Genomic DNA, 144,179 nt, shown 5'->3' on the forward strand with positions numbered 1-144,179 from the left:
GAGAAGAGCTGCAGTACAAACCCCTGAGAAGGGCTCTGGAGAGGGCTCATAGCAGCTGCCTGAGGATGCCCCCACACAAGCGGCGTTACAACAAACAAATGATGGACGGAATGCTGACAATGCAGACATTCTCCCCCAGTCAAGAGATCTGGGTTAAATCCATTGTTCTTTTGCCCACTACACCACCCCAGTTTAGACATGGCCATATGCAAATCAGTCTTGACCCTGTGCCTCATGGGAACAGTCCAGCCCGAACTGCCAAGCCATGTCTTCCCTGCACCGGAATCAAGCATCCTAGGACCGGTTTCTGGCTATCAGCCGTCATCAGCCAGGATAGTTTGACTCCAGTGGCGTAGTGAGCACGGGTCCCACGTCTGGGAATACCCATCCCACTTAGGGCGAAAAGCGTTACAACAAACAAATGATGGACGGAATGCTGACAATGCAGACATTCTTCCCCAGTCAAGAGATCTGGGTTAAATCCATTGTTCTTTTGCCCACTACACCACCCCAGTTTAGACATGGCCATATGCAAATCAGTCTTGACCCTGTGCCTCATGGGAACAGTCCAGCCCGAACTGCCAAGCCATGTCTTCCCTGGACCGGAATCAAGCATCCTAGGACCGGTTTCTGGCTATCAGCCGTCATCAGCCAGGATAGCTTGACTCCAGTGGCGTAGTGAGCACGGGTCCCACGTCTGGGAATACCCATCCCACTTAGGGCGAAAAGCGTTACAACAAACAAAAGCCCGAAACCGGTCCTAGGATGCTTGTTTCCAGTCCAGGGAGGACCTGGCTTGGCAGTTCGGGCTGGACTGTTCCCATGGGGCACAGAGTCAAGACTGATTTGCATATGGCTGGGTTCAAACTGGAATGGCATGGTGAGCAAAAAAACGATGGATTTAGGCCCAGATCTCTGTACTGGGGTGAATGTATGACATTGTTCTGCATTTTGTCCATCAATTGTTGTTTTTGCATTTGTCACCCCGAGTGGGAAGGGTATGCTCAGACGTGAGTCCCGTGCTCGCCATGCCACTGGAATCAAGCTATCCTGGCTGATGAGGGCTGAAAGCCCGAAACCGGTCCTAGGATGCTTGTTTCCAGTCCAGGGAGGACCTGGCTTGGCAGTTCGGGCTGGACTGTTCCCATGGGGCACAGGGTCAAGACTGATTTGCATATGGCTGGGTTCAAACTGGAATGGCATGGTGAGCAAAAAAACGATGGATTTAGGCCCAGATCTCTGTACTGGGGTGAATGTATGACATTGTTCTGCATTCTGTCCATCAATTGTTGTTTTTGCATTTGTCACCCCGAGTGGGAAGGGTATGCTCAGACGTGAGTCCCGTGCTCTCCATGCCACTGGAATCAAGCTATCCTGGCTGATGAGGGCTGAAAGCCCGAAACCGGTCCTAGGATGCTTGTTTCCAGTCCAGGGAGGACCTGGCTTGGCAGTTCGGGCTGGACTGTTCCCATGGGGCACAGGGTCAAGACTGATTTGCATATGGCTGGGTTCAAACTGGAATGGCATGGTGAGCAAAAAATCGATGGATTTAGGCCCAGATCTCTGTACTGGGGTGAATGTATGACATTGTTCTGCATTCTGTCCATCAATTGTTGTTTTTGCATTTGTCACCCCGAGTGGGAAGGGTATGCTCAGACGTGAGTCCCATGCTCTCCATGCCACTGGAATCAAGCTATCCTGGCTGATGAGGGCTGAAAGCCCGAAACCGGTCCTAGGATGCTTGTTTCCAGTCCAGGGAGGACCTGGCTTGGCAGTTCGGGCTGGACTGTTCCCATGGGGCACAGGGTCAAGACTGATTTGCATATGGCTGGGTTCAAACTGGAATGGCATGGTGAGCAAAAAAACGATGGATTTAGGCCCAGATCTCTGTACTGGGGTGAATGTATGACATTGTTCTGCATTCTGTCCATCAATTGTTGTTTTTGCATTTGTCACCCCGAGTGGGAAGGGTATGCTCAGACGTGAGTCCCGTGCTCTCCATGCCACTGGAATCAAGCTATCCTGGCTGATGAGGGCTGAAAGCCCGAAACCGGTCCTAGGATGCTTGTTTCCAGTCCAGGGAGGACCTGGCTTGGCAGTTCGGGCTGGACTGTTCCCATGGGGCACAGGGTCAAGACTGATTTGCATATGGCTGGGTTCAAACTGGAATGGCATGGTGAGCAAAAAAACGATGGATTTAGGCCCAGATCTCTGTACTGGGGTGAATGTATGACATTGTTCTGCATTCTGTCCATCAATTGTTGTTTTTGCATTTGTCACCCCGAGTGGGAAGGGTATGCTCAGACGTTGCTCTCCATGCCACTGGAATCAAGCTATCCTGGCTGATGAGGGCTGAAAGCCCGAAACCGGTCCTAGGATGCTTGTTTCCAGTCCAGGGAGGACCTGGCTTGGCAGTTCGGGCTGGACTGTTCCCATGGGGCACAGGGTCAAGACTGATTTGCATATGGCTGGGTCCACACTGGAATGGCATAGTGAGCAAATAAACGATGGATTTAGGCCCAGATCTCTGTACTGGGGTGAATGTATGACATTGTTCTGCATTCAGTCCATCAATTGTTGTTTTTGCCCACACAAGCTGCAGCAAGGGGCTCACCACAGGGCTCTGAGCTGGCCTCAGAGAAGGGTTCGAGAAGAGGCCTCAGAGAAGAGCTGCAGTACAAACCCCCGAGAAGGGCTCTGGAGAGGGCTCATGGCAGCTGCCTGAGGATGCCCCAACACAAGCTGAAGAGAGGGGCTCACCACAGGGCTCTGAACTGGCCTCGGAGAAGGGTTCGAGAACAGGCCTGAGAAGAGCTCCAGTATAAACCCCCGAGAAGGGCTCTGGAGAGGGCTCATGGCAGCTGCCTGAGGATGCCCCAACACAAGCTGAAGAGAGGGGCTCACCACAGAGCTCTGAGCTGGCCTTGGAGAAGGGTTCGGGAACAGGCCTCAGAGAAGAGCTGCAGCACAAACCCCCGAGAAGGGCTCTGGAGAGGGCTCATGGCAGCTGCCTGAGGATGCTCCCACACAAGCTGAAGAGAGGGGCTCACCACAGGGCTCTGAGCTGGCCTCGGAGAAGGGTTCGAGAACAGGCCTGAGAAGGGCTCCAGTACAAACCCCCGAGAAGGGCTTTGGAGAGGGCTCTTGGCAGCTGCCTGAGGATGCCCCCACACAAGCTGAAGAGAGGGGCTCACCACAGAGCTCTGAGCTGGCCTTGGAGAAGGGTTCGAGAACAGGCCTGAAGGAAGAGCTCCAGTACAAACCCCCGAGAAGGGCTCTGGAGAGGGCTCATGGCAGCTGCCTGAGGATGCCCCCACACAAGCTGAGAGGGGCTCACCACAGGGCTCTGAGCTGGCCTCAGAGAAGGGATCGAGAACAGGCCTGAAGGAAGAGCTCCAGTACAAACCCCCGAGAAGGGCTCTGGAGAGGGCTCATGGCAGCTGCCTGAGGATGCCCCCACACAAACTGAAGAGAGGGGCTCACCACAGGGCTCTGAACTGGCCTCGGAGAAGGGTTCGAGAACAGGCCTGAGAAGAGCTCCAGTATAAACCCCCGAGAAGGGCTCTGGAGAGGGCTCATGGCAGCTGCCTGAGGATGCCCCCACACAAGCTGAAGAGAGGGGCTCACCACGGGGCTCTGAGCTGGCCTTGGAGAAGGTCTCAAGGAAGAGCTCACTCGAAGAAGGGCTGCACAAGAGGTCTCTGAGGAGGGGTCGCCTCCTAGCAGAGCTAGGAGTGGGGCTTTAGAACAGCCTCCAAGAGAAGGAGTCTGCACAAAATTCAAGCAGGAGCTCAGAACGGGATTCAAAACCGGCTGAGGACAAGTCTTGGAGCAGGCAGTGTAGGAAGCTTCACGGAAGGTCCTAGAAAGGGCTCAGTGTTGACCTCAGATGATGACTCAGACCAGCATTCACAGAGGGGGGTCAGAGAGATGGCCTCAGGAATGACCTAAGAGAAGACACAACAGACCAGTTCAGAGAGAAACCTTGGACCAGGCCCCTGCCTTGTGTGGAAAGCTCTGTGCGAGGCCCTCAGAAGAGTCATTATTGAGGGGCTGAGACAGAGGCTGAAGGGGTCACACCTTAGCTTTACAGGAGCCATATACCCACTCAGGGTCCCTTCCTCCTGCACTGCAGGAGCCCACCCCTCTACTCCAGGATTATACATAGTCTCCGACAACAAGAGACTCTTTCCTCTCTGTCCCATAACTCTCTTCTGGCCTACTACTCTCTCCTCCATCACTCTCTCCTCCAGATCTCTGTAATCTCTCTGTAATCCCAGGTCTCCAATGCCAACTGAGAGCTCTTCACCTCCACTCAAGGACTCTCCGCCACCTGGGCACTCTCCCACGTGTCAACCATACATATATATATTGTAAATATATTTATCTCTAACCACTAGTATATGTAGTTGACCTTTGTACGTATTACCATTCCTATGTGATTTTAGAGTTTATCTGTTTGTATCTCTTCCTTGAGTGACTTTATAACTTGTACATTTGCTATATTTCCCTCCTTTCGCTCCACTTGTACATTTGCAAATTTTTTTCCTGTTTATATCTCTTATGTAACTCATGTAATCCAAAATCCTTATGTAACGCAGCTGGTTCTTTTGTAAAGTGCTTTGACACCTTCGGGTAATGTTTGCGCTCGATAAAATCGCGTTAAATAAAATAAATAAATAAAATAAACCAGGTTCTCTCAAGCACTACCAGGGAATCGCTACCAAACAACGCACCCCATAGTTCTCTCCTTCAAAAAGAGCCGTACTTTCGACGCAAGTGTGACGTAGCACCCTCGTCGTCACTGCCCGCATTACTTCAGCTCCAGCACCTCATTTTTCCAGCCCCGTTCGTTCTCGCAGCCTCACTTGCAGGACCTCTACGAGTGCCCGTGTACGCTTCTGTCCTTCGCTAAATCCAGTGGCATTCAATGGGCTGCAGTATACATGGCGCTCTGCTTCCCTCTAGTGGCCGTAATCAGTAAAAACTGTCTTAGAGAAGACATACTCTAGGTGTACCCATTCACTTTACAAATAACTATCGTGTATTTATAGTAAACACATTACTTCATATTCATACAGTTCCATTCCTGGTTCCAACAACTTTCAAATGCAGTCAGACATACAGTTTAAACTCCTCAATATGTCCATTGCTTTATCAACGGAGACAATTTTATATTCAGCATATGATTCTTTTCTGAGGTTGAGCGCATCCGGACATGTTGCAAACATGTACACAGAAATGGGTTCGAGGACAGGGACTTCATACAAGAGTCTGGAGCCATTCAAGAAGATGTTCAGTTTCACAGATGCACCATCTCGCTATCAACCAGACATTCCAGTCACTACAAAGGGCCAACTACTTTCATTTTGCGGGGGCCATTGGCGCAGCACGTTTCATTTCGCTCATCTGTCACTGACAGCTTCATTTACCTTTGAACTATCACATTTTCTGCACGTTGAAATTACAGTGGCGGCTGGTGCAGTTTGGGAACTGTATGGCTGGGGTTGGACTTGGGGTGGGAGGCACAGCATTATTTGGAAAGCCAGTCGGAATTTCCTGTGCAGTTGTTTTTTTTTTTATTGGATAAAATGATGCATTTCCAGCACAATTTTTTAAAATAAGAATAAAAAGCAACATACGATAGTGCCCCCAAATAGAGTTACCATAGTCCAGGCGTGATACCGTAGGCACCTAGACAACGGATCTCTACCAGTTAGTCGGAAACACACATAGAATTTATGAAGACGTTGAACATAAAAGAAGCAACTAGATGCCTCTCTTTGGATTTTGAAAGAGAAAGAGAGGGCAGTGTAAGCCGTGCAAAACACACTGGCCTGATGTAGTGACTGTTCACCTTTTCCTTTATTCCAACTGTTGTCCTGGAATTAAATGCTATTGTTCCAGTCTGAACACGCTTCTCAGTTCACGTGAAATGGATGGATACGTGTGTTTACAGGGCAGTGTGTAAAATTCAGAGCCCCTCCTGCTGCTGCTGCTGTGGATTCAAGGAAGGCTTGAGATGCCCAACAGGGGTTTGGACAACTTCCTCTTCCTATACACGATCCCCAGAAGTCTGACAGCCCTTAGTAAGCTGAGCGAGAAACGCCTTTGTATTGCCTACATGCACCGGCAGGCTACCTAGAGGGATTTGTGCCTTAATACCATCTAGTTGGAATACACGCAGAGATTACTTGTTGGTCATGGAGCCAGGCGTCAGTTACTGATTGTGAGATCCTGTTCCTATCGAGCTGGTGCTGGGAGCTGTGATGTGAGGCTGATCAGGGCAGGCCCGAGGCGAACTGATCAGAGCCGGACTGGGAACTGAAACCAGCCCTGCTAAACTGCTCGGACGGTGCGGCCGAGCTGTTTGCTAGGGCCTGTTTTGGCCAATTTTGTTAAAGGGGGCCGATATTGCCGGCCCCCGGTAACAAAAACAGACCCCAGACAGGGCTCGAGTCGGGGTACCACGCGGGTGGACGGCGTCCCCCCACTTATTTTACCGGGTTTTTACCGGGTGGACGCCGTCCCCCCTGCCCAAAAGATGGAGCCGGTACCCGAGTCGGTAACAGGTCGCCGCCCGGTCATGAAAGTTACTACTGCATCTCTAGCGCCTCTGCTAACCCTCTGGAAAAAACAACATGACAATATGTATTTTGTCTGACAATTTCAAACTTTCTAATATTAAGCCGCCAAACGTTTTAACTTTTCTCCTGCTGAATACAACGACATTTGTTTTGTCAGAAATATATTCATGTTCCAGTGTTCAGCACTAGCACCCGTGTGGCTTTGCAAGCCCACCTGCGCCTGATTAACAAAGACCACACTGGCTGTGGGAACTGAGTGACCCCTTTAAGGGTCCCCAGAGGGACAGATACATGCACCCCTGCGAAGGCCTGCGGCTAAGGGCAGCTCTGTTTAGGTGCATCTGTTTTATATCATTCCTTTGGTCTGATAAACCATGTGTAATATTCAAATCAATTTCAATAAACTAGGATTGATGCTTGTGGCATCCAGTGTTGAGTGACAGCATCGTTACCAGGCTGGGACACTTCTCAGGGACGTTTGTGGCAGGACGCTGCTCCTTCTGGGTGAGCGAGGCAACCGGAACCAGTGGGTAGAATGCGGAACTGGAAGCAATGGGCACGGACAGGAAGCAATGGGCAGGAAATGGGGTACCTGTCTTCCTCTGTCGCATGAGCAAATGCCAGTTTTGGTGAGAAGTACATGTAAATGGAACTAGACAGCGTTTTAAGTGGGATGACAAAACTGGGGTTGTCTCAAAGGGGCGTGGCCAGTGTAATTAAGGGTGTGGCTTAAAAACACGTAAGCTAAAAACCTCTGCTTGGCATAGTGTGCATCGCGACTTGTATTTTGCTGTTTCTGTCATTGCATCCATGATACAACAAGTAACATCATACCTACAACAAGTCAGGACTATTGGCTTTGTCAATGGTTGTTAGTTGCATACGATAAATAGACAGTAACTATGGCTTGTATATAATATTGAAAAAGCTTCCACTTAAAGCCCTGGTGACACCACGACGATGTTGCTTCTCCTGAGTTTCAAAAAGAGAAGGTAAATCCAGAGAGAAAATGACTCTCTTTAAAGGATTTTCCTTCCCCTACACGCTCCCCTGGCATGAGGTCACGCCGTAACTTCTCCACTAGTGAGAAGTGAGCAGTGTGAGCACGTGCACATCGATGTGCCTGCATTCACTGCAGTCCGCCTGTGCCACGGCACAAAACAGAGCCCGATAGAGACCCGCTTCGAGGCCCCCTTTAAACAAGCATTAGCATAGCCAAAAGGTCTGGCCTTTGAGACCTTATAAGTGTCTAGTTATCCAGCACAATATTCTTGGTGCAACAACATCAAGTGTTGCATGGCTAAACACTTATAAGGTCCCAAAGGCGAGACCTATTGGCTATGCCAATGCTTGTTGTTAGTTGCGGGGAGATTATGTGATTTGCCTAGATTCACAGGTTGTTGAGCCAACGCCGAGACTTGAACCTGCTACTGGCATATCTAACATAAAGCTACAAACAACATAACTTCCACTGTAGCAAAGCTCCAGGTGTATAACACTATATAACAGCAAGTGTCACATATAAATGTGACAGTACTCAAATCAAAATCGTCTTATCTTCGTGCAAGGGACAATGTGGTCTACCCCGAATCCGAATCAAAGGGGCCCTCCGGTGAAAGATGGGTAGAAATGGGAGTTTCTTCCCAAATCGGGATTCCAAGGTTTTCTACTGACACATTTCACCACGTAAATCGTAATTGAATATGTCAGCAGAAAACAGCGCGAAATGTGGGGGGGAAACCACCGAAATCAGTGCAGAAACGTGGAACTGAATAGTGTGTTAATGTTTCATACAAAGAATGCCACCTTGCTCCAGTGTCATTATCTTCTGGTGCAGAATTGCCGTAACTGAAGTCCACGAGAATCCAAACGAGTGCCTTAGGTGTGTGGCGATCTCACACTGACAGCTACGGATTTACTCCAGGTTTCTGCTGCAGAGTAGTATGCATATAGCTGGCCACGCTCCATAAATGAAGCTATGGCCTTCCACTGAATACCGTACCCAAGCAAAGAGCTGTGCCATGGTACCCCCGCAAGACACCCAAAACTAAACAGTCCTTTGAAGAGCATTTCCATCATGAATATTTACACCTTGTTGCCAGGGCAGCTTTAGCAGATCAGGTCTGTTTAGTTTCATGCAAACTTTTGGTGAAGCAGCTCACAAACTCGAATTCAAGCTTGCTAGTAAAATAGGAGAGGACAAAATCAGGGGCAACTCTAAGCAGAACACAGAGCAATTTAGCAAAAAATGTCAAAATAGCACCAAGTATAAACTTCCCTGTTAAGAGGCTTTCAGTGGGTGTGCTATGAAAGAGAGTCATAAGCTACCCAGCTGCAGACATGCTACGTCAGAGCAGACGGACGAGCTAGAGTTCTTGTGGTCTTTTACAGTGTCTTCTAGAGCCCTAATGTTGTGACAGTTCACGCAGGAATGTCATTTCAAGAAGCTCTGTTTCTAAACCACTTTCAAATGCGAGAACCTCCAAAATTCAGAAAAAAACAATTAAATAAATAGGTGGGAACCAGTAACTTCATAAAATCTAGGAGGGGGTAGTGCAAGCAGAGGAGCCTGATCACAGCATTAAAAAAAACACAGATGGCAGCTGTGCACGTGCACGCGCTCGTGAACGCAAGCTGGAGGCCAGCAAAAGCCTCTGGTGGCACTTTTAAAAGCCACTTACTAAATGTCTCGAAGAGACGGCGCATGCGCGGTCTCAGACGAGACCTAAAAACTGCCGCTGCTCAGCACCAGTGAGCCCCTGCCCACTTAAAGCCCAAGAAGTAGATATAAGAAAATACATTTTACATTGAATGAAGACTAGGGCCTTATTTAGTGCTATGTGGTAACAGCACACCCATGAACAATTGACAGGTCTCCGGTTCCCCCGACTCATGTAGAGGTGCAGAGACTCCTGTCTTTCTCTTGGCGGAGCCTCGGCTAGCTCTGCTGTTGAAAACGCCCGATGAGAGGCATCAGAGCCCCAACTGCTTAGGGAGTTTGATCTGATGTCATTTCTGCCCGGCGTTTTCATGCATAGGTCTGCCATTGGGCACTCAAAAAACACACAGCTTGAAGGGACTTCTAGCTATTTTACAGGAATAAACCACGCTTTGATGTATTGTTTTTGTAAAAAACATGACGACCAGTCGTGGCATGCAGGCTGGATGGCTGGCAAGGTGAAGTTTTTGCTGAACCACGTTTGGCAACAATGTTCTCCTGCACAGGTGCAGAAGCCTAAATATGGTGCACTGGTGGGGGGGGGGGGGGGCGGCGCCTCCACTGGTCCAGAGGTCTGGCCATCGCCTCTCAGACTCTCATCCTCGTACCTGATATCGCAAGGTGGAGACCCAACCATACCCAGAAGAGTCTGCCTCGCAGAGAGAATGCTGCCTGCTGATGACCACAAACCCCAAACACCCCAGAAGTCCCTAGGACAACAAAGATGTGGCACCCTTTACTATGCATGAATTTCCAGGTCAGATATTAAATGCCAAGTACTAGTGGAAACTTTTAAAACGGGGCCTAAAACCATTACCCCCCCCCCCCCCATTTTATTTCTCCAGAGTTTTATATAGGGCGTACTTGACCCGAAGGTATCAGGTATCAGAGCGCTTTACATGAGCACCAGTTGCGTTACAGATGGACACATTCAATTTAGGCAGGGGGAGATTAGCTGATTTGCCCAGAATCACAGGATGTTGAGTGTTGTTGCCGAGACTCGAACCCGATTACCCAGATTTGAGGTCAACCGCACTAGCCGTTAGGCCACACACTCTCCCCCATACATTATGTACTCTATGGGAATGAGGTCACATTGCAGCCACCATTTTTCAAGGGCTTGCACTGTTCTCGTAAAGACTCTGCCCCCTACCCCCACCAGAGATATCAGCTCATAGGACGCTGGGCTCTTGTGACCCCCTAGTTTACCACTGGACCTTGTGTTGAGTCTCTTCCAGAAGTACTTATAACATGAAGGAGTGCATCAAAGAGAAGGTCTGACATGAGGCAGACCCATGAAACCTGCCGCCGTAGACACAATGAGTGTCCTTCACAGCACACCTTCCCTCTCTGGGCTCCGGTCCAGCGCTCCGCTTCCACTGGACTCTCCGGAGCACGCCTGGCCTCATCAGACGGCTGCTGGAATATGCGGGCTGTCACAAGTATGCTAGCGGACTGCAAACAATAAACAATCACAGTTTTTAAACAGGTAACTTAATAAGCAAAATACCATAACAAGGAAAGGAATGTGAAATAGTGATCAAAGGTTATAGAAAAAATATGCTGTAATTATAGTCCCTCCACATCCTGCATCCTTGCACCGCCCTCCACGGCTCTCTTGGATCTGGCCTACGGACTGCCGTCCCTCGATGCCACTGCCGCATTGCTCCTTTCCTACACGAGTGAGATAGGACATCGTCCTTCATCGTGCCCAGCAGTTCATGGAACCCTAATACCCAGATTCCTTCCTTGCTGCTGCCTTTGCTGCCTGAACGGTGCGGATCGCCGCATCCTTACTCGCCTCCTGATCTCCCCTTGCCTTGCGAGCAACCAGATTACTCCGTCTTCTCGTGAGTCGGACTGGGCTCATCTCCTTACTCCCCTGGTCCCTGCGCCAATTGAGTGGCTGCTTCCTACCGCCCCTTACCGTGCGCATACCGAGTGGCTGGTTCCTACCGCCCCTGACTGTGGATAGCACACCGGCATCCCCGGACCACTGCCGCTACCCTTATTCTCCGGCTACCGCGCTACTTCCCAGGCACCCTTACTATTGCTTTGTCCTGATGAGATCCCGCTATTTGTATAGGGATCGAAACGTCGTCGACCGTCGTCTCTAAACTCATTTTCTTACTATATATTTGTTTTTTGAGTATGAGATGTTGATCTGACTTTTACATATTCCCACCCTTTACTTAAAGTCACCTTTTAGTCACATGCCTGGGTTACGGAAATCGGCTGATTTCCTTTTAACCTCCGCACGGCTAGTTCACTTATTGTTGTGTTTATCATGCTTTGTGAAATTTCATCCTTGAACATTATTCTTCATAAAATTGCATTAATTGCTCCCTTGTATTCCGGTTTCTCATTTTAGAAATTGTGACAACTTGTTTTTCACCCTCCTTGCATGGGACCCTTGTTCCTTTATAAATACGTAATTTTAGAAAAGACAAAATCAAACAGGAAGGTGTTGAATTCGGTTCACAAAATTAGCCACAATACGGTTGTGGTGCATTCGTTTTTGGCAATGCAAGAAAGCAGTGTCCCTCAGGAAACCTGTTTTTGGAGAAAAATTATTTTAGAAAAGTGTTTTTTTAAATGTATTTATTTTATTTGAAAAGATTTATAGAGCGCTGTCTAGACCCAGAGATATCAGAGAGCTTTACATGAGGACGAGCATTGTTTCAGAGCATAGTTACCAATTACATAGTTACAAGTTACACAGTTTCAGAGCATATTTACAAGTCGCTGGAGCCCAGTTACATGCGTAATAACATATATGTAAGGGAAAAAGTAGGCAAGGGGAGAGATTCAGGGGAGAGAGGATTGGAGCAGGGGAGGTAGACAAAGAATGAAAGAGGGAAAGAGGTGGGGAAGGGTGAAGGAAACACAACCAGAGATGAGGAAAAACAGTGACCTTCTGGTGTGCTGTGATCCCAGTGGAAATGGTGTCATTCCCCCCTCCCCCCGCTGTGTGTGGCTCCCTTGACGCTGTGGACTCTCTCAGGGGGTCTCTGAGTCACCAGGGTATAAATGCTGGATCCCTCCCCAACAAGGGGAGAGGGAGTGCTTTGGTAATGGGCACACACCATGGTGGTAACTTTAGGGATAATGGTGTATTGCGTGGTAAAACAGTTTTAGAATCCGCCCATGGCGCATAGTCAGAGGTTAATCAGAAGATTCCATCCTCGTGGGGGAAGGTTATTTGATAGTGTGCTCTAAGTTCATTCCGCCTCCAACACCAGATCGCAAAGAGGACTTTGTGTTCAGGTTGAAACACAAGGGTGGTGGCCATCTTGAGGACAGGCGGGAAGTTCAAAGACAAATCTGAACAGAGGAATAACAATAAATTGCGGATTGCTCCGCTGAAGGACGAGCCTCAACTTAACTTAAAGTGTGACATTGTAAAAGTAATTCTGGTTCAGGTGAAGTTCTTGTTAACAATTATCTCATAAAATAGTGTCCAACTCCTCAGAGCTAGTTGCTCAGAAACCAGTGCATGCATGGAGTATTTGCATAGCACAAACCTATCCAAACGTTGCAGAGATATACAGTGTCAAAGACAAAGATAAGATCCACACGTGTTTCGGAGCAGAAGTGGGCAGTTCCCGCGTCATGTTGTAGCGTTCTTCACAGCAATGCTTCTTCAACCCTTTGCTACCTCAGAGTAGGATCGGTGCACTCTTGATGGACTCTGTGATGTTTCAGATCTTGGCTGCAGAGTTGGAGAAGGCCTGTTGCTTTGTTTGTTTTTAATTGTACACTTTGCCTCTAGTCTTGGCTGTATATGGTGAGGCTGTCAGGGAGTACTGGTCGCTATTGCTTTGCATATGATACAGCTGGTTTGAAGATGGTTTGAGCGGAGAAAAGGGGTGGTGGAGTTCCATATTTCTTGGGGCCCTGGGTGAGACATGATGCGCATGTAAGATGCCCTTAAGGGGCCCATTATGGGGTATAGGAAGCCATGTAGAAGCGTGTTTCCACCACCCAGATGCAAAAGTACAAGGGCTTGACCAGCAGCTCTGAAGTTTCTTTATGGGAATAATGATTTTACGTTTATCAGTAAAGAGAGATGATGCCAGGCACTATCTCCTTTCTCGGCAATGTGTTCCTTGAGTTTGCGGATGATGTCCAGGGAAAATCCAATTCATTTGGCACTGGGTGAAAAGTTGGTTGTGTGTGGTTGTGTGCGTGAGGTGCGTGGGGGAGTGAGGTGGATGCTGGAGGGTGTATGTGAAATAGCAGGTGGTGCAGGAGAACGAGCCTTCAGTGTTGGGAGGTGAGGCACAGCAGCAGCACTGGGAGAAACAACGGGGTTTAAAGTGCAGGGGCTCACAGTGAAGTAACAACAGGGATTCAGGTGGATGGGAGAAGGACCAGGGGTCCTGGGGCTGGTTGCAGGAGGGGCACAGTTGGCCTGCCTTTGACACACCAGTGGCATGTCCACTGTACAGCAAGTGATGTCACTTGCTGTGCGGATCAATGGTGGGAAATCCAGTGATGTCACTTCCAGTGCTGACGGATGGTGGGAAGAGTGGGAAAAAATGTGAAGCACACACCCATCAGTCTGCTGGTTCTCTCTCGGATGGACATGGCATCAAGGGCTGAATGTGAACATGAGGTGGGGCCCAACCGGCATACATTTTTGGGGATTGGAACTTATTTTCCCCATCAGACATTTATTCACTACAAAATATTGAAAGGCGGAAAGGAGGAGGAAAGGAAAGATGGATAAAGAGCAATAAATGGAGAAATCAGGAATGGAAAAGAACCTGTAAAGATGAGAAAAAGGGACAGGGAGCGTCCAGTGGTGGATGAAAGAGACATGAGGGGACTCAAGAATGGATGCCTTGGTATTCATACCCTCAAACTTCAGCAGCCCTTGTGGTGGCTCTGAAGAAAACTTTGTGCATCAGCACTTATTATTTTACAAATTAAGCACTGATGGTCTCCGTCTATAGGACCATCTGCCCGGCCCATCTCCAGGAAAGAAGTTTCCCAGGGCAAACAAGGTTTCCAAGACACAACCCGGTTCCCTAAATCCTTGCGGGTCAGTAAGACACTATGGGTTCATTTACAATGAGGCTGCACCACCAGAGCGTCACTTTTTGTGATGCTCCGGTGGCGTAGGGGCCTGCTCCATATGTACCACGCAGCACTAAGACACATTACACGGCTTAATGTGGCCTTGTAAACACTGTTCCCTTTAACGCAGTTTTCTGTGTTAAAGGGGCGTGCAATGGGTGTTGCTGTGGGCGTTCTCAGCAACACCCATGTCTTTTTGACACTGTCCCAAATTTACAAGGAATCGTAACTCTGAGGTAGGGCCAAAAACGTACGCCTCCCCAGGGGAGGCATAAGGGAAGCGCAGCGAGGAGAAATACCTTTTTCCTCCTCGTTTTTCCTTTTCCTATGTGTACGGCATTCTGCAGCACACATAGAAAGAGGAAAACGCCTCTTGTGAGAGTTTTTCTGCAGGAAGGATGACCTTCCTGCACAAAATAATCACCCCTGCAACGCAGGCACCCTTGCACCATGGCGCAAAGCTGCCTGTGTTGAGGCATGGCAGCCCATTGTGCGCCGGCAAAGGGGAAAAGGACAGGAATGCGCCATATATGAACGATACGGTGCCTCCTGCCCTTTTCTTTTGCCATAAGCCAGTGCTGCAGGAAGGCCTGTGGCGCTGCCCTAGGTCAAAATCTTAGAATATCTTTTTTAGTCCTTCTTAGCTGAGGCCCAGAAATTCTACATAGAACTGTGGACACAATTCTCTGCAAAATCCTGTATCAAAAAGAAGGGAGAGGGTTGTTGCTCGAGTAACAGCTAACAAAAGAGATGTATCAGAAATGAGTAATTCATGGGTTTTTAAAAGAGAACACCAGTCTGTGCCTGGGATCATCCCCGATCAAATCACACTGAGGTTTCACTCCCTTATGTATTTCAACAGTGTGACTCAGTTCCTGCTTTGGAAAGATGCTTTACTGCAACACCTATCCCAGGGTCCTTTGCGCTTCAGCAGTAACCTCTGCCTGCCCATCACTCCTCCCAAGGCTGGCCTAGTCCTGACAATTCAAGCAAATACCCACCCCTGGAGGCCCCTCCCAGTCCCATCCTAGGTGGTGGTGTTTCCAGTTGAGTGAAGATGGGCCATCCACACAAAAAGGGCAAAGACACAGTTTACAAAAAAGTGTAAAAGCAAGTGAAGATGTTTAAATCTCTTCTTGAACATATTATTACAGTACAAACCTTTTCAGGAGTATGACTGGAAAAGGGCGCCAAGCACATGTCCTCACGTGTACTCCACGTGATTCTTTCAGGGTCAAGCATTTCACAGTGTGGGATGGTGCATGAAGTACAACTCTGCCTTGAGGAACGCAAATGCTGATGTACAATTGCAAATGTCTTTTTTGTTGTGCATGGAGAATCGCTCCCCTGCACATAACCCCAGTTTGGAGGAGTTCCACTCCACTCCCACCCTCAGAAGGGATTCTGCTGCCCTCACCCCCACCCCCCACTTCCAGCCTGATCTCAGTGATGGCTTGTAGAGTTGTGGAATTCAAGATAGCTTCTCATTGAGAATGGAAAGGAACTTAGCTATTGCCCGAGCAGGCATCGACTCTGAAGGCATTCCAGCAGGGGAGGTCTCCATCCGCATCCCACCTCTGGCGTTGTCTCCAGTTTCTGTCTTTAATTCCGATTGTGATGTGTTCTTGATTGTAAAGAAAAAGCTTGGTGTGGTCAGTGACGTACATACCAACACCGGTTTCCCAATGTGACCGCCATGGATGGCACATGAATCGTGCCATTTTACATTTTGACTGTCGATAGCGACTGTCAATATTTTACTTTTAGGGTGTCTTGCAATCGAAGCCCCTCCACATGCCTGGGGTCCTCATCTTCTGCTAGGATCTGGCCAGGAGCTTTGGAAGGGACACTTGATTTTTTTAGCACATTTCCACTCCAAGTTGCCTGGAATGGCTGCACGCCTCAATTTATACCGCAGGACATGACCCCTCAATGACCGCGCAATCTCTATGGATTGCGTACCCCCAAATCCCTAACCGCTGTACATTACTTTAGCGGTTGCCGGACAGTATACACCTGCACATACGCCCTTGCCGTGCAAAGAAAATATAGCAAATGAAGGAATTTGGGACGACCTTTGCCAAAATGGAGGATCAGGGACATCCTTTGTGTGGGGATGTGGGCTTAACCCCACCTAATACTTTCAGAGTTTTTAATATTAGACCGTCTGATATTTTGGGTCTCTGTCGTCAGACAGCAGAAGGGAGCCTCTCCCACTGTGAGCTGCTGCTCAGATGGTTATGGATGGGAACCATGATTGGCCGCCTTTGAACATAGCGCCAAATTATTTGCTGCTAGTATTAGAGGCTCTGCGCTGTTTACAAGTGAATCCATGTGCACAAGTGTGCAGGCGAATCCATGTGCACATACAGTTGCACACGTGTGCAGGCGAATCCATGAGCACATACATTTGTACAAGTGTGCAGGTGAATCCATGTGCACATACAGTTGCACAAATGTGCAGGCGAATCCATGTGCACATTCATTTGCACAAGTGTGCAGGCGAATCCATGTGCACATACAGTTGCACAAGTGTGCAGGCGAATCCATGTGCACATTCATTTGCACAAGTGTGCAGGCAAATCCATGTGCACATACAGTTGCACATGTGTGCAGGCGAATCCATGCGAACATACAGTTGCACAAGTGTGCAGGCGAATCCATGTGCACATTCATTTGCACAAGTATGCAGGCAAATCCATGTGCACATACAGTTGCACAAGTGTGCCGGCTGAATGAGGGTGGCTACTGGGCCACTCAGCCTGGTTTCTGTGCACAGGTAGGCCGTCAAATATAGGACCCTGAATAAATTAGCCGCGGCCAGTGCAGGCCGTAGAATTTAACTGGGCATCCAAAAAAGTTTGCGCCTGTAGTGTTTCAGTTTATTTACACTTTGGGTGAAAACTACACAAACTATAATTTTAAATTGGCTCGACATAGAAAAATGATTCACAATATTTTTTATATGTGTGAAAGAGCCCTGAGCGCGCACACAATGTGAATTTTGCCATTTGTGGACTCCTTTATGCTTTTCGAGTTCAGCATTGCAATATTTCCCAGAGGCAGCCCTAATGAGATTGAGGTTTTGAAATATCCTCCAGGCCAGATTAATTACTCTTCGGTTGCGGGCAAGCTGCGAGCTCAGAAGCCTCCCTGGAGGACCGGCCATATGTGTGGGATTAGACCTTTCCTGGAAGAGGAAGGGAGTGGAGGAGAAATCCGCATAGATGATTAGATGACACTCCCCGACAATCCTGCGAATGACTTCTCACAGAGACAAAGGGGTAAGAGGCAGATTTCTGCCACCAGTCACACCAGAGGTTCCCTCCGAAGTCTAGGCGGGAAGGAACCAGGTTTTTTGGGCTCAGTTAGGGGCAGAGCTAAGCCACAGGGAGAGGTGTTGCAGCCCAGAACTTGAGTTTACCATCTTGGAAAGTCCCAGGATGTTGCTTGGGGGGGTGGTCCTGTTTATGGGCTGCGCCACAGTGCTTAATTTGAGCCGGGGCTTTCCGGTGCTAAGCACTGGCACTTACTTGGTTTCCGGTGCTCGGCACCCGCACCTAATTGGCATCAACATACATAGAACAGTCTACCACATGGTGGCGCTGCTCATCTAATTTGGAGCTGAGCAGAACAACGGTTGTTTAGGGATACAATATACATTAACATTGATAATACCCGCCTCCCCAGCCCTTCCTTTAGCTTTGGGGACCTGAAATAATCTGAACTGTCGCATTCACATGCGAGAGAGATGGTTAGTAGTTGTTTTGGCAGCGATGACAAGGGCGATGGGTGGTGCAAGCTGCAGTGACCTCCCGGTCAGAGCCTTGACACTTAATATTTAACAAATTAAGCACTGCCAATATTTGGCAGGATAGAGCAGTATTTCAATTTTGAATCTGAATTTGAGTTTTATTGTACAGGTAATTAAAACCTTTACAATCATGCATTTCATTTTTGACATTTTGTAACAGAATAAAGTAGGTCGCCATTAAAACACGATAAAATTTGAATAATATATGACCCAAGGATTGGTCTAAACAGCAGGAAACAAAGTGCAATGCCGTGCCGACAAAAGTGCAATGTGCCACCATTTGACCCGTGCGGGGATTGTGATATGTTTCATGCGTGTTCCAGGGCATTTGTTGTAGGCAAGCAATCAATTCCCTGGAGATATAATCTAAAGAGTGGCCAACTTCGTATATCATGTTCTGAACAGCAGGTTAGGGGAAGTAACAGAAAGCAAGAATGGCCGAGTATGGGGAAAGAGTGCAGAGTGGAAGGCAGTGACTGTTACTTCTACAGGATTCTAATAAAAATCATAAGTGTCCTGTTTATCTTACAGCAGAGAGGGGTACTAAAAGCAGAACCTCTGCGGGGATTCTACTATAGGGTAAAACAATACGTTCATTAAAAGTCAGTCGGATACTAGGGAGAGCTCGGTGCTAAACAACTATTTACAGGAATCTTACTGTAGAGTAAAACAGCGCATACATTAAAGCACACCGTAAGACGCCTAGGCCGCATTGATCTAGTGCTTAGCAGCAGATTTAAGTGGAGAAGCAGAAGGCTAAAAAGACATGCTTCATGTGGAAAAAGTGCAAAAGTGCTACAGTCGCAGGTAATACATCTGCAAGATTCTGATGAAAAGCGCGGGTGTCCAGCTTACCTCGCCGCAGAGTGGAGCACGAAGTGCAAAAGTGCTACAGTCGCAGGTAATACATCTGCAAGATTCTGATGAAAAGCGCGGGTGTCCAGCTTACCTCGCCGCAGAGTAGAGCACGAAGTGCAAATAATGAAAAGCGCGGGTGTACAGCTTACCTCGCCGCAGAGTAGAGCACGAAGTGCAAAAGTGCTTCAGTCGCAGGTAATACATCTGCAAGATTCTACTGAAAAGCGCGGGTGTCCAGCTTACCTCGCCGCAGAGTAGAGCACGAAGTGCAAAAGTGCTACAGTGGCAGGTAATACATCTGCAAGATTCTAATGAAAAGCGCGGGTGTCCAGATTACCTCGCCGCAGAGTGGAGCACGAAGTGCAAAAGTGCTACAGTCGCAGGTAATACATCTGCAAGATTCTAATGAAAAGCGCGGGTGTCCAGCTTACCTCGCCGCAGAGTGGAGCACGAAGTGCAAAAGTGCTACAGTCGCAGGTAATACATCTGCAAGATTCTGATGAAAAGCGCGGGTATCCAGCTTACGTCGCCGCAGAGTGGAGCACGAAGTGCAAAAGTGCTACAGTCGCAGGTAATACATCTGCAAGATTCTGATGAAAAGCGTGGGTGTCCAGCTTACCTCGCCGCAGAGTGGAGCACGAAGTGCAAAAGTGCTACAGTCGCAGGTAATACATCTGCAAGATTCTGATGAAAAGCGCGGGTATCCAGCTTACCTCGCCGCAGAGTGGAGCACGAAGTGCAAAAGTGCTACAGTCACAGGTAATACATCTGCAAGATTCTGATGAAAAGCGCGGGTATCCAGCTTACCTCGCCGCAGAGTGGAGCACGAAGTGCAAAAGTGCTACAGTCGCAGGTAATACATCTGCAAGATTCTGATGAAAAGCGCGGGTGTCCAGCTTACCTCGCCGCAGAGTGGAGCACGAAGTGCAAAAGTGCTATAGTCGCAGGTAATACATCTGCAAGATTCTGATGAAAAGCGCGGGTGTCCAGCTTACCTCGCCGCAGAGTAGAGCACGAAGTGCAAAAGTGCTACAGTCGCAGGTAATACATCTGCAAGATTCTAATGAAAAGCGCGGGTATCCAGCTTACCTCGCCGCAGAGTGGAGCAGGAAGTGCAAAAGTGCTACAGTCGCAGGTAATACATCTGCAAGATTCTGATGAAAAGCGCGGGTGTCCAGCTTACCTCGCCGCAGAGTAGAGCACGAAGTGCAAAAGTGCTACAGTCGCAGGTAATACATCTGTAAGATTCTAATGAAAAGCGCGGGTATCCAGCTTACCTCGCCGCAGAGTGGAGCACGAAGTGCAAAATGGCTGCTTGCAGAGCTCGTGCTATGAAATAAAGTATTGCATTCACTAGAGATCATTAGATACCGGGTGCAGAGCAGCTATGTGCAGAATCTTGCCGTGGAGTAAAACAATGCATACCTTATAGAACACTGAGTGTTTGGAAAAGAGAGGTTAGTCTACATAAAAGATATTTATATGGAACAGTCTGCCTGGAGCGAGTCCTTTTGAAGTGCATGGTATACCAGTCTTTGACATTGCTGAAGTTCCCATTGAAGCAGCAGCGCAGACAGCGTCTTGTAAGGATTGGATCAAAGTACCATGGTCTGTTCGGCTGTAGTACAGTCTGCAAACTGGCTGGCCTGTCTTTTTATGCTCACTTCAGCGGCGGATAGGTATTTTACCAGTCGGCAGCTTAGTTGGACATCCTCGCCGGAAGAGCATGCTAACACTGCTTGTCTGCAAGTACGTCTGTGTTTCTTGTTAAAGAGTGGTCTTAGCAAGATCCGTTGTTCCCGTATTAAAGTCTTGCATATAGTTAGCAGGTGCACTATGTCCTCCTCTCCCTCCCCTCAAAGTCGTCAGATTGCTGGCATCAGGGGGCGTGGCCAAGGCAGAATGTGATATGCAGATGGTAGTATGCCTAGCCGGAGTGTCAGGAACTTCTCTGTTATTGTTCTGGAGAAGCGGGTATGAAGCTATACTTGAGGTGACACCTTGCTGTAAGACTGCAAGGTGAGCCAGCCATGAGCGCGCTCTGTCAGGGCAGCTTTATCGTATACGAGTGATTCTTTTTGAACTGTATTGTTTACTATTTTTTTGAAGCTGGATAGAGCAGTAGCATCCCTGAATTGGGCAGAGGTGGCCATCTTCTAGAACCCTTCACCTTTATTTTTAAATCCTTGCACAAGGAAGAAACCACTGAAGAGGAAAGGTGATGGACTCACTGTGTGGAGACACCCCTGTCAAGAGTGGAGAGACACTCGAGACTTGTATCCTTGGATTCCAAACAGCATTGTATCCAGGGCCTGCGGCATTGCCCTTCCCCGCTCAAGAATGAAGCAAGCAGGCCAGATCAAAGACAACAGCCTGGTGGCAGTGGAGTGCCCCAGAAAGCCACGCGGGCCCGAATATGTATCAAGTGGCATCCCAGGGGCACCACCATGGTGTAGGGTTGGCAGCACAAGGCTGGTAAAAGAAGACTGGGCTCCACAGGAGCTCCTCTTTGACCTTTGCCTGGTCACCCCAAGCGCTCTGGGTGAAAGCATCTATGACCCTGGGAGAGATTTGTGACCATTGCGAGCACTCCTGGGGCAGGGCCTTTGTCAAGTAACTCTGGTGTGTGCATGAATCTTTGTTGTTAGGGCCTCTGAAGTTGCCAGGCAAACTGTGCTCATAGTAGAAGGAAGACTCAGCCATCAAATATATTCCCTGTTTTAATGAATTATTGCTTCAGTATCTGAAAACCAATGTCAATGCATATGTTGGTCAGCTTAGATTTCTAATAACATCTGAACTGTTGTATGTCGAACTATCTCATGGACATGGAAAGCTTGTGTTCTTATGTTGATTCGTGTGCGGAGACCCTGACAAAGCCAGTAGGGCTGACATTTAATGAATACACTCCTCACACGTTGAGCTAGGAACACAGAGGCTAATATGTTTCAAGGAGTTAGGGCTTTCTGGTGCACAGAGCTTTAGTGGTGTCTCCAACACAAGAGGTCCAGGGTACATTTAGGGGTTTACTCGACCCATGTGACATTTCTTTTTATATTTTCCACGTTGGTTGCAAGGCTTTTCGAGTGTGTTCCAGGCATTCCCATGTGCCAGGCCGTATCTATTAGTTAAATGATGCATAGTATTTAGTTTTATGTGCAATAGACTATTTTTCGTTTTTTAAAAGAAAATGCACCGAGTGAACAGCAGTGTAAGTGTTCCTTCTTGCATTTCTAAGTTTGCTGTCTGTAGCTTGGACTGCTCTGCCTCGGTGCCCAGAAATCAGCTGCTAACAAGCATTGGTAAATGCATTAGGTTTCGCCTATGTGAATATTAATAAGCTGTTTTTCGATGTAAATTGAAGCTAGCTGAGTAGCTGTACAATATGTTACAGAAAGTCTGTTAACGCGTTATGACTTGTTTACGCTCAAAGGGCACTATATTGTGCTGTTACTAGTGGTATAGTGTAGGTAAGTAATAGTAAAAGTTTGAAAACGGACATGTTTTCATTAGTAATGCAAAATACTGAGTTTGCCGGACCTGGCGATGGAAGGGTGGTGAGTCTTCAGCGAGTTCTCCACACAGATCCCTGCGGCTGAACCGGTGGGGCCTCAGGCGGTACTTGAATGCAAGTGACCGTCTGGCCGAGAGATTACAGGGGCCGATTCAGTGGAAAGGGACCGCAGGTAGATCAAAGTCCCTGAACTTGGACGGAATGATGGGGGAGGAGGGGGGGCGACATGGGGCGAAATGTGGTGGAGAACTTTATTGTTAAGTCATATGTTTATTTCAATCCACAAGGGGTTGTTTCAGACATGCTATATTGGAGCAGGTTTGTCTATAAAAGGTGACACACTCATCCATTTCATGGGAATGAATATGAAACATCTCTGTATTTTTGTAAAACTTTTTAATGACTTTGAAGTACAGGGGCTGATGTTGATATAGAAGCACTGTAGTTACAGGACAGAACTTTGATTTCATTATATTGCGAGTCAAGGGCAAAAAAACAATAGACTCTAGGGGGCGCTATTTATTGTTTACTGTGAATGAAAGATGCTACAACGAATGTTTACTCTTTTAAATGTATTTGCCAAGATGTACGTATTATAGAGAATCTTTATGTGCTGCCAAACGGGGCCAAGCATGTACGAATCCAACCGTTTACAAGAATTACTACACTCGGTGCAGCACCGTATTCACAGCACAGTTTAGACATTTCTTCCCCATACACGACACGTGGAGACCACAGCCATGCAAACGTCACAGCAGCAGAATTCATGAAGTGTGCACTTGTTTCAGGCGCCAATGTAAACCGATTAAAATGTGAATGTAGAGAGGTAATAATACTGGGAAATACTATTGGGGAGACTTTGGAACTGGAGAAAAGATTCGATCCCGGGGTCTGATCAACATCCTGTGATCCTGGCCTAATCATGTAATCTCCCCGTGCCTTTAAAAACAAGTTAAAATGAGTCAGACCCCGCCCTTACGGAATAAGAATAGTTCCAGAGATAAAAGCAGAAGACTGAGTAATTGGGCCGCAGGGTACTGATAACAGAATCACACCCTCAAAAATAGCTACAGCCAATAGAAACGAAGAACTGCCCACTGTCACAATGATAGAACCAAGAGCCTGCTATAAACAGATGGTCAGACTAAGGGAGCGGAGAAGCCAGCTGACTGAGGGAGTGGAGAAGCCAGCAGACTAAGGGAGCGGAGAAGCCAGCAGACTAAGGGAGCGGAGAAGCCAGCAGACTAAGGGAGCGGAGAAGCCAGCAGACTAAGGGAGTGGAGAAGCCAGCAGACTAAGGGAGCGGAGAGGCCATCAGACTAAGGGAGTGGAGAAGCCAGCAGACTAAGGGAGTGGAGAAGCCAGCAGACTAAGGGAGTGGAGAAGCCAACAGACTAAGGGAGTGGAGAAGCCAGCAGACTAAGGGAGTGGAGAAGCCAGCAGACTAAGAGAGTGGAGAAGCCAGCAGACTAAGGGAGTGGAGAGGCCATCAGACTAAGGGACTGGAGAAGCCAGCAGACTAAGGGACTGGAGAAGCCAGCAGACTAAGGGAGTGGAGAAGCCAGCAGACTAAGGGAGTGGAGAAGCCAGCAGACTAAGGGACTGGAGAAGCCAGCAGACTAAGCGAGTGGAGAAGCCAGCAGACTAAGGGACTGGAGAGGCCATCAGACTAAGGGAGTGGAGAAGCCAGCAGACTAAGGGACTGGAGAAGCCAGCAGACTAAGCGAGTGGAGAAGCCAGCAGACTAAGGGAGTGGAGAAGCCAGCAGACTAAGGGAGCGGAGAAGCCAGCAGACTAAGGGAGTGGAGAAGCCAGCAGACTAAGAGAGTGGAGAAGCCCAGCAGACTAAGAGAGTGGAGAAGCCAGCAGACTAAGGGAGTGGAGAGGCCATCAGACTAAGGGACTGGAGAAGCCAGCAGACTAAGGGACTGGAGAAGCCAGCAGACTAAGGGAGTGGAGAAGCCAGCAGACTAAGGGAGTGGAGAAGCCAGCAGACTAAGGGAGTGGAGAAGCCAGCAGACTAAGGGACTGGAGAAGCCAGCAGACTAAGCGAGTGGAGAAGCCAGCAGACTAAGGGAGTGGAGAGGCCATCAGACTAAGGGAGTGGAGAAGCCAGCAGACTAAGGGACTGGAGAAGCCAGCAGACTAAGCGAGTGGAGAAGCCAGCAGACTAAGGGAGTGGAGAAGCCAGCAGACTAAGAGAGTGGAGAAGCCAGCTGACTAAAGGAGTGGAGAAGCCAACAGACTAAGAGAGTGGAGAAGCCAGCAGACTGAGGGAGTGGAGAAGCCAGCAGACTAAGAGAGTGGAGAAGCCAGCAGACTAAGGGAGTGGAGAGGCCATCAGACTAAGGGAGTGGAGAAGCCAGCAGACTAAGGGACTGGAGAAGCCAGCAGACTAAGCGAGTTGAGAAGCCAGCAGACTAAGGGAGTGGAGAAGCCAGCAGACTAAGAGAGTGGAGAAGCCAGCTGACTAAAGGAGTGGAGAAGCCAACAGACTAAGAGAGTGGAGAAGCCAGCAGACTGAGGGAGTGGAGAAGCCAGCAGACTAAGAGAGTGGAGAAGCCAGCAGACTAAGGGAGTGGAGAAGCCAGCAGACTAAGGGAGTGGAGAAGCCAGCAGACTAAGAGAGTGGAGAAGCCAGCAGACTAAGAGAGTGGAGAAGCCAGCAGACTAAGAGAGTGGAGAAGCCAGCAGACTGAGGGAGTGGAGAAGCCAGCAGACGGAGGGAGTGGAGAAACCAGCAGACTAAGAGAGTGGAGAAGCCAGCAGACTAAGGGAGTGGAGAAGCCAGCAGACTGAGGGAGTGGAGAAGCCAGCAGACTAAGGGAGTGGAGAAGCCAGCAGACTAAGGGAGTGGAGAAGTCAGCAGACTAGTGGAGTGGAGAAGCCAGCAGACTAGGGGAGTGGAGAAGCAAGCTGACTGAGGGAGTGGAGAAGCCAGCAGACTGAGGGAGTGGAGAAGCCAGCAGACTGAGGGAGTGGAGAAGCCAGCAGACTGAGGGAGTGGAGAAGTCAGCAGACTAGGGGAGTGGAGAAGCCAGCAGACTAAGGGAGTGGAGAAGCCAGCAGACTGAGGGAGTGGAGAAGCCAGCAGACTAAGGGAGTGGAGAAGCCAGCAGACTAAGGGAGTGGAGAAGCCAGCGGACTAAGGGAGTGGAGAAGTCAGCAGACTAGGGTAGTGGAGAAGCCAGCAGACTAAGGGAGTGGAGAAGCCAGCAGACTGAGGGAGTGGAGAAGCCAGCAGACTGAGGGAGTGGAGAAGCCAGCAGACTGAGGGAGTGGAGAAGCCTGCAGACTAAGGGAGCGGAGAAGCCAGCAGACTCAGGGAGCGGAGAAGCCAGCAGAGTCAGGGAGCGGAGAAGCAAGCTGACTAAGGGAGCGGAGAAGCCAGCAGACTAAGGGAGCGGAGAAGCCAGCAGACTAAGGGAGCGGAGAAGCCAGCAGACTAGGGGAGTGGAGAAACCAGCAGACTAGGGGTGGAGAAGCCAGCAGACTAGGGATGGAGAAGCCAGCTGCTCTGCAGCATCCAGACATAGTGCCCGGAAGCGAAGGTGCAGAAGACCTCTCTCCTGAGAGCGTTCTTTCATGTGCTGGGCATGGATAGAGGTGGGCAACACATCAAGACATGTTTTTTCCCAGCTTCTTTGTGCAGGCATCAGATAACGGAAAATCACCAACAACCACCACTTCATTATGTCTCCCCACATGGGCTCCAGAGTTAGTGCACGCAAAACATAGCCCTGGGGTGGAAGTAAGAGGAGCGACAGGAAGAGCGATGAGTCAGTGCGCAGTAACCCTCAGGCAGGCATGTAAATACTGAAACAGTGTACAGGAGCTCTCAGGCGTCACACAAGAACCCTCAGATTATGCACAGAAAAACTCAGTGCACATGATAACTAATTGCACAGGGATCCCAGACTGTGCATGTGAACACAAACTGTGCACAGGTTTCCTCAACCAGTTAACAGGAAACCTCAATGCACAGGAACCCTCAGACCATCATGTATATATACACCCAGTGCACATGAACATCCAAACAATGCGTTGGGAGCCCTGAGGCTGTGCATGGAGACACCTAGTGCACAGGAACCTTCTGTGTCAAGGGAATAGGCATACAGTACACAGCAAGACCCAGACCATACACAGGAATCCTCAGACACTGCTTGTGAACCAAACAGTGCACAGAAATCCTCAGACAGTGCATAGTACAACTCACCCAGTGCGCATGAATACTAAGTGCACAGGATAATTCATTACACAAGAAACCCTAAGCAGCCATGGACTACTCAGTTAGTGCCAAGAAACACTCAGAGAGTACATGAAAACTCAGTGGACAGGAACCCTCAAACAATCACAGGAAGATTTAGCGGGTGCACAGGGGCACTCTGGCAGTGCACGGAAATACTGAGTAAGTGCACGGGAAAAATCAGACAGGTCAAAGAAGCACTTACTCAGTGAACAAAAACATTCAGCGTCCGGAACCCTCAGGCAGGCAGAAGAACACTGCTATAGTGAGGGAAAATCAGGGCACAGGAACTCTCAGTGCACAGGCACCCCAGGGCACGGGAACTCTCAGTGCACAGGCACCCCAGACTGTAAACTGAAAACTTCAGAGCAGAGGCACACCTAGACAGTCATGGCAATACTCGTTAGAGAACAGGAACACTGAGACATTGCATGGAAACAGTGAACGGGTGCATTGGAACACATGAACCCTCAGGCAGTGCTCAGAAGCACTCAAAAAGTGCACAGAAACACTTACTGCATACAAACCCTTAGAACCTCAGACAGTGCACAAGATCACTTGAGCTATCACATCAATACTCTGGCAGTGCACAGAAACTCAGAGTGCACAGGAACCCGCAAACAGTCACGGGAACCTTTACCCTGTGCACGGCTGTACTTGGTGTACAGGAGAAGTGGCAGAGTGCACAGGAAGACTCCAACAGTACACAGTAATTCTTTGACGGTGCACAGGAACCCTAAGAGAGTGCACATAATGATTGATTGCACAGAAGCTATCAGTCAGTTCACATAAATTCTCCATGCACAGGAAAGCTCAAGGTACTGGAACCCTGAGACAGCTGTGTGAACACTCGGTGAATGCACAATAAAACACAGCGTCTCTGCAAGAAAACTCCGTGCACATAAACCATCAGCCTGTGCACAGGAACACTTCGTGCACAGAAACCCTCAAACAGTCACAGACCGCTTAGCCATTGTACAGGAACACTCGAGCAGGGAACACTGAGCAAGTGCATTGGAACAATCAGACAGCACAAAGGAACACCCAGCATGTGCACGTGAACCTCAGACAGTCATGGGAGAGCGAGAGTACACAGGAACCTCCAGACAGTGCTTGGAAACCCTCCCAGAGAGGAGGGGTCTCTCAGACAGTGTACAGCAAACTTCAGTGCTCCCTGTCCAATGCCGGTGCATTACAGCTGGAGAGCATGGCTTCTGTGCACCTGAACCCTCAGAGAGTCATAGGAGCGCTGTAATATTCAGAGAGTACACAGGAACCTCCAGACAGTGCTTGGAAACCCTCCCAGAGAGGAGGGGTCTCTCAGACAGTGTACAGCAAACTTCAGTGCTCCCTGTCCAATGCCGGTGCATTACAGCTGGAGAGCATGGCTTCTGTGCACATGAACCCTCAGAGAGTCATAGGAGCGCTGTAATATTCAGGGAGTACACAGGAACCTCCAGACAGTGCTTGGAAACCCTCCCAGAGAGGAGGGGTCTCTCAGACAGTGTACAGCAAACTTCAGTGCTCCCTGTCCAATGCCGGTGCATTACAGCTGGAGAGCATGGCTTCTGTGCACCTGAACCATCAGAGAGTCATAGGAGCGCTGTAATATTCAGAGAGTACACAGGAACCTCCAGGCAGTGCTTGGAAACCCTCCCAGAGAGGAGGGGTCTCTCAGACACTATACAGGAAGCTTTAGTGCTCCCTGTCCCATGCTGGTGCATTACAGCTGGAGAGCATGGCTTCTGTGCACATGAACCCTCAGAGAGTCATAGGAGCGCTGTAATATTCAGGGAGTACACAGGAACCTCCAGGCAGTGCTTGGAAACCCTCCCAGAGAGGAGGGGCCTCTCAGACAGTGTACAGGAAGCTTTAGTGCTCCCTGTCCCTTGCCGGTGCATTACAGCTGGAGAGCATGGCTTCTGTGCACATGAACTCTCAGAGAGTCATAGGAGCGCTGTAATATTCAGAGAGTACAAAGGAACCTCCAGGCAGTGCTTGGAAACCCTCCCAGAGAGGAGAGGTCTCCCAGACAGTGTACAGGAAGCTTTAGTGTTGCCTGTCCCATGCCGTAAATTACAGCTGGAGAGCATGGCTTCTGTGCACATGCACCCTCAGAGAGTCATATGAGCGCTGTAATATTCAGAGAGTACACAGGAACCTCCAGGCAGTGCTTGGAAACCCTCCCAGTGAGGAGGGGACTCTCAGACAGTGTACAGGAAGCTTTAGTGTTGCCTGTCCCATGCCGGTGCATTACAACTGGAGAGCATGGCTTCTGTGCACATGAACCCTCAGAGAGTCATCGGAGCGCTGTAATATTCAGAGAGTACACAGGAACCTCCAGGCAGTGCTTGGAAACCCTCCCAGAGAGGAGGGGCCTCTCAGACAGTGTACAGGAAGCTTTAGTGCTCCCTGTCCCATGCCGGTGCATTACAGCTGGAGAGCTTGGCTCCTGTGCACATGAACCCTCAGAGAGTCATAGGAGCACTGTAATATTCAGAGAGTACACAGGAACCTCCAGCCAGTGCTTGGAAACCCTCCCAGAGAGGAGGGGTCCCTCAGACAGTGTGCAACTAAAAGCATAGAGGTCTCAATTTGGGCAGCTCCGGTGGGAGTGAGTGTTGGCACCTTGGGAGAGGCTCAGTATGTGTAGTATAGTAGACGGCGTGCAGGTGGCATGCTCGTTCAGAAAATACAAAACAAGCACAATGTCCTTAAGATAAAGACCAAAACACTCATGCATTGCCAAAAACGTCCAAAATAAGTTCCGACCCACACAACAACCATAACGGACTACAAAACAATGCATTGAAAAATTATTTAACAGACAATGCCATGATCCGGACATTGGTTATAATTAAGGCTCCCTGTTTTCCATTTTTACTGATTTTTACAGATAAATACAGACTGAAAACATTTATTTTCTTGTCTGCATTTATTTTTAAATGTGGATAAAAACGGAAATTGGGTTGCTTTTTGCGTATTTCTAAATACTGTCTGCCATGACTGCCAGGCCTATGGCTGTGTGACTTGATAGGTAAGGGGGCTAAAAAGTAAATGATTTTTAGTAAAGAGGCTGTAACAGAAGTAGATATGCACAAGGTTGATCCTGAAATTTTCATATTTCCTTTTAAGTGCATTGATTTATCTTTTGCAGGTGTTTACAGCATTGAAACATGGTAGGCGTTCAAGTATGAGTGCAAATTTACCAGTTAAATAAATGTAGATACATACTAATTTCAGTTACATTTTTCCACAGAATCCTTAATAAATATGGATAAATACAGATAAAATTAGCAAAAAAAAATATGGATAAATACAGACGGAAATGCCCAAAAAATAAATACCATAAAACCGGGAGCCCTAGTTATAATTAGACCTCCCAGTTTTATGGTATTATTTTTTTTTTACATTTCTGTTTGTATTTAACCATATTTATTTTTTGCCCATTTTATGTTTACATATCCATATTTATTTTGTGTTTTGTGTATAAATAAAGTTGCAAAACCGAACATTTTCATATTATTTTAACTGAGTGACACTTACTCATACTTTGATGCCTGTAGTGATGTTGCTATTTAAGCTACCAAATATTACGTAACAATACAACCACTAAATATTAGCATTATACCACAAATGTATGTTGACATATCCCATTATTTAAAGAAATGTCATGCTTTTTTATTTTATTTCCCATGCTGTCCATCAGTCCAGCTGCTGGGCTACAATTCATGAAAGACAGCACAGAGAGTCAAGTAAAAGGAAGACAATTTTCTGTATTAATCCACTTCTAAAATTAAATGCAGGGAGAAACACATTGTTTTCTATCTGTATTTATCTGTAAAAATCAGTAAAAACGGAAAACAGGGAGCCTCAGTTGTAATAAATGTGCGCTTCCGGTTATTTCTAAGCATGAGAATAAATATGCAAGGAATGCACTGTGGTAGCTTCTAACCTTGAGAGAAACCAACAAAGCAATGCCGTTGCTTTATATTCATCATGTGACTTGACCAGCACGATCCGCTCAAATCCGAACACTACAGACTGAAGTAAGAGCTGATTAAGGAGAGAAATTTGTGCATAGAGAAGTCAACAGGATAGGTCTGTCAGAGTGCAAATATCACATGGTGTGGAAAGGGTTTGGTAATAGGGGAAGCAATTAGCAAATCAATTAAGAAGAGAAGTCCCGAAACCACAGCGAATGAACACAGTACTTGGACCTCGGGAAACTGATAAGAGAAACACAAGAGAGGAACAACAAATGCTTCAGCTAATAGAAAAGTAAGTGGAAAGCACAGGAACCAATGAAAAGCAAGGGGGCGGGATGTAAGCTCCTTTTAAAATTTATATTGAATACAATAGATTTCACAAGCTTTTACAGGCAAAACCTAAAAAGGGGTACTTCCTTTCCATTTCTGGGGTCAACAACACAGGGGCACAGGACATGAGAGGTGAAAGAACCCATTTAGATTTGGGAACTAGTACATTTGGACTGCCTTGGGACCCCTGAACCAGATTTCTCACATTTTTCAGAAATGGAGGAGTTTGGGACAGCACTACAAAATCTGACCACAATTGAAGTTAGCGTGAATCAGAAAATAATGATGACATTGGTCTCCAAACACTTTCCAAACATGCCAGCAAATTCTATCTGGCAACGTCAATGACTTCTTTAAAATAGATCATATACAACTGCAAATTCAGAGCTACTCCAAATGTAAAATATTTATTGATTTATACAGTAAATACCAACTATATAAAAATTAGTCCTTATAAGGGGACTACCTTACATCACTGAGGTGCAGTATTAAAAATGTTCCTGTCCTCATAATGGGCACAATGGTGTCAAACATGTGCTTCAAGTCCTTCCATGCATTTTACTGCAGTGCACGCTTTTTTCACAATCAAATCAGTATTATTCTCGCAGAGGCTGTCATCTTTCACATGTTATCCAGTGATTATGGTATATTTTTACTGCTGGATGTTGTCACAGAAAAGCAAACAAAATGTGTCTGTAATTTGTAACTGTTATTAAAACACAAAGTGTAGACAAATGCCAGTAGAGGATTATTGTGTCTCAAAAACAGAAAAATACCACCACTTCAAATTACCAAGTTCATGTGGCACTGCGGCCAGGGCGACTGACTCCGGAATCTGGGGATCACGGTTCGATCCCCGGCGCCGGTGGCAGATTAGCCCAGTACCATGTGACTCTGGGCAATAGCTTGTTTAATCTTCCCGATGGCCCCCAGCGCATAGAGACCCTCACGGGTGATTGTTCGCGCTTTACAAATGTGGATTATTTTATCAATATCAACTACTTTCTATATATTCATCCGTGAACACATTTTATGGTGAATCCATAGACTCCAGCTACCATCGATGTATGCCAGTTTGCCTTTTGTTAGAGAGTAACTGTATATGTGCTGTGTAAGTAAGTGTATGCGGGGGTGTAGCTACCATTGGTGCAGCCGGTGCAATGTGCCGTGGTCCAGAGGTGGGGGGAGACCCAGTCTGCCCTGGAGAAGCTGATGCTATTTCAGAGGCTGCCTGTTCTGATTTGCTATGTTTACCTGTCAGTTGGAGGGGTGCAGAGGGAGTAGGGGATAAGGGAACAATAAAGAAGAGAGAAGAAATTAATGAAAGAACTGAGGGTGAAAGAACGGGGAGGAGGTCAGGAAAAAGTGACAGAATGCTAGAAGGAAATTAGGTTGAATGTGAAAGAAAAAGGAGAGAAGGATGAGCAAAGTAGGCAAGGGAAAAGGCAGCGAAAGGAAATGGAAATAAGGAAACACGTGAGGAAGCAAATGAGGATGAGTGAGAAAAGAGGGGAAAGAGAGAGAAAGAGGAACGAGATAGAGAGGAGAGCATTTAAAGAATAAAGAAGAGGAGAGCAGGGCGAGGAAGGAAAGACGAGAGATGAGTAGAATGATAAACTTGGTGACCCATCAATTAGATTAGTGTTGCAGATGCAGTGACACCAAGGCCCAGGGGGTGATGGGTGAGCTGCAGCTTATTTATAGCAGTATTTTAGTAGCGCCTAAGGAGGACCTAATTTAATTGCTTGCACATTGGCTCATGACCACAGGCTACACCATTCAGTGCATGTCCATGTCTGCAAATGTACATGTATGTTGGTTGCTTAGTACGGATGAGTGTCTGTGATTATATATTTCTCTGTGTGTGTGTGAAAGTAAATTAATTCAGGTCTGAGTATGCATGGGGGCCTGTAAGTGTGTTTGGCTGTCTAAAGTATCCATGCCTGATTTTGCACTTTGTCAGTGGTTCCCCATGTACGTCAAGGAAGGATTTATTGAACACAGACATTCTAGTAGTTTTTCACTACTGGAAGGCCCATCTCTCCTGTTATATAACATTGGGTTATCTTATTACATTTATTAAGTGCTAACGTTTGATTGGGAGCAGGTACAAATGTCATGTTACACTCAAATTAAATGTACTTTAACACCTTCTTTAATGTTAAAGTCATATTTTAAGTCGCAATTCTGAAAATGTCACTTTTAAGAAGTTGTCGTTTTCTTGGTTTAACTATTTGGTGCCTGCTGCCACATTCCTGGATCACATGACCCTGCCTTTAGGCTTTGTGTATTCCTACCAGACAGTGAAGCAATAGGGTATAAGTGTGGGCAGGATGGGCCATCCTGACTGGAGGGGTGAGGGCTGGGCTGTTTCCTGCCCACATGCACTTCAATAGGGGCTGCCTCCAGCACACACAAAGAAACCTAACACCAGTCTTTTGTCACCCTAGACGTCTTGGAGCATTGACAGAAGGAAGAAACTGTCCAAAACCAGATGTAGGGGTAGCCTAGAAGTTTCCCCCACATCAAAGCTGGCACCAGGTATAACTGTTGGACCCTCAGGACACTATCATAGTACATTCCTGGAACTGTGGAAGACTCCAGAAGGACTACCATGCTCCCCAGAGGGCTGCCCTGCTGCTAGAGGATTGCTGCCTAGACCCCCAGAGGACTGACCTTTTGGTACCACAGGACTGCCCTGCTGCTAGAGGCCTGACAGGACCCCCAGAAGACAGACTGCACTGATGCTTGAGGCCTGTCTTGCTGAAGGAGAACTGGATCATCTCCATGATTGCGGGAAGACCTGAATTACTCCAAGGGTCAGTGGGCTGACCCCCTGTTCTGAGCTACGGAGTCACAACAAGCTCCAGAGGCCTACCTGCAACTTTCCAGCTGCCCTACTGCAACTGGATCTGCCTGAGCACTGCTGGCCTCTAGTAGAGGGACTCCCTGATCTCCAAGAGGTACGCCCCATGTCCTGGACCCTTGGATGGCATCAGAATTCAATCCTCTGGAAGAAAAGGTGAAACCCTGAAGTTCTGGGCTCGTTGCCATGTAAACAGGCCCGTTCATACCGCGACTCTGCCGCCCGCAACAACTGCCAATGCAAAGTTCTGGCAAGCCCGATTATTCGTGCTACAGCGATCGCCAGCGATGAGCACCAACTTGACATCTGCACTTCACACTAAAGCAAAGGCTGACCGTGGTGACTGCCAACACAAAGCACCAGCAGCCCTTTTCCTAGACTCTGATGGGTTTGGGGTTTCTTATGTGCTGTGTTTTCACTTTATTACTGTTTGTGTGCTGCAGAAAAATACTTTACGCCGCGCCTCTAAGTTAAGCCTGAATGATTTCGTGTCAAGCTACCCGAGGGCTCAGCACAGGTTAATTCAGTTACTTTTGTGGTACATCCTGACAAAGATTGTGGCTGTTTCTTGAGCAGGATTTCACCCCCCTCAACCAAGAACCACATTTCCTACAATATGTATATATTCACTGAAAAAAACAAAGCTTAAAGAGGTATTATGGTTAGGTGAAAATGTCAATAAAACATAACGTTTTAAAGTAACAAACCACTGCAATGTACCAGTTACAGTTATCACAAGTAAAAATAACTCGTGCCCTAAAGTAACTATAATTGGTGCTCCCACCATGAACAGTGTTCTTATCAATGTTGCAATTTCAGATGTCATTAGAGATGTTATCAAAAACATGTCATGAGTGATGTAATGCATTAGGGCATAAGCAGTGCATTGCGAGGGCACGAGATATAGTTACTTTGTCAGTTTTAATTGACATTTTCACCTACAAATAACGTCCCTTTAACCTTCGATTTTCAGTAAATTTCTTAGGGTTTTCTTAATGTAAAGTAAGATATGGTTACGATTCCTAACTATACCGTCACTTTAGCCTTTGTTTTTTTCAGTATATCTCCATGATTTGTTAACCTAAAGTAAGATATCTATTGCTGTGCACAGTGTGTGGTTGTGGCCAGGCCCTGCTCCCTGCCCCTACTAATGCCGAAGCTGTGAGCGTCATGAGCGCAGGGCCTGGCCAGTGGCCAGGGTGCTCACCCCCGTCATGCATGGCCTTTGGCAGTGAGCAGTGTGGGGATGGCCCTGCACCCAGGCCCAGCAGCCAACACTGCTGTGGTCCCCCAAACCCCTACGGGCACCCAAACCACTCCCTATGTTTATTTTTCTTCTAAAACCATAGATGCATGGCTCCACCGCCATTCTCCGGGGCACTGGCGTAACGAAAATTGAGGGGGCCTCCCTGCAAGGAACGTGAAGGGGCCCCCTCCGAGCTCAATTAAGAGCTCTCCGGCAAGAGTGCTGTGTTGAGGGGGCCCCCTGGAGCTTGGGGCCCCCCACACCGCGGGGGCCTGTGTTACGCCCCTGCTCCAGGGGGCCACGCTGGGTACTGCATCCATGGAATCGCAGTAAAACAAATAGTACATTTACTTTGACCCCCCTCCCACAAAGCACAGGGTACCCCTCCCCTGCTTCCTTATATTTAACTAATTAAATTTTCTAGGAATTGTTTACAATGCATTGTTGATCTTATAGATCCACCTCGACTAATCACTGCCAACCTACCACAATGTGGAAGTATTCGCATTGCTATATATACATACATTTTAAACCTTAATTTCTCAAAAACACAGGAACAGGTTTACACCAAACCACAAAAAGCACACTTTCTGACAAAATGTAGTGTAATTCCATTCAGCTGTTTTGGCTGTAACTGGGTCTAATTTTCCTATTGAAAATTACCGGGAAAATATGTATTTTGGGACCTCAATTTTCTTAATTGACGGCTCACTTTGAAACTTTCTAGGAAGAAGTGGAGGTGGATGAGACTTTAGTTTTTGGAAAGTTTCATGATGATTCGTCAAATGGCTCGAACGTTATTAGTAAACCAAAAAATCAGTCACTTATAGAAACATGATCCTAACTCTAATTTCTCAGAGAGGAACACAAGTTTATTGCTTTCTATTTGTTTATATTTGAGACACAAAGAACAAAAGAAAAAAGTATACACTTTTTTATTGTTTCATTTTCCTTATTCTCTCCTTTTACTGTTCTATGTGCCTATGTATTCTAATTTTTTTACCCTCATCCTTATCCCACCATTTAGCTTAATGTCTGTGCCTGTGCCAAATCGTCTCTTTTTGTCTTTCTTCAACCTTTTTTTTCTTCTTGGTCCTCCTTATTCTCTCTTGAAGGGTTCAGGGATTTCAGGATTCTGTGAAGAAAGATCATTTGCTTAGTGTCTGATCTGTCGAATGGTTCCATTCTCAGTATCTGTTTCCCACAAAGTTGACACCGACATGAAGTTCTTAAGGCAATTTCCTCAACCACATAGCAGATTTCACCCCAACCAACATTTCCCAGAGGATCACTTACAAATTACTTTAAGAACAGCCACGAATGTCCTTCTTCTCATCGTGCTCCATCTGAAATCCCATTTCTTGATTCATGCGTCTACTAGGAATCAGTGATCCTCTTGTCCTCCTCAAACTCCTGATCTTCTGTACAACCGAGCAACAATCACCACATGATTGGCACAACCAATACCAATACCTACTTCAACCTCTTTGAAATAAAAATCTTCCACCAACTTGATTCAATAAGCTAACCTTTTTCAAAAACTTTTCTTCACTTTATCTACTTTTTAAACCCACATTTCTTGTAGCCAATCAAGTTGAGAGATGGTCTCGTCCTCAGCACAGCCATCTCCAATGGTGCTGAGGATGAGAACATCTCGACCTTAGCACTCAATGGGTTATTAAAAAAACACCTAGAGCCGTGTTCACAGTGTCAATAAGCTCTTCCTACTAACCTACTTCTTTCATTCCCTGCCTCCTCTTCACCATTATCTTTGTTCTTTTGTTATTCTTGAACTGCTTGAATCCACCAATTTCTCATCAATCATACTTTTCTTCTTCTATGTTCCTCCTTATTCTGTCCCTTCCGTTTCTGCTTATAGAGTATAATCTTGCACAAACATTCCTTCCGTGATCCCTTTGCCCTTCAATAATTTTTCAAATTCTTCCCTCAAACCATTCCCTTCAACAGCAAACCTCTTACCCCACACCACCTCGCATGTCCTAGAATCATCCTTACACACCCTGCCTTAAAAGTAACATCTAAAATCTATCTTCTCTTCCAAATCATCCTCTTTATTATTGATTGCCCATCAATAATTTTTCAACTTCTTCCCTCAAACCATTCCCTTCAACAGCAAACCTCTTACCCCACACCACCTCATATGTCCTAGAATCATACTTACGCACCCTTCCTTAAAAGTAACATCTACAATCTATCTTCACTTCCAAATCATCCTCTTTATTATTGATTACCCCACATACAACCTATTTATTTACCCACCTGAAACTCCATGAGATGCAGCGACTACTTCAACCAAAATCATCTTGTCAACTTCCACTCCAGTGTTGCCTCCTTCCCTCACTTTCCAGGGTTTCTTGGCGCCATTGTCATCACCTCACTGATATGTCACCTTTAATCTTTTCCTAAACATTGATCCCCCTTCCAGCATTTCCTTTCGCCTGCTAGCAAAAACACCCTTGCTATGCTGCTCTCTTTAGTAATCACATTATTCAAGGTCAGTGCAATCCAGAAATACCCACAAGCGTTCATACTGTTAAACCTGCAACGTACCATAATCCAAAAACATATTACCTCCGACCCTTCTACTCTGAGCAAGAGCTTCTTCACTCAATTCTGTCAATTACCATTTTTCTCTGACCTCTGCCCACTAACACTTAAAACAATCCCAGCAACACTTCCATGCATTAATCAAATGTTGCCAACCTCTGCCCCTTGCCACCTATTGCTGAGTAAACAGGAGTGATTCACTTCTGATGGTTCTGAGATGAAGGATATGATCATCTCGAAGGGTGCACAGTGTCAGGATATGGATCCTGTCTGAAAAATGATAATTACATCATCAGATGAACTCGCTAAATTTCAATCCAATTGAATCAATTCCCTAGAGACAATATGTTGGGTAATATTGAAGGCACCAGAATCCTAGCACCACATGGGACCAGGCAGTAAATGACACTACATGGTCCTTCCAGTCTATCAGTAGAACTTAATACCAGGTCATCATCTGGCTCCATGGATTGACCATCCCTCTTTGAATCCTTGTCTCTTCTCCCTCTCATTTGCTTTCTAAAACCTCTGACCACTGTGTAGACAAGTCATGATGTTTTGGTTCACCTCTGCTGCTCAGGAGAAGGATACACGATAGGACTCTGAATATGGAGAAAAGAATAGTATTCTCGCCCCTACACTGTTCGCGACAGCAAATGGATCGGTTCTCCTCAGTCCTTTTCCCAGGTTATCATAAGTGTAATATAATAAATACCAATTCAATTCCCTTTTCTGCAGCTAATTACCCAACGTTTATTAGAAGAGATAGGACAGGCTTCAATGAGATTTCCATGTTTTAGGATGTCTAATGAAAATATAAAAATCAACTAACTGGGGCACATCCTTCTAACAGCGAGTCCTGGGAGAAGGCATAATCAGAGGTAATGAAAAATCAGAGTAACACAACACTGGTTAATTTAGCTCAAAAGTAATGAGGTACTTATAATAGGGTACCAAAGAAATCTGCACTATCCACACACGCGAGTCTACCTTTGAACACTTCTTTCAGAGATGTTTTTATGTTTGGTCATGCAGGTGACAAACTCAGTTTTTAAGAGGTCTTTTTTTCTAAATAAATGTGGAAAACCCCATAAAGGTAATGCCACTTAAGTTTAGCATTCAAAATGGATCCTATCTCTGGCTGATTTTCCCAGAGTTTACATCAATCAATGTCAATATTATTGTAAACAAACTCCTTTAGGGACACTCAGATTTCACTCCATACTGGGCACATTTGACAATTCAGTTAGAGGGTCTTTTACCTGAGTAGCAGATGGAGGGGAGTTTGGTCCCACAGCACTCGTCAGCCCAGCTAAAATTCTTTCCATGGTCTGCAGACACCATGCCACATTTTTCCCACGAAAGGTTGCTGGGCTCCCCCTCACTCCAGTAACTGAAGTCAAATGATTGGTCATTGACCCAATACCAGTTGCCCTGGAAGCGGTTTCTTCTGAGCCCAAGCCATGCTCCACGGCTCGTGGAGGTGGAGCCTGAAAGCAGCGCCGTGATGGTGGCCTGTACATCTGGAGCCGGGATGCTGGCCAGGTCGATGTGTTCGCTCCTGCAGTGGTTGCGAGCCTCGTTCCATGACTTCAGATCGAGGTTGAGATGAAAGTTTAAGCCTGGAAGAAAAAATCAAGTGAGCAGGAGCATAAGAGACAGCAGGGAGCTGGGAAATTCATGATGGAAGAAGAGAAAGGTTCACCTTTATTGGGCAAGATGGTTCCAGATGCAGGAGTCTGTGAGGCTGCATTGGATGGCACGCTGCTGGAGATTGTACATGCAGAATTTTCTGCCAGAGATTGAGAACTGTCCCTTTTCGGGGTCATTGATGTTGGGATGAGCGATCCTCTCTGGTTCGGGGGGTAGGATGCAGGGTCAGTGCGGCCTGTTGGGGGAGAGAAGATTCGATAAGGCAAATTTGCTGCTGTAGAAGAGGCTTCAGTTTTGGGGGATGTTGGGCTGACTTGGGTGGAGGATCCTTGGCGAGGGAAAGAAGCCTCTGTTGTGACCCTGGATGCTGGGGAAGAGGCACTAATATTTTGGGGAATGTTCAGATTATTTTCCATTTGCTGTGCAGTGGAGAGTTGCGTCTCTATGGTTCCTGGTGATGCAGAGGACATATTGTTTGTTACCCTCATGGCAGAAGAGGGATCCTGGTTGAAGATCACCAAAGAGGATGAAGAGACGGCATCTATGATCCCTACAGAAGAGAAAGTAGCAATGTCCTTGACCCCCGACATAGCAGCGGAGAGTCTTTTGGGGATCCTTGCAAAGGGCTCTGGGTCAATGTAACCGACCCCGTTAAGGAGCACAGATACATCTTCTGCCTCTGTGGAAGCAGGGGAAGTCCACGGCACAGTGGTGGTTGCCCTCAGTCCTGTGTGGGAAAACAGAACAGGACTAGCATCAGTCAGATTCCTGCTGCACCTTCATGACTGTCAGAGTAGGAGACCCCACCACCCTCCTTGAACTGGGAACTCTCGGCACATGGACAAAGACGCCCACACTCATGTATCCCACCTGTGATGTCTTTGTTTCGGAGCGCGGCCCACCATATGCTGCGGACACTAGCAGAAAGCCAACCCTATGTTCCCTTATGAGAAAAGTGTTCCTCAGGGCTGGACTATGTAGAGAATGTTTGTGCAAATACACTTATGTGTAGGGGCAGGAAGAATTGCTTAATGTTTTCCTGCATGAAATCTTTGAAATTATGCATAATTGCGCATAAAGTGCAAAATGCAGTATGCTAAACCAAAAAAAAAACACAGTCCCCTGAGATACCAGCAGGAGTCTAATTCAAACCAAAAATATATATCTTGGGGAGAGATTTTCTGTAAGAGCTATTTTCCTGTGGGCGAAAAATATCAAAAATTGCATAATGAGAAATTACAAGAAATTTCACGTAATGAATTTGTGAACTTGATGTCAAGACTGAAGGCTTTGGTTATGTGCAGCTTGCTTTACTCCTTTTCCCCACAGCAGTACAGTACCTAAACAACAGTACAACAAGCAAAATGCCTCTTTTAATTCTGCTTCCTGATTAAATAAGTTTCTCTTTCTATGCTTCTTGTTAACTTGGTGGACGTGTGTCTAGGAGTAGAGGAATCTCAGTGAAATTATATGGAATATGACGTATGGTTGGGCATAAATAAGAGGGACATTGCATGCATGAGGATCATTGGGTAACTCGTGTTGGTTTTGCATGTGTTTGTTTTGAAACTGTTTTGTCAAAACGGGATATTTTGTCATTGCCTATAGCTTGATGGGTGTTTAGCAGCAGCATGTTTGTATTTAGTTTGGAGTGCTGTTGGTTGTTTATTGTTGGCAGGGGAGCACGAGGTCTTTTGGATTTTCCAATACCTGGACCTGAGCGCACTGCCATGACATATCAGCACCCAGTTCACTCAGACTCATCCTGGTAAATGCAGTGCATGGTAACACTCACTTCCATTAAACAATCTTTTGTTTCCACCATGGTGGGTGCTGCTAGTGCGGAGCATCTCTAGACATAAGCTCATGTTTCAGGATAGATATCCTTCAGCAGTAGAGAGTAACACATGCAGTCAGAGGTGCTGGAAATTCTCCACAACAGTCTTATCAGGCCACAGCACCCCTCTTTCAGCACAGGTGTAGCACACCGAGCTCATCAGCTCAACCAGCTCAAGGGAGCCTTGTCAAACACAAACACGGCAGGAGCATCCTGCCTTGACATCCTAGCACCAAGTTGACTCAGATGCATTCTGGTAAATGCAGTGCATGGTGGTAACACTTCCCTCCATCTGCGTTGTTGGGTTGAGTTGTTGGGATGACTAGCTCTCTGATGTATCTGCGCTCCTCCGAGAGGGGTACTAAACCTGGGAAGACTGAGTAGCATTGCCAGCACCCTCCAAACTTCACTTCTTATTTCCTACTGAAGAAGAGCAACAATCCTGAAACACGTGTCTAGAGATACACAGAACTGCCTGCACCAAGAATGGTGAATACTAAAGACTTTCAACTTTATTTATTTCTTGTGACTTGTATAGCGCACTATAACCCAGGGGTCTCTAAGCGCTTTGTTAGGATCAGCTATACAATAAAAAGATGCATCAGATTAAAATTTAGCGGCCACCCCACGCTTGCTGGAAAAGCACAGTTTTTAATTGCTTGCGGAAGGGCATTAGTTTCTTTTCATTGCGGAGTTTCAGCGGTAGTTTATTCCACATAGCTGGCAAAGTATGTGAGAAAGCACGCCCACCCACAGTGGTCAGTCTACAGCGTGGCTGAACCAGACATATGGAATCAGCAGATCTAAGCACCCTCCCTGGTTTGTAAAGGGACAGGCGAGATTTCAGATAGGTGGGTGCTCTGCCATGAAGCGCTTTGTGTACAATTTAGAGCCCCTTAAACATTAGCCTCTGCCTAACTGGCAGCCAATGGAGTTCCCACAGGAGGGGGGATGCCTGGGTACTCCTTGGTTTCTTGAAAATGAGCCTGGCAGCATCATTCATGACCGTCTGCATTCTGTTTAAGAGGCCCTGTGGGAGTCCTATATACAATGAATTGCCATAGTCCAGCCTAGCCAAAATCATTGCAGAAACCGCGCTCCTTAGGGTGGAAAAAGAGAGCAGCGGGGAAACTTTCCTGAGTTGGCGAAGGAGGCCGACACAGCAGCCCACCACAGCTGTGACTTGCTTTTTCATGGACAGCTTGCTGTCCACCTGGATGCCCAGGCTCTTAACCACCTCAGCCGGTTCTGGAGGCGTGCCCAACTCCCCAGGCCAGAAACGGTCACACCAAGGGTTGCCAGCGATGGTAATCGGCAACACCTCGGTTTTGTCCGGGTTGATTTTTAGGGAGTTGCCGGACATCCAGTTAGCTGTACTTCTCAAAATATTTTGCAGTCTGGTAAAGGCATTCTGGCTATCCTCCAGCTGGATAATGATCTGGGTGTCGTCTGCGTAGTTATATACCTGACAGTCCATTTGATTAAGCATTCGAATCAAAGGCTGTAGGTATATGTTGAACAATAGGGGGGACAGAGCAGACCCTTGTGGGACTCCGCAAGTGATCGAGGTTGCGGTAGAGAGCATGTCACCTAATTGCACTTTCTGCGTCCTCCCTTGAAGGAAGGATGTGAACCATGCCAGTGCTATGCCCTGAGTGCCGAAGTCCCTCATCCGCGACAGTAGTTGTGCATGACACACGGTATCAAATGCCGCGGAGAGGTCCAACAGCACCAGGGCCCCCGGGATTTTCTTGTCTGCTCTGTTCCTAAGTTCGTCTACGATTGACAACATAACCAACTCCGTGCTGTGATTCGCACGGAAGCCTGCTTGATTCGGCTCTAGCAGCGTGTTGCTTTCCAGATGTTCTGAAAGGGTGATAAGGACATGCTGCTCCAGGACCTTCGCCAAGAATGGTAACTGGGAAATTGGTCTGAAGTTCTTCAGACATTTTGCGTCTGCCCCCGGTTTTTTTAGCAAGGGAATCAGACGGGCTTCCTTGAAGGCAGATGGCACTTGACCAGTTTGTAGAGAGAGGTTCAGGAGACTCAGCACGTCATCCTCAATGACCGGGAGTGCGAGTTTGAAGACTTCCGGTGGGCATGGATCCGCCCTAGAGCCGGACTTGACCCGTCCCGTGAGGGAGACTAAACTCTCCTTTGTAATCAAGGGTAGATTAGAGAGCGGGATTATAATTGGCAGTCTGGCTGGGATATCCACCGGTGGACAGTCAATTTGCGAGGTTGCCGTAATTTCAGTGACCAAATCAATGACTTTGTTGGTGAAGAAATCTTGGAACTTCTGACAGTCCTCCTGACTAAAGTCCGGGGGCTGTTCCTTGTTCTTCCTGAGCTCCGTGAGGACTCGGAAGACTTCTTTCTGAGGGTTCGTGGCTGTAGAAATCCTCTCCTCGTAGAACTCGGACTTCCTGGCTATAATCGCTTGCTTATAACCAGCGAGAGCCCGTAGATAGTTACTACGAGAGTCAGGACTGTAGTTTTTCCGCCAGGTTCTTTCCAGTTTGCGTAGCCCACGTTTCTGAGCTCTGAGTAAGTCATTATACCACGGGGCCCCTCGTTTCCTATCCGTACGGTTCACCCTACAGATTGGTGCAACTTTGTCTGTGGCATTCTGAAGTTTGTCCATGAGTGCCCCACAGAGGGCCTCTGGGTTGAGGGGGCAATTGTTGGCAAGGGGGTTGGTGCGAAGTAAATTTATCATTTTATCCCCATCAAACTTATTCCACTTCCTAACTGCCTTCCATCCTCCTTTGGTTATTGTTTTCAGTCTGTCCGCCAAAACCTTGCCTCTCACCAAGTGGTGGTCAGACCATACGCATGGCAGAGCCGCAGCCATGTCCTGGACAGGAACTGTCGTCCACACCAAGTCTAGGGTGTGTCCCTTAGCATGTGTTGGGCCTCTTACTTGTTGAGCCAGATCTAATGAGGTTAACGCCTCATCGATCTGTAACGCCTGACCATCTTTTGGGACCTTCTCCCAATGGTAGTTAAAATCCCCCATTATCATTACCTTGTCATATCTTGAGCGAATGTCCTGGGCCAGTCTTATGAACAAGTCAGGGAAATCAGGCGAGGTCCACGGAGGGCGATAGACTAACAGAATCAGCAGACAATCCGTCCCTGATTGCAACTTAACGCCCATCACTTCCGCGCCTGCCAAATTTTCCGTCAAGACCCTTTCAACCAATAGGCGTGAGTTGTACAGGAGAGCAACACCTCCCCCCCTCTTGGCTCCAGATCTATTGTAGAAAAGTGCCGAAAAGTCGGATGGTAGGGAGGCGACGAGATCCGGCATAGAGGAATCCTCTAACCATGTCTCGGTGAGTCCCAGGAGATCTAGTTCTCCTTCTTCAAGAAGGGTAAACACCTCTAAATTATGTCGTTGCAGGGAGCGTGTGTTAAGGAGGCCAAAGCGTAAGCCGCGGGCCTGACTCATAACCTTACGACCCGGCTGGGGAGTGGGGGCGGACAAGATTCTCTCACGCACAAGAATGTCAACACAATCTGGGCTAATATCAAAATTGCAGGTGTTCAAAGACTCCAACTCACCTCTGGTGTATACCAAGCGAGAACCAGGGGTCGTGGCCCCGGGTCCCGTCTGGTCCCTGATGGGCACAGATGGGCTTGCCTCTGGCGAGCCTCCGGCGCGCCCACGCTGCGCGCATACGCTGCGCGCCTGCATGGTGGCAGGGTTAAGTAGCCTCGAGCGTGCAAGGTGGCCAGGCAGCAACTAGGCTGTCAACCACAATGGCGTCCCAAACGGAGTGTTCTTATGCTTTGCGGTGGAGAGGTGTGGTGCAGCGGCCAGGGCAGCTGACTTCGGAGCACAGGGCTCACGGTTTGATATCTGGCTCTGGCGGCAGCTCAGCACCATGTGACTCTGGGTAATAGGTCACTTAATTTCCACGACGGCCCCTAGCGCCTTGAGACCTGTAGTTTGCGATTTACAAATCCCGGATTTACGATTTTTTTATTTACAACAATGCATCTGGACTAATTGTGTGCTGGTACTCTAGGCAGTGTGCTTGCTCCTTTTCTGATTGGCCCTTTTAAATTTGCCATATCTGTGAAGAGTGGTACTTACATTTGTTCATAGCGTGAGCCACCACATGCACACACAGAGAGCCGGTCTGGGGATCATTGGAATAGCTCGAGTCATGCGACTGAACAGAGTAATTTGAGCCATATTACTATAGTTATATAGGATTCTTCTGACACAGTCATGTGTATTTGAAATTCATGTATATAGAAATAGGACTTGAGTCCTTCAGTAAGCAGCCATTTTAAGTCGGAATATTTATAGAAATTATGTAAGGAGGCCATTTTATAATGGGAATTACTGGTTGACGTTTGCCTGAGAGTGATGATAGTTAGCTTTGGCCTTTCTTGCCTTACGACAGGGTCTGGCGCTAGTTTCGGAGGATTGACACTATGCCCCCCACAAGTGGTATCACCAGAGAAGAATTCAGGAACATGATTGCCTCTGACATTGGGATGGTCGCATCCAAGGGTGAGGGTAGCTTTCATGTCCAAACCGTTTAAGAGGAAAATATCTAAATGTAAAGTTCCTTTTGAACAGCCAGAGGAAGGGCATTGCTTTTTTTTATGTGACTCTGTAGAGGAAGATGCTAAAAAGAAAGGCAGTAAGAGAAGTAAGTTGAGTTAATCAAGGAAAACCTTGTAGTGTAGGCTTTGTCTGGGAAATATAATATATTGTGAAAAATGCAGAAATAGTTTTCTGCAAAAAAAGTCAATAAAAGGTAAAAAATCTGCCCACAAGGCAAAGAAGGGGGACTCTTTGGGTCACCTTATGGGAGAGATGCTATCAAATAAGAGGACATTTAACCTATCTGGGTCTATTAAGGATTACTTCAGGACATTTTAAAGCTTTAACATACAAACAATCAGTATGATGACCTCTTTGGGGAAACAGCTATTTTTGATGAGAATAAAGATGCGATTTTGGACCTCCAGATGTTCGAGCCTGAGGTATCGATCACCCGAGATCTAGAAAAGTGCGGCATACGGACCCCATATCAAAATATATGCATTCTAAAATGTGAAAGCCTCTGAAGCCAGAGGAGATAACTGTTTTAAGATTAGAATGCTCTAGTCCAGTATTACCTGCAAAGGTATGTGTTTCCTCTGAATTAGATCCAAAAATGGTAAGGTTCACAATGAAGCTAGGCAAAGACCCAAAGAAAGGTCTGGAAAAGTCTTTCTGAATTTGCCAAGATAAGTTATTGGATGTCATAAGTCCTGCAGCAAGAATATTTGATATGACAGAGAAAGTGGTAGTGAAGGGTGTTAATGTAGATCGATACTGCTTTTAGACGTTGGATTCCGCCATCTGTCTGTCTGTTAGGCAATGCAAATGCTGCAAATTTGGCAGAAAGTGGAAAACCTGTTCTTAAGAGAACAGATGCAAAATTGGTAGATATATGATTTTCCCAGAGAAGGGCCTCAAAGCCCTAAGTCTGATTGGAGATAACTTTCTCAATGAGTTGGGAAGGTACAGTCTGCCATGAAGAGAGGGTTCAGAGGTGCTCATTTTGGGAGCACAGGGTTAAGGCAAGTCAGCTTTCTCAGTCAGGCCCAGTTCAGACCTCAGTATTAACAAGGACACTCGTCTTTCAGAGGCAGGGTACTTCTGGAAGTTTCCAGGCCTCAACAAGTTTTTATCCACAAAGATGAAGAGGTGGTAGAGCAGGAGGAAACCGTGGTAGAGAACAAATCACACATATTTCTGGTGAGTGGGATTTTCCTTTTCATTTGTTCCTATCCAAATGTAGGAGGCAGATAAAGTTATTTGTGCAAAAGTAGCAGAGGATCACACAAGATCCATGGGTTGTTGTCACAGTCAGTATTCAGAATACATCTTATGCAGGAACCAGTTCAGTTTTGTGTGCCATCCAAATTCATTTTTTTTGTTTCCGGAGAAAGGTTTGGTAGAGAAGTACATTTGAAGGAGCAATAGAGGCAGTTGGAAGAGACTGGGGTTTTTTCATAAATGACACTTTTTAGTGAAGAAGCAAAAAAAGACCTCAGAATCCAGGAATCAGACCAGTCAGATTTAGGAGAACTGAATTAGTGGGTAGTGTACAGTCATTTCGAGATGGGAGGGATGTCCTCAGGCACAGAGACTGGAATGTTCATTTAGATCTCAAAGAAGCCTGCTTTACACTTCCTATTCACATAGATCATCCCAGATATACAGCGTTCAGTTAGGAGAACACATGGTGATAAATTACTTCTAGATTTTCATCTGCACCGTGGTGCTTCACAAAATTGTTGAGACTTGTGGTAGCCAATTAAAGCCAACATCGACTACATTTAAATATTTATTTAGGCATCATTTTAAATATCGGACAGGATCAAAAGATGATGGCGGAGCATTTGGAAATGACGACAACTTTGTTGGAAATTCTTGGTTACAATGTAAACAATGAAAAGCCCATTTTAGAACCAGTTGAGTTTTTGAGATGTGCAATAGATTTATAACGATCCCAGTTAAGTCTTCCATCAGATCAGATAAGGCAGGTCAGGAGAGAAGTGCAGAAATCCTTTCCCCAGTCAGATTTAGCTTGGGTCATAGAGTTGTTCTCATCAACCATCTAAGTTATTTTTCCTAGTCCCCTTCATTATTGTTCTCTACAAAGACTGAAGGGAGAATATCTTCAGAAAGGCTGGTGGTATCATCATGGTAACATCATCAGGTAAAGTTGAATCTGGAAGTTCGAGATGAGATCTCCTGGTGGTTGAGAAATATGGAAGCCTGGAATGTCAAGGCAAGCTTTGGAGACAAGTTGGAGATGAACATAGAGTAAGATGCCAACCACACAGGTTGGGGAGCGAGGACCGGTCAGCACTCAACAGGTGGAAAATGGCCAATAGGGGTTATGTGTCAACTGTTTAAAACTGTTGGCAGGCTGTTTTGTATTGAAGAATCTGGTGAGAGGAAGGAAGAGACAATTCTCTTGAAATAGACAGTGTATCAGCAGTCCGATTCAAGCATTTGGGTGGTTTAAGGTCAAAGAAATTGACAGAGTTAGTAATTGAATTCTGGTATTATTTGGAGCATTAGATTTCTGTCAGAGTGGAGCATGTTCCAAAAAGTTTGAACTTAAGGTTGGATTGGAACTCTAGGATTTTGACATATTCTAGCACATGTATGTTGAATAGGAACGATTTTTTGACTTTGCAAAAACTTTGGGGCCCAATAGAGGTGAAGCTATTTGCTTCAAGCCTCTCGAGACAACTTCAGAGATATTGCAGTGGAGACCAGATCTGGAGGCAAAAGCAATACGTTTTTGCAGGTTCGGCCAAAAACTGGGGCATATGCTTTCCCCCTTTTTCAATGATTCCAAGAGTTTTATTGGAGACGGAGAGACCAAGTACATCTGGTTTTGATTACTCCATGGTGGACAGTTTGGCCCATTTCCCAACAGCAATCTGTTTAAGTGTGCAGCCAGATACACACTAAAAGATAACCTGTGCTCACCCTCTGGTAGCTTGGCACAAAGCAGTAAGGCTTATCTAAAGAGGCAATGTGTAAAGTATTAGTGCAGCACACACAGTAACTCAATGAAAACACCACAAACATCCTCCACACAGGGTTAGGAATATAGACAATGTGATGACTAAAAGCAGACCAAAACGACAAAAATCCAATAAGTAGAACCGGAGTTATGAATTTATAAAGAATAAATGAAAATATAGTGCTTAGAGTTTTAAAGCACCAACCTGAGATATCTGGTCGCTCTTGACTGGAGGAAATTCAAATTTCAGGCCGACCACGATGCAGCGCAAGTCAGATACAGGGCACAGCCTTGGCCTGCTGGAAAAGTATCTTAGATGGAGAATGTGTCGACGTCAAAGAACCGATGCGAGGAGCAGAGGAGGCGATACATCATCGTCAATCCCTTGGATGTAGGCAAAGCGTCGGTACCGATCCATGCTGTCGGCAAACCACTTTGCAATGTGTTGTCATCAAGCCACGCAGTCAGTTGCCATTGGGCTGCACAGTCCGTCAAAGTGATGTCCGTGATGCAGCACTGCATCAGCATTTAAGGAGATTTGTTGCTTTCAATCGCGCAAAGCTGACGATGTGTGGATTCTGCTGGGTCAGCACAGAAAAATCACTTCCATGGGCCCGGGACTGGATTGGCAGCACCTGGCAAGGCACTACTCACAGATGTCAGAGTCCAGGTGCTGTTTGTAGAGTTGCAGGAAGTCTTTGATGTCCTTAAGATTTCAGAACATGGGACAAGTCAGCAAGGCCTTAGAGTCACTCTCTGGGTTCAGGTAAGATGGGGTCAGTCCTTTCCTCATCAAGCCAGAGGGTAGCACCAGCACAGCAGAGTAGAAAATAAGTTGTCCCAGAGGGGCAGTCCAGCAGAGTGGCAGTCCTTGTAATAGCACAGCAGTCATTTTCCTGGTAGAGTTCTTCACAGGTCCAATAGTGTACTGTCGTGGTGGGGTCAGAGACCCAGTACTTAGTTGTTCCTTTGAAAAGGAGGTGACTTCAAAGAAGGGTATTTGAAGTGCATAGAGGTCCATTCTTCCCAGCCCTGGGTACAGACTATAAGTAGGGGTAATCAGCTCTCTGTGTGGTAACAGGTGTGTCAGCTCCCCCTCCCTTCTGGCCCAGGAAGAGCCATCAGAATGCAGATGAGAATTCAGACACACCTAACCTCTCTGTGTTTCTGGCTGTCTAGAGGAAATCCACAAACTGTAGCTGTCAACCACCCCAGACGTGTATCGGAGACAGCCTTTCTGGCTCACAGAGCAGTGAGCCGAGAAATGTCCATTTTCTAAAAGTGGCATTTCTTAATTGGTAATATTAGTAATGTTAGGTCCAACTGTACCAGTAAAGATGAATTAGCATTACAATTCCAAAGACATAAAACATGATGCAGCTACTCCTTTCTAATCCGGCATTTCAGCTTAAAACTAAGTGTACTAAGGAATTCCCAATGTTATCCTATTAGAGGAGTAGGCCTCACAGTAGTGAAAAACAAATTTGGGTGTTTGTCACTATCAGGACATGCAAAATTGAAAGGTACATGTCCTACCCTTTACCTACACAGCACCCTGCCCTATTGGCTTCATAGGGCCTACCTTAGAATGAATGAATGTGTAATAAAAGGGGATTTTAAGGCTTGACACATGGTTTTAAATGCCAAGTCAAAGTAGCAGTGAACTGCACTCAGCCCTGCAGTGGCAGGCCTGAGACAGGTTTGAAAGGCTAATTGTGTGAATGGCACAATCAGTGCCTCAGGCCCACTAGTAGCATTTAATTTACAGGCCCTGGATATATGGTATATCACTTTACAAGGGACTTATAAATAAACTAAATATGCCAATTGTGTGTATAACAATGTTATGTTTAGGGAAGAAGACTTTAGCAATGGTCTGCTCAAAGTCCTATGGCCAACACAAACAATCAGCAAAAAGAGGAGGAAAGCAGGCAAAAGGTTTGGGGAAAGACCGCCCTAAGGATGACGGGCCTAACAGTAATCAATAGGAGTCCACTGTCCCCAACCAGTAAATGTGGGAGGGTGTTTCTCTTCTTTCCCTAAAATCTTACAAAGATCGTTCTCTAATCAGTTAATATACAGTTTGACACCTCTGGCATCCACTATGGGCTGATTTGTGGCATATCCATGGGGAGGAATGGATTTCCATATGAGACTCCTGATCCAATCTTGGCATTAAAATCCCCTCCTACAATTAAATTAAAACATTTAAGAGCACTATGTGACCTTTGCCTAACGATATTTATTACGTCAAACAGAATGTAAATGCTGCCACATTTCTACCTGTGATCGATTGAGTTATAACAGATAATTAAGAAAAAATGGATATTCTCTGTTGGACTTGGCCCTTTTTGCAGGGTTATCCCAGAACGTTTGGCCTTCCTCCTGTTTTTTTCTGACCTGTTATTGGTGGTTTATGACTCTGGGCACTATATCACTGCTGATCAGTGCTAAAGTGCATGTGCTCTCTATGGTAAACTTGGTAAGATTGGTCTACACCTGTTTGACATATTTAATTTACCTATCAGTCCCTTGTACAGTGATATCCCATATACCTACGGCCAGTAAATGAAATGCTGCTGGTGGGCTGGCAGCGCTGTTCGCGCCACCCACCGAAGTAGCCTTTCAAACCTGTCTCAGGCCTCCGCGCGTAGTTTACTGCTGCTGTGACGTGGCATATAAAGTGGTTGCCACGTGTCTGCAACTCCCCTTTTAGATATCAGTCACCACTAAGGTAGGCCCTAGCTAGCCCTATGGGCAGAGTGTGATGTAGGTAAAAGGTAGGACATGTACCTTAACTGTGTGGCATGTCCTGGTAGTGACAAACGGCCTTTTTGGTTTCTCACTGCTGTGAGGTTGCCCTCTCGTAGGGATGCATTGGGGATTCCCTGGTATGTGCTTCAGTGGTAATTCCTGACATGAGGGGAGTAGCGTAACCATCAATCAATCAGGGGATTGTAAGCGGGTCTCAAGGCGCTGAGGGGGGGGGAGGGGGTCGCAAATCTGTTTAGCCGGAGAGCCAGGTCTCGAGGGTCTTCCTGAAGGTGTTCAGGGAGGGGGAGCGTCTGATGTCTGCCAGTAGCTCGTTCCAGGTCTTGGCTGCAATGTGAGAGAAGGATCTTCTGCTTGCTCTGGCTCTGTGGATGCACGGGGTTTCGGCCAGTGCGAGTTGGAAGATGGGAGGTTTCTTTTGGGTACGTGGAAGTTGATTCTGTTGTTGAGGTATTTGGGTCCGTCGTTGTGCAGGCATTTGTAGAAGTGAGTGAGGATTTTGAAAGTGACTTCGTAGGTGTTGACCGATGTGCTCGTGTCGGGGGATGCCAAGGACGAGTCTGGCGGCATTGTTCTGTATTGTCTGGAGTTTGCGGAGTAGGGACTAGTTGATGCCGGCGTAGGGTGCGTTTCCTCCATAGTCCAGTCTGCTGGTGATGAGTGCGTGGGTGACTGTCTTCCTTGACTCAGGGGGGATCCACTTGAAGGTCTTGCGGAGGATGCGGAGGGTGTTGAAGCAGCTGGAGGTGACGGCGTTGACCTGTCAGTTCTTGGTGAGTGATGAGTCGAGTACGATGCCAAGGTCTGAGGGGGTAGGTGGGCTTCTGAGGGCGGTCGGCCAACAGATGCTGTCCCATGAAGAAGGGGTGGTACCGCGGGTGAGGACTTCTGTCTTCTCAGCGTTGAGCTTCAGGCAGCTGTTGGTCATCCAGACTGCGACGTCTTGCATTCCTTTCTGGAAATTGAGTTTGGCAGTGGTGAGGCCTTTGGTGAGGGAAAGGATGAGCTGGGTGTCGTCGGCGTAGGATACGATGTTGAGGCCGTGTTGTTGGACGATGGCTGCGAGGGAGGCCATGTAGATGTTATAGAGGGTGTGGCTCAGGGATGAACCCTGTGGGATGCCGCAGGTGATCTTCTTGGGGTCGGAGGGGAACAATGGGAGTCTGATCCTTTGGCTTCTTCCGGTGAGGAATGATCGGATCCAGTCCAGGGCTGTTCCTTGTATGCCTGCGTCCTGTAGTCTAGCGACTAGTGTGTGGTGGGAGACGGTGTCGAAGGCCACTGATAGGTCAAGTAGGATGAGGGCTGCGGAGTGGCATTTGTCCAGGAGGGTGCGGATGTCATCTGCGGCAGCGAGTAGGGCGGTCTCTGTGCTGTGGTTTCTTTGGAATCCGAATTGGGACGGGTCGAGGACTGCGTTCTCTTCAATGAATCGTATCAGTTTCCTGTTGAATGTTTTCTCTGCAACTTTGGTTGTGAAGGGGAGGAGCGAGATGGGCCGATAGTTCTTGAGGTCGGTGGGGTCAGCTGTGGCCTTCTTGAGCAGAGGTATGACTTCTGTGCGCTTCCAGTCTGGGAAGGTGCCCGTTTTGAAGGTGGTGTTGATGGTGCGTTGTAGTTCGGGTGCGATGGCGGCTGTGGTAGATGTGAGGGGGGCAGGGGTCGGTGGGGGCACCCGAGTGGATGCTTTTCATGGTCGAGGTGGTGTCTTTGGCCGTGATCCGTGTCCAGTTAGAGATGGTGGGCTGGCTGGTGTTTCTGGGGGGCGGGGGGCTGTCTGAGGTGCCTGGTGGATGGTCGATGAAGTTGTCGTAGAGGTTTTTGATCTTGAGGTGGAAATAGGTTCCAAGCTTGTTGCAGAGGTCTTGGGATGGGGTGATGTCTGTGGCTTCGCTGCGTGGGGTGGTGAATTCTTGCAATGACACTGAAAAGTTCCTTAGAGTTGGTGGAGTTGGCCAGGATTTTGTTGTGGATAAAGTTCCTCTTGGTGGCTCTGATATGGTTGTGGTAGTCCGTCATGGCATTCTTGTAGGTGGTGTGGTTTTCGGTTGTCTTGGTGTTTCTCCAGTTCTTCTCCAGGCATCTCCAGGTGCACCTGGCTTCTTGGAGAGCGGTGGTGAACCAGGCGGCTTTCCTGGGGCATTGTCTGTTGGGGTTACGTAGCGGGGCAAGCTCATCTGCGCAGTCGGAGATCCAGGTGTGGAGTTCTCTAGATGCATCGTTTGCGTCGGGTGCCCAGGTGTGGTTGTCTTGGGTGACGGTGGAGTTAAGTTGCTCATCGGTAACCTTGCTCCAGTTCCTTCGTGGTGGGTGTGGGGCTGGTTTGGGTGCCTTGGGTTTGTTGATGGCAAAGTGTACACAGTGGTGGTTGGTCCATGGCGGCTGCGTTGTGTGGCTGAATTGGACGCTGTTTCCTGCTGCGAAGATGGGGTTGAGGGTGTGTCCTGTTCTGTGAGTTGGTGTGTTGACGAGTTGTTGAAGTCCGATGCTGGCGAGGTTGTCACAAAGGATAGTGGAGTTGGGGTCGCTGGGGTTGTCGAGGTGGAAGTTCAGGCCTCCAATGAGTATGTAGTTTGTTGAAGTGATGGCGTGGGGTGCGATGAAGTCGGTGATGGTGGTGGCGAAGGGTGTTCGGGGGCCAGGGGGTCTGTAGACGAGGGTTCCTCGGAGTGTGGCTTTGGGGGTGGTCTGGATCTGGAAGTGCAGGTGTAAGGTGGAGGGGAAGGTTTCGCTGGATGTTGTGAGGTGGAGGGTGCTCTTGTGGGCGATGGCGAGGCCCCCTCCTGGGTGGTTGGGGCGGTATTTCCTCTGGATCTTGTATCCATCTGGGATGGCGGTGCTGATGTCTGGGGCGGACGATGCTTTGATCCAGGTCTCTGTGAAGAAGGTGATGTCGGGTGAGAGAGAGTCGAGTAGGTTCCAAATTTCCATGGCGTGTTTGTGCACGGAGCGTATGTTGAGGAGGATGCATTTTAGGGTGTTGCCAGTTCTGGCGTCGGCGGTGTTAGAGGCCGGGGTGGTGGTGAGGGTCTGGCGGCAGTGGAGGCAGGGGGACTGGCCGTGGGTCGTGTTCAGAGAGGCCTGTTGGCATTCTCTAATTCTTCCAGGGTTGAATGCGAGGAGGGTGGTGGTGTCGTAGCGATGGGTAGTGGGAGGTCCAGGGTTCCTGGTGCTGGCCGCAGTCGGGTTGCGGACGGGCGCAGTTGGGCTTGCCTTTGTGTGGTATGTTTGGAATAGTGGTATGTTTGGAATAGTAGTGATAAATCCTGCTGATTGGTAAAAGCAGATATATTATTGCTATTTTAGAAATTCCACTTTTAGAAGTGGGCATTTCTGTGTGCTTATGTGTCTTTGTGTCTGCCTGGATGTGTATTGACCATCTGGTTCTTACTGACAGGGGAGAGGGGATGTGTATTCACTCCAGCCAGTCCCTGGGGTGGTGAGGTGTGCCTGCCTGGGTGACTCAGTGGTAGGCTGAATAGGCTTGGTCTGCATTTGGAGTGGTGGGAGGAGTTGCACCTGCACCTGACTAGGGCTGTGCCTGCCTTCTACAATCCCTGTGGTGTGTCTGGGGCCAAGGCTTACACTGAGAATGGGTGGTGTTTTGCACTTGTAAATGTATTTTAAAGTACCCCCAGAACTGGTTTGGACTGGGCTCAGAGCCCTGTGCCAGGGGAGAATAAAGACGTTGTGACTAGAAGTACTGGGGCTGTGAACCCATGTTTTTGGCTTGAACTGGAAGAGGAAGCAACTGCAGGGAGTACCATGTGCAAGGGGGAACCGCTGTGTGACTCAGTGACTGCCATCTGCTAAGGGGCCATGCGTGCTACCCTGTTCTCTGTCCCTCTGCTAGAGGAGCCGTAGTCCTGCCTACACTTCATGGTGAAGTACCTTGTTTGCCCGATTACTGATGTGGAGCGCTGTCCACAGTTGGAAGGACGCTTCTTCCTTTGTTTTCTTCGGCGCTTTATTTTCTACCAAAGTGCACGTGGTGAGCGCTTTCAACTTTAATGTCTGAACCCAAGATGTGGAAATCAGGCAGAGGCTAAGCCTGGTTGTGGGTGGGGCTGCGTTCCAAAAGAAAGCTGGAGACAACGGGCCAACTGAGTTTTTGCTCCGCGTCCAGCCCCTTTTTCTTATAAGTGGAGCAGCTGCATCGCATGGTCGCGGGCCACCGCCGGCCCAGGAGTCCGGGTGGAATGCCCTGACCTGCCGGAGACTTTTTGAAAAAAAGAATCAAACTCGATGAATACTTTGCTCCGTGTCAGCCGCAGCCGCACAGCGGAGGCCAGGGTGGAATTCTCACCCCTCACAGCATATTCCTGGCAGCATGGGCCACGCGGGGGAGATCGAGGTAATTCCCTCCCTCGTTTTGGGAGAGGGTGGACACCCTTCCCCTGCGCGGTTGACCCTGCCCCAGAGAGCAGTTACCGCTCAGTGACCAGATGGAAGAGAAGACTCTGTGGTGGTCCCGGTGCAGCTGAGCCTGTTCGCAGCACTGGGGGCATTCTTCAGTGAAGGAGATAGGGTGAGGTGCACCCCGCCCCCTTGCTTGTGGCGCTGGGCACCAGGGACATTCTTTAGCACCCGCAAGGGAGGTACGTGGTTGCCCTCCCCGCCTACCGGCTGCCTTTGTGCTCTAGGGTTGGGAACATGTAGTGTACCCCTTGGGGGGCTTAAAGGGGAAACCTCGATGGAGGCTCCCACTCCTCACTAAGGGAGGAGTAGTACTGGTGATCCCCGGGTGGTAAGGAATCCCCCAGCATTACTGCATTTTTAGGTCGAGCATTCGAGCCCTCTTGTATATACTTTAGTATATACTTATTATATACTTATATGTGTATGTACTTAGTGGGCTCTGGAAATCAGCCCTAGGACTTGTCTGCTTCCGCTTAGGGACTTTTTTTCTGTTCAACTGCCTCTAATTTAACTGTCTTGATAGAAAAAAAACAGCAGAGGTCAGTAAAACACCGGAATGGCTTTCTGCTGAGGGACTTTATTTTTTATTTTATTTTTCTGGCAACTGCCTCTATTTAACATTCTTGATAAAAAACGACCAGCATAGGTCAGTAAAATACCAGAATCACTTTAGCATTCTATAGATCCCAGTCCATAGAAATTGTCTTCCACAAGCACCCGTAGACAATATTTTTATCAAACTTGTATTTTCAGTGATATGACCACCGAAGGCCCTGATTTTATAATAAAAACAGAGCTTTGGACTATACCATTTCCCGCTGAAAGGCAATATTTCTCTCCATGTGTTCCCAAACCTGGCATGTCACGCAGTTTGGTGCTTACTTTCCCTCTATGTTAAAGAACAGTAGATGTTTCAACACCCAGGGTAATGTGCTACATAGCTAAATACATATAAGGTGTCCCAAAGGTGAGACCGATTGCATTGCAAATGCTTGTTTTAATGGTGTAGGAGGGCAGGTTGCCCAAGAGCCTATGAACGGGGGTACGTGTTTAGTACTGGTTACTGGTGGTAATGCCCGATATAGGCATGATATTACTGGAATGTGGGCAACTTGCAAGGGTGTACTATAAGGCACTGTTGATTATGTCCATGCATAATGGTTCTATGCTGTTTTGATATCATGTGCGCCCCATGAGCATTTTGTCCAGTGTGAAGTGATGTTTATGACAGTGGCCCGATTGGCCTAGTGATTTATGCAATCCCTGGGAAGTCATGACGAGTGCCTGGTGGCACAGTGTAATGTATGTGATGGTGATCTAATGTGCTTTTATTGATAATACAAAGGCTATTTTTATATAACCTTGTGTGGAGTTTCTTTTGTGGTGTGCCTAGTGTGTTGTTGCTGTGTGGGTGTGTTGCGCAAATGCTTTACACATTGGCTCTGGGATAGCCTGACTGCTCTGCCAAGCTACCAAAGGGGTGAGCAGGGGTTATCTTCAGTGTGTAACTCCCTTGCCCTGACTAGAGAGGTGGGTTCTGCCTGGCTAAGGTGCATACCCTAGCCAACCTGAATCCCCATTTCTAAAATTCTCCCAATAGGCAATGTATACAATATGGATACCTGGATGTTGGAATAGGACTGGGAAAACCCTGGTCAACGAAAACAAGCACACTAAAATAGTCAACTCTCCCCTCGGCCTGCCCATGGCTGAAGCTATAAAAACCATCCCACATTATTTATTTTGTTTCCCAAGTTTCATGGAGCATGAGAATATCATCCTTCTTGACATATTCAAGCCAATCGGCATTAACACTTTTTGAAGTGATGCCCGCAATATTCCAATACATATTCTTAAAAGGCTGCATAACACGCACAAACAGGGCTCGATGGGCATTGCTGGGCAACAATGAAAGTTCCTACTGCCTCATAGTCTCTACTCTTGAATACCGCGATGTGCTCAGTTTGTCAGTCTGTTTCATCTAAGGATACTGCTGAAATGTGATGCCCGGTCAGTATTAAGTCATGGGATTGTGACCTTAAGGCTCTTACACAATCCTGCTGCTGTGGGCTTATCGCATGTGCTAAGCGTTTATAAATATATCCAGGAGGCAGGGGTCAGATCAGCCTACCCTTTGGATACATCGAGCCAGGGCGGGATATCTAAAATTAATTACCACACAGCCCCTGCTAAAGCTCTTTCTCACAGGGGCTATCCCCCTCACCCTTCTTTCATACAAAAGTCTAATAAAATCAGCTACGTTAAAATTTGCATTCACAGTAAGCCAGTGACACACCTTGCTTTTTAGCTGTGCTGTAGTCGCTGTAGCACTGGCACGTTAGCCAGAACAACAACATATGGGCAAGTTTCCAGTTGAAGATTAATGACCATGTTACTGCCCCCTTTGGATGGACCATCGAATGGTCCTGTTGATCAGGCCTTGATCTGGGTTAAACTGAATGGGCTGACTGATGCCACATAGTATTTCCAGTGTCTTAGCGTTTAACCCCCTTCCGATAGAGATAGCGTAGCAGATCTTGAATTTTTTCTAGCTGGAAAAGGCAAGGCTGGCCCAGGGTTAGATTCAACTGGTGGTGAAATTATTTGATGCGCGCCAGAACATAGCATTAAGTTAACCCTAAAACGGGCCTCAACCAGTTTTCCAATTTCTTTTTCCAAGGTTTCAAGGTGCTCAATCAACTTATTTTTGCTAGATCTATCATGGCCTTTAATTTTTCAAAAACTCCACTCCGCTTGAGTTTTGCCACTTTGCACTCCACTTGGAACACATAGTTCGGCAAAAACTCCACCAACCACTGAAGTTTACCGGCATGCGCCACTCGCCCCTAGACTTCATTCCCCAACAAGGAGTAGTGCACTGGGAGGTGTGTTTGCAGAGTGGTTGAGAAAGAGGGCAGGGCCTCTGACAAGGTCTCAGTAATCCCATTATGTGGGACTTAATGGTGGTACCAATATGGGTTATTGGCCCCCAACGACCATCAGCAGACAAGGGGACTTCATCCCCCAACCTGTAGTGCACCGGGAGTCCTGTTTGCAGAGTGGTTGAGAAAGAGGGCGAGGCCTCCGACGAGGTCTCAGACTCCCGCAATGAGTAGTGCTCCAGGAGGCCTGTTTTCAGAGTGGTTGAGAAAAGGGGCAGGGCCTCTGAACGAGGTCTTAGCAATCCCACTATGTGTGACTTACTGGTGGTAACAATAGGGGTTCTTGGCCCCCAATGACCCTCAGCAGCCAAGGTGACTTCATGCCCCCAACAAGAAGTGCGCCAGGAGGCCTGTTTGTAGAGTGGTTGAGGAAGGGGGTAAGCCTCCAACGAGATCTCAGCAATCCCACTGTGTGGGACTTACAGGTGGTAAGAATTGGGTTCTTGGCCCCCAACGACCCTCAGCAGCCAAGGTGACTTCATTAGGGGTGGCCAAGCAATACTCCATCCGCTGGCAGACCGTTTTGTTTCTGTTTTGCAGCAAGGAATTCTGGGCGGTGTGGTCCTGCCCTCCAACAACCAGCAGGAACACCGGAGGATGTCACCGAAGATTTTCTGGAGGCACATCAGGACCACTAGCAAACAGAATGGATACTGCGCTAGGCCGGGCTCTCTGTTGTTTTCTACAAACAAACTCTAATCCCAGTCCCTCATTGCACTGAGTGAGCCTTGAGAGTTCCAAATTGAACAAGCATTTGCAATGCAATAGGTCTCACATTTGCGGGAGTTTAAGCTATTGGCATTGTAAATGACAATGCCTTTTATTTATCTGTTTTGATAATTAACACATAAATAAAAGGCATCATTTACAATGCCAATAGCTGAAACGCTTGTAATTGAGAGACCTAATTAATTTCAAAGAAGCGGCCGCCATTGTCCTGGGCTGCTTGGAAAGTGAAAGCACGCACAGCGCGCTGAATATAGCAGGAAAGCATGTCCTGCCTGCAGTAAGAGAAACTCATTAAAGAAAATAGTGCTTACAGACTAAATAAGACTATTCACATTTCAAAGAAAAAGTATTTCATACACAATAAAAAACGCAATATATACAATTAGGAATTAATTCACTTTTTTATATTGAAAATGTTTATCAGATCATACATTTAAATTATTTTGAAAGATTTTAGGCCAAATGTATCCGAGCAGTTTCTTCAAATTAGGTGAAAAGGGGTGAGTGTTTAATAGAGTACTCGTGATTAGATGAAGATTAAAAGGACGATAGGAATACACAGAATAAATATATACAATAAAAATATTTAAAGTCCTGAGGTCTGGAACCTGTCTGAGAAATTTAGATACATTTTTTATATAATCCGTAGTTTAGAAAATGTTGGCTACAATTCATGTTGTCTAAACATGGATGCTGTTTCAGTACAGGGTAGTACAATAGGAAATGTTGATGTTTCGACCCCAGGTAGAGGTGAAGGCCATTTACTCCTTAGTCTTCATCAGGACAGAGGTGGGAGCACTGTACTGCGTTCAGTGAAAAGATATCCTAGAGAAGGGCCCGTAAGCTCCAAGTCAAGAGGGAGATGAAAACCAATTCACATGGTCCAGTTGGGATCCGCAGTGGTGTTGTTATGCCACAATCCATCTCTAAACCCAACAAAGCAACACTCTAGAATGCTTGTTGGCTGGCGCAGAGTGAATAGCCTACAGAACCCAAGGGCACCAGGAATCAACTCGCATTTGACGGAAGAAGCCTGGGCTAATTATCTCTGGTACCATTTTAATACAGAATTAGCCGACATTACGTACGGAGAGCAAAGAGCTGGGAGCTACTTATTCAATTTGGACAAACCGCTGGAAAATTCTCATTTTGTATTCACGAGCAAACAGATTACTAACAGGATAGCGAAAGGCAGGGCAGAGGTGCACCGGGGCCCAACGGTATCCACCGATATTGTACAAGCAAGACCCGGATTATTGGGCGGCAGCATTACTATCACTTTTCAAACAGAATATTGAAGTGGAAACAATACTAGACTCTTGGAAGGGCTCAATCATTTCCCCAATTTATAAGAAAGGCAGCAAGAATGTAGCAAAAAATGATATGCTGGTCGCCTTAATAGATAATGACGTCAAATACAATGCTGGTCTTCTACTGGAAGAATTTACATCTTGGCAGACCGAAATGGCAATAGTTCCCCTCAATCAAACGGGATTCCGCAAACTCACTGGAACAACAACAAATATACTTGCCTTGTCTGATGGACGTGGTTAAAGATGCCAACCTGCCACTCTGTTTGCTTCATTGATTATTCATCTGTGTATGATAACACTGACAGGAAGAAACTATGGGATAAACTATTCAAAAGAAAAATCCCACCGGGTCTCCTCACTCACTTGATTCTCCTACATATCGATACGTGGGTACAAATTAAGCTTGGAGCTGGCGACCATCTATCCAGAAAGATACCAACGACAAAGGGGCTGAAACAAGGTTGCATTCTGGACCCAACTTTGTTTAATCTTTTTATGTCAGACCTCTTGATCAAGCTGGACAAATGCAACTCCCTCGCCCCAAAAATGGGAGGACTTACCCTTTCAAATTTACTTTATGCCGACGATCTCGTACTGATCTGTCGCACTCCAGTTGGCTTACAACACTTGATAGATACCATGCACAATTTTTCTGTCAACAACGGATTATGCGTAAATCTAGATAAATGTAAAGTGATGGGGCTAAAGCAGAAAAAGAATGCACACAGACAACTCTGGCAACTGGGAGGACTCCTGCTTGAAACTGTTGAAGAGTACAAATACCCGGGCGTTATAATGGATAGTAAACTTATGTTTTCGTCACAAAAAGAAGCCATAGCAAGAAGCGGTAATGCAACGGCAGTTGCATTAAAAAATATTAAACTCAAAATAACTGGCCCAAGTCACACGCCTTTGCTACAGGTGATTCCAGTAAAGCTCATCCCCACCATCACCTATGGGGGCGAGACGCAGGCACACTGGACAGCACGGTAGCTAGGGCCATGAGAATAATATTCAATCTACCTATATATACTTTGCCAGCACAAATAAGATTAGAATTTCGCCTGCGGAAGCAACAAATAGCACGCAAAGGTGCCTTTGCCAAATGCTGGCACAAAATCAAGGGAGCGGAATCTGGGACTCTGAACGCGCATCTTTGGAAGTAACTCAAGTCAAAACAAGCATTTGCAATGCAATAGGTCTCGCATTTATACGAGTTTGAGCTATTGGCATTGTAAATGACAATGCTTTTTATTTAAGTTTGGGTTTTTTAAAAATAAATAAAAGGCACTGTCATTTACAATGCCAATAGCTCAAACTCGTATAAATGCGAGACCTATTGCATTGCAAATGCTTGGTTTTTTTGGTAGGCACGAAGAGCCACCCTCCCCCGTGTAATGCCAGCTGCTGCAACAGGGGGAGGGACGGAGTCTGAGGAGAGAGAGCAGAGGAGGAAAGAGCAACAGAGAACCAGTCTGCCAAGTAGGTGCAAACGTTAGATTGTAAGGATGAAAGGGTTGGTTAGGTGTGGCCCAAAGAAGAATTAGAGGGTATGTTTCCCTTGTGCGGCCGCTAAAGTTAAAGTAATCATTTCACGGGCGCTTTGATGTTCACAGTGGCCGCGCGGCTCACTGATAACATCAAAGCGCCCGCGAAATGTACACGCAGGCTGCCAAATGGTGCGCTCGCCCGGCACACATGCACTGTAGTTGGGGGCCTGAAAAGCACTCGTTTGCACTTCCAAATCCCCGTTTTCTATAGCTCTCGCCAGAGCAGCGCTAAAGCGCTGGCTCAGGCGAGACCTAAAAAGGCAGCGCGGCCATGACCTATCTGCACGCCTCAATAGATTGTCTGGCCCTACGAGATCTCTGGGAGAGAGCTGGGTCCCATAAAAGCTTGAAATTAATCGTAAATAAAACTGTTAAAAGGATGTCCCTAGCAGAGGACAAATCTGCACTAAAAATAATGCACGCGGTTGGTTTGTCTTACAGAATTACTCCAGAGCTTCCCTCAATCTTACTTAGGTGCAGGTTTTATGAAAGCGACAAAGAAAAAATATCTTCATCTGCGGCTGGGCATTCCACCAGCCGCCTCCATGGAAACAACCACAGATGATAACCAGCTGTCGATTATGTGGAGGATCAAAAGAGGATGCGCTACATTTACTGTGCATATGCTGGAGCCGGAACAAGGAACGCAGACTTCGATTAAAACTTGCCCTACAGATCAGGGGGACAAGAACATGCGGGCTAGCCTGCCGTCTTGTCCAATTTATTGGCAAAGCAGAAAAATATTCAACACCACAACTTAGCTGTCCAACTGGGCTCTCTCAACAGGCATCCAAGTGTCAGCCACTGCTGTCTCAGGACCCAAGAGGGTCCCCCATCCGCTGCTGATTCTGCACTGTGCCCGCTCTGGCGGCTGGGAGCCCCATTAAACACCCTGCGGTCCCCGAATGCGCTGCTTGGGAGGAAAAACTTGTAAATTGGTGACTTCACACATTGCCATCAATCTGGTTTCTCTGCAGCCCCGCAGACTTTGACCCTTTGATGCCAATTAACCTTTTAACAACCTCAGAACGTCGTTTTGGCAAAAACGAACTGAAAACCCAGCATGTAACCAATGCCTTTAACTCGGAAAATGTGACTATTACTGTTTGACTGATGTAAAGGTTGTAACTTTAATCTTAGTCATGGTCTTTCAATGTGGAGATGTATGATACTGTTATGACAGTATCATTATTGCTGTTGGTGACTGGCAGAGATGCAGGACTGTGTTTATGTCTGCCCTGGATGCCCCTTGAAGGCACAGTCCAGAGGTGCTGTCCTCGAGCAGCAGGCAGAGAATTCCAGGGCAACACAACCTTAAATGTGTCCACTCCATGCACTGACCCTGAACAGACTTATAGGTTTGCATTGTGTCAGGCAGCAGTGGTTCGACTGCACACTGTAGGTAGTTGGCCACAGGCCAGCCTGGGAGTAATCAAGTCTTGTTCATTTCTGAGTAAGTGTAATTTGCTGGCAGTGTGATGCTTTCTGTTGCTTGCTAGCTCTCATTTGCTTTGTGTGCATTTCAGTTGTGGTTTCAGATTGTTTATGCATTTGTCAAGGTGCTGTTAGGAATGTTTCGGTTTTATCCATGCCGTCTGCTTTTCCCTGTGCAAGGGAGGCGTGTCCTGACCTGCAGAGTCATGCGGTCATGTTTTGGCGTGTATGAGGGGAGGATATTTTGCTATTTCCTGGAAGGGAGGAGTCACGCGCTGCTTTGTGTTATGTCACCTTTTGCGGTGCTCCCTTGTGTTTCCATTTCAGGTAGGTAGGAGTATTGTGTAATGCCAAATATGAAATGTCATTAACAGATGTTACGAATGAGGTCACTAGTGTGGTACTTTAAAATATGATTCAAATATGTATTATTACGTTGCAAAATTCGATGGGGGCGCCAATGCATTCCTGTATTTATTTTTCGTCTGCAGCAACGTGAGCAGGCAATGGGATGGCAATGCCAACGGGTTTGACTTCTGTGGTGGAAACAGACACGCATCAGTGCTCACATCGACATACAACACACAAATCAAATAAGAAAACAACAGCTGACCAGGGTCAAGCACCTCAATTCCAATAATATCGTATATCACAAATTAAGTGCAACAACTCCCCGCATCCGCTGTTGAGAGATGCCAAACAATAGAACAATCCAAGACAAAAAAATGGAAGGTGCACTATAATGGAAGTCAAGAATAGAAATACACTGGAAATCCAAAACGATTCTTCTTTTATTCGTAGTTTTACTAAAAACGGCACACAGCCAACGCGTTTCGTCCCCTAGTGCCAAGGGAACTTCGTCAGGGCTGGAAAATTGACCAGTGGAAGGAAATAGGCAGCTCAAATCAAAAGCATTCCTAACTATCAAAGAAAGGCAGAGGCGTCTATGGCATACGAGAACCCCTTGATAAAGGAGAATACGGTACTGAATAAGTTGCCAATACAGGAGCGGTAATATTCGCTCAGGTAACGAAGAAAGAGGACCAGTGGATCCCCACTATCAGGTTTCTTATCAGTAAAGAACACGCGAACAGCCTGGTAACCGTAGGCAAAGCGGATCAGTATCCTGATAGTGGGGATCCACTGGTCCTCTTTCTTCGTTACCTGAGCGAATATTACCTTTCTTTGATAGTTAGGAATGCTTTTGATTTGAGCTGCCTATTTCCTTCCACTGGTCAATTTTCCAGCCCTGACGAAGTTCCCGTGGCACTAGGGGACGAAACGCGTTGGCTATATGTTAGAATGGGGAACCTCTGGTTGGCACAGGTAGGTACTTGTGACAAGCAGTGGTCCCTTCTTCTATTCAGGGCGAGAGGATTACCCCGTCAGAACAACCCCTGCTCACCCTATAGGTAGTGTGGCGCGAGCAGTCAGGGCTAAACTTCAGGGCGCCAGTCAGTTAAACATTTATGATCACACACAGTAAACCACAATGATCCCTTACAAACGGACACCAGGCGTAAGTTGTATCAAAAATACGGATGCTTTATATAAAAGATTCTTTGTTACGCAGGCATGTACAAGACCATCAATAACGGTTGCGAAATGGACGCCACAAGATGATAATTAGGCACTGTTCTAGTCTTTGGTAACTTATTCGATCACGAGCGCTTCACAGGGCTCGGTTGAGTCGGTCCAGTCACGATGATGCGCAGTGCACCCAGGGTACAGTGATACGGGGAAATCAGAACGTTGCGGACCCCGAGTCCGATAGAGAGTTCACTGTACCTGGGAACGTGCGATGTGCTTGGACGAGTCTTCAGGAGAGATGCAGGTTCTGCACCTCGTGGGTCTTCCGGATCTAGAATTCAGCGGGCGGCTCTCGGTAGACAGGTGCGGCCCAGGGCCTCCGACACGGACTGTGCGGGAGGTCACTGCGGAGGGCGGCACGGTCAGACTCAGGCTGGGAGGTGAAGCGGGGCGGCCGGATACGTTACGACGTACGGGCGGCCGTCCGAGGCTGGATTTCACTTCCCCACTAGAAATCCGGCGGGAGGGCGAGAGGGCACCAAGCGCGCTCCAGTAGCAGGCAGGTGACAGGGAAGCGGGACGGCCAGACTCGATGGGTCCGGAGCGACTCAGGTAGAGCGGGGCTCTCGGCGAGTGGAGGCGGCCAGGCTTCTGGGTGTCACGGCCCTAGGAGGGATGCGAAGGTGCGCAGGGCACTCCGGCGGGAGAAAGCACACGGCTCGAATTCTCAGACGAGCGGAGACACGGTGAACCCACTGGTCCTGGGGTTCAGTTCAGGGGGCAAGCTCTTCTTCCAAGCCCTTGGAGATAGTTGAAGAACAAAGTGCAAAAGTCTCTTTCAGTCTTTTTCCTCTCCTTCCTTAGCAAGGCACCTACTGCAGGCCAGTCCCTCAGGTCAGGGAAAGTTACTCCTCCTTCAGCTTCTTCCAGGTCCTTCTAGTCAGGCAGAGTTCCTTCGTGGTTCAATCTGGATCTGATTTCTTAGGAGCCAGGCTCCTACTTTTATACAGGGATTCTTTTGTTCTTTAGCGCCAGGGGGCCTGGGCCTGGCTCAGTCCAGTTTTGGAGCACTCCGTTGTGGTGACTCGGCTTGTTCCTTTCAGCAGCAGGGCAGAGACATCAGCCGCTCCACAGGGGGCGGCGCCGGCTTTGTGGTGGCAGAGCACAGGTCTATTCAAGAGTCAGGGTGCACTCCTCCCACCCATCCTGGTGTAATCTCTCTACCCACCACCTGGCAGCCAACCTGTCTCCTGGAATCCCCCAGCCCTGCTCCTGTACTGTTGCTAGGCAGAACACACACACACAGCAGAGGCGGACTGAGATGGTTAGGCACGCAAAGGCTAACTTTCTCAAAGTAGCATTTGCAAACCCAGGACATTAAAATAACCTTTACTAAAAGATGTACTTTATTATCCCGAGTTTAGGCATACTAAACATGACTTTCTACCATGCTCTCTGAGTCCACTGGGGTCACAGCGTGTAGCGATCCCAGCAGCCCATTCTGGCCTATGGAGAGCAGGTAGCCTTCAATAGTGAAAAACGAAAATGACTGTAATTCACTACTAAGACATGCCACACACATCAGGGCATGTCCTACCTTATACCTACAATGCACCCTGCGCTTAGGCCTACCAGAGGGGTGACTAACATGTAGTTAAGGGAAGGTTTAGAGACTGGTAAGTGGGGACACTTGCTCAGTCAGCGCGACGGTACCAGACCGCGCGCAGGTTCTGCAGTGGCAGACCCTAGACACATTTTACCCCGCTGCCTCGGTGGGTGGCACAACCAGTGCTGCAAGCCCACTAGCAGCATTTGGATATACAAGCCCTTGGCACCCCTGGTGCACTCTACTAGGGACTGATAGTAAACCAAATAAACCAAACGTGGAAGTCAATTCACATAATACATTTTACTATAGGGAGCACTTGCACTGTGGCACTGGATGGCAGTGGCACAGTGCCCTGAGCAGCTAACACCAACACAAAAACACATTGAGGCACAGACAAAAAATGGAAGGGTGACCCACGCCAATGGTGCCAGGTCTAACACGATACAACACACAAATGTAAACATGTGCAGACAAAGCAGCAACTGCAGGCAGCCTGCAAACAACACAGACCAACAGAAACACAGGAGCTGATGCAACCAAGACAACAGGAGAGGAGTCGCCCTAATGGCTAGGGCGATCGACCTCGAATCTGGGGAACTGGGCTCGAATCTCGGCAATGAAACTGAACATCCTGTGATTCTGGGCAAATCACGTAATCTCCCCATGCCTAACAAAAACAAGCATTTACAATGCAATAGGTCTCGCAACTGTGAGTTTTGGAGCTATTGGCATTATAAATGCAAAAAATTAAAAGCCATTGTTATTTACAATACCAAAAGCAACACATATTGCATTGCATAGTGCGGTGTCCGTGAAGACGGCGCCACGTTCATTAAAGTAAAAAAAAAACAAGCATTTGCAATGCAATAGGTCGCGCATTTACGCGAGTTTAAGCTATTGGCATTGTAAATGACAATGCCTTTTATTTGTTTTAGAAACGAAAACAAAAACAAGGCATTGTTATTTTCAATGTCAATAGCGCATACTCGCGTAATGCGAGACCTATTGCATTGCAAATGCTTGTTTTATTAGTAGTTATAATTACTGTATTCTCGTAATATTTGATTAACGTTTGGTGCCCAACACTCAAGGCATTGGAAACAATGACTTCTCAATTCAGTGGCGTTGAGCCGACTTCATCCTCTTAACTTGCAGTTTGCACATTGGTTTCAAAAACGGATACCTTAAACAAGGAGGTATGCAGCTGTCTGATGACAAGCAGTGGGACTTGCTTCTAATTAAAAAGAAAATGACGAGGTAAAAATGTGTTTGTATTTAGCTTGCAATGCAGGTGCTTATAGAAACTTTTGTGATGGCGTACACGTGTACAAATGCCAGTGCATCAGAATGTCGGTGGGCCAAGAATAACGGAAAGGCCTGAAGTGGACGGTTTCTGTGAGTGATATGCATAAGTGAATAGAAAAATGTGATTGAGAAATGTGGTCCTGGTGCAGTTAATAATGCATCGATGATCCCAAGGCAAGCTGCCACCTGCTTTAAATGTTTCTATGTTTTAAAGCTTATTTAATTGTCTCTTTTTATCGGCCTGCAGTTATTTGCAATTTGTGAAAGCCTACAGACTAAAGTTATGATGACTACACACCGGCATCCATGTTGTCAGCCATGTGAAGGTGGAACTCCTAACTGACTCTGCCCGGGGTGAGCCTGTAACTTGCCTACTCTTTCTTCCGGGATCCGATACCTTGTCCCCTCGTTGAAGCAGGCCCAGTTTTGGTAGTGCTGTTGGATAACAAAACTGAGACTGGCTTGCTGACGACCTGGGCAGAATGCCCCCTGCTTCTGCACACACCGCATTCAGCAACAACATAGCCACCTTACTGCTCTAAGGGCAGAGGTTGGTGCAGTCTAGTTAACTGCGAAGTAAATGCTACGCTGTCTGTGGTTCTCTGCATATTTAAGGCCCACTGCTCTACTAGCAGGGTCTTTCATAGGAAGCTGATACCAGCTGTATTTTTAGTAGGATTAATTGGCAAAGCTGTCTTAGTAAGCACCATGTAAGGCAGATGTTATTGTCACAATTGAATCGGTGACTGTAAATAATAAGAAAAGATTGCATACCACATTGCTTTTAAATGGCCACAGAATAATTAATATTGGTGATACACAACTGCTTGCCAAACGTAGGTGCCTGGGAGTACATAATCTTAGAAGTGTACCTGTGCACCTACAAACAGGGCATCGAAAGACATGGCGCGTACAAACACCAGAAACCAAGAGCGAAGAGGTTCAGCAAAAAGTAGTCAATTCCCAAACGAACCAAGACTGGGTACAAAAATGTGTTTTTACATTACTAAAAGCTAATGTGACTTCCTGAATGAGGTTAAACTGGAAATTTTGTGTAAAGACCAGGGCCACATTATAGAAATGGCGTACTATTCCATTTTGTACTGTGGTGTAGACCAGGGCAGGGCTGTGTATCACAGCAAATGTGCTGTTCCTTTCACAGGTGTAAACCCACTCCTTCAGTGGAAACAGTGCATTAGTGAAAATTGACCCGCTGTTTGAATCCACCAGTCCAACTTTCACTGTGCAGATGACAAATGTCCACTAATCCGGTTATGGCCCCACCTGTAATACTAGAGTGCACTGCTTGATCAGGGGCGCTCACCAGTTGCACCTTCAAAGCACTTACTGTATTATAACTCCCGATGTTTAGGTTCAGGATAGTTCATAATCTAGTGAAAACAAGCACTCAGCAGCCATTTTTGTGTGTGGTTGTTGCAACAATCGGGTTAAGATGAGGTACCCTAAAGTAGCCTATGAGAAAGCCATATTGAAGTCGGGCAATTGTGCAGAAAGCTCGCAGCTGCCATTTTCTATTCATCACCTTTACCTATTTCACATTTTCTGGGCTGGTGCTTGACATCTGGAATCAAGACGGCTGATTGGTAGTAAAACATTGTGAACATGAATCGTAGTCCTTATTAAAAACTGCGGTTTTCCAACAGATTGGATAGTGAGGTTCGCCATTTGGTTTAAATTATCGAAAGTGCTTAAGTCAGAGTCCCTTGCTTTCAGTAATTACCCAGCGTGGGACCCCTGATTCCAATAATCATCCAGTGGGTGTCCCGGAGTTCCAGTAATTAAGTGGGGGGGTCTACACAAGACAAAAGGTTAATAACCGCTGCCTTACAGTGTAGCATTCAACCTGACAGTTAATGGTGTTTGCTGTTGGTCGGGTATGGAGCGCTAAAGATTCACTTCAATAGTACGTTCAAGGTTCATTATTGGAAGAACACGGTCCAGGAAAAAATATAGTGTTATGTTATGAAACTATCTTTGATCACAAGAGGGCAATGTTGTACTTTTATTCATACAGAAATACGACTTCATGCGAAAATATTTAGTTCGAGTTTAAAAAGCTCATGCTCAGATTTCTGTGGCACAAAGTTAAACAACACTGGCAAAAATGCAAGCAGGAAGTGGGAAAGGGAGGGGGTGTCAAATGGTGTGCACTTTCACAGCCGCTTTGATGTCCTCAGTGGCCGCGCGGCTCACTGAGGACATCAAAGCGGCCGTGAAAGTGATCAGGCAGGCTGCCAAATGGTGCGCGCGCCCGGCGCACATGCACTGTATTTGGAGGCCTGAAAAGCACTAGTTTGCACTTCCAAATCCCCCTTTTACAAAAGCTCTTGCGAGAGCAGCGCTAAAGCGCTGGCTCAGGCGAGACCTAAAGAGTGAGGGGTGTAATTATGATCTGGTACACTCCAGAGGAGGCGTGGCTCTCAAGGAGCGAGCGGTGCAATTCCTCCTTTCCTTTTGCCTCCCAGCCTCTGCTCCTCCCCCCTCCCCCCGCCCACTCCCACTGCTCCTTCACCTAGGTCTAATTTGGTATGAAATTAGGAAATCTGGCAAAGCTCGAGTGACTTTGAAACTGGTTCACAGGAGGGTGAGAGCCCCCCCATCTTTCTTTTCAGCTGCCGCTTGTAACAAAACCCCATTGGTGCCTCGGCACAGAAGTAGGGAGGGGCGTGGTCGCTGTGTTTAGAAACACTCTTTGGGGAAAGGGATTCTCAAGAAAAGTGTCGAGCTCCGTTACACTCTACTGTGTAGTTGGGACGGCTGTTAAGTTCTGGAGGGGCAATTTAGTGGGCTGATGCCAGTGTTACAGCGCTTCGGCTGATTTTCATCTTTACAAGGTGAATAATAAGGCCAAACCAGCTGGGTAATAATGCAACTATTGGTATAAACGCAAGAGAAATATTTCCATTGCGCTGTGTGGGTAAACTCTTCAAAAGTGGCTAGGTCCTGATAGATTTTGTGACACTGCAGCCATGGCTCTATTCTCTCACAATAATAACAAGCATTGGCATAGCCAATAGGTCTCGCCTTTGGGACCTTATAAGTGTTTAGCCATTTAACAGTTGATATTGTTGCACCAAGGATATTGTGCTGCATAACTAAATACTTAAGGCCCCAAAGGCGACACCTATTGGCTATGCCAATGCTTGTTTTAATGACTATTGACTTAAAAACAGTGTTGTAACGCTCATCTCAACAATGGACAGCCAGTGCCACCATGTGGTGGACTGTCACTAGAACTGGTGCCGACAATTAATTGCCGGTGCTGAGCACAGGAAACCGCTGGCTTAAATTAAGCACTGCTTATGAACCATCATTGGGCGGTCCTTTAAGGTAAACCATGTCAAACCAAATCATTAACAGATACAGATGCAAATTCGAAACTGCAGGGACAGATTTTCTTAAATTAAATCCACGGTAATGGTGCTACCTGCAACGCTCAGTGTGCACATGACCCTCAGTGTCCCTTGCACTGAGGGGCTAGACTTTTCAGCCATAGTTCCTACTACGGCCTTTTCAAAAGGGCCTGCCTTCTCATTTGCATTGTGGTATGCCCAACGGAAATGGAGGACTCTTATATGCTTCCATTACAGAAAGTTAACAATGTAGGTCATGTTATTTTGGCCTCAAATATACAACACTAGAGGGCTCGCGTCATCAACACCGATTCCCTTCAGCAACTACGATTGTCAGCACCCATCATGGACTTTGAGGGCATTCAGAAGGTCATGTTGCGCAAGGAAGTGAAGAGCAGGAGCCCACTTATGCCTGAAGTGCCAATCGTATCCGTCGTTACATTATTGGTGTGGCTGTCTCTCACAGTTTCCTCGGTAACTGGTCACGTGGTACCAGTGCATGCTCAGTGGGGGCCGAAGCACATGCACGTGGCACTAACGCTCAGAGCCGATTCCGTACTTGGGACCCAGGACGGGATACATCTGTCTAGAGATTTAATTTAATGCAGTCACACAATCTTGTTAGCAAGAAGTATAAATAGATGACCATGTACTATGCAGTGCTATTTCTAATCAGTTGCTGTTGAAACATATTACACCATGACAAGGGAAAGTGTGCCAAATGTTTAGCCTTCTGTGTTTTAGATTCACCCCACAGAAAAAAGGAAATGTTGGGCTAAAGTTAATATTTTAAGCATACCACTTTTTAGTTATGGCTTGACAGCGCAGGTGTAACCAGAGCGTGTCTGATCAACTTAAAAAAGAGCTTTCAGGCACACTGCAGAGAGGGAGTCTGGCTGCGTCCACGTGTTAGTGGACAGGAATACATGTTATCATTGAGTTGCTGTTGAGTTCTTGCTTCAACAGAAAACAAGCGCGCATGCGCACCTCGCGCGGCAGCGAGGGGAGAGAGGAGGGGGGCCTGCACGATTCCTTTGCAGGAGCGAGCAGCAAGGCGCGATAATTGATAACACATGGCGCCAGCTGCTCGCTCCCGCAAGTGAATCGCCAGACGTGCACGCGTTGCCATTGGAAGCAATGCCACGCATGCATGTTTTTGCCGGGAAAGTTGTGCCGATTGCTAAAGGTCTCTTTCCGAACCAGCGCATGCGCGCTGCGTAGGCGAGACCTAAAAAGGAACAGCTCCGTGCACACCCTCAAGCACTTCACTCATCCGAGGCAGTCCTGTACCGGCAGACTTTGAGCACTCAAAGAGGACACGGCATACCTGACCAATTGCTGCATCTTGAACAAAGCAGGCAGAAATAAATCCCCTGTTTTGTGCATGTGAAACACATCGGAAAGAGCTCACGCTGCTGCAGCCCTCCTCTCACAATGTTTTAGCGGTCCCTGCCCGTGGTAGACGAGCGCTCCCTGGTGGTGGTGGTGGTGGGAGGGGGTTTGAAGCAAGTAAAGGCACGCAGAGTGGCCATAATGTGCATACAAGATAAAGCAAGACGCGCGGCCGCTATGAATAAATGTAAAATAAAACTAGGCGGTAGTCTTTTCAACGGCTCATAATAACAAGCTATTTTACAGTTCCTCATTCTGCCCCCCATTGGTTAGAGCTGGCCAAACAGCCTACTCTCAGACATCCTTTTAGTAACCTTGTTTATCTTGCTACCCTTGTTCATCAGTTGGAAGTCCCCATTGCTAATTTGAGCAATTGCCAGTTTATCACTGCCAGCAATGGAAGATATCAAGTAACCGAGACTATGGTGAAGGAGCATTCTAGAAGGTCAAGTGAAGGCTGCTGGCAGCTAAATTGAGGGCATCATTCGGATTCTGTAGACAAAGTGATGCTAAATGTTGAGCAGTCGAAGTAATTAACAAACCAAAAAAATCTTTAACCACGCCTCCAGGGACAAGTTAAATAATCAGTCCAACACCTCCAACGACACAGACATCTAATGGTTTACAGACAGCCAGGCAACAAGAAGCGTTTACAAGGGGCATGAAAAATAAAAGGCTATTGGATTAAGCCTCTGGCTCAAAAACTGTAGGCAAATCAAAAGGGTCGAGTCTCTCATCTATTGACCCACGGCAGCACCAAAAAAAGCATTGGCAAAGCCAACTAATCTCGCCTGTACGATAGCTATTGTCTTAGCCATGTTGTGCATCATCACAGCTGCTGTAGAACATGTCTAAAAGTCAGAATAAAGCTCAACACTACTCACCCTGCAATTGACACCCATCACAAGAGCGCATGGATGGGTCTTGGAGTAGGAGGAGGCCACTGTCTCCGATCCTGCTGACGCATACTGATGACGAACACCAACAGACGGCGACTGAGATAGAAGACGAACAAGAATTGCACCGTCTTCTGTGGAGTTTGTCATTTTTGCCGTCAGAAGCACCCTGTGTCCTGACCAGTCTCTGACAGGTCCATATTGCTCCTGCTCTCATCGGTTGATCCCTGCAGCCTGTAGGAGTTTCGCGATTCATGCCTTCAGGTGTGTCTTTGGCAGGTGCGGTTCTGATTGGTTCACTTAAAGCTAGTTCTCATTGGCTACAGTTAAAGCAGGCTAGATCAAGGGACGCTAGCTCCAAATCCGATTGGATAAAACATCCCCAATAGAAATAGTTTCTCTGGGTTTGCACAATGCTTTAAACTGACACACTTTTTCAACAAGTTACGTGTGCTCCGGGGTGGGGGGTGTAGGGGGCTAAAGCGAGGAGAGGCTCCCTGAGCGGACGTGTGCTCCAAGGGGGGGGGGATGGGACACAAGTGAGGAGACCTCAGTGTGCAGGGTAGTGCCTGCAGACTTTCTTATCTTCAGGGGGGGCATCTGTTTCTAACTAGAATGGCCGCTCTAAGGCCATGCTAATTAGAAACAGATGTCCCCTCCTTAAAGATAAGAAAGTGCTTCACGACAGCCGTGAAGCAGACGACCCAGTCTGGATGGGCCGGACGAAAGGGAGAAAGGGCAGTGGCTAAAAAGCATAATTTTCAATGGGAAGCCAACGTTTAGCATAAACGCTGACGCGACCCAATGAAAATTATGGGTGGGGCTTCAAGTCCCCTTCTGAAATCCCTCTCTCCCAATATCTCTCGCCGAGCTAGCAGCGCATGCGCTGCAACGCTAGGTGAGACCTAATGAATCTATCCTCATGTAATGCAACTGGTGCTATGTAAAGCACTCTGATACCTTCGGGTCAAGTTTCCGGTATATAAAACTTCGTAAAAAAAACAACAACAAACAACATACAGACCCACATACTGTCCCAAACAATACCACAGTATCCAATCTGGGATGTACCCAAGTACTACCATAGCAGTTTAGGGGAGAAAGCAGAGAGACTTGGGTCCTAATTAGCAGCATCCCAGTCAGACTAGTAAGAAACAGCATAGCACCAGGCAAGAAGTGGGGGTAGCCATAAAAGCAGATGCTACTTTCCTACAGAGCCCTGCTCTATTCAGTCTGTATCTGTGTCCCCTGGCTGATATCATCAAGCACCACAGATTTAGTATCATATCGTACGCCGATGATACTCAACTTATTGTCACCCTATCACAGAATTCTGCCAGTGTGCCTGTTTCACTGAGGACCTGCCTGTCAGAGACCTCCAAGTGGATGGACCTCAACTACCTGCAACTAAATGCAGGTCATACTGAGGTCCTTATGCTGGGCAGCAGCCTTCAATCTGGTCCCCTACCTGGTGGCCAGATTCGCTTGGAACCATTGCTTCTCCAAAGCATAGGGTGAAAAAACTTAGGCATTTGGTTTGATGAAAATCTTATGTTTGACAGACAAATCACGGCCTTGGGGTCAAATGTTTTGGGATTCTAAAATATCTCAAGAATTGTATCTGCTTCCTGCCTCAAGCTGCCTGGAAAACAGTAGTCCAGGCACTGGTTATTTCCCGGCTAGACTACTGCAACCTTTTATATCTGGGAGTTTCTCAGTCTCACCTGATGGGACTTCAGTGTGTGCAGAACTCTGCAGCTCAGTTGCTGCTGATCCTTCCAAGACAGGCTCTGCTTTTTGCAAATTGCATTGGCTCCCGCTGAAGAAACGTCTCTCCTTTAAAGCCCTGTGCTATTGCGACAAGGCGTTTACGAATATAGGTGCTAGTTATCTGCATAACTCCCTTGCGTTATCTGTTGTACTTCCTTTCGAGGTGCCTCAGGTCCTCGAGGGCTTTGCTGGCTTATGTCCTCACTGTGAAGAAAGTTTGCATTGGAGGTAGTTCCTTTAGTTTCCTAGCACCCAAGCTGTGGAGCACCCTTCCTCTTCATTTGAGGCAGCGAAAGACAGAATCAATGTTCCATAAAAACGTAAAAACTTGGTTTAGGTAGGCTGATGTCCGACTCTTATGTGATCTGTATCTCTGTACCATTTGGAGCTAGACCTTCCAGCACTGGGACATTTCAGTTGAAATAACTATACGCTATATGAAATAAAGAGAAAAGGAGGAAAAGGCAAAAAGGAAGGAGCAGATGAAATGGAAGTGCAAGGCAGAGGAAAGAAGGGCAGAGGAAAAAGGAGAAGAAAAGAAGAGAAAAAAGAAAAGGTGAAGGAAAGAGCAAGAAAAAGGGGGAGAGAGCAAAAGAAGAACAAGGAAGAGAACAGAGAGAGGGGAAAATAAAGGCAGGGCATGGAATAAGAGAAGAATGGGGAGAGAAAAAAGAGGAGGCCAGAGGAGAATAACAAAAGGAAGAGGTGGAAAGAATAAGGAAGAATAGGAAAGAATGAGGAACGGGAGGGAAAAATAAGAAAGGGAAGGACAAAAAGGAGGAAAAAGTGAGGAAGATGGAAGAAAGCCGACTAAACGAGAGAAAGAAGAACAAGAGAAATGTTGTAGAGTGGATGAAAAAAGGAGAGACGAGCATGGTCGGTAGAATAGAGGGCGAAGATTTGAGGTACTGAGGGAAGGTATCAGTTAACATTAGCTGAGGGGTAAAACTAAAATTCATAGAGTTGGAAATGTGTCTACTGCATAAGTACAAGCTTGGTTTCCATTTCCATATCCAAGTCCTCTTGTGATAAACACCCCAACCTCTGGATCTGACCAATCAATTTACTTGGTGAGGGAGCTGAGGCGAAGTAGGCTTAAGCTGGTGAATGCTTGTTTGGGAGATGGCGGAGTTCCACAGAGTTTTAAAAAAACTCAGCTCTGCTCCACCCTCCACCCTCTAAAAATAGTTAATAAGGAAAAAAACACTTACCTGCTCTGGCATCTCAGGGCTGCCCTCCTCCTGGCATTGGTCTCTCCTCCTTGCCATCCTCTTCCTCACGAGTCGCAAACCCCTACGTTGTACGTCTTGCAAGGACTAGCATGCCCATGCACAGTCCTTGCAAGACGTACAACATAGGGGTTTGCAACCAACGAGGATAGTGAGGAGGAGAGACCACAGCCAGGATGGCGGCAGCCCGGAGACGCCAGAGGAGGTAAGTGGTTTTTTTAAAACTATTTTTGGGCGTAGGCAGGGGCTAACTCCGCTCCGGTGCAGAGTCGGAGTTTTGCTTGAACTCCGCGTTCCCAACGGAACACAGAGTTGGCAAAACTCTGCAAACTCCGCTGGCGGAGCGGAGTGCGCTACCCGGGCCTGATCATGGGTATGAGCTTCCTCCCTTTGCTCTAATCCTGGGGGTGTAGTTTTTCAGTGATGCTGAGCCACGGAGAACTCCTTTGTTTTGAGCCTTAAGCATGAAACAGTATCTGGGGTCCAAGAAATGACTCCTAGCTACTGTATTGTACATTGCGTCCAGGTTTCTCAGACAGTCAGAGGTGCTTTAAAATGCAAATATAAGCATAAAAACTCATATTGGTGTATATTTTGCAGTGTGTCCACAATGTTTTTAGGTCTGGTTCAAAAGAGCAACTTTCCCCAAAACGTTTTTATTACCAATTCTTTCAAATAAACAAAGAGCAGGGTTTAGCTCCATCCAAATGAGTATTACTCTTTCACTTTATGGTGTTGGCTTCTAGGTGTGTCATTCCAACCTCTATGGAGTGTTTCCAATGCATTGCACCAGGAAGTATTTTAAATCCCCAAACTACTTATTTACTAAGTGGATTGCAGTCAGAAAGTATTATTTAGTGTTATTTTTTCCCTGCAGCAGACTGTTTTTACTGTTTAACCAGGACTCAAATGCCATAACTATTGGCTTTGTCAATTCTCAATCGGCATTTTTCTGTCTATTGTAAAGTGCATTGACATTGAACTGAGATGATAGGTGCTATGTGTAGGAATATTGCCTTTTACTGTGTGGGCACACCAGACTTTTCGGCTTTGCAGGACCCTATTTTATTGCTGGTATTTAGACTTTGCAAAGAGCCACTACTGTCCAGTGCTCTGTGCAGACTCCTAAAACATGGACACTGGCTAAACTCCGATAGCCATAGTATATGGTTTGAAGTTAAACCAATGACAGGAAAGGTTACCTGTCGCCTGTGGACGGCAGCACTTACTGTGCTCTCTGTTAGTGTGACGAAAGAAAGCATAGCTTCAACCCTACCCCGTGTAGCCTGACTGCTGAACTGTAAAACCTGCAGTGCGACCTGATACTTTTTGACATGTAAAAACCTCCCTTTTAAATATTATTAAGTCACCCCTATGTAGACCTTGCAGTCCATATGGTAGGGTGCATGGTATTTAAAACTGGGACACATAGAAAATTAATATTACCATGGTCCTACAGGGAAAAGGCCCAAATAAGCCAGTTTCACTGTGGCAGGACTAGCTGTCCTAAGTAAAAAAATAAAAAAACAGTGCGGATTCAAATACTCTGGAATGGAACCGTCTAGAAAAATAAAGTTATAAAAATCCAATTAAATGATGCAAACACATTTTTAATAATTATTGTAAAAAGATAGCTTTTAAAAGTCACCTTTGCCGTGCCGTAAGTTCTTGAAGGCTTTTTTGCATTTGCCCTCCAGCCACTCCCAGTCTGTCCTCAAGCTTGAATAGGCGTGAACCAGGTGTGAGATGTCTCCCAGGAGCAAACTATAGCCTGACCTGAAAGAGTAGAGATGACTCCTCCGAACACCACGGAATATTCAGAGTGAGGGTTGTGAGCATCCTGTGACACCACACTGTCAAATCCTACTTGCCAAGTCTGTTGAGCCACGTGCAACACAGTGGATATACTTGAAAGGGAGATGAACAGGATGCCAATACAATGGTTGTGTATCCTCTGTCTGGCAGCTGAACGACCCAGCTTTTGTCTTACCAGTCTTCTGTCTCTGGGTTTGTAGTGGCAATAGTGCCTTCTTCAAATTGGATTTTAGTATTAGATGTGGAGGCATACTGATAATTTCCATATCATGCCCCCACACACCCTGAGCCCTCAGAGCACAACTTCAGTGCGGTCAAAAACCTTTGTCATTTTGAAAATGCCCTGTTCCATGGCATGTTGGGACTCTTGGTAGTAAGGCAAACAAAAAGTACCAAAAAAGTGGAGACCGTTGACCCTGGGAACTTTTACTCCAGTGGTTAGGAAGTTCCCAGAAGGCACCCTTACCCACCAGCAGGTACCAGGAATAAATGTGGCAACTCCAGGCACCCATTTCAGAGTACTTTTTAGACCTGTGGAAGATCAGAAGCGGTCTGGACATGATGTCTGGGATTTGAAAGGAGCCAAAAATGGCTGGACCCGTTCCCACTACTACCTAGCAGAAAGAAGTGGACTCTAAATGCCAGTTGACTGACCTTCTGTGTGGCTAGAAGGAGACAAGCTGCAATTCGCCGTTTCATGGAAGTACCCAGTTGACCAGTAGCAACTGGACCTGGACTGGCCTCTGCCTGACACCCTCTGAGTTTCTAAGTACCTCCCATGGGATCCTGGGACAGGGGTCTTAGAAATGTACTCCTGTGATTGTTTGGGCACCAAAACAAAATTTGGAAACGTTTGAAAGGTTTTCCTACAGACTATTGGAACTTAGAAAGTTTTTTTAACTTTCTAACTTCCAGACTTTCACAGACCCCCAATCTACTTGGTGTATTCGATCTGTGCTCTTTCTCAGTCAGCCTGAAATTGCACCTTGGTCCCAGTGTACCATGATCATTGGATATTAGTGCCACTTGACTTTTTCTTGGTGCTATTTCTACTTAAACCTTTTAACAAATCATCTCTGGTCCTCCTTAGTTTATTTCTGTCATGTTGGTAATATTTTCTTTACTTAAGCCAGGTCTGGTGGACTAATGCATCCACTTCAGGGGCCTGTGTTTGACCTCATGGTCACAGATTCAAATCCCAGTGGGTCCACTCAGCCCTCTCATCCTTTCTGAGGTCGATAAAATGAGTACCATTGAGTTGGGTAACAATAAACATCTGTTGTTGAGCACCAAGATGCCCCTTTGGGGGTAAACGTGCGCTTTACAAATACACGTTATGTTATTCAGTTTTACTCCACGTTTCAAATTCAGCTTGGGATTATTGTTGCTTGGCATTTTGACTTTATTACTGTTGTGGTACTGCATTAATTTGCACACTGCCCTAAATTAAGCTTTGCGACAACTACCTGGGATTTGAACTTGCGGAGGTAATTTAGTGACGTGGCGGGTTCACCCTAACAAGGGTTGCGATTATCCCTCAAAGAGGGCAGCCGCCCAACCCAAACAATAATTGAATTTTTTACACTATGCAAAACACAAAAAATAAGGTGGTCAGAAAAGTCCCTGAACTTGTTATCTTTTTCAGTGAGGTTGGAGGCTCATCAAAGGCCAAAACCTTGCAATAATTATGCATGCTTTGCATTCACTTACCCACACAAGATTCACAATTTTGCAAGCATTACTGAATACTACACCTGTTTAACACCTTGCCTACATGCAGCACTGCCACTACAGTCCCACTTCTAATAACAGTCAAAAGGCCATCATGAAGATCCCAATGACCTGAAATCACAGTCTCAATCACAGTCTCAACCCAGACCTCTAGGGCCCAAAACCATGACCGATGACAGCAACAGACCCCCATCCTAATGAGGCGTCATACCGAAACATATTCATTCTCATCCCGTCACAGGAACAGGATGTACTGTTTCTACTGTTATTAGCCTGTGCCTACTGGTCCTTCGGTGTTTTCACTATTTGGTTACCATGCCTACCAGCAGTGAATGCTTTCCCAAGCCCAAGCCCAAAATATGGGCATACCATGATATTTTTCTAGTGATCTGATGGTGCACCAGAAAGTTGCATGACTTTCCAAGTGGTGATTTGGAACCCCTGTATTGTATATGTATTACAAATAGGACTTTTGGGTGAATGGATATATTTTTGCCAAATCTAAAGTGCTAGCGTGGGTGCCTGATCCACGGACATAGCTCACCATCATTATGGAAGAAGTGTGATAAGAAAGAGTATGTCTCAGTGTGATGGGCATTATTTGTAAATAATGAGAGAATCAGCACATTTATATACAACCTATTGTCCTACCCTGAACACAGGTAGCATGTGATGGTCACCACACCATGTGCAGGATTGCCAGCATGAACACACGTAAATGTAAATGTGACACCCTACCCTGAAACTGCATCGTGGAGTTCCACCCCACAAAGTAAAGCACTCTGACTCCAACGGGGCCCAGTTCATGGTATATAAAACAACACTAGTAAATAAATACACAAGTCTCCTGGAATGAGGGCGCATACCTCCAGAGCAGATGAAGATGTTCTGGTTGGCGCAGTCCGCACTGTACCAGCTGAGGCTTTGCGCTCGAACGCAGGACTGCCTCAGGCTGGGTTCGCCAATGGACCAATTAGTGAAGTTTAAGCTTCCTCCATCACTCCAAGTCCAGTCACCATTAGAGTTCACCCTCAGTCCGATCCAGGCGCCAATATTTCCAGCTATGGCAGCCAGCAGGTTCAGGTCATCTCGGCTTTTGATGCTTGCAAGGTCGCTGTACCTGCTGCGGCAGTAGGTTTGTGCTTCTTGCCATGTTTTTCTCTCTGCCACAAGGAAATATGGGCCACCTCCAGTGACAGCAGGCAGCCAGAGAGCTGGAGGAGAAAAGAGTACCAGTTACTCAAGAGTGTAGATGGGCGCGACTGGGCCTCAACAATGCTCACAGCAATGGAGTACCTTCGCAACCACATTCTTTGGCATCTCAACAGATCAACGAATGAAAGGCAGGCTTGTATGTTGCCTTACACTCTCAAGTGGTTCTTCTGGCTTATTCTTGAGACTATTCAGCCTCTGAAACATTCAACCTACCCCTCCCCCCCCCCCCCCCAAGGTCTTTAATGAAGCCACTTCCCTTCAGATCCTTCTTACAACAGGTTTGCCACAGACATCTAGTGTCACGATTGTATGCGGTGCTCTGTGGCAATGCCCCTTTCAAACAAATTGCCTGTGAAGTCCTCAGAGTGGAGAAGTGTGTTTTTTATTGGGATATGTGAGTACAGGGTCTTATTTGAGTGGATATTCAGAGGATCAGGGTTCCTTGTACACTTGGTGTCAGAATGAATCCAGACTGCACCCCAAGCAAGTACATGTGGGAGTTCAGTGGAAAGCAGAGAAGCTTTCATCAGGACAAAGATGAAGCCTGGCCCAGGGTCTGCGAGTACAAGAGAGCAGGTATCTGTGTATGTGGTATCTCTATAGTACAAACCTATCTAAAAAAAGAGTGCAATTCATGTGAATATTAGAGTTTGAGAACCAAATCCTCAAAGGGTAAATCCTGAATCTGTAGAAATTTGTCTACATCCATCTGGGGAAAAGATTTTTTTTTTCTTTTCTGATGGACTTGAAGTTATGGTCCCAAAACTCAAACCTTCATAGAGGGGCCCAGACAGTTGAATTGGGGTTTTGAAACTTCAGATCTCCATCAAAGATTCTTCAACACAACCAGTGAGCAAAGGAGGCACAGGGGGAACACCAAAGACTGCTTCAGACGAGCACCTTGCTGAACACTCCTTGTTAAAATTGTCTTGATATCCTTTTTGCTTCCAATGTCACTAATGTTTGGTACCCCACTCCAACCATGAACATACTCTTATCCAGAAAAATATTCGAGGAAACATTCTGTCAAACTGAAGGCATGCAGTGTGTTTGGACGTTCACCAGATCACACACAGCATGTGGTTTGAGACAAGACTTAAAGACTCTGGATTAATGGCAGCTTGTTGTCACATTCAACGACATAAGTACCAAGTTGATACTTAAAACTAAATAACATCTGTCTATATACATAGAATTATAAGGATGCCTTGCACCCAGAGCCACCAGATCCCAGGTCCCCCTTAGCCAAATCTTCTCACATTTATGAAATGACACGATCAACACATTTTCCAATGTGTATTGGAGAGTGGAAGTGGACAGATCAGTAGAAATCTAACTTTTGGACACAGTATCCTGAGGGAAACTGCCCTCCAACCACATTCTCGAGTTTAGGGGCTGCTATTAGAAATATTAAGATGAATAAAGAACATCTTGAGGCCTTTCTTCTGAATCTCTAACAAACATCTATTTTTAATTTATTAAAACAGGTTGTAAATATTTTTAAAAGGCACTAATTAACCTTCACTACCTGCGTTGTAAAGATACGGGGGTGCATGCAGTGCTTGTCCCCTTAGTGATGCAGAACCTCGGGGTGCTACAGATTTGCCTAATACAATTTGTGATCGTAAATTAACTTTACAATGCAACAAACTGTAACGATATCTTGCAGCTGCACCACGGATGTTAAAAGGGTTCTTCAGGATTTTGACATAGAAAGTCCAGTTGTAACACAAATGACCTGCAGTGAGGCATACCTGCCCTGCAGCTCTTGCTGACATTTCGTAGGACAAATCCGCCGCTGTGTGCAGTGGATGTAAACAATCACTAAAATTAATTCTGATTAAAGTAAGTCCGGTTTTCTCACAGCTTGTGAATTCGATATTTAGTGTGATTCCTATTTGCAACCATCATGATTTACAAGAAGGTCACGAATAAGAAAACGCGCCACAGGGCCCACTCTACACAAGGCAGGCTTTCCAGCATGCTACTCCATAATATCTCCTTCTATGCCCAGAGACGTTTTAATGCATGGGCAAAGTGGGCTCTGGCCCAGGGCCCCAGCCTTTCAGGGGGCCCCCTGACAGTCAGATCCATTCTCCAGAGTTTTGCCCTAATGACCTTGAATATTTCCTAAACATTTTGTTTTAAATTCGGTTTTCCTTTCATTTATTTCTTATGTACCTGATGTGTGAGAGTCTAGTACAGCCATTTTGCAGAGAAATTTTGTGTTTATGTTTCATGCAATATACATAAAAAACGTTTATTTTACATCAAAACAAAGTCTAACTTATAAAAAATGGCAGGGCGTCACAGAGATTATTTGCAGTAATATTGGTGAGCTGCTGCTGTGTTGCAATATTGAAAACACACATAACTATCCCTGAATATTAGATGTAAACACATTCAGGGCCTTATTTATGAGAAGTGATGCATCGCTGTGTGAAAACAGGGATGCGTCACTTCTTAGTCCGCCCTCGTTGCGACATGAAGGATGTGTCATATTTACTGTATAACGCATCATGTCGCAAGGAGTTACAGATATGTCAGTATTTCTGACAAATCTGTATGCGCAAAAGTGATGCATTGCTGGGGTGTGTCTGAAAATAGACGCAACTCCAGCAATGTGTCCTTTCACATGGGACAAGCCCCATGTGAAAGGGCCTGCATCAGTCTTATGCCTGCTGTGTGGCAGGTTTAAGATATTGACGCAATGGCGTCCTAGAAGTGGCGCACTGAGTTCTTATAGATTTCAATGCGCCACTTCTACGAGGCATTTTGCGGAGCAACACCCACCCTGCATACATTATGCCTGGCGCAGGTATAATGCGGTGCAGGGGTTTACAAAGTGAAGCATCTGCCTAGATGCGTCACTTTGTAAATAGGGCGTAACATTGCACATATTTTATGCTGCTGGTGCGTCACAAAAAGTGAAGCAAAGCCTCATAAATAAAGCGCTTAGAATTTGGACGAGTGTTCCTGTGCACTGTCAGTGACCTAATGAAATTAAATTGTGTATTTAATAAACCGCGCAGCTACTCAGACTAGAGAGTCCTGGCGCATGACAGTGGGAGGAAAACATGCGTAAAAGACCCATCAGTTATCAAAAAGCCAGGTTTTTAAGTTCTTTCATGAAAGGGAGTAGGTCTGTGGTTAGTCTCAGAGACTCAGGGAGGCTATTCCACAATTTTGGGCCTAGAAAGCCGTGGGATCTGCCTCCAATGCGGGCACTGCCTATTTTAGGCATGATGGCCAGGTTGGCATTGGAAGAATTTAGGGGTCTAGCTGTTGTGTAGCGATTAACGTGCTTATTTATGTAGCCGGCTCCTAAGCCATGGAAAGCTTTAAGGAAGATGGTCATCGCTTTGAAGCCGATCCGTTCTTTTATGCGGAGAGACTTAAGAATAGGGGTCATACTAGATCTGGGTTTAGGTCTCAGGATGGCTCTGGCTGCCGCGTATTGTACCACTTGTAGGTGCTGGATAAGGGATTTGGGAAGACAGAGGTACTGGCTGTTGACATAGTCAAGCTTTGATGTCACCAGAGTCTGCACCACGATCTTTCTGCTCTCAAGCGGTAACAGTGGTAGGAGTTTTTTTTAGCATCCAGAGTATGCCAAAGCAAGCGCCATTTAGATTTTGAATTTGAAATCACATGGAGAGTGTCTTGTGTATGACAATTCCTACGTTTTTGACTTTCTCCTTTTCAGCGGGCGGGGGCGGCAGATCTTTTGGCCACCAAGCGCTCCAGTCAGGCGTTTATGGATTACCAAAGAAAACAACTTCAGTTTTGTCAGGATTGCACTTCAGCTGATTGATCTTAAGCCAGTTAAAAACCTTTGTGAGGCAAGACCTAATCATTGCCCCGTCAAAGTCGGTTCTTTTTCACACGTAAAAATCAGCTGAGTGTCATCAGCATAGGAAACAATTTTGGCGCCCTCTTCCTCTACCAGAAATGCAAGGGGGATAGATATATCTTAAAAAGGGTAGGACTGAGAATGGAGCCCTGAGGGACACCTACATTCATGGCCGGAACTGGGGATGAGAACGGGGGGAGCCAGATGTCCTGAGATCTATTTGCCAAGAAGGATGACATCCATTGTAAAGGTGGTCCCCCCCAGACCGATGTTAGCAAGTCTCTCCGGGAGCCTCTCATGTGGGACCATATCGAAGGCCGCCGACGTATCGAGCAGTATCAGAACAGTATTGCCTCCCTGGTCCAGCTTACCCGTGAGAAATTCAGTCACTTCCAGCAGAGCGGACTCCATACTGTAGTTAGCCCTAAAACCGGATTGGGACTCATGAAGGAGCTTCCCATCTTCAATGTGTTTTTGGAGGGCCTTGTTTACATGCTTCTCTAGTACTCTGGAGAGGGTCGGAAGAAGGGAGATTGGCCTGTAGTTGTCAGGGTCCGTCGGTGTGGCGTTAGCCTTTTTTATCAGTTGAAGAATCTTAGCATTCTTCCATAATTTCTGCATGTTGCCTGAGGAGAGAGAAGCATTAAAGAGCTGGTTTACTGTGGGGGTTTATGGTGGGAGCTAATAGGTTCAAGATATTCCCTGGACATGGGTCAGTAGGAGAGCCAGACTTAATGCTTTGGAGAGGGGTCAGTGACTCTTCAAGCTGAAACTCAGGGAAAGCTAGTAAAGATGTAGGATCCAAGAGGTGAACTTTGCTATTAGAACTAAGGTAGAAGGTCAGTTCTTCCTCTGAGATGTTAGTGAAGGCTTGTTGGATCATGGAGATCTTTTTGTGGAAGAATTCAACTATTTAATTAGACCATTCTTCAGTGCATTGAGGAAATATGAATTTTATGATCAGTTATGTCCCCTATCTTAGACCCCAACGGCTCCATGTACATGCTACAAGTACATGTATGTTCCCTCCAGTTCCAGTTAAGAAGACGCAAATATATGTGCGTCCACCGTCAACATGTCCTCTTTCAGATCCGCCATGAATGGGTCGGATGTTCCGTTCCTAAGTATGAAAGGCCACCGACTTTATGTGGTTCACTTTCCACATTTTACAGTTCAGACGAGTAGGCCCTGAATTCTGCCATCAAGCCTTTTCCTGCCTTCTGCCTCTGAAAGCTCCAGTCTGAGCTCGCATCTGTATCCATGAACTTTGTCCTACTCCCTGCGCGGCTAACGGTGCCTGATCCGGCCGTGTCCTGCCAAAAACTGTATTTCACCTTCAAGTTATCTGCTCCGCTCCTCATCCAATGCATTCCTGTCTAGTAGTTTAGGTAAACATTCTTTCAGCTACCGAGCAAAGGGCCCGGCCTCACTGTCCTCATGCAAGTAATTCATAGCCCCTGTTACCATGGAAGATTCCTGCTCCCTCGCATCTCATGTAGACACTTAGACGCTTGTACACGCACTAACAGTCAGTATAGAATAGATTCCGTCCGAGAGACCTTTCCTTTTGGATAATACAGTTCTTTAAACATAAGATATTAGATATGATTTGGGATTAGGTTGACCTGACCCCCCAGACTTCTGTCTCCACATGTAGAGCTAAATGTCAAGTCCCCTTCACCCTCTAGTTGTACGTCAATCACACGTCATGCGGCTGCGCGCGCATCTCTGCCGAGTATTTCTGCTGACATTGCAGGATTCTCTTATGGATCCACCCACTTGTGACATCATGTTTAATGACGTTTCTAGTTTACGCCTATATTTACGCCTTTTTTTCATTACGTATGTGTATTCTTATCTGTATTATCAGCTGTTACGCCTCTTGCATCTGTCTTAATGTAATGCTTTTCATATAAATATCTTTACCTGTCAATAATGTATTGCCTTCCCTTCCTGAACCTTCGTGGTGATGGAATTTGATGCCATGGTTCGAACCATAATTCCTTTGTAGAGGAATAAAGCCTTTTAGAACCTCTAATACCACGGATTCTGCCTCTTATTTTTACTGAGTTATTCTTACTAGACTTTACCGCATAAAAATAGTACAGGTAATTAAAATATTTACCACAGCATGGCCCTTACTTTGTGTCGGCTCTCAGGGCAGTAATGGATTTAACTATGCTAAAGATTTCCTTGCTCTTATTTTGGGCATTTTCTATCTTGGTTTGAAAGAGGTTTTTCTTGGCTGCCTTCTCGAGAATGTAATGAGCTTTTAAGGTGTCTTTATACACCTTCCTGTCCTCAGGTAGATAGGATTTACGCCATTTCCGTTCAATAGTTCCACAATTTCTGTTGCGAGATCTAAGGAAATCGTTAAACCATGGAGTTGGTGGGGCTGACCTCTTTGAGGAGCAGCAAACAACCAGTACCACTGCATCAATGTTGGTTCGGAGCCATGAATCTATTGAGAGGGCGTCCGAGTCGGGGCAGCCAGACAGCTCTGGTGAGGAACGACCGAGGGCATCTGCTAACATCGGGATGGTTATTTTTTGGAACGTCCTGTAATTAGAGACCCTCTGCCCTGTGTTAGCTCAAGGGGCTGTGGCAGAGTTGGGAATGACGAATTTTAATAGGAGGTGGTCAGACCAGGTAATGGGAAGAGGTAGGTTTACTGATATGTCAAAGTTGTGAACGATTTGGTCTAGGGTATGGCCCTTCTCATGGGTGGCCAAAGAAACAGATGGAAACATGTTGCAGGCCTGCAGCGCCTCCAACAATGAAATTGTTTGAGGGTCTTTTCCATTGTCCATATGTATATTGAAATATCCCAGAATGAGGCAGTTGTTGTATTTTAAGGCCAGGGAGGTGGTGGCTATATTAAGCGTAGTAATAACATTTCCAATAGCAATGGGAGGTCTGTAAATCAGAAATCCAGCTATGCTATGATGGGGGGGATAAGGTACAGCAGAAACCTAAGCAGTCTAGTTTTTTATTGTAAATTATGGCAACACCTCCCTCCTTCCCATTCGATCGGTCCCTCCTAAGAATGTTATAACCCGTAGGGATGGCCGAGGTGATAGTAGGGTTGGAGGCTTCAGACAGCCAGGTCTCAGTGAGAAATAAAAGATCAGACTGTTAGTCTAAAAGTAGGCCATAAATGTATGGTTCATGCTTTTGTATAGAGCGACAATTTAAAAGGGTGGCCTTTAAGTCCTCTGTTTTCTTATTGTTTTTTGTTGCGTGGGAACATATTGGGTGCGAGTTTCCTGGGCTGGAGGAGAGTCCGGTTGCACTTATTGCATCGAAAGTCTACCTTCAACCTCGGATCAGCGGCTGTACAGTGACATAATGGTAGCCGCCTAAGGCTAAGCAGTTTTTCCCTATTGCAATATAGTGGAAGAAACTCACCGGAGGGGAACTGGGCAGCATGGCCGGCGCCGAACGCCTCCGGGCGCAGACAGGCTTACCTTCGGCGCCAGCGGCGCGCCCGCTGTGCACGTCCACTTAGCACGTCCATTTGCATCGGGAATATATAGGCTAATGCCTATGATGCAAACTGGATCGCCAACGCAGCTGAGGAAGCGGAAACTGCATAGGCATAAGTGAGGAGCCCGATAGTAGCCCCAGCCCTCCGCACAATCGGCGTATCAGCCGCGGCGGACCAGGACTGGAGGAAAAGCGAGATGCGAATCGAAGCAGCTAAGGAGGTGTAGGCAAACAGAATCAAGTAAAGTGCAAGTGCGCATAGGTAGGAGAAATTATTAAAAAGCACAGAGTAATTCAGCCAGACATATACAATTTAAAAAGTAATAACCTAGTAGCAGGGCAGGAAACACTAAATCCTACAGCTATCAGCTGCGTGCATCCGTTTGCATCGGGAATATATAGGCTGATGCCTATGATACAAACTGGATCGCTAGCACAGCTGAGGAAGTGGAAATTGCGTGGGCGGAAGTGAGTAGCCTGATAGTAGCCCCAGCCCTCCACACAATCGGCGTATCAGCAGCAGCGGACCAGGACTGTAGGAAAACCGAAATGCGAATCGGAGCAGCTAAGGAGGTGTTGGCAAGCAGAATCAAGTAAATTGCAAGGGCGCATAGGTAGGAGAAATTGTTAAAAAGCACAGAGTAATTCAGCCACACATATACAATTTAAAAAGTATTAATAACGTAGTAGCAGGGCAGGAAACTCTGAATCCTACACCTGTAAGCTGCACATGTCCATTTACATCGGGAATATATAGGCTAATGCCTATGATGCAAACTGGATCGCTAGTGCAGCTGAGGAAGCGGAAACTGCGTGGGAAACAGGGGCTCAAATTAGATCATAAGTTTAAAGGTGTCCTGAACAGGGGCCCCCAAAATATGTTTGGCCCAGGGCCCCCCAAATCCTTAAGATGTCCCTGTCTATGCCTGACATAATAACATGTGGTGCAAAACTGTTAAATAAATTCACAAACATATTGACAGAGAGAAAATAAATTATCTTAATTTCCCACTGATAATGGAGGCAACCCTAAAAAAACCACAGGACCCATACTTGCCCCTTTCCCAGACACTTTTTTTCTTTGGGGCCAGCAGGCTCGTGAGGTGGGTGCTGACCATCCCCACACCATGGGCATTGCAGACACTGTGGTGCATACTCAGCCCACTCCTTAATTTACCAGCTAGTGCCCCTCTCCCTCCAGCTTGGGCCTCCTCGTCCTCCTGCTCCCAAAAATGACGGCAGTCTAGCATGGAACTTTAAAAGTGGGTGCAAATAGAAAACCATGACCCCCCACCCAAGGGACATCACTCGTAGTCCTAAGGTCCCTCAAAGAGGGTTCAAGATAGATGTGCAAAGAAACAAAACACGAGAAAAACATGAATATGCAATGAAACTCTGGCACCAAGAGCGTGTTCACAGCATGAAGCATGTAATCTGCACTGAAAGTCTTCACAACCAAGAAAAGAGGTTGTAAAAATGAGGTGGGACAGAGACAGCCTGCCAGTGTTGAAGGGGGCGAACCCCACCGTTCCTTGCTAAGACAGGGGCAAGAGATGGGGGTCTCTGAGAAGTAGTAATGAAGTGTAAGGCTGGACCGAATGTTTCACTAGACAAGGATAGAGAACTCAGATTCCAGTAGGTGACCGCCCTTGGCTTAACTATCTGAACACTCCCACAAGGCAGACTCAACTTCAAACCACCAGCGCTTGTAGTTTCTAGTCCAGAACCACCAATCACACAAGGCTCGTGTTAGACCTCGCATCATTGGCATGGGCTCCCTTCCCCTCTCCTCTTCCTATTTTTTATGTTGGCTGGATTTGGACACTCTGGGCGCCGTGCCACTGCTAATCAGTGCACACAGAGCGAATGCTCCCTGTATATAAATGTCTGTATGACTTAGGATAACCATAATGCCTAGATCTGTGTAGCATGTCCAATAGTGAGTTACCTTCCATTTCACTGTCGCTACTATGACACGATCCGCTCTCATAGGCTAGACTGGGCTGGTTGAGGATTACTTTTTATCATCCTAGCTGGCCCCAGGAACCTGATAGGAACTTCGGGTTTGATATGTTTGTGCTCAGGACATTGAGAAACACCTTTTAGTAAAGACCGTTTACATATCCCATGTTTAGAAATGCCTCTTCTGAAAACGCGGTAGTTTCTTGCCTAAGCTTTACTATAGGCTTTGCGAGTATGTGTATTGGCCGTCTGGTTTTGGAGCAGCAGGGTCAGCTGGGTCAGACCTGGCTGGAGAGAGAGATCGGTATTCCGGGCCTGGTGAGGGGTGACTCTTTGATCTGAGCAGGGCCGTGCCTGGCAAGGTGAATGATGGCTCCACCTCCCACTGCGCGTCTGATAGCAGACCCCCTCATTCGGAAAGGGCTGGATGTCACCTCGTAAACCAAGTGCTCCCCGTCCCCACCGAACTGGTTGTGACTGGAGTCAGTGATTTGCGACCTTAGAGAACAAAGACTTTTTAGTATAAAATGCTGCGCTGGAACTTTGTCCGTGTGTGTTCCTTCTGGATGTCAAGACGAAACTCTGTCCGAGTGAACAGAGGAGAGGATCTTGAAACTTTCACAAAGCTTGCCGAAGAAACTACCCGAGGGCCTGAATCGAGAGTGCCTCCTGCAGAAGTCTCAGGGACATTAGACTTCACCCCGTCATCTGTCGGAATTCCTGTACGAGGAATTCTGCTTGCAGGTGAGGCCTCCGTCGAGTTATCCGGAGCCTCTAGTTCTACTGTGAGGACCGCGGACATGGCATCTTTGAAACTTTCGCTGAACCTGTGCGGGCCACTGCAGCTAAGAAAGAGCTGGCGTCGCTGAGAGCCCGCCTGAATCTGAACCTTTGAACCTTTTGCTGGACCCGTGTGGGTCGCTGCAGCTAAGAGAGAGCTGCCGCCGCTGAGAGCCCGCCTGAATCTAAACCCTTAAACCTTTCGCTGGATCCGTGTGGACCGCTACAGCTAAGAGAGAGCCACCGCCGCTGACAGCCCGCCTGAATCTAAACCCTCGAACCTTTCACTGGATCCGAGTGGGCCGCTGCAGCTAAGAGAGAGCTGCCGCTGCTGAGAGCCCGCCTGAATCTGAACCCTTGAACCTTTCGCTGGATCCATGTGGGCCGCTGCAGCTAAGAGAGAGCTGCTGTCGCTGAGAGCCCGCCTGAATCTGAACCCTTGGACCTTTCACTGGATCCGTGTGGGCCACTGCAGCTAAGAGAGAGCTGCCGCCGCTGAGAGCCTGCCTGAATCTGAACCCTTGAACATTTTGCTGGATCTGTGTGGGCCGCTGCAGCTAAGAGAGAGCTGCTGCCGCTGAGTGCCCGCACCCCTCAGCCCCTTTGCATCATTATGGTGTGTCCTGTGGGCCGCCGCAGCTAAGAGAGAGCTGCTGCCGCTGAATGCCCGCACCTTTTGCCACCTTGCATCATCGTGATTTGTCCTGTGGGCCGCCGCAGCTCAGAGAGAGCTGCCACCGCTGAGTGTCCGCTTCCTTAGCCACTTTGCATCATCGTGATTTGTCCTGTGGGCCACCGCAGCTAAGAGAGAGCTGTGGCCACTGAGTGCCCGCACCCTTGTCAAATTTGCATCACTGGGATTTGTCCTGTGGGCCGCCCCAGCTAAGAAAGAGCTGCTGCCACTGTGTGCCAGCACATAGTTCACTCTTGTCGAGGACTGTGGCTAGCGTCTCGTGGGCCACCGCAGCTAAGAGAGAGCTGCTGCCGCTGTGAGTCCACCATGGAGCTGAATGATGAGAGTCATCGCCACAACCAGCCCGGGCCGCCGCAGCCACGTGCTGCTGCCGCTGAGAGCCCACCTGTCCCAGAGTGCCCGAATCATTGTGGGTGCACGCTACGGACCTCTGCAGCCCTGACTTGGGGTTGCTGGGAGTCTGCCTGTCATTGTCTCTGCTTCTTCGAGAAGCTGCCTGCTGTGTCCCCTTTCACGGACAGGTATCTGGTGCGCAACGGGTCAAGTAGGCCCCGGCCTTGAACTCAGTCAGTGTCACGTTCTGGTGAATACGTATTGCCTTTTGAAGTCCCTACTGGTTGACGTGAATTGTAGTTGTTGAAACGCTTTGAGAATTCCGAGTTAACTGTTAGATAAAGATATTATTTTTCTATACCTATCGGAGTTGTGTCCTTTTGTGGTGTCGTTACTGCCGTGTTGCACGTGGTCATAAATGCTTCACACACTGCCTCTGAGAAAGGCCTAACTGCTCGTGCTACGTTACCACAGGGTTGAGCAGGGGTTGTCAAAGGGGATAGCCCACTTGCCCTGACTTAGGGAGAAGGGTCCCTATTTGGACATTGGCGCCCGCCATTGCCAATTGGAGACCCCCATTTCTAACAGCTCACCTCTTGACGTGGGTCTCAGTACGAGGCTTCTCACATATAGTTATAATGTAGTACAGTAAATAGACACTTACCAAGGCATGCGGAGAGAAGAATCGCCTTCAACCGCATCCTCCAATCACAGGCCAGCTAAGGAAAATAAAAGGAGTTATAAAGCACCGTTAGATCAGGTTGCACCAACTACTTCCAATAGTTATTTTTTTTATTCTATTTAAAAAGTTTTGTATAGCGCGAATAAGACCCCGAAGGGCATTGGAGCGCTTCACAGTAGTGGAAAGGGGAACAAAGTAGGGGAACATAGATGTAGGAGAGGCTAACATGTTGAGCTAATAAAATTGTACATAAATGCGAGCAAGATATAGCTTAATAAGGTGAGGCACAACGCTACTTAATAGGTAAGGTAAAGATCAAAGACAATTAACAGTTGACAAATAAGAAGGGCAGCGAGCAACCAGGAATTACACGCAGAGCCACAATTAAGGGTCAGAAGCCCTCCTCCTCGTGTTGTAAATTGAAACAGCAATGTGATTAAGCATTTACTAAAGACATTAATCCCTTCCCTTTAGATCATGCTTTCTCCGTTATGTTGACCGAAGTTTAGACTCCATTTTGTATTGTCATGCCGCCACGTGCTCACCACGAGAAGAGTCCAACCTCTGTGTTAGTTGCTCTTGTAATCTGCCCAGTAACAGTCTATAAATAGCTCTTTTGTCCATCTGGCGCATGCCCAGACTTGACCACATCTGTTATCAGTTAGCCTTGCTTGGCCATGTCTTCGCGGGCTCAAGGAGTGTGTTAGCTCCGCCCATGTATTGATTCAGTATCGAAAATGACCATAAATGGTAATGTTCTTCGGCCTCATGTTGTATCCACCCACTTATGAGCCCCTCTATTGTGTATAAAAGGGGACCATGTACGCAAGTTCTTTGTGCTACTCTATGCAATACTGAAGAGTGTTGTGTGGATTGTAGGACCACCCTTAAGGGTTAATAAATGCTGTTTTTGTACTTTGCAGTTTCCGTGCCAACTTCCTTATAGATTCCATTACAGGAGAGCGAACCCTTGTGTCCTGCGGGCCTAGCTGGGGCCTGTATTCATCAATTGGCGCCCAACGTAGGGCTCATCGGCGACTCGGATGCTCGAAGGACTGGTCGCGACGAAGGTGAGGAGTTTGGCCGGGGACGTGATCACTGCCAGCGGCGTCTTAGCCCTGGCATCCCGAGGTTTTTCTTCCTTCCCTTCCGAGCTGACCGTCTGGGTGGCGCCGGTCATCGACTGAGACCTCTTCTGTCGGTCCTGCCGTGAGAGCCGTTTGGGCGATTTTGGAGCTTGGCAGTTGGAATCTGGACTCTTGATTGGTAAGAACCATTGTACGGTACTTGCTCCGAGTTTTTGAAGCCTGGCCTGGCTATTTGAGTTTGATTTGTGATGACTAGTCATATTCTGTATTTGTCTTTGTGAACATATATGCGTTGCAACACATATAGGCAGGTAATGTGGAGAGATTTCTCCGGAGCTGTGTAACTTTGAACGGCGCAACGATTAAGTGCCATTTTCTCTATAATATTGCATATTTTGCATTATTCCTGAGCATGCCTGCTTTTAGCGCACTCCGTAAGTGGTGTTGCTGCTTTGGAAACCGGTTGAACCTCGAGGAATCTGCTCCGGCTCCCCCAGAGGGGACTCCTAATAGGGATATGTATGTGAAGCATGGTCTTTCTTCCATAATGTACAGCACAGTATGGAGGAAATATACGAAAAAAGATCCTGAGTTACGATGGCCTTTGTATGGATCGTTTGATATACGTAAGATTGAGTATGTGGAACAGTGTATGTGTAAGCGGCGTGCTCGGCAGGATATGTTTGAGTGTGTGCGGTTATGGGTGAAGGAAGTGCGTGAGCGAGAGAAGCGTGAGAAAGCGCTGTTTGATAAAGAACAGCGGAAGAATGATCATGTGCGAGCACAGGAAGCGAAGCGTCGGGAGGACAGAGAGCAGACGGACAGACAAGAGAAAGAGCGTAGGCTACAAGTTTCGGGTCAATATGCTGTTCGGCAGCCACTTTATCCTGTCCTTAATAATCTTGATGATGATTTTTATTTACTAGATCGCTCTCCGCCCCCTTATGTTGGCGCATCTGCTCCGCGGCCACAAGATTCCGACCCGGCTTCGGGTAAGGTGGATACCCGGTCCATGCTGTCGGCCGAGCAAATGGCTGAGCTTCGGCAATTTTCCTTCCGTGCACTTAAGGGCAAGATGTCCATAGAGAAATTATTCCATACTTGGGGGCCGTGGCAGGAGAGAGATAAATTGGATTTTCTGGGTCATTTCGCGGAGGAAGTGATTGATGCTTTCCGGAAACGTTCTGGTGTTTTTGAGCCTGACGAAGTGTCATCGGATGCTAAAGCATTGCGTAATGGTGTTTTCTCTCCCCCTAAGGCTCCTGATATGGCTCGGCGGCTGTTCGCCTTGCGGGACGAGGTGCTGGCCCTTAAAGAAAAAGCGCGCCACCGAGCAGGGGAGGAGAAGCAGTCGGATTCGTGTACCACGGAAGGCCACCCATCCACCTCCCAGTCAGATAAGGATGTCGTAGTGCATGTTAAACCAATGCGAGAGGCGGCGCCTTTGTATGTTCCTCCTAAAGGAGCGGGGACTAGCTCGGACATTAACTCCGCCGATGCTAAGGGATATTTTGTGTATAATTGGGTTTATACTCCTTGGCATAGAGCTGATGTTATGGCATTGAAGAATGCATTGCCTGATCCCCGCAAGAATCCAGCGGCCTTCTACGAAGAAGTCGAGGGGGCCTTGAATTCTTGCATTATGACCTTAGCGGATATAGACCTGTTCTTTGGCCTTATTCTACCACCGGATACGTGGCGATCTGTCCGAAAGGTAGATGATATAGTTGCCTTTAAGGCTCGATGGTCTGACCTTGAGGATGAGGATAGGGAACGGAAGCCCGCACAGAAACCACCCCAGAGTATTTTAGATCTCCCTGCTGCTATTGTGGCTAAGTTGAAGACAATTATCCCCCCTAAAAAGATTGACTGGAATATGTTAACTGCATGTAAACAGACAGCTGACGAGTCAGTTGCAGATTTCTTCACGCGCTTTGAGGAAACGTTTCATGACTTTAGTGGCCAGTCGCTTACTGATGAAACGGGCCGCCACCTTTTCGCGGATAAATATGTGGCCAATTTGCTGCCGGCAGTTGCGGCCCGTTTAAAAGCGAGTGAGAGTTCTTGGTCCTCCGCGACCCCGACGGCTCTCCTGACTATCGCTCAGTATTATGAGCGTCAGGAGCAAGAAGCAAAGGGTCAGGAGGATAAGAAATCGAAAGATCTCAAGACGAAGGTGATGTTGGCACAAGTATATGGCCTGCCCCGACGGGGTGTTAACAGAGGTAGGGGAGGATCTTATGGTCCTCCCTCGGGCCGCTCTGATTTGAATAGGAACCAGTGTGCGTATTGTAAGCAATCGGGCCATTGGGCCAGGGATTGCCCAGTGTTGCGTGCTTCGCGTCAGGGGCATACTCCGGGTGGCCCGAGAGGTAGAGGGGGTTTCTCGAGCTTTAGAGGGAATTCTAACGATAATGTTCGTTTCGACACTGCGGGGCAGCACCGAGATAGATCAAATGTTTTCGATCGCCAGCATCAGTATCACGTGTCGGAGATTGACCGATCGGGATATCATGATTCTCAGCATGCATAGGAATGCGTTGGATGGGGGTTCGAATCAGTTGAGGTGCCGGTCGATCAGAAGGGTCCTTATGTATCGGCTGAGGTTTTAGGCTCTACCGATCAGTTCCTAGTGGATACAGGAGCGACACGTAGTGCGTTGTCTAAGCAATTGGTTCCGGGGGCTCCCCCATCCGGCTTAATGGTTACATCGGTAGGGTTTGACGGTACACTCTCCCGAAGCCCTCTTTCACAGCCCCTCACATTTAAGGTTGATTCTTTTTCTGCGCCCTGTCCGTTTCTGCTTGCCCCGTACACACCGGACAACATTATGGGCCTTGATATGTTAAAGCATTTTAGGGCTACGATCCGCTGCTCCCCTGCTGGTGTGCAGGTGATATTGAATGACAACTACCCCCGGTCTGAGCGGATGTGTGCGATATCAGAGGATGCGTTGTTAGCTACCCTCCCTCGTGCTTTGTGGGCAACTTCGGACACAGACGTGGGACACATGGTGATTCCTCCGGTCCACATTAGTGTCCAGGAGGGGGCGGTGTTACCACGCCTCCCACAATACCGTATTTCCCAGAAGGGCGAGGAGGCTCTCATACAGATTGTGCAAGATTTGATTGCAGTAGGAGTAGTGGAGGAAGTTCCCTATAATATCTGTAACAGTCCGATTCTCCCCATTCTGAAAAAGGACACGGATGCTAAGGTTTATCGGTTCATAATTGATTTGAGAGAAGTAAACAAGATCGTGATACCTCAGTACCCAGTGGTTTCCGATATCACGACGTTGCTTACCTTGGTCCCGCCTACGGCGACCATGTTCTCAGTGATTGATTTGAAAAATGCCTTCTTTTCCATTCCCATTCACTCCGATAGTCGATATCTTTTTGGGTTCACTTTAAATAATAGATCTTATCGTTTTTGTAGGATCCCCCAGGGCTACACAGAGAGCCCTAGTATTTACAGTCAGGCTTTGAAAAGGCAATTGGATTCCTTTGTTCTGCTCGAGGGGGTCGCCCTCATTCAATATGTCGATGACATCCTGTTGGCGGCTGACACCCTGGAGTTGTGTGAAAAAAGCACGTTATCCTTACTTTCCTTTTTAGCATCCCACAATCATAAGGTATCTAGGAAGAAATTGCAATTTTGTAGACCAAAGGTGACTTATTTGGGTCACCTTTTGTCTAAGGAGGGGTGTGCACTCACACCGGATCGTATTCAAGTAATTTTGGACACACCGAGACCATCCACGCAGAAGGATGTGCGTGCATTTTTGGGTCTTGTTTCTTTTTGTAGACAGTGGATATTGGGGTTTTCACACATAGCTAAGCCATTGCTAGCTCTCTTGACAAAGGACACGCCTATCCCAATCCCTTGGTCAGATGAGTGTGATGCTGCTTTTCAGCAACTACGACAGGCCCTTTGTTTAGCACCAGTGTTAGGGACCCCTGATTATGCAAAACCCTTTTCGTTGTATGTGCATGAGAAAGATGGATGTGCATTATCAGTTTTAGTGCAGATGCATGGCGATAAGCAGCGCCCTTGTGCATACTTTTCGGCTGTACTTGACCCTGTCGCCTGAGCATTACCAGGGTGTTTTCGCTCGGTTGCGGCGACAGCTGTGTCAATACGGCAGAGTGAAGGAATTGTGTTATCCCACAAGCTGTTGGTATTAGTCCCCCATGCCGTCGATGCCCTGCTTAATCAAACAAAGACGCAGCATTTGACCAGTGCCCGTTTAACGGGATATGAGTTGACGCTTTTGGCTCCTCATATTACGTTGAAAAGGTGTGTAACGTTAAACCCGGCCACATTGTTGCCATACCCCGAGACCCAGCCTGAGGCGCGGAAAGCGCATGATTGTATTCTTGTGACTGAGGAACAAACAAAGGGTCGTATTGATCTCCAGGATACACCCTTTCCAGATGTAGATGGAGAACTGTGGGTGGACGGATCAAGCCTGAAGCTACCAGATGGTACGACTTCAGCAGCGTATGCAAATACCACGTTACAAACGATAGTGGAGACAGCACGCATACCACAGAAATCAGCTCAAGCAGCGGAACTGATAGCATTAACACGAGCATGTGAGCTCAGTACAGGACTGTGTGTGAATGTTTATACAGATAGTCGCTATGCCTTCGGAGTAGCGCACGACTTCGGCCTACTCTGGAAGGAGAGAGGGTTTTTAACGTCACATGGGGTACAGATAATGCATGGAGAGTTAGCCCACAATCTTTTAACCGCATTGACATACCCAAAGAAAATTGCCATCGTTAAGTGTAGCGCCCATAGGAAAGTAGTTGATAAAGTTGGAGAAGGGAATGCGTTAGCAGACCGAGTAGCACGGGAGACTGCGATGCAGCCCGGTGCTACTGCCATGTATGTAGTAAAGTCACAGGTGGAAAGATGGCGTGATGCGAAGGAGGAAGTGCGAGAAATGCAAAGGACCGCTTCTGACAAAGAGCGGGAGCAATGGGCTAGAGAGGGGGAATTGGATGATGAAGGCTGCTGGAGAAATAAGCAGATGGATAGATGGAAATTACCCACGGCTTTTGTACAGCCTATGGTCCAGATGGCACATGGGCTAGCACATGTTGGAGCTTCCGCAATTGTGAAATTGCTTACCCAAGTCTGGGAGCATCCAGAGATTGCTAGCACGGCAAAGAGGGTGGTGCAGACCTGTATGATCTGCTTGAGGTATAACCCAGGAAAGGGTACTCGAACTCCAGCAGGAGGATTTGTGACACCCACTGCACCCTTTGAGGTTCTGCAGATGGATTACATCCAGCTTGAGCGCTGTAACAATTTGAAGTATGTTCTAGTAGTAGTTTGCGCCTTCAGTAAATGGGTTGAGGCGTACCCTACGAAAGACAATACTGCAATGACTACAGCGAAGCTGCTGCTGAAAGAGTTTTTCCCTCGATACGGCGTCTGCAGACTTCTGTGGAGTGATAATGGGCCTCACTTTGTAGCGGATGTTATAAAGTATGTCTTGAAGGGCCTAGGCATCACTCAGAAGTTCCACGCCGTGTTTCACCCTCAGTCTGCAGGACTAGTCGAGAAGTATAATGGTACACTGAAGCTTAAGATCGCCAAAATTCAAGCTTCGACGTCTTTGACTTGGCCAGATGCTCTACCGCTGGCGTTATTGTCAATTAGATCAGTGCCACACTCTCGAACTGGCCTCACACCGTATGAAATCGTCTTCGGGCGCCCAATGAATATTTGGGGTCCACCAAAACCTAAGGCTGTGTATGATGTACCTTGTGTAATGATGAATGATTATCTGGCACAGTTAACGGATAACTTGGTTTCTATTCATCAACAGGTCCGAGAGGCGCTCCCTGATCGGTCTACCGGTGAAGGACATGGTCTCCGGCCTGGTGACCACGTCATGGTGAAAGTCTTCGACAGAACGAACAGTTTGGAGCCGAGATGGGTGGGCCCTGAGCAGGTCCTCCTCGCGACGAGGACGGCTGTGCGAGTCTCGAACAGAAAGAATTGGATCCATTCTTTGCACTGTCGAAAGGTACCGCCCGGATTGGTGGAGCCTGCCGTGCTGACCGATCAGCGAGAAATCCTGGCTGCAGAGACAGGCCGTGCTGCGGAGCCAAACGTCACTGAGGAGCTCTTTCCGGACCACGTGACTCCTGGAGGAAGGCGATATCATCTTCGACCAAGGAAGTGAGTTTTCCAGTACCGGGACATACTGTCAGAACGGCCCTTGGGTTAGTGAAACGGAGAGCCGATGAGGCAAGGGGGGGGGGATCAGCCCTGCATTAGTGTAGCGACACCCGTCTTGGCCCGCTGGTGAAGAAATCGACCGCTGCCCAAGGGGAAGAGTTCTGACAGACTTTTAGTTTCAGGAAGATATCAGGGTATTGTTCTTTTTGACATGGAGAAGAAGAAAATCCTTTGTGCATCGGGGTTCATGCTGACAGTAGCTATTGTTGGGATAACCACATGGTTTGTGGAGGAGGTAACTCCTGCTCGGAAAACACTTGTGTTGACGACTCCGGTGCCTGCGGAGCACTACTTTTATACATTACCGTATCAAGAGTTGAAGCATCGACAGTCTTATTTGAATAACACTTTCATTCAAATGCTGCATCATACCCACGTTGCTACGAACGCTACGAACTGTTGGATATGTGGGATGATGCCAGCCCATCAGAAGAAAGGAGGTACGCCATTCATACCACTTCCTTTCTCTCATAATGGCTCTTGTAGAGCATGGTACACTTTGCTGTTTGCCACTCGGAAACCGACAGTGGGACGATTGCTTTTCAGACTCAATAAAGAATGTCGTCAGGATAAAAATGGGTATCCGCAAGCGAATGGGACAATTTGGGAATGGGAAGGGTACCGACCAGACAATGAATCCATTCCCTATATCTTCACGAACACCAGAGACACTGTGGGGAAGGACAAATTTGTGATCCAAGTGGCACAAGCTCAAGCGGACCTGTGTGTCCAGAGTGTGGGTTTTATTCCTGTTGGTGTCAGTGATTGCATCACTGTCCTGAACATTGATGGATTGAATAATAGTACCCATAATACCTACTTTGTGTGTGGAAATAAAGGTTATTACCGTTTGCCGGCTGGGTGGTCTGGGGTATGCTATGTATCATTCCTATTACCTCCCGTATTCCTAGCACCCGCATCTTATCATAAAGATTTGAAATTGTTGAATAATGTGACTGTAAATAGGTATAAGCGTACTCTATCAATTGATGATGTGGATCAGACTGATACCAGTTTGCAACAGTATATTGATTTTAATTTAGGATTGTTTTTCTTTGTCGGAGCCGCTTTGAACAGTAGAAAGATCCGAAGATTAACGAGAGTGGTAGAGGCTGTAACAAACCAGACTGCTGCTGCCCTTGGGAATCTTACGGAAGAATTGCAAATTACTAGAATTGTTGCATTGCAGAATCGTATGGTATTAGATGTCATGTTAGCTGATCGAGGTGGAGCTTGTAAAATTATTGGAAGTAGCTGTTGTGTGTTTATCCCTGATCATACGCCATCAGTTTATAACGCTATTAATAAGCTACACAAAATTGCAGCTGAAATCCATACAGAAAACGGCACTTGGTCCTTTTCTGGATGGTTTTGGGCATTGGTTACTGCCTGGGGATGGAAGGTCTTAACTGGTCTCTGTATCATTATAGCAATTCTGTTCCTTTTCTGTATCTGTGTTCAATGTGGTCCATTGCTCTGTTCCTTATGCGTATCATTCTGCATCCCAGATAAGAAAGCTATTGCCGATGTTGCTCACCAGAAGCGTTTAGCTAAGGAAGTCGAAGGAATGATGACAATTGATATATATGATGATTATCTTGTCAAGCCGGATGTCTTCAGTAAATGCTGAAAGGGTCGTCTGTTGTAAATTGAAACAGCAATGTGATTAAGCATTTACTAAAGACATTAATCCCTTCCCTTTAGATCATGCTTTCTCCGTTATGTTGACCGAAGTTTAGACTCCATTTTGTATTGTCATGCCGCCACGTGCTCACCACGAAAAGAGTCCAACCTCTGTGTTAGTTGCTCTTGTAATCTGCCCAGTAACAGTCTATAAATAGCTCTTTTGTCCATCTGGCGCATGCCCAGACTTGACCACATCTGTTATCAGTTAGCCTTGCTTGACCATGTCTTCGCGGGCTCAAGGAGTGTGTTAGCTCCGCCCATGTATTGATTCAGTATCGAAAATGACCATAAATGGTAATGTTCTTCGGCCTCATGTTGTATCTACCCACTTATGAGCCCCTCTATTGTGTATAAAAGGGGACCATGTACGCAAGTTCTTTGTGCTACTCTATGCAATACTGAAGAGTGTTGTGTGGATTGTAGGACCACCCTTAAGGGTTAATAAATGCTGTTTTTGTACTTTGCAGTTTCCGTGCCAACTGCCTTATAGATTCCATTACAGGAGAGCGAACCCTTGTGTCCTGCGGGCCTAGCTGGGGCCTGTATTCATCACTCGGTGACCCTGGTCTGTGATAGGTGCCTTCAGCAGAAACGTTACCAAACGAGCATTGGCGAAGCCAACAGCTCTGGATTTAATGTGTTAACATGAAAACATAGACAGGCCTACGTGTGCACAGACTATTTGTGTCTAAGCAACCTTCTTCTGCCTGTGGCTTATTTTTTTTTCCCAACTTGAAACGTTGGGGGGAAACTTTAATGAAAGTCCAGCCCAAGGTAAAGAGCTTGATAAGGGGAAGTGTTTGTGAGTTCATTCATTAGATTTCCTGTGAGGGTGAAATCTACCAGGAAAGTTTTATCACAAGAAGGTGTGAGTTAATCAGGAGAAGATCAATTAAGCAATGTTGTTGTCAAGTGGGTAGTGTAGGATGTTCAACCCACGTATTGTATGTTCCGTGTTTGTAATCTCCCCTGTGAGGCACTTGAACGAGGAGTTTGTTGCAGTACTCAGTCTGCCCCTAGTGCTCATTGTGTACAAGGGTGACATCCCCAGCGCGTTCCGCAGGTGGAGGGTATTGCATTCTAGTGGGAGGACAGTAGCAGACGAGTCCAGTTGCATCAAGGTGACCGCCTTGGATCGGGCAGATGTGGAGGTTTCATGAGAGGCTGCAGACCTCCAGCTCAGCAGGGTCGCCTAGGCTGGTGTGCAGGAGCTGGGCCACTAGGATGAGGGGAGGTGATGCTTCCGTAGCCGGTTGGGAGGCTGAGCTTTGTGTTTAAGATGTCTAACTCTGGAGCGTGTGACAATAGGATGCCTTGTGAGATGTGTGGCCACGGAGGATTGTGTGTGGTGTTGCTTTGAGGTACTGCATGTGGAGGAATGTTCAGAAACAGTGGGTGTGCACATGGTGGGCTACGCAAAGGTAGGTGCGTCAAGTGAGTTGCAGCAGGGGAGGTTTGGAAAGCAGTCTCTAGACGAGAGACCTTGAGAGAGTCTGAGAGCGGGCTTTGCAGACTTTGGATCTCACTATGCTGGGGATCGGCTTCAGTTTGATCTCACACACTTCTTTCTGAGGCCTCAATAAGTTGACTTGTGCTGTGTGCAGTCGTAAGTGACTGAAGTGATGCATGAGGTAAGTAATCACCCCTCATGTGATTCATGTGAATGAGTGCCTGAGTGCTCCAGGGGAGAGCTGGTGCCCATGCTGCTGCTATGGCGCATCTGGACCAATGAACCATAGAAGGACGCTTGAAGCAGCGTGGGGGGCGGCGGATGTGGTCCAGATTACCGCCATATATGCCGCCATTTCTGTGTCCAGTTCAAATCCCCAATGGGTTTGTGAGTGTTAATGGGGGCATGAGCTTAATGGAGGGAGGGTCAGTTAGTAGGGACAGTATTTAGTAGAGATATTAGGTGCAGTTTCAGTGTTAACCTCCCTAGCCCTACTGGAAGCTTTTGGGGCCTCCGCGGATTTCATTATTTGGAGAAGATAAGGCAGTTCCTATCTGAGGACTCACTCACGCCTTCCTTGTTCAGACAGAGTGAGGAGTAGCACTGGTCATGGTAACTTACCGTAGTGAGATATTTCCTGTCAAAAAATGTTGCATTGTCTGAGACCAAGCAGGGGAAGTCTAGTCTAGTGCTCTCAGTAATACGGTCTTTATTTATTTTTTCAAGTGGAGGGATTTTAATGGGCCCTAGTGTGCGACTGTGTGTACGTCACTGAGTAAAGTATCCAAGATGGATATCAGGGCTCTGTCTTACTAGCATTTGAGGGTAGTCATGGGTGGGCCGGGGAGAATAGGGTTTCTGAGCTGTAGGTACCTGCAACCTGTAATTAGATCGGAAATGAAACTCGCCCTATTTGAGCTTTAAGCCATAACAAGATCATGTGAAGCAGTGTGCGGGCTCCTGAAAATCAGAAACAGATCCAGTGCGGGAAAGCAGCAATATCTAATCGAATCTAGGCACATTTATAGAGCGCCTGGATACCCCTGGGCGTCCCAGCGCTACAAACTCAACACAGATTACATCACTACGTTATATGAATCCACCGGTATTACTCAATACAGAGTGAGTAAGACGTCTTCATATGGTAGTAAGATGTCGCATTAGATGTGAATGTGTGCACGACCGTGAATTTAATTTTCAGCACACGGAAGTGCGACATCGCCAATGGGGCGACATTAGCCTGCTTGTTCTAACTCCTACCTCAAATCAAATTCATTCACAAAAATCAAATGTAGGCGCCACACGTCAGCCTCGGAGCATCGTCAGCAGGAGTGAGGAAACACTTCCTGGAGCAAAATCACATTTAGGCCGAAATGTCACATATAATAAGGAGACAATCACAGTTAGGTGCAGTTTTATGTCAGGAAAATACCGCGGTGAAATAGATCGACAAGGAACAATATTTACTCCCCATCATTAACTACCATCACACCATCCAGGTAAGTGCACTTAGGGAAGTGTCGGTTCAATATTCTTGACTCCACTTACCTAGAAGCTATTGTTGGTGCAAATTCACCCTTGAGTCAAGTCAGCAGAAGTAGCGTCACATTTATGTGCAAAATCATCAATTTGTAAATTGATCACATGAGGTATAAAAGGTGCGCATTCGCATAGCGCCATATTTGAGTAACAATTTGAGTAAATGACAATGGGGTGCACATTGCACTCGAAGTAATATTACAATGAGTGTTTGGGAGGACAGAACACATTTACGCGTAAAAACTCTTTTTGGTGCAAAATCATCCTTAGTGCAAAGTTAGCCGTAGATTAGAGTGCCATTTAAGGTAAACATTATGTTGAGGTGCAAAGCTCAGAAAGAACCCTGGGGGGGGGTCTATGTAATACTCTTCCACAGGGTGAAAACTGAAAGCTGACGTCAGTGGCACCCTACAGGGCGAGCTGTGTTTTGCCGCTCTACAGACGCATGCGCCGTCAGGCCCAACATAACATTACTTAAGCCTCACTGCTCAGTGAGCTGACCGCTGTTAACTGTGTTAGAGAAAGACCAGGGCATTTAAAGTAGGCGAGGTCATTTAACAACTGATAAAACTCGACAGCCCGTGGGCAATGATACTACCAGCACCCGCCCACCTAATCTCACCCAGGACGGTAAAATAACTCAGGCGCTCACCTCTCCGCTTCGTGTCCCCGTTTTGGAGTGCAGCAAACGACAACAGGTAGAGGTTTTTAAGTATTCTGATTGGTTGAACCAATCCAGCTTTCCAGCCAAGTTAGCAATTCATTTTTATGATGTCTATTAATATAAAGCCATACTGTCCATAGCAAATAGCACATGATTATTACCCAAAACAATGTTTCTCATTTTATCAACATATAAAGGATGAAAGGCTGTACTGGCCCCATCAAAATGAAGTTTGCAAACATATCTATGCTGTAGATGCATGAATCCACTGCACAATTAGAGAACATCTCACCTGAGGTGGATTTATCACGGGGATCTTCCTGGGTTAGTGGTTGGCAAGCTTAGCGTCCACACTTACCTGCCACGGACACCCCTCGACAGCCCTGCTTCCGTGCCACAGACCGGCTGTTGGGAGACTCTTTAAATCCCGCCCCCTGCAGGTGACGCGCGGATAGACAGCGGTAAACACCGAGGCTTGGAACGGCGGCAAGAATTTGCTTTTCAAATTGCAGCCGGGCCTGTATACAAAGCGAGTCCACAAGAATTTCCCTTGATCAGCGTCATGGACGGGCTGCCCTGATGGGATATTAACCGTTTCACTGCTGGACAGACCCAAGCAGCAGGGATTTAAATGGGATCAAAAACTGGTGGACTGGTGGGTGGGTGGGTGGGGGGGGGGGGGGGGGGGGGGGGGTCTTTCATAGGAATGGTTACCGATGTAATTAAGGACGTGGCTTAAAACACTTAAGCTAAAAATCTGTGCTGAGCATAGTGTGCTGCCCCACTGTTGCTGCTTCTGTCCGTTCATCCACATATATAATAGAACAAGTAACAAGGCACCTACAACAAGCCAGGACTATTGGCTTTGTTAATGGTTTTAAATTGCATCACATAAATAAGCAACAACTACGGCTTGGTTGTATACAATATTGAAAATGCTTTCGTTCTTGTGGGCGAGCTGAGAAAGCAGGTTCGAGTCTTGCCTCGGCTCAATCAACACCCTGTGATTCAGAACGTGAATTTGTCCTTGTGTAATGTAACTGGTGCTCGAGTTTGCGCTATATAAAACCGAAAAATTAGTCTCTTCAAAGTTACCTCAAAAGCAGTGACGGATGAAGAGTCAAGTTTTTTTCCCTCCACCCTGAAGGTAAAAATGGAGAGAGCCCCAAAGGGACCCTTCTCGGCACCTGCTTTTAAGGACTGCCAGGGCTCAGCACCGGCAGGATCCGGCCCGCGTAAAGCCCTGCCACGCACAGACCTGCAGGATTGAATGTGAGGTAGAATATTAACCCTTGCACTGCTGAAGAGACCCCGTGACTGAAGGCTGCTACCAGTCTCAACAAACCAAGGCAGGCAGGGACATCTTAAGGATTTGGGGGGCCCTGGGCCAAACATATTTTGGGGGCCCCTGTTCAGGACACCTTTAAACTTATGATCTAATTTGAGCCCCTGTTTCCCACGCAGTTTCCGCTTCCTCAGCTGCACTAGCGATCCAGTTTGCATCATAGGCATTAGCCTATATATTCCCGATGTAAATGGACATGTGCAGCTTACAGGTGTAGGATTCAGAGTTTCCTGCCCTGCTACTACGTTATTAATACTTTTTAAATTGTATATGTGTGGCTGAATTACTCTGTGCTTTTTAACAATTTCTCCTACCTATGCGCCCTTGCAATTTACTTGATTCTGCTTGCCAACACCTCCTTAGCTGCTCCGATTCGCATTTCGGTTTTCCTACAGTCCTGGTCCGCTGCTGCTGATACGCCGATTGTGTGGAGGGCTGGGGCTACTATCAGGCTACTCACTTCCGCCCACGCAATTTCCACTTCCTCAGCTGTGCTAGCGATCCAGTTTGTATCATAGGCATCAGCCTATATATTCCCGATGCAAACGGATGCACGCAGCTGATAGCTGTAGGATTTAGTGTTTCCTGCCCTGCTACTAGGTTATTACTTTTTAAATTGTATATGTCTGGCTGAATTACTCTGTGCTTTTTAATAATTTCTCCTACCTATGCGCACTTGCACTTTACTTGATTCTGTTTGCCTACACCTCCTTAGCTGCTTCGATTCGCATCTCGCTTTTCCTCCAGTCCTGGTCCGCCGCGGCTGATACGCCGATTGTGCGGAGGGCTGGGGCTACTATCGGGCTCCTCACTTATGCCTATGCAGTTTCCGCTTCCTCAGCTGCGTTGGCGATCCAGTTTGCATCATAGGCATTAGCCTATATATTCCCGATGCAAATGGACGTGCTAAGTGGACGTGCACAGCGGGCGCGCCGCTGGCGCCGAAGGTAAGCCTGTCTGCGCCCGGAGGCGTTCGGCGCCGGCCATGCTGCCCAGTTCCCCTCCGGTGAGTTTCTTCCACTATATTGCAATAGGGAAAAACTGCTTAGCCTTAGGCGGCTACCATTATGTCACTGTACAGCCGCTGATCCGAGGTTGAAGGTAGACTTTCGATGCAATAAGTGCAACCGGACTCTCCTCCAGCCCAGGAAACTCGCACCCAATATGTTCCCACGCAACAAAAAACAATAAGAAAACAGAGGACTTAAAGGCCACCCTTTTAAATTGTCGCTCTATACAAAAGCATGAACCATACATTTATGGCCTACTTTTAGACTAACAGTCTGATCTTTTATTTCTCACTGAGACCTGGCTGTCTGAAGCCTCCAACCCTACTATCACCTCGGCCATCCCTACGGGTTATAACATTCTTAGGAGGGACCGATCGAATGGGAAGGAGGGAGGTGTTGCCATAATTTACAATAAAAAACTAGACTGCTTAGGTTTCTGCTGTACCTTATCCCCCCATCATAGCATAGCTGGATTTCTGATTTACAGACCTCCCATTGCTATTGGAAATGTTATTACTACGCTTAATATAGCCACCACCTCCCTGGCCTTAAAATACAACAACTGCCTCATTCTGGGATATTTCAATATACATATGGACAATGGAAAAGACCCTCAAACAATTTCATTGTTGGAGGCGCTGCAGGCCTGCAACATGTTTCCATCTGTTTCTTTGGCCACCCATGAGAAGGGCCATACCCTAGACCAAATCGTTCACAACTTTGACATATCAGTAAACCTACCTCTTCCCATTACCTGGTCTGACCACCTCCTATTAAAATTCGTCATTCCCAACCCTGCCACAGCCCCTTGAGCTAACACAGGGCAGAGGGTCTCTAATTACAGGACGTTCCAAAAAATAACCATCCCGATGTTAGCAGATGCCCTCGGTCGTTCCTCACCAGAGCTGTCTGGCTGCCCCGACTCGGACGCCCTCTCAATAGATTCATGGCTCCGAACCAACATTGATGCAGTGGTACTGGTTGTTTGCTGCTCCTCAAAGAGGTCAGCCCCACCAACTCCATGGTTTAACGATTTCCTTAGATCTCGCAACAGAAATTGTGGAACTATTGAACGGAAATGGCGTAAATCCTATCTACCTGAGGACAGGAAGGTGTATAAAGACACCTTAAAAGCTCATTACATTCTCGAGAAGGCAGCCAAGAAAAACCTCTTTCAAACCAAGATAGAAAATGCCCAAAATAAGAGCAAGGAAATCTTTAGCATAGTTAAATCCATTACTGCCCTGAGAGCCGACACAAAGTAAGGGCCATGCTGTGGTAAATATTTTAATTACCTGTACTATTTTTATGCGGTAAAGTCTAGTAAGAATAACTCAGTAAAAATAAGAGGCAGAATCCGTGGTATTAGAGGTTCTAAAAGGCTTTATTCCTCTACAAAGGAATTATGGTTCGAACCATGGCATCAAATTCCATCACCACGAAGGTTCAGGAAGGGAAGGCAATACATTATTGACAGGTAAAGATATTTATATGAAAAGCATTACATTAAGACAGATGCAAGAGGCGTAACAGCTGATAATACAGATAAGAATACACATACGTAATGAAAAAAAGGCGTAAATATAGGCGTAAACTAGAAACGTCATTAAACATGATGTCACAAGTGGGTGGATCCATAAGAGAATCCTGCAATGTCAGCAGAAATACTCGGCAGAGATGCGCGCGCAGCCGCATGACGTGTGATTGACGTACAACTAGAGGGTGAAGGGGACTTGACATTTAGCTCTACATGTGGAGACAGAAGTCTGGGGGGTCAGGTCAACCTAATCCCAAATCATATCTAATATCTTATGTTTAAAGAACTGTATTATCCAAAAGGAAAGGTCTCTCGGACGGAATCTATTCTATACTGACTGTTAGTGCGTGTACAAGCGTCTAAGTGTCTACATGAGATGCGAGGGAGCAGGAATCTTCCATGGTAACAGGGGCTATGAATTACTTGCATGAGGACAGTGAGGCCGGGCCCTTTGCTCGGTAGCTGAAAGAATGTTTACCTAAACTACTAGACAGGAATGCATTGGATGAGGAGCGGAGCAGATAACTTGAAGGTGAAATACAGTTTTTGGCAGGACACGGCCGGATCAGGCACCGTTAGCCGCGCAGGGAGTAGGACAAAGTTCATGGATACAGATGCGAGCTCAGACTGGAGCTTTCAGAGGCAGAAGGCAGGAAAAGGCTTGATGGCAGAATTCAGGGCCTACTCGTCTGAACTGTAAAATGTGGAAAGTGAACCACATAAAGTCGGTGGCCTTTCATACTTAGGAATGGAACATCCGACCCATTCATGGCGGATCTGAAAGAGGACATGTTGACGGTGGACGCACATATATTTGCGTCTTCTTAACTGGAACTGGAGGGAACATACATGTACTTGTAGCATGTACATGGAGCCGTTGGGGTCTAAGATAGGGGACATAACTGATCATAAAATTCATATTTCCTCAATGCACTGAAGAATGGTCTAATTAAATAGTTGAATTCTTCCACAAAAAGATCTCCATGATCCAACAAGCCTTCACTAACATCTCAGAGGAAGAACTGACCTTCTACCTTAGTTCTAATAGCAAAGTTCACCTCTTGGATCCTACATCTTTACTAGCTTTCCCTGAGTTTCAGCTTGAAGAGTCACTGACCCCTCTCCAAAGCATTAAGTCTGGCTCTCCTACTGACCCATGTCCAGGGAATATCTTGAACCTATTAGCTCCCACCATAAACCCCCACAGTAAACCAGCTCTTTAATGCTTCTCTCTCCTCAGGCAACATGCAGAAATTATGGAAGAATGCTAAGATTCTTCAACTGATAAAAAAGGCTAACGCCACACCGACGGACCCTGACAACTACAGGCCAATCTCCCTTCTTCCGACCCTCTCCAGAGTACTAGAGAAGCATGTAAACAAGGCCCTCCAAAAACACATTGAAGATGGGAAGCTCCTTCATGAGTCCCAATCCGGTTTTAGGGCTAACTACAGTATGGAGTCCGCTCTGCTGGAAGTGACTGAATTTCTCACGGGTAAGCTGGACCAGGGAGGCAATACTGTTCTGATACTGCTCGATACGTCGGCGGCCTTCGATATGGTCCCACATGAGAGGCTCCCGGAGAGACTTGCTAACATCGGTCTGGGGGGGACCACCTTTACAATGGATGTCATCCTTCTTGGCAAATAGATCTCAGGACATCTGGCTCCCCCCGTTCTCATCCCCAGTTCCGGCCATGAATGTAGGTGTCCCTCAGGGCTCCATTCTCAGTCCTACCCTTTTTAAGATATATCTATCCCCCTTGCATTTCTGGTAGAGGAAGAGGGCGCCAAAATTGTTTCCTATGCTGATGACACTCAGCTGATTTTTACGTGTGAAAAAGAACCGACTTTGACGGGGCAATGATTAGGTCTTGCCTCACAAAGGTTTTTAACTGGCTTAAGATCAATCAGCTGAAGTGCAATCCTGACAAAACTGAAGTTGTTTTCTTTGGTAATCCATAAACGCCTGACTGGAGCGCTTGGTGGCCAAAAGATCTGCCGCCCCCGCCCGCTGAAAAGGAGAAAGTCAAAAACGTAGGAATTGTCATACACAAGACACTCTCCATGTGATTTCAAATTCAAAATCTAAATGGCGCTTGCTTTGGCATACTCTGGATGCTAAAAAAAACTCCTACCACTGTTACCGCTTGAGAGCAGAAAGATCGTGGTGCAGACTCTGGTGACATCAAAGCTTGACTATGTCAACAGCCAGTACCTCTGTCTTCCCAAATCCCTTATCCAGCACCTACAAGTGGTACAATACGCGGCAGCCAGAGCCATCCTGAGACCTAAACCCAGATCTAGTATGACCCCTATTCTTAAGTCTCTCCGCATAAAAGAACGGATCGGCTTCAAAGCGATGACCATCTTCCTTAAAGCTTTCCATGGCTTAGGAGCCGGCTACATAAATAAGCACGTTAATCGCTACACAACAGCTAGACCCCTAAATTCTTCCAATGCCAACCTGGCCATCATGCCTAAAATAGGCAGTGCCCGCATTGGAGGCAGATCCCACGGCTTTCTAGGCCCAAAATTGTGGAATAGCCTCCCTGAGTCTCTGAGACTAACCACAGACCTACTCCCTTTCATGAAAGAACTTAAAAACCTGGCTTTTTGATAACTGATGGGTCTTTTACGCATGTTTTCCTCCCACTGTCATGCGCCAGGACTCTCTAGTCTGAGTAGCTGCGCGGTTTATTAAATACACAATTTAATTTCATTAGGTCACTGACAGTGCACAGGAACACTCGTCCAAATTCTAAGCGCTTTATTTATGAGGCTTTGCTTCACTTTTTGTGACGCACCAGCAGCATAAAATATGTGCAATGTTACGCCCTATTTACAAAGTGACGCATCTAGGCAGATGCTTCACTTTGTAAACCCCTGCACCGCATTATACCTGCGCCAGGCATAATGTATGCAGGGTGGGTGTTGCTCCGCAAAATGCCTCGTAGAAGTGGCGCATTGAAATCTATAAGAACTCAGTGCGCCACTTCTAGGACGCCATTGCGTCAATATCTTAAACCTGCCACACAGCAGGCATAAAACTGATGCAGGCCCTTTCACATGGGGCTTGTCCCATGTGAAAGGACACATTGCTGGAGTTGCGTCTATTTTCAGACACACCCCAGCAATGCATCACTTTTGCGCATACAGATTTGTCAGAAATACTGACATATCTGTAACTCCTTGCGACATGATGCGTTATACAGTAAATATGACACATCCTTCATGTCGCAACGAGGGCGGACTAAGAAGTGACGCATCCCTGTTTTCACACAGCGATGCATCACTTCTCATAAATAAGGCCCTGAATGTGTTTACATCTAATATTCAGGGATAGTTATGTGTGTTTTCAATATTGCAACACAGCAGCAGCTCACCAATATTACTGCAAATAATCTCTGTGACGCCCTGCCATTTTTTATAAGTTAGACTTTGTTTTGATGTAAAATAAACGTTTTTTATGTATATTGCATGAAACATAAACACAAAATTTCTCTGCAAAATGGCTGTACTAGACTCTCACACATCAGGTACATAAGAAATAAATGAAAGGAAAACCGAATTTAAAACAAAATGTTTAGGAAATATTCAAGGTCATTAGGGCAAAACTCTGGAGAATGGATCTGACTGTCAGGGGGCCCCCTGAAAGGCTGGGGCCCTGGGCCAGAGCCCACTTTGCCCATGCATTAAAACGTCTCTGAAGGCAGGCATGATTCACGGGCATATGCAGTACAAAAAGGTATCATGTCTTGAACATATGTAGTATTTCAGTCAGGAAAAAAGTAACTCTGACTAACTGACAGATTTTGTTTCCTGGCAGGAATTTAAGTTCTTTTGACCAACTGATCTTGAAAATCCCACAGTTTAATAGGAAACGAGTAGAGGGCAGTATTTTCCATTGCACATAGAAGAATAAAGATATGTTATACTAAGCTCCGTGTGTGGTGTGACATTGGGGAGTACCCATGCCGGGGAGGATGCTACAACTGGTGATGAGGTAGGGGATAAGTAACTCGAAGATAGACAGTGCACTTCCAGAGAATTTGCCATGGTCCAGCAAATGGCTTGTGCATGCCACGTGTACCTCAGTCGAAGTGCTGAATCGACGCTTGGCATAAGTGGAGTCAAAATTCAGCCCCAGTTCTGGGAAAAGCATTTGACATTCATGAAAGCTTGACTGAAGTTTACACATCGGTGGCGTGGAACCTGCTGAAAGATCGCACAAAGAGGTACCGAGCTACTACGCAACTCCAGTCAAGAGCAGCAATCAGAATCGTAACAGTTTGATTCTCCAATGAAGATCAAGGAAGGAGTCCCGTTTACTGTCATTATCAAAGATAATGGGTAGAGAAGTTAGCCTAATGGCTAGGGCGGTTGTTAGAAATGGGGGTCTCTAGTTGGCAATGGCTGGCCACTGTCCAAGTAGGGACCCTTCTTCCTAAGTCAGAGTAAGCAGTCTACACCCTTTGACAACCCCTGCTCAACCCTGTGGTAACGTAGCACGAGCAGCTAGGCTTATCTCAGAGGCAGTGTGTGAAGCATTTATGACCATACACAGTAATAAAATGAGGAACACTACAAATGGACACCACTTAAGTAGTTATAAAAAATAGGTATATTTATATAGACTTAATCACAAGACCAATAACATTAAAAATCCACAATACTACAAAAATATAGTTACTTTAAAAATGCTGAAAAATAGTTCAAGATGCACAAAATGATGTTCAGTTCAATGCAGTGGTCTCTGCAACCCTTTTACTCACAAAGTATCTGGATTCTGTAGCAAAGCAACAAAAATGTCGCTAAGGAGTTGTAGCGATAAATTTCCTCACGCTAACCAGCGATGCGTTGAATCCTTACCGCAAGGGAGGCTGATGCGCTGGGTTGCGGGCAGGAGAAAGCGACAGACTTCTTCACGCTAAGCCGGTGATGCGATAAAATCCTTGCCGCTAAGGGAGGATGATGCACCGAGCCTGTTGCGTGTGCGATCTTGCTGCGATGAAAGAAAATGGCGCTCCGCGAGGGAGCGACGATCCTGATGCGATGCGGGGAAAATGGCGAGCGCTCGGCGTCCGCGCTGCGATGAGCTTGATGCGATGATTTGGGGTTAGCGAGCGCTTTGGGGCCCGCTAACAAGCAATGCGACAATCTTCGGGATAGCGGGCGTTTTCAGGCCCGCAGACAGGTGCTGCGACGAACTTCGGGATAGCGGGCGTTTTCAGGCCCGCTGACGGGTGATGCGACGATCTTCGGGATAGCGGGCATTTTCAGGCCCGCTGACGGATGATGCGATAATCTTCGGGGTTAGCGAGCGCTCGGCAACAGCCGAGCGACGATTTTTCTCACGCTCACCAGCTGTAGCGGCTCGCTAACGGGGGTTAGCGACAATTTTCAGCACTCTCTTCTCAGCAGTAGAACTAGAGGCCCTAGAACTTGCAGGAGCCTCACCTGCAGATAGAAATCCTCGCTGGGAGGAAACAGGAGGCTGGTGGTGGAGTCTGATGTGCCTGAGACTCCTGCAGGAAGCTAGCTCTCTTCTAGCTCTTGGGTGATTGCTGTAGCCACAAAATAAAAGTTCCTTCAAAGTCCTTTTCCTCTTCTTCCAAGTCCAGTAGTAACCACTGCAGGCCAGTCCAAGAAACAGCACACAAGCACAAGGACAGTCCTTCTCCTGCAGATTCCTGTAGTTACACGGACAGAGATTCTTCTTGTTGTCCAGGAGCAATACAAATTGTAGGGGTTTGGGCACAAATATTTAAACCCCCAAAGTCTTTGTTCTTAGGGGTCACAAGTCTCTGAACTCAGCCATAACCAGTTCTGCCCAGCCCTGGAGCACTTTGTTTACCAGGCTGCATCCTTCCTTTCAGAAAGAGGGGGTCTGCCTTCAGACGCACAGTGGGAGGTGGAGCCAGCATTCACCTTGCCAGGCACAGCCCTATTCAAGTGCAGGAGCTACCCCTCCCCTCACACCTAGGCAGGTCGCTCTATTCAACCCAGGTCTGACTCAGCCTGCCCTGTCCCTCCAAAACCAGACAGGCCAATACACATAATAGCAGAGCAAACTGGAAGGCTTAGGCAAGAAAGTACCTATACTCTAAAAGTGGTAGTTTCAAACACAGAATATAAAAATACCCTTCACTAAAAGATGTATTTTAATATTCTGAGCTCAGGCATACTAAATTTGTTTTTCTATCATGTTCTGTGGGGCAGTTAGGACTATTGAATGTAATAGCCCAGATCTCCCATTCTGGCCTATGGAGAACAGGTAGTCTTACAGTAGTGAAAAACGAAATTGGGTGTAATTCACTACTAGGACATGCTACACACATCAGGGCATGTCCTACCTTACACATACAATGCACCCTATCATAAGGGGGGCTTACAGGATGCCAAGGGAAGGTTTAGGGGCTGGGAAGTGGGTGCACTTCACAGCCAAGATGGCAGTTCTGGACTGCACGCAGACACTGCAGTGGCAGGTCTGAGACACACTTTACAAGCTGCTTCTGTGGGTGGCACAAACCAGTGCTGCAGGCCCACCAGCAGCATTCGGTTTACCAGCCCTGGGCACACACGGGCCACGCTACTAGGGACTAACGGGTAAACCAAAATAGCCAATCATGGATGTACCAATTCACATGTCATCTTTACAAAGGGAGCATTCGCGCTGTGGCACTGAATGGCAGTGGCACAGCGCCCAGAGCATCTATAACCAGCAAAAACAGAGGCGACACAGCGAAAAATGGAAGGGAGACTCACGCCAATGGTGCCAGGTCTAACAGCGGTCAACCTCAAATCTGGGGAACTGGGTTCGAGTCTCGGCAATGACTCTGAATATTCTGTGATTCTGGGCAAATCACAATCTCCCGCGCCTAAAAAACACAAATGTGTCCTCATGTAATACAGCTGGTGCAATGTAAAGCACTCTGATACCTGATTCGGGTCAAGTTCGTTTAAACTCTGTAAAATAAAATAAAGATGCATAGACAAGATTACCCAGCAGCGGAGAGAACTCTGCTCTCCACATCAGTAAGTTCCACCAGTGGTTAAAATGCTGCTGCCTTTTTGAAACCACCACCGCCATTGGATACCACCAAAAAGTTGGATATTGGCAACAGATGGACTGCCTAGATAGAGACATTTGATGATTTCATTAATACGAATGAGGAAGCAGACAACAAAAAGATTATCAAGTACCTTAACAATCTTGTTTCATAGGTTGGGAAAAGTCAGGACTATGAAAGCCCAATGACACATTAATGAGGACACCCGTCCTATTGCTCAAAGACAGACAAATTGCCTTTCACTTACAGGAAGCTGTCGAAAAAGAATTTGAATCCTTACTCAAACACAATATCATTGAGCTTTCCGCTGGTCAAACTCCATGGATTTCTCCCATAGTGGTAGTACCCAAACAGGACAGTGAAGGATCTATACGCACCTGCGTGGATATGCGTCAAGCGAACAAGGAAATTGAAAGAGAACGACATCCAGGTTTGCACATTGCCGACATAACACAATTGAATGGGGCAAAGGTATTCTCTCGCATGGATTTGGATAAAGGATATCATCAAGGGGGAAATTGAGGAGATTTACAGGTACCTTACAACATTTATCACACGGGTTGATCTGTTCCCTTACAAGAGACTAAGTTATGGTGTGTCGTCCGCTGCAGAGCTATTACAAGATGTCATTTGACGTATCATACAGCCTGTTATGAATGCTTTCAACTACAGTGATGACATATTGGTTTTCGGAGCTACTCAGGAGGAGCATGGCAAAGCTCACAAGCATGTCTGCTGCTTGCTGATGCCGTTTTAACTTTGAATGCAGAGAAATGTGATTTTCATAAGACAGAGTTAAAATCCTTTGGCTGTATCTTTTCTGATGGGGGCATGACACCTGATCCAGCTAATGTGCAAGAGCTGTCAACTGCCTGTCCACACAAGGTGTTTAAATGTTACTTTCATTATTTGGCATAGCCAGCTATTGCTCTAGATTCATGAAAGACTTTGCCACTGTTAATGCACCATTAAGAGACTTGATGAAAAATAATGTTTCTTTTCTTTGGTCACATGAATGTGAGCAAAGCTTCTGGAAAATCAAACAAGTAATTGAGAATGTACTTATATGGCATTTTTTTTATCCAAAGTTTCATACAGAGGTTGTTGCTGACGCTATCCCTGTCGAGTTGGGTGCCATCCTTGCACAGCGGATACCCAAATGCTCAAAGACATATTGTGGAGTATGCAAGCCGGAGTTTCTCCTAAACTGAACGTACTTATTCACAACTTAAGAAAGAATGCTTAGAAGTGGTGTGGGCTTGTGAACATTTCCATGTATTCTTGTATGGGAAGCCCAGCACACTTGCGACCGATCAAGCATTGTTGACTATCTTTGGCAATTCAAAAGCAAAAATGGCTCCTTATATTGAACATTGTGGTCTGTGATTACAAGAGTACAACTGCACGATCGTGCATCATCCAAGGAAAGATCAGAGCTCTGCCAACTACTTCCACGAGTGCATCTACAATGCCCTGGCACCCGTTCTAAGACAGCTGTACAGGAGTGGCTCCCCCGGTAGAACAGTGGAGTGTCACACCACTTAAATGCCCCCCCAATAGCCCCAGAGGTAAAAAATAAAATGGAGTGTCAGGATGAGGTGGGGCCTGCTGAGTGGCAGCAGGGAGGAGTGGTGGGCAGAGGGCTGTCTGTGCACTGATTAAAGTTTGCATGTCTCTTCGGCTGGCCGTCTTGCGACGGCTGCCAGAAATGCACACTTTAAACCTCTCAATCCAGCTGTCTTAGACAGCTGGGTTGAGAGCAAGTGCAGGCTTCCGGTGCACTGGGGAGTGCAGAGGGAGGCCACTCCCTCCAATCAGGGCACTGCTTTCATGCTGGTTAACAGTGTGTGAGCAGCGCCAGGATTAGCCAAGGGAGTTTGCTGGTGCCTGCACTGGGGAGTGCAGAGGGAGGCCACTCCCTCCAATCAGGGCACTGCTCTCATGCTGGTTAACAGTGTGTGAGCAGCGCCAAAGTAGCCAAGGGAGTTTGCTGGTGCCTGCACTGGGGAGTGCAGAGGGAGGCCACTCCCTCCAATCAGGGCACTGCTTTCATGCTGGTTAACAGTGTGTGAACAGCGCCAGGATTAGCCAAGGGAGTTTGCTGGTGCCTGCACTGGGGAGTGCAGAGGGAGGCCACTCCCTCCAATCAGGGCACTGCTCTCATGCTGGTTAACAGTGTGTGAGCAGCGCCTGGATTAGCCAAGGGAGTCTGCTGGTGCCTGCACTACAATCAACGGAAAAAGAGGTCCAGAATGTGTGTGGAATGTGTTCGGTAAGTGTTTAATTTTTTATTCTTTTATTTTATTTGCGCAAGTGGGCGCCTGCCCACCACTCCCCATAGATGCCTGCAGCCACTGCAGCTGAAGGTTACATACATTTCCTAGTGAAATCAAGCACCCCATCCGCCATTTCGTTGAAACAAATGGTCACTGCCACTAGTCAGGATAGTCAGTCCCTCCCATGTTTTTTACATACGATTAAGTACAACCAAGTGGTTGGGGAGACGTATTTTCCTCTTGTAGGATTATTACATCATCTATTTACCCTTATCTGTGGGTGACTTCCTTTCTCTATATACAAATATGGATCAATTTAAAACATTTGGATTCAGTGAGGACCAATTCAATAAAATCATCAATACAAAACAGAGTAATAAGGTGACCGTTTTCTCAAGCAATGCCGATAAATGGGGCAAACTATATAACCTAAAGAAAAAATTGATACGAACCGAACTACATGCGGAATTTCTAGTGGAATATGTGAAGGCTGGGGTAATACCAGTAGGTTTACAAATTAGAAACGAACCTGGTCTTTTCATTGAACACAAAAATTTTTTAGAAACATGGTCACATATTGCTAACAGATGCAGCAGAGATTGGTTACTCCTCATTATCGAAACAGCACAAGAGGTAATCATTCTAGAGAAACAGGAAATAGAACAGTTACTAACAGAACTTCAAAATAATTCGGCATTAGATGAGGCTAAGAAAAAACCAGAAGAATTGGACACAGAAATCAATGGATACAATGACTACCTAACCAACAAAAGACTAAAAAACTAAGGAGGGACATTGAAAAATATAATGTTGAGGTTAACTATCCCTATTTACAAAAGGACTATTACCAACAGAGAAACGAAGGAACATGGGAGAGACCATACCAACAAAAATCAGTTTACCAAAGGGGTGGTAGAAATCGCATTACATTCTCAGAATCATCTGGATCTGGTTCTGATGATGAAATTGGTAGGAGTAATCAGGGTGCAAATTACCAAAGAACTGATTATGGCGGAAATGTACAAATGACTAATATTGTCCCTACTTCGGGCTTTGCCACCCCACCGTCCTCCTCCTCTTTTTTAGACCAGCGCTCAAGGAGAGGACAAAGAACCAATCGGGGATATGGGAGAGGGCAGTATGTGAGGCATCAACCTCAAGAGGAATTCCTGGAGACAAGGAATCACAAATATTGGAGATAAATAATGAGAATTTTCCGATTATTAATTTATCCAAACGCATCATGACAAAAATGGAACTTGAGATTTTAGCTAAGGGTTTCAGTTTTGCTCCATCCACCCAAGTGAATAAATTTAACTTAGAGAAGGACCTTAAGTCTTTCTTTCGCAAAATTCGATTAACCAGGTTTTTTGAGGATAAAGAATTGAGAGAAGATATAAATATCTCAGGCCTCAAACCCAAATCTACTTTTACTCCACATATTAGTCAAGTGAACAAAAAAGTGGAAATTTTTGAACAAGTGGTCGAAATGAAAATACAAGAAATGTGCAGATCTCAACCTCCTACCTCACACAATATAAGTAGGGAACAGAGGAACGTTATTTCAAATTTAAAAAATGATTTGGGCATTACAATTAAACCCGCCGACAAGGGTGGGGGGGTTGTCATTTTTGACACCCCTGACTATGAAAGAAGAGTGATGAACCTCCTCAACGTTCAGGATCACTACAGTAAAGTCCCAATGAACAAATGGAATGAGCTGAAAGGTATGGTCAGCACACTTCTTATAAGAGCCAAAGAAAATGGATGGATCTCTGATAAGGAATATAGTTTTATGTATAATGAGAAACCGGTAATCCCTGCTATATATGGATTACCAAAAATCCACAAGGATGCTCATAATCCACCATTTAGACCCATTGTGAGTTGTATTAACTCACTTCTGGAACCACTAAGCAAATACGTGGACAGTTTTCTAAAACCTTTAGTTCCAAAACAGAAATCCTACATCAAAGATTCTGCTCATATGATCACAACCATTGAAGGTTTTGAATTTAACAACCAAACACAACTTCTGGTCACCTTAGACATTGAGGCCCTCTACACAAACATACCCCAGGATGCTACTCTAAGTGTCATCAGCAGCATCCTGGGTCCAGTTGAATGTAGAGGGGCCCAGGCTGAATTCATTTTGGCTTGTACCGAATTGGTACTCAAATATAATTTATTTCTGTTCAAGGATGATCTCTATCTCCAAACCAAAGGCACGAGCATGGGGGCTACCTGTGCCCCAAGCTTGGCTTGCCTATATGTGGGCAAATTCAAGGAGACCCATATTTTCAATGAATCTGCTCCATTTTTTGAAAATATCGTTAAGTGGAGCAGATTCATTGATGATGTCTTCTTTATTTGGGAAGGCCCCATAGACACATTGGAAGAATTTCTTATGTGGTTAAACCTGGGTGACCCTAACCTGAGATTTACGTCAGAGTACAGTAACCAGAGTGTTACCTTTCTGGACTTAAGAATCAAAGAGATTGAGGGGATATTAGCGGTTGAATTATTCACCAAACCTACAGATAAGAATACACTACTGCACTGCTCAAGTTTTCATCCCAAGGCCCAAAAAGACAACATCCCCTTCGGACAGTTCCTCCGTCTCAGGAGGAATTGTTAATCCATAGATGATTTTTACAAATATTCAGAGGTCCTAAGTAACAAACTTAAAAATAGAGGGTACCCCAAAAAATTGATCACACACTCCCTTAAACGAGCGCGATTTTATGATCGTGACAGCATGTTGGAAGGAAAGAACAAAGAGAACAAAATGACTAAGGATGTAAAAAAATTGGTATTTGTGAGTCAATATTCCTGTCTGAGCAACAAGGTAAAAAACATTATCAACTCAAGTTGGAGTATTCTGAATGACCAAACAGCAACTAAACTTGATAGACCCCTGTTTGCCTTTAGACGTAACAACAACCTTAGGAGGGAGTTAGTCCATACCTATAGAGAAACCTCCTCCATCCATCAACATACCTTAATGGGCACTCAAGCAATTGGCAACTATAAATGCAATAGTTGCAATATGTGTGGCCAGTGCCTACAGGGCAAAGAAGTGGTCTACAATAAGCATACCCTCACTTCCAAATCTTTGAATAACTGCAGAAGTAAGAACTTGGTTTATTTACTCCTATGTCCCTGCAATTTGGGATATGTTGGCGAGACATCCCGGGAATTACGCACCAGGTTAGGAGAACATAAGTCTGCTATAAAAAACAAGAAGGAAAATGCCCCCCTGGTAAATCATTTTGTGAAAGAAGGACATACTCCAATGGACTTTAGTTGGTTCATCATAGAAAAAATAGAGGGTAACAAAAGATCAGGGGACTTAACCCTTAAACGAAAAAAACGGGAACAATGGTACATATCCATTTTAGATACCATTAGAACAGGGTTGAATACCAAAGAAGACTGGATGAGACTGATAGATTAGCGGACCGATTGGTATTACAACTACTTTTTTTGCATTAAAGCCCATGGTAGATATAATGATGATCCGAGGTCTGCCCAATGAGTTTTTACCGATGTGCCGGCCATCGTTTCACACAAGGGGCACTCTTTCTTTCATTCTATTTCTACCGTACAGATAGTGCTTTCATAGATGGGTGTCACAATGTAGACACCTTACCAATAAACTAGGGTCAATCTACGATTATTTATAAATACAATACTCCCCCTTGTGATTTATTAATTTATTACTAGGTATTGGGAGGTCAACAAAATTTAAAAAAACCAATCTCATGTTTATGTATCGACCATCGGTTTATTTTGGGGGGCATTCTCTCTCTTTATTTTATTTAATTTATGCCTGCCACTTATAGACTGTCTTTAGGGATGGGTGTCATAATATAGACACCTCACCGATAAACTAGGGTCAATTTATGACTGTCCATGAGCACAAGACTCTATGTGTTTTATGAATTAAATATTGGTCAATGGGCGTTTAACAAAATCTAACAAAAAAAACGTAATAAATAAATCGATTATACACATTTTTATAATAAAGAATTGGCTCCGTAACTCTATGGGGTTTATATAAGTGGGGCCGTGTTTACGGCTCTAAATAAACTAGATATTTGTACCATCACTCGGGTGACGAGTCAAGTACAAAACTTTATCATTCACTTAATGTTAACAAAATGTGGACCCTATCTTTAGGTTCATAGATTTTGCGATTGCCGCTTTAAGAAAAGCGGGCCGATTTAACTACAGAATGAATAGTCGCGTACCTCTGACGTAGGACTTCAGGTGTAGATAGTTCAACCGGAGTTCTCAATATATATAAGACGCCACAAACAAACAGTGAATCCATTGGTTACTCACCCGGGTATGAGAAATACGGGGAGACGGCACGATATCCTAGAGGATTAGAGAACGCCGCACCACGAGCAGACACCGCCATTCTACGAAGGTAAACATAGGACGGGCAAAAACTAAATGTTGATCTCGGGGGAACGACTTTCTCCTTATTCAGTTGGATATAGTCTCCGCTTTACAATTCGGTCCCGAAATATATTGGGTGGTATATGTTTAAACACATGCCTGTAAATGGAGGAAGGGCATCACAAATTGTATCCCCTTACATGGCCCCATAAAGAGGAAGAAAGAAAGCCACCTTGACCGCATATCCAGAGCTGGATATTTAGTGAACCAAATTAAGTCCAAATAATTTTAAGCCTGTGATCTATATTCATGATGTGCTGGCCCTAAGACCCTTCAATTAACATTTCAGGTGTCCTTTTGGAATAATTCTCCAACGAGGAGTTTACGTTGGTCATTGGCAATCCTGCAGTATTTATGCGGATTTTTTGTGAATGAGTGGACCGGATCCTACCGGGCTGAGTTCCCTATACTCCGCAGTAACCTGTAATAATTGAGGTAAGCGGGAAAACCCTTAAACCCTTTACGACCTTATTTAAATAAAACCTTGTCGATATCAGGACTGAACCTAAGAGTTTTTTATATATATATAAATAAATTTTTTTTATATTTCCTATTAGATCCCTATAGTCTCAACAAACAGGGACTTTAAAGTACTTCATGAAGAACATTCTCGCAACAGATAACATTCATGTATCTGTTTCTTTAAGTGGACTACACCCGTAATAGGGGTATGTACTACCGTTATTTTATATGCAATAAGAAGACTGTGGTATGAATGGACATTAGGTTTTATTGGTCAATTCTGATGTACTCTTGCATCTCTATGTCTGGGTACTTGTATTAGAAACCCATAAATAGTTTGCATGATAATCTGTATGATCGGTATGGGTATGAATCTGAGATTCGGTGAATTTGTCACCGGTAGCCGCATGCACTCATTGACAAAGATTATATGGGGCTCCATGCCCGATAGGTGTGTGGAAGCAGTGGGATTCCCGTTTTCACAATGCAATATATGAGATACAACCCGTTTTGTTTTAACAAAAAATTTTTATTGTTAAACTTCAGTCAATGTATATAACAATATATGTAGATGACTCACAGCAGTATGACTATTATTATGATTGTTGCTCTAAAAAATGATAAATCATCTTTATGGTTCTAAATGAGCTTTTTCTTTCATTGTTTTAATAGGTTTTAAATTGTTTAGAAATATTGGAGAGTTTTTATCTTTGTCCTGAGGAAGGTGGATCTTAATTAGAATTTACCACCGAAACGCGTCAACGCCTGTACCACTCAGAATTGGTCTAAAATCCAGAAACTGTCTCACATTTGGATCTACTGCATTAAGAATAGACCTGTGATACACATACATTGATTTACACTGGAATTATACCATTCTGTGATGAATATATTGATTTCACACCGTATCCCTGCTCTCTAACTTCTATGTTTTTTAGATATTGTTTATGTTTGTGTATTTTATTTTGACTGTTTGTATGAATTTTAGTATACAATCACAGATATGTGGATATATTGTTATTAATAAATCACAACATTAATTTGTATTCTATCTGGTTTCTTTGTCTTTGAGATATATGCGGCTATTGTCTTGGGTACTTTAGACCCTTAGTTGAGTTTGTTTGCATGTCCTGAGTGAATTTGACACGATTGTGATCTAGGTGGCTATACATACCCAAGAGAATCTCTCTTTTTACACTAGTCAGGATAGTGCCATGCTGAAACTGCAGAGATATGATTACACATCAATCTTGGTAGCAGCACCCTTGACCGCTTACCAGTGAAAGTGAATATCAAACCTTTAAGAAAGTCAAAGATGAACTGTCCGTTACTCAGGAAGGCATTATTCTATGAGATTCAAACATTGACATTACTGGGGAGTCTGCAACAACAGATAATTGAAGTGGCCCATGAAGGACATCATTGTTGGTTGCCACGAAACGAGCACTCCGAGACAGAGCCTGGTTTCCACATCTCAACGAGAAAGTCGAAAGAGAATTAAAGGCCTGTCATTAAAGCAAATGCCTGACATCAAAAACCACTCAACACCTGTTAAACATGTTATAGTTGCTAATGCATGCATGGGAAAACATGGCAGTGGACGTCTTTATTCTTCTTGACAATGGGCATCACCTGATGTTCATTGACCAATATTACTTACTTTCCTAAACCTCTTCATGTGAAGCATTAGAAGAGTACTCCTCTGTGGCCACAGGTCAATGGCCTTGTTGAACGGTTCATGAGTACTCTAAAGAAAGTCGTCCAGTGTGCTGTACTAGCAAAGCTCAACCTTAAAACAGTCTTAAATTCAACTCTTCAAGTTTACCGCTCAACCCCTCAGTCGACTAAAGGGGAAAGCTCTGCAGCCTTTATGTTCAGGAGAGCCATGACAACCAAGTTACCTCAATGGACCAACAGAAGAGCAAATACAGAGGAAGGGAAACTCATGAAAGACTTGGATCATGAGACTAAACTGAAGGCCTATGCAGACAAGCGTCGACATGCAAAGAAGGTTATGTTAACTAGCAGAGATGGAGTGCTTGTTCGTCCGCACAGAAAATGAAAGTCTGATGCTTAATTCGATGCAGAACCATTTCATGTTGTGACCAGCAAAGGACGCATGGTGACTGCCCAACATCCTGGGAAGTCCATTACACAAGACTCCTTGCACTTCCAACATATGGCTCATTGCTCATCAGGCACTGATGTCATTGTAGAGACTGGGTCTGAAAACACAAGTGAAGAACCCCTGATTGTTGCTGTTTCTCCATCACCTATGGCAGTCACCGACATTTCTACTGCCAGTTACCAGTTTTCGAAGACCTGGTCTGGATGTGTGATTCAACTCCATAAAGACTTGTTGAAGAGCTCCAATTGTATATATTTATTAAAAAATATATATTTCTTTTATAGAATATAAGAGGAGATGTATTGTGAATTGAGTCTGTAATGACAACCATTGTGGCTCCTGATCGATTCCGAAGAACTGTTATGTAAGCATTAGAGCATAGTAAACAGAAGATAAAAGACATGTTATACTAAGCTCCGTGGGTGGCATACTTATTGGTAAGCACCTGGGCTGAGGAGGACGTTACAGCTGTAAGATGCCTTATGAATTTTGAAACTGTGAAACCAGCCTCTGTGTCGGCTCAACATCCTGCGATTTAGGCAAAACACTAATTCTCCCAATCCCCACATATATGTGACCTTGTGTAATGCAATTTGGATGCATTTTTATACTCTTCTCTGGGTATCATAAAAGTGCTTCCGACTAACCTTTTTTTGCAAAAGAATGTGGGCCTTGTCTGCGGAGTTGTAAATTTGGCCCCTGATAACAAATGCATGAGGGCCTCAACCTTGCTTAGACACAATGGGGCCCAGTGGTAACATGTCCAGGTGTCTGGCATGGGCAGTATGTGATCAGTGCATGCACTGTGTGTGCTATGTCCTGATAGGCTGTGTGTTCCTAACTTCATGTGGCATCTGACTTTATGCCGTTTTGGGAATGCGCACACCCCTTCGGCCATGTGTGCTTTCTCGCTGGACCATTGTGGTGTCTCGACGCTTATCTGTGGGATTGGCAGAGTTTCCAGTTTGCACGCTTGTCTGCCAGCTACGCGCCACCCCACCAGTGAGCTGTCAATCAGTAACCCCAGGCCGAAATCTCAAAGCCTGCCTGCCTGACTATATACTTCTAAGTTGGGGTTGATGGATTGTTTACGTCAGGCGAATTTACTAATAGTGATGCGATTTTATTTGTGTATAAAAAACTTTTCTATGACCGATCCTTATGTTCAATTATGTTTGTCCTTTTCTTTTGAAACATTAGACTGTTGCACTTGGCTTTGAACGTGTTTCATTTTAATTTTTTCTTACCGCCTGGGAGGTTGAGGTCGGGGATGAAATGCTATACGTCTCACCAACATTTACTTTTCTGATTTCATTTTCATAGCATTTTTACTTTTGTCTTCATTTACTGAGTGGCATCATCACGGTGCTACAAGCACTAGGAAAATGAATTGTGGATTTAGTGTTAGGATAATCACAAATCTCTAAATTACTTGTAATTATATACTTTAATTTTAATTATTTCAGCGTTAGGGTAACAAGGGATATTCAATTCAAATAAAAGTTAAACTGAATAATTACATGGGTTGGGTTAATATTACAATGAGGATATATTTTTTAATTAAAATAGTTAAACATTCACACAGGGATGATTCTCCAAATCATTTATGGATTAGGCTTTTTGCATATTATGCACTATAACCTGACTTTAATATAATAAAAAATCTTTCAAAATTGTAAAGTGTATTTCTTGTATGCGCATCCTTAGGGGAAAAGGTGTTCCAGTAACCTACAATATAAAAATGCATTCCTGGCAGGACCGGGTAGGTGCCCAAATAGGTTAGTATGTACCTGTGTTTGCCAGAGGGCAATCTATGGGTGGTGATTAGAGACAACTTGTAACAATTTATGTAGTGCTAGAGGCACTCTTGTGGTCTGACACCTTGTGATGACCTTTGATTACCATTATTTTAATTGATTTTGGTGTGTTATTTTATCCTAGCCTGAATGAACGATGTCCTGCATATGCCTTGCTTCTCTTAAAAGTTTATTTCTTGTAATCTTTCAGGCTTTCAGTGGGAGCTGTCATGGAGAAGAACAGCCTTGCCAAGAACAGAACGTGTGGGATATGCATTTGAAAGCATGAGGGAGGGAGAGGTGTGCAATGTACTTTTTGGTCTTGAAGTGCAGTGTTGTGAGCAGTGGTACACAAATGTACACTGTGGTGTGCATTGAGAGATCAAGTATGTGATGCTATAAGGAGTGTGTTCACAAATGTGCATTGTGTTGTACATTGGAAGAATTATGAAGTTCTTACTATTGGCTTTGATATGGCCTCATGTCATTCTGTTTTCGGACTCTGCTTGGCTTCAGCTTGTCTACGTGCACAGCAACGCTGGCAAGTTGTTGGAGTTAATCACGTTCAAGGATTGTTTTTGTGAGAGATTGTTTAATGTACCCTGGAAGGCTTTTGTGAGCTTCGTCAAGATAAAGGCTGGAACAAGCGAAATTGGGGAGAAAATGTGGGCACTCCTTCCTGCCATTGGAATGCTTGATTGGAAGCTGGCCAGTTCTGGTAAGATTCCTCTGGCGCGGGGGCGGGGGGGGGGGGGTTCTCTCGAACCTTCTACTATGTTTTGAGATTATAAAGCGGAGGGTTGTTGACTTAGAAACTGGGATTTTGGAATCCAGAGACGGATGCGTTCACTTCGGGACCCTGGTTGCTGAGGCTCTTATCCCCGGCTGTTTAATTCCCCCAGTCAGGAGTGGGCTAAGATGCAGTGTTTGCACCAGGTGAAGTGTTGAGTCTTGATTATTTCCATTGTGATGTTTGGTCAGTGGCTTTGATCATTTGAGGTGCTTGAGTTTTGATTATTGCCATTGTGATGTGTGGCCAGTGACTTTGATCATTTCAGGTGTTTTCTTTGTGATGTGTGAGTGAGTTGAAGTGCACATCCAATGTAATAATTTGATGTATCTAGTGTGTATATATATCTTTCTGATCTCTTACAGGACGTCAAGCATATTATATTTTCTTGAGTATTATCCCATATGATTTGCTGCTTGTTTTTTCATGGTAATATTCATGCATTTAACTGTTGCACTTACCAAGTGTGTTATTATTGCTTGCATATAAACATATATATATCTCTTTGTGTATTTTAATGTTGTGCGTTTGGCATCTGGGAAAGCCTTTCTGTTAGAGAGCATTGTGTAAAATAAAACCCCAAACCTTATTCTAGAAAGAGAGTCTATGCATTTTGTAAAATAAAACCCTTTTCTAAAGGTGATAGTTGTGTTAAATGTCTCCTGCTTCGTTGGGTTGAGTCACCGTGAGGGAGATTCTGTATTATCTGAAAGGCGAAGTAAGACAATGTATCAAACCTTTTGCATGCACTGCTGGTTGCATGCATGTAAAGGTGTAGCGGCCAGGGTTAAGACTGGCCAGCTTGACCAGGATTCTATAGTAACATTTCATGGAATTGTCTGCAGCCAAAGCCAACATTACTCCAGACCATCAGTGCACAACATGATAGGCAGCCAGTGGTAGGAGTGCACTTAATGAGCAGCAGCACTGCAAAATATCCAGATGTTCAACAGTACAGAGCATGACTGACAAGTATTGACAGCACTGCCCAGAAGACACAAACACTACTGCACAGCATGCCAAACTGCAGATATAAGGACTTGTACAAGATACGTATGCACAGCATGGTCAGTCATTTTTGAGCAGCACCTTGCTGCCAGGAAAGATTGCACACCATGGCCTGTAGCCAGGGGTAACGCTGCACAGCAGGAACAGCAAACCACTGAAACTGCAGACCAATGGTCAGCATCTTGCATAAACATTGCAAAGGGCTGCCTGTAGCAAGGGAACAAGGCTGGAGAGCATGGCCATCATCCAGTGGCGGTGCGTCCATTGGGGGCGTTGGGGCGTTGCCCCCCCACCCACGCCCGCAGCTCCTCGGCGTCTCTGAACTTAGTTTACTTAAGTTCAGAGATGCCGAGGGTGGGGAGAACTGACAATGCATGTCAGTCAGCATGACGTCGGACCGTAGGCGGTCCGGCGTCATGTTGACTGACATGCATTGTCAGACAAGCCAGGGACAGGCAGCACAAGTGCGCATGAGTGGGCAAGGTGAGCTAATTTTTAGCCCGTGCCCAGTCATGCGCACTTGTGTTTTCACTGCCTTGCGCATGCCCATTAGGAGCCCCTCGGTCTCCTAATGGGCAGGCGGCGGGCAAAGCATAAGCTGTGCCCTCAGCCAATCCTGGCTGCCACTCCAATGCTGACGTGCTGTTCCTGTTTGAAGAGGGCAGAGGCACCAATGCGGACCAGCAGCAGAGGCAGTCAGGTAAGTTTTCATTTTAATTTTATTCTCCCTCGGACCCCAACCCTGCGGGACCCCCCCCTCACAACCCCCCCCATCGCGACTGCCTCCTCGCTCTTTGAAGAATGTTTTTGCGTGCATTGGAAAATAAAATGCATACTGCACGCGCGGCTCTGTATTCACAAACGTGGTCTTTTTAAACCATCCTGCTTTCGGTTTTTAATGATATAAGCAATGGGCATTAGGTCTCACTAGGCGCTATAGATAGTTCATGATGTTCAACCGATTGTGAGATGTGCTCTGTCGTAAGTCACTGCTTGAGTCCAGTTCTCCCGCTGCTGGCAGCTGCCTCCCCCCTCCTTTGTTCCCCCTCTTCCCTCTCTGTCTCGCTCCTCCTCATGTAGTAAAAACCGGTCGGAGACTTCAAGAAACAGGTATTGCCTTCTCTTTCCTCCTTTCGTTTATTTGCTTCCTTGTGAAATGGATCCAAAAAAGAAAAAAACACTTGCTGGAGTGGATACGTAGTCTTTTGCTGAAATTTTTAAATTTCTAAGTGCAGCCTCATGGTAGAGAGAAATAAAACATTGAAAATATTAAAAATAACTAACTAACTAAAGCAAGGTGGCCATATTGATTTATTCACACCTAAACACATTAGAGCCACATTACAGTGTTTGCCAGTGAAGCCCTACTTTTGTTGCCTCCTCGCTCTTTGAACAACCATGTTTTCCTTGGGTGGGAAAGCACACTATTTCTGGAGGTACTGAAATACCTGCTTGTTGGGTGCGTGCATTGGAAAACAAAATGCATACTGCGGCTCTGTATTCACAAACGTGGTCTTTTGAAACCATTCTGCTTTCATTTTGTAATGATAAAAGCAATGGGCATTAGGTCAGCTCCGTTACTCTCACATGTTCCTTTCTGCACCCTCGTTCCCTTATGTCACGGTTTCCTTCTCTTTCTATTCCCCGGTTAACTGACTTTTCTCTCTTTCTCTGGGGGTGAAGGCCGATGATGAGAAATATGCCCCGGACGCCGGACCTTTGAAGAGTGGCAGCGCTAAGTGCCCACCAACTGCAATCACCGGTACATATTAGGCGCTATAGTAGAGTCTAGAGATAGTTCATCTGATTCTTGTGTGAGATGTGCTCTGTCGTAACTACTTGTCATTTGCTATGATGGGGGAATGGAGGTGCGGAGACAGAGAAAGAGACGAGGGAGGAAGGGATACTGAGATGTAGGGAGGGATAGCAAGCAAGATGGATGTGACAGCAACAAGATAGGAAGAGATAGCAAGATAGAAAGAGGAAGCAAGATAGGGAGAGAGGAGAGCATGGGGGGGTTGCGAGACAATGGAAGGGGCAGCAAGAGACAGTCACCGGGCAGTGTCAGCAGCACCCAGCCAGTGACAGAGGAGGGGAGATGCTGAGATAGCGAAAGAGATAAGGTAGGAAGGGATACTTAGAAGATGGGAAAGTGAGAGTGTCACTGGAAGAGAGTGACGCCGATAGAGCAGCTTGCAGCCACTTACAGGTGAAGGTAGTGAATTCTGGGAGAGAGATAGGTAAAGAGAAAAGTGACAGTTCACAGAGGCACTTTCACAATTGCTTTATTAACCTTCCTGGTTTCTCAAATTTGCTTGAAAATGCACCATTTTTCTTCTCTTTTTTCAAAATTTTCACGGGAAGAGAATCGCAACGAACCCCCCCTTACGGTGGTTCAGGCTCGCTCGCAACGGGGCAGTATACCAATCATTTTACGCCCACCACTTTCAAATGTCACCAGTCGCCCTTGCCATCATCTTAGAGCAACACCTGGCAGTATGGTGGCCAACCAGGGACAGCACGTGATTGCACCACAAGCAGCCAGACAGCAGCAGTTTGCAGTGCAGGGTCAAAGATCCCAGACACAGTAGCCATGAGCCCTCCTGCTCTGCACTTTATCATTCTGACAGATCAAGTCCATGTTACTGCATACGTGACTCATGTCATGAGTTCCCTGGCAGGTTATCTTAAAGATGACTGTGTTGCTCCCCAACCAAGTTTTAGGTTCTGCTGAACTGTAGGGATCCACTCAAAGTGGAACTCCTGATAACATGGACGAGAACTACCACCAGCAGACATAGTTACAGGACTTTTTCACCTGCACAAGCGGGAAGGGGGGTTCATCAACCTGCTCTCCCCTCAATCCCCCCCTAGGGCAAGAGTTCTGCTTGTAATCATTGATTGATTCATCTAGTCAGCCATCCATTCACCGCCTCTACCCCATGCACTTTTCCCCTTTGCTACTCACTGTCCTAGCCTCCTAAGGTCCCCACAAACTGTTGAACCGGAGTGGAATGAAGTTTAACCTGCTCATGTTTTGGCTTCATATTTATGTTGCTTTCACCCTAAATGGCATCTCTATCAACAATTTCGTTGCTTACACCCACAACTGTACTACTTTATGCCACTCTACATCACAATACTACGCATCACTCTACTATGCACCACTCCACTCTCCTCTATGCCACACCTTTAACTTTCAGGCATGCTGAACCGCAGTCACGATGCTGTACAACATAATAAAGAGACATTGGCAAAGCAAATAGCTCTCATGTATGCGAGACCTATTGTTTTGCCAAAGCTTGTTTTGATATATCTGACAGGAAGAGAGAATCCCCGTTCAGATCAAAGCATCAATGTAGGCAGAATGCAACAGCTCTTGCCATAGACATTGGCCATTCTGCCTTACCCTGTTAGATTCTCGGCTAAAATCTAAAAAGACTAAAAATATACTTAGTTGTATATATATTCACTGAAAAAAGGGAAAAGTTAGGTTCACACTTTACTCACAAAATACCATTAAAAAATTCAGCAGTTATACTTCTGTTAAGAAACTATGACTCGTACCTTAAAGTTACTTAACGTTACACGTTATAGTTTCTTCAAATAAGCACAAGAAAATGAGTTACTTATCTGTAACTGTAGTTCTCCAGTATTGATATCTTTTGTAGTTTCACATGCTTGAATCATTCCCAGTCATCGAAGTGGGAGTGCCACACTACCATAATAAAGCAGTATGTATCATTATTCGCGGCGCGAATTGTGCCGCGGTGCGGCGGTTTGAAATGGTGGGCCGGGCGCGTCGGCCAACGGACGTGCCTAACACTAGCCAGGTAGTGCTCGAGACGACCTTTGGCTGATGGGAGCACGGAAGGGGTTATCTTAGGCTCTAATAGAAATCAACAATCACTTTACTAGCCTATGTATTACCTTTTAAAAAAAGAACCAAACTTCAGCCAATCCGGTGATAGCACCCTCTGCAATACTCCCAAGAGAGTCTGAATGCCTCAGATTTTCAAAACACAAGTGTGAAATAAATACCAAGCTATAAGGGGAGCCTCTCAGGGGAAGAGGATGGGTTGCATGTGAATCTATGAAAGATACAAATACTGGAGAACTACAGTTACAGGTAAGTACCTGATTTTCGTCTCCAGTATTGTATCTTTCATAGATTCACATGCTTGAATTAGAAAAGCAAGCAGTTACTGTATTTGTATACTTTATAACCTGAGCACAATAAGGGGATGGTGGGTAGAAAAATATACATAGCATATTCCTGTGCAATTTAAAATAAGTATATGCATATACACATGTATCCACCTCTATATATTAATTACATATAAATACATGTATAAAAGTCATTAGACCATGCATAAATACAGAATAAAACACATATAACCCAAAGAGGTTCACATCATAGAAATAAGTGGCGTAATACCACCTGTCCACCCGCTGCATCACTGCGCTGTGCCAATTTCAGGCAATGATACTGCATGAATAATTGCACACTCTTCCAGGTCACAGCACAACTTATCTTCTCCAGTGGCACTCCCACAATCAAAGCAGTTGAGTTGGAAAGTACCCTAGTTGAATGTGCCCTGTTTTTTGTTGTGAGCGGTTTGCCCACCTTCCAGTGGCAAAACTGGATTGTTGATGAGCTCCATCTAACAATGGTTGTTGTTGTAACTGCAGCACCCTTGTCCATATCAATCAATCAATCACAAGATTTGTAAAGTGCACTACTTACCAGCGAGGGTCTCAAGGCGCTGAGGGAGAGGCGGGGGGGGGGGGGGGGGGATTGCCGCTACTGGTCGAATAGCCAGGTCTTGAGTCGTCTCCTGAAGGTCAGCAGGTCTTGGGTCTGTCGTAGGTTGAGGAGAAGGGTGTTCCAGATCTTGGCGGCACGGTGGGAGAAGGATCTGCCTCCGGTGGTGGTTCTCCGGATGTGCGGGACGGTGGCCAGGGAGAGGTCGGCGGAGCGGAGGTGACGGTTGGGAACGTAGAAGGAGAGTCGACTGTTGAGGTAGGTTGGGCCGATCTTGTGGAGTGCCTTGTGTGCGTGGATCAGGAGTTTGAAGGAGATTCTCTTGTCGAGGGGGAGCCAGTGCAGGTTTTTAGGTGGGGGGTGATGTGGCTGTGGCATGGAATGTCGAGAATTAGGTGTGCAGAGGCGCTTTGGATTCTTTGCAGTCGTTTGATGAGCTTCGTCTGGGCTCCTGCGTTGAGGGCATTTCCGTAGTCGAGTCTGCTGCTGACGAGGGCGTGGATGACTGTTCTTCTCGTGTCTGTTGGGATCCACCTGTAGATCTTGCCGAGCATGCGGAGGGTGTTGAAGCAGGAGGAGGAGACTGCGTTGACTTGCTTGGTCATGGTGAGCGTTGAGTCGAGGATGACTCCCAGGTTGCGTGCGTGGTCGGTTGGTGTCGGGGGTGCCCCTAGTGACGAGGGCCACCAAGAGTCATCCCAGGCTGATGGGTTGGAGCCGAGGATGAGGATCTCCGTCTTGTCTGTGTTCAGCTTAAGTCGGCTGCACTTCTTCCAGTCGGCGACGGCTTTCATTCCTTCGTGGAGGTTGGATTTGGCGGTGAGGGGGTCCTTGGTGAGGGAGAGGATCAGTTGAGTGTCATCGGCATAGGAGATTATGTTGAGGTCGTGCTGTCGGGCGATGCGTGCGAGTGGAGCCATGTAGATGTTGAAAAGTGTCGGGCTAAGGGAAGATCCCTGGGGTACGCCGCAGATGATCTCAGAGGCTTTGGATCGAAATGGGGGGAGGCGGACGCTCTGGGTTCTACCGGAGAGGAAGGAGGTGGTCCAATCCAGGGCCTTGTCTCAGATCCCTGCGTCATGGAGGCGTGTGCGTAGTGAGCGGTGGCAGACAGTGTCGAAGGTGGCAGAGAGGTCCAGGAGGATGAGGCCCTCCGTCTCGCCGTTGTCCAGCAGGATCCTGATGTAGTCTGTGGCGGTGATGAGGGCAGTCTCGGTGCTGTGGTTGCTGCGGAATCCTGACTGGGAGGGGTCAAGGATGCTGTTATCTTTGAGGTAGCGGGTGAGCTGTCTGTTGATGATCTTCTCGATGACCTTAGCTGTGAATGGAAGCAGGGAGATGGGCCGGAAGTTCTTGAGGTCGCTCGGATCCGGCTTGGGTTTTTTCAGTAGGGTGTTGATCTCGGCGTGTTACCAGCTCTCTGGGAAGGTCGCGGTCTCGAAGGAGAGGTTGATGACGTTGCGCAAGGAGGGGTGCGATGGAGTGGCCGGCTTTGTTGAAAATGTGGTGTGGAAAAGGGTCTGATGGGGAGCCGGAGTGGATTGTGCCCATGGTCTTGATTGTGTCCTTGGTGTTCACGTTGACCCATGCTGTTGATACAGATCAGGGTACCTAAAATATGCCCACTACCACAGATAGAGTAATCTCACAGTTACACACACATGCATTCATCACACGCTAGGGCCCATTTCACTAACATACGCTCAAATACTCTACCAGCAATAAACCTGTGGGAAGAAAACTCCTAAACCACCCTGCATCTATATCTAGGCGATAGGACCTGATTATAGTGGTTGTCCATAAACATATTATAAACAATCTATAAACAATGATCAAAAATATACTCAATAATTGACAAGGAAAGAAATATTCAACACCATGTTTAAAAGTTATATTGCTTTATCTAAAATTAGTCAAAGTAAAATCAGAATAAATCATTTCTCATAGTTACCTATTCTAACTAAGTGTCAGAACGGGTCAGGACCAGTCTCTCGGTAAAGTCCCTTAGGACAGTCCTCAGCATCAGTCCTCAGCAACGCAAGTTCACGCGGCAAAAGGCAACGAAAGAGTGGGGAGAGCCCTCCCTAAGCTAACAGTTTTTATAATGAAAAATACAATAGAAACACACATAAATTGACAAGTTAAACTGTATCACTGAGCAGAACGAGAAGGAAGAGATGTAACATTGCAACATCTGAAAATCTCCGCTCAGGAAAAGTCACAGGACGTAACCACGGAACAGGAACCAAGAAACAGAAACTATTAAAGTATCTAACTCAATCCGTTTCCCTCGGCAGCCGAGCTACAGTTCAGAGTTTTCCTCTAAGGCTCCTTTGTCTTCCAAGGACGTCAAGGACACTTTCACTTTTCTTGGAGAATACCCAAAACTGCTGCTGTCCTCATGGAAAGTTTTATAGAAGGACTACGGTCAGTTGTCTTCAACCGATTTCCAGCAGGGGTCTCTCTTGCCACATCACAGTTTGCGCCACAGCTCAGCCAGGCTTCAAAATATTCTCAGCCATTTCATAAAGGCCTCCATAGGCCACAATAGACCATCTTTAATTAAAGAGACTAAATAAACGTTACTACAGCATAATGATTAAACAGTGTAAACCCCACTAATACCCCTATGTGTATGCATTTATCTAGCTTTGCGACATAAAAAGCATTAATTCAGACAGCGTTTTGTGCTCAAAATAAATAGCACACAGCAACGTTTAAACATGAAAACTTGCACGTTATTGTAAATACAAAAACAGCACACGCAGGCTAACCCTCGTGTAACTTTCTCTTTTTGTTAAGACAAACAGATTGATTAGTATAAACACACTTGCACAAGACAAATAATTAATTGTTAATTATTAATAAATTAATAAAACGCATAGACATGCCAGAGCTTCAAAAGCCCCAGAATTTTCTAACAGAAAACTCTGCTCCAGCAATCCCCCCTTTGGTGATTTTATCACCAAATAAACCCAAAAAAAAAATTAGTGAAAATTTAATCCCATTTTAGGAGAAATCAGAAATGTCTTTTCCCCTTACACAAATTTACACACCAGTCACTCTTTCATCATCTCTCTTTGTCTCTAAATAAACACTCTCCCTTAATTCTTCTAATTCAATCTCTTCCGGTTCTCTTTTCGAATTCTTCGAATTCTTGCTTTTCTTTTCATTTTTCAATTTCTCTTTCCCTCTCCTGTTTCTACAACACACACACACTAATCTCAGTATCAGTAAAGCAACAATTATACAAGACAATGGAAACAATATTCTACCTATAATAGTACTACCTATTTTCGCAATAAAATCCTTAACAGCTATCATCTTATTAGCTAGTTTAGTCCATAAACTCCCAGTTTCAAGTGGTACTAAATCTTCATGCAAATCAGTAATATTTTTGATATAGACCTTTAGGTCTTTACTTTCGTCAGGAATGTAAGTGCAACAATGTTGAACTTTCAAAATTCCACAGACTCCACCCTCCTTGGCCAATAGAATATCAAGGGCAAGTCGATTTTGCATAGACATGGCACGTACGGCACTTAATTCCGTATTTACCAAAAGAAACCCTCCTGCGGTATTTGTCGATAAGCGATCAACCACTGTGGACAGTTTCCGAATTCCATAAGCATTTAGAGAAATTCCCACTGCTGGAATCAAAACCCCCAAAATATCACCCACAATTTCAGACCAAGTTTCTCTCTTAAAACGTGTTAATAAGTTAATATTTTCTACATCTTTTATCTCATCTGTATGAAAAATCTTAGGAAAAACCAAACCCACATAACATGTGCCATACCAATGGTCAGGCAACTTGTAATAAGCCTTGTTCCCACACACATAGTACACTCCTGGAAAAATCGTTTCCTCTCCGCCTCTGAAACCCCAACCTGTCGCAATGAAGTATGTATCATGGCACTCACTAGTCCCCACGAAATATGTATCATATTGGGATTTCCTTCTGGTAATGCATAGTTTACCCTTCTGTGGTGCATCTAAAGCTAAAGTTGGACTAGCCCCATTTTTCAACTCTTTTCCCATTTCAATGTCCCAAATTGTCTCACTCATTTCATATTTTCCCACTTTCTCATGCATGTTCACTCTCCTTTCCTCTACCATATCCAGGAAAGCTTTCTCCTCTTCTTTCAGACTGCAAGTTAAATTATTCTTAAAAATGTAATCTAATGTTAATCCTTTTTCTTCAATAAAAATCTCTCCAAAAGTGTTAGCTTCTTTAGCTGGATTCAGCTCTTTGTTCATTGGCAAGTGCCCAAAAATACTATCTCTGTTAGACATCTTATAATCTACTTCCCCTAACAAATAAAAAACACTACTTAAAACACTACAAGAAATACCATATGTAGCTGGTAAATGGTGATAAGTAACACCCTCTGAAACGGATGCAGGTAACTGCATGCAGACATAGCAATCCCTCACTTCTATTGTTTTCACATATTCATATAACAGTTTAGAAAAAACATTACTAGAAAAATTATTAATTGACCTATCTTTGTGTATGTAACTACCACTTCCAATTGGAACTACTTTTTGTGAATTCTTCCCTATACTGGTCATGTTCTCTGTGTCCATCCCAAATTCAACTTTAAAAGTAACTAATAAAATTAAAACACCCCATAGAAGCATTAATAATCCAGTACAACAGCAGCACATCTTGCACCACCCCTTAAAGAAGGCACATCTATTTTGATTATTCTCTATGTTAGCCATTTTCTGTTTTAACCTCTACTACTCCACTACTGTTTAAATTCTTCAAAATTCTTCACCAATTCTTCAGCTTTCAATTTATCCAAATGATCTCTTCGTTCACTTGATCCAAGTGAATCTTTCTTTCACTCAGTTTGGATACTCATCATTTTTCACTCCAATTTCTTCAACATCAAATTGTATTAGATCTCCAACACTCAAATCCAAATCCTCAGTATCCGACTCTTCTCCAATGTCAGTCAAGAGTACTTTCAGGATTTCACCAGTATCTTCCTCAACCACTTCTCGTACAGTCTCCTCTGGATTTCCTTGACTTTCCACCTCTTCACCTTCAGGCAGTGTCACATACATCCATTCCGGCGACCTATACTTTTGGTTAGGTTTTCTCACTCTTTTGACTTCTTCTGGTTCTTTCGGCTCTTTTGATTCTTTCCCTTCAGCCTTTGAACTTTGACTCGATATTTCATTCACTTGTTCAGCTTTTGATGAATTTGCTCTAATTATTCTGTATTTCACCCTCTTAACTTGGTTGTTAGGCCAACGATCTCCTTTCACAACCTTTTTCGGCTTCACTTTTTCAACACCCCTTTCTCCAATCGAAGTTCTCTTTCTCAGAACTCGACCCTCTGTCTGTTCATTTTCATCATCCGATTCCGACTCAATTGCCTCTTGTTTGCGTTTCTTAGCAGTTTTCTTTTCTTCCACAGATTCTTTCACCACTATTTGAGACTTCCCTACTACTGTCCCTCCTCGGATCTCCGACACGCAATCTTCTTGCTGTCTACTTGTCCCTTCACCTAGCTCCTCATCAATGTTCCCTACGCCTCCTCGGGGGTCTTCCGCAATCTGTCCCTCTCTATATTTTTCTGACCCTGTTTCCTCAAGAATAATCTCAAGTGGTTCTTCAATCTCCTCCTCTTCTGATTCAGGAGTAGTCTCTGTGTGATTACTCTTTTCTCTTCTTTTCCCTCCACTGCTACTTGAAACTTCAGGCTCTTTAACAGAATCTGATCTTCTTTCTGATACTCGCAGTGATTCACTTGAAGCTCTCTCTGCTTCTCTTCTCACTGATTCCGTATCTTCAGGATCTTCACCATCACTGGAATCTGACTCTTCATAATACTCTTCACCAGTTCCCTCTCTCGGGCTTGGAATTCTCAGAGTATGACTTGCATGTACCCAGTGTCTCACACCAGCACACTTTACTGCAGTCGTCGTAGTCAGAATAACTTGTCTTGGCCTTCCCCACCTTGGAATCAAGCAATTTCTTCTTCTGTGCACTTTAATCCTCACCCAGTCTCCTGGACTCAGATCATGGGCTTGCTTCTTCTCAAGTGTGGTAGCCTCTTCTCCAACCTGGTGAAACACAGAATGAACTGCGTCAGCCAGGCCTTTACAGTAATCCAAAATCATGTCATCAGTTATTGTCACCAATTTATTCACAGGCACGAATGCATGGCGCATTGCACGCCCCATAATGATTTCATGCGGACTCAAACCTGTAGTTCTATCTGGAGTAGATCTCATGGTCATCAGAACTAGAGGCAAAACATCTGGCCATTTCATGCCAGTAGCTAAACACATTTTTCCGATCCTATTCTTGATTGTGCCATTGATCTGCTCAACCACACCAGAAGCCTCTGGTCGGTATGCACAATGTAGCTTCTGCTGTATTTTCAATGCTTCACAAATCAAACCAACGAGTTCATTTTGAAAGTGTCTACCTCTGTCAGATTCAATTGTAACTGGAAACCCAAACCTAGGAATCAACTCCCTCAACAGTAATTTTGCCACTGTTAATCCATCATTTCTTCTAGTCGGGTAAGCTTCCACCCACCTCGAAAACAAACAGACTACCACTAGAACATACCTCAGTCTGTTCACTTGGGGCATTTCAATGAAATCAATTTGCATTCTTGTAAAAGGACCTCCTTCTCTGCCAATTGTCCCTAGACTCACCACTGTCTTTTTCCCCGTGTTAAATTGCTGACAAATCAAACACCTTTGACAGATGCTCTCTGCAATTGTCCTGAACTTTGCATTGTACCAGGTCTGCTTGAACGACCGGACCATCGCATCCCTCCCCAGATGTCCCTGGCCATGATACATCCTTGCCATTGACGACAAGATTGAGTTTGGCATCACTGGTCTGCCATCTCTGTAGACCCAAACATGGTCTGTTTCTCTTGGAGCACATCCTGCCTTAATCCAATCTCGTTTTTCCTCTTCTCCTGCCTCATTTTGTAACTGCTTCACCTCATCCCACGTTTCTAGAACATTAGTAAACATCACAGAAAGGAAAGACATTTCTTTTTCTCTTTCCCTATTAATTGACTGATTAGTTTTTGCGCAATATTGCGCCACATCGTTAGCATACCTATTGCCAACAGTGATAAAATCCTCCCCTGTAACATGTGCTGCACATTTTACAACTGCTAACTCCTTAGGCAGCTGTATCGCCTCAAGCAATTTTCCAATCAACTCAGCATTCTTTATTGGAGTTCCACCCGATGTCAAGAAACCTCTTTGTAGCCACAGCTGGCCAAAGTCATGCACCACTCCAAATCCATACTGACTATCAGTCAATATTGTTGTTCTCAAATCTTTCCCAATTTCACAAGCTTTTGTCAATGCCACCAATTCAGCAACTTGCGCAGATTTCACTCCTTTCAATGGTGATGCTTCCATAACCTCTGAAACTTTGCACACTGCATATGCTGCACATAGCACACCATTATCATTTCTCAGGCATGATCCATCCACAAACAACACATGGTCATTCTCAGGTAATGGAACATCCCTGATATCTGGTCTCGGTTTTGTACAATACTCCAGCACATCGAAACAATCATGATCATCTTCCATTTTAATACCCACATTCTCAATATCCGGCAAGAGTGTTGCTGGATTCACATTCGTACATCTCTCAAGAGTCACATTTGATGCTCCCAGAATCACCTTTTCATATTTAGTCAGCCGACTATTTGACATATGCTGAGTTCTGCTTCTTGTCAAAAGAATTGCCACATTGTGAGGTACGAATACCCTTACAGGATATCCCATTATGATCCCCTCACTCTGTTCCAGGCTTCTGCATGTTGCAGCCACAGATTTTAGACAACCTGGTAAACCCACAGCTACGGGGTCAAGTGTCGATGAGAAGTACGCAATAGGCCTTCTCAATTGTCCATGTTTCTGGATTAACACTGAAAGTGCACATCCATTTCTCTCACTACAGTACAGTTCGAACTCTTTCTCATAGTCAGGCATACCCAAAGCTGGAGCTTCACACATTTTTGTTTTTAGCTCTTCAAATGCTGCCAATTGTTCCGCATCCAGATCCAATGGATCTGTCATTTCATTTTTTGTCAATTTAATCAATGGCTTTGCTATCAGGGAAAAAATTAATTATCCACTGACGACAATATCCCACCATACCCAGGAACATTCTCACTTCTCTCTGGGTTTTTGGAGCTTTCATTTCTCTGATTATTCTGATCCTGTCAGTAGTCACTTTTCTCAGACCTTTCTCAATATTATGTCCAAGATAATGCACCTCTTTCTTGCAAAACTGCAATTTGGCTGGAGATACCTTTAACCCTCCATCTCCCAGATGATTCAGTAAAGCTATGGTATCTACTTCACAGGCTTCACGTGTCTTTGATGCCACAAGTAGGTCATCAATGTACTGTACTAGTACTGAACTCTCAGGCATGACCAGACTTTCCAACGATCTTTTCAATAACTGATTGAATATCGAAGGACTCTCCGTATACCCCTGTGGGATACGACACCATGCTAAAATACGCTGGCCAAACCTAAATGCAAAAATTGGCTGGCTGTCATGATGCAATGGAATTGAAAAGAACGCATGACACAAATCAATTACTGTATACCACTCAGCATCATGTGGAATTTGATACAGAATCACTGATGGATTTGGCACGATGGGACAACATGCCACCACAATCTGATTAACTTTTCTCAGGTCTTGTACGATCCTGAATTTGCCATTGGGCTTTTTCAGGGCTTTTTCAGTCCCATTATCGGTGAATTACACGGACTACTCAGTAGTTCTCTTAGGACTCCTTGCTGAATCATTTTCTCAATTATAGGAGTTATTCCTTCAATTATTTCTGGTGTCATTTTATACTGAGGAATGTTAGGATATGTAATTCCCTCTTTCACTGCAATTTTCACTGGATCTACATTATTCATCAATCCTACATCCTCTCCTGTAAAATCCCAAACTACTCTTTTCACTGTGTCCCTCAGCTCTTGAGGCAAATCCTCCGGATTAAACACTGGAAATGCACCAATCAATTCACTTTCTCTATTCTCTAGAGCCATTCGGTACAAAACATCATCATCTGGTGTCTCAAAAGCTATTCCATCTGGTGTACAGAAAATTGTGCAGTTCATCTTGCACAGCAGGT

At 46.1% G+C, this 144,179-nt stretch overlaps 1 protein-coding gene across 1 annotated transcript; it reads right to left on the minus strand.

Moving 5' to 3' along the window:
• Positions 1–36,197: 36,197 nt before the first annotated feature.
• Positions 36,198–106,818, minus strand: LOC146782833 (uncharacterized). Its single transcript, XM_085637522.1, has 6 exons — positions 106,721–106,818; positions 93,663–93,717; positions 81,542–81,889; positions 39,525–40,199; positions 39,082–39,441; positions 36,198–36,386 (listed from the first exon to the last, which is right to left on the minus strand). Exons 2-6 carry the CDS (start codon positions 93,697–93,699, stop codon positions 36,379–36,381), a joined length of 1,428 nt encoding a protein of 475 aa, XP_085493648.1. The 5' UTR covers positions 93,700–93,717; positions 106,721–106,818; the 3' UTR covers positions 36,198–36,378.
• Between the last annotated feature and the right edge of the window lie 37,361 nt (positions 106,819–144,179).

Source organism: Triturus cristatus, chromosome 12 (genome assembly GCF_964204655.1).
Source record: "Triturus cristatus chromosome 12, aTriCri1.1, whole genome shotgun sequence".
Classification (NCBI taxonomy): Eukaryota; Metazoa; Chordata; class Amphibia; order Caudata; family Salamandridae; genus Triturus; species Triturus cristatus.

Bases quoted from the DNA above. Each gene is read 5' to 3' on its own strand.
- LOC146782833 (XM_085637522.1), bottom strand. From the start codon at position 93,699: ATGCGGTTGAAGGCGATTCTTCTCTCCGCATGCCTTG. The intron at 81,890-93,662 runs GTAAGTGTCTAT...TTTCTCCTCCAG, and splicing joins TCTTCTCTCCGCATGCCTTG to CTCTCTGGCTGCCTGCTGTC. The intron at 39,442-39,524 runs GTGAACCTTTCT...TTTTTCTTCCAG, and splicing joins AACCATCTTGCCCAATAAAG to GCTTAAACTTTCATCTCAAC.